This window comes from Sander vitreus, chromosome 19 (genome assembly GCF_031162955.1).
Source record: "Sander vitreus isolate 19-12246 chromosome 19, sanVit1, whole genome shotgun sequence".
In the NCBI taxonomy this organism is placed as follows: domain Eukaryota; kingdom Metazoa; phylum Chordata; class Actinopteri; order Perciformes; family Percidae; genus Sander; species Sander vitreus.
In genome coordinates this window covers 16728615-16843315 of record NC_135873.1, presented here as the reverse complement: position 1 = coordinate 16843315, position 114701 = coordinate 16728615, and the positions used below count along the sequence as shown (strand labels likewise).

General features: G+C 40.9%; 3 protein-coding genes and 2 long non-coding RNA genes across 6 annotated transcripts; all 5 read right to left on the bottom strand.

Moving 5' to 3' along the window:
* Positions 1–8851: 8851 nt before the first annotated feature.
* Positions 8852–11307, bottom strand: LOC144534469 (uncharacterized). Its single transcript, XR_013503552.1, has 4 exons — positions 11246–11307; positions 10683–10751; positions 10516–10575; positions 8852–9435 (listed from the first exon to the last, which is right to left on the bottom strand). It is a non-coding gene; the product is annotated as an uncharacterized LOC144534469 (long non-coding RNA).
* Positions 11308–23919: 12612 nt separating this feature from the next.
* On the bottom strand, positions 23920–32666 carry LOC144534468 (uncharacterized). The gene is made up of 3 exons (XR_013503551.1): positions 32546–32666; positions 25875–26054; positions 23920–24416 (listed from the first exon to the last, which is right to left on the bottom strand). It is a non-coding gene; the product is annotated as an uncharacterized LOC144534468 (long non-coding RNA).
* Positions 32667–40589: 7923 nt separating this feature from the next.
* LOC144534554 (P2Y purinoceptor 3) lies at positions 40590–42038 on the bottom strand. Its single transcript, XM_078276542.1, has one exon. The coding sequence runs from the start codon at positions 42036–42038 to the stop codon at positions 40590–40592; it is 1449 nt and encodes a 482-aa protein (XP_078132668.1).
* An 8834-nt stretch (positions 42039–50872) lies between these two features.
* LOC144534085 (schwannomin-interacting protein 1) lies at positions 50873–61989 on the bottom strand. The gene is made up of 7 exons (XM_078275776.1): positions 61717–61989; positions 60327–60578; positions 58906–59030; positions 53970–54078; positions 53380–53505; positions 52518–52635; positions 50873–52318 (listed from the first exon to the last, which is right to left on the bottom strand). The coding sequence occupies exons 2-7, from the start codon at positions 60573–60575 to the stop codon at positions 52218–52220; spliced, it is 828 nt and encodes a 275-aa protein (XP_078131902.1). The 5' UTR covers positions 60576–60578; positions 61717–61989; the 3' UTR covers positions 50873–52217.
* Positions 61990–74479: 12490 nt separating this feature from the next.
* Positions 74480–110471, bottom strand: ache (acetylcholinesterase (Yt blood group)). 2 transcript variants are annotated; one of them, XM_078276158.1, is made up of 10 exons: positions 110235–110471; positions 108000–108070; positions 89051–89573; positions 87873–88096; positions 86979–87239; positions 85031–85253; positions 83495–83728; positions 82116–82308; positions 81630–81808; positions 74480–80262 (listed from the first exon to the last, which is right to left on the bottom strand). In XM_078276158.1, the coding sequence occupies exons 3-10, from the start codon at positions 89481–89483 to the stop codon at positions 80141–80143; spliced, it is 1869 nt and encodes a 622-aa protein (XP_078132284.1). In that variant the 5' UTR covers positions 89484–89573; positions 108000–108070; positions 110235–110471; the 3' UTR covers positions 74480–80140. The 2 variants fall into 2 exon arrangements, with proteins under 2 accessions (XP_078132284.1, XP_078132283.1); XM_078276157.1 differs by lacking the exon at positions 108000–108070.
* Between the last annotated feature and the right edge of the window lie 4230 nt (positions 110472–114701).

The window sequence follows — 114701 nt, the reverse complement described above, 5'->3', positions numbered from 1 at the left end:
TATAGTATGATGAAAAAATTGATTAATAAGCCATAGTATAGTATGTCAAAAAAGTGATAAACAAGCCATAATATAGTACGTTCAAAAAGGGCTCAAAAAGCCATAGTATAGTATGTCGAAAAAAAGTCATAGTATAGTGTGTCGAAAAAAAGTCATAGTATAGTGTGTCGAAAAAAAGTCATAGTATAGTGTGTCGAAAAGAATGACAAAAAAGTCATAGTATAGTATATCGAAAAAAAAGTCATAGTATAGTGTGTCGAAAAAAAGTCATAGTATAGTGTGTCGAAAAGAATGACAAAAAAGTCATAGTATAATGTGTCGAAAAAAAAAGCCATAGTATAGTATATCGAAAAAAAGTCATAGTATAGTATTTCGAAAAAAAATCATAGTATAGTATGTTGAAAAGAATGACAAAAAAGTCATAGTATAGTATGTCGGGAAAAAAAGACATAATATAGTGAGTTGAAAAAGGGCACAAAATGCCATAAAAAAGTGATAAAAAAGTCATAGTATAGTATGTAGAAAAATGTGATAAAAAATACATAGTATAGTATCTCTAAAAAAGTGATGAAAAAGCCATAGTATAGTATGTCGAAAAAACTGACAGAAAGTCATAGTATAATCAATGTAAATGCAACCCAGCATCACATACCCACATGTTCTGGTCTTGCTCAAAGCTGGACCACTACTGGACTTCTACCTTTAACACAATATCAGGCTTCTTGGGACAATCAATCTCACCATGCCCTGTACCTGGGTTATTTGGTATTACACCTGAGTCTAGCCATCCATAAGGCACAATCTGATAGCATTGCGTTTCATACTCTCGTCGCTAGACGGCTGATTTTGATGAAATGGAAAGACAGCAAACCCCCAACATTTACACACTGGATCAAAGAAGCCCTTTATTTTCTCAAACTTGAAAGAATGAAATACTCTTTGAAAGGATCAGCAAATACGTACAATAATATATGGGGACCTTTCTTAGATTATGTTAGGGAACAAATCACATTACCTGACTCACAGTAGAATGAGACATGCTTTATATTTGATTTATGTATTTTTCATTTGTGGATATGTATGGAAGTTCCGTAATGTATGAGGCAGTAGTGTTACCCATACTGTAGCGATGGTTTTGTAGACAGTGGTCACTCCCTTTCCTTCGTGTGTGATTATCCTTTTTCTCTCCTTGGTTTTTTAATTTTTTTTTATTGTATTAGTGTTTGTTAGTGGTGTCAATACATTCAATGTAAGAATGTCTCTTGAAATGAACAACCTGTCATGTCCATGTTGAATTGCAATAATGATAATAAATAAAATAAACCAAAAAAAAATAGTATATGTCGAAGAAAAGTCATAGTATAGTATGTCAAAAAAAGTGATAAAAAGCCATAATATAGTACGTTGAAAAAGGGCACAAAAAGTCATAGTGTAGTATGTCGAAAAAAACTGACTGAAAGTCATAGTATAGTAAGTCGAAAAAAGTGATAAAAAGCCATAGTATAGCTTGACGAAAAAAAAGCCATGATACATTACGTTGAAAAAAGGCATAAAAAGCCATAATATAGTATGTCGAAAAAAAAGTGATAAAAAAGCCATAGTATGGGATGTTGAAAATGCCATTGCAAAGTTTGTCCAAACATTTTTTAAAAGCCATAGTATATAATGTCGTGAAAAGCGATGAAAAAGACATAGAATAAAATGTGTAAAATAATGAAAAAGCCATAGTATATAATGTCGTGAAAAGCGATGAAAAAGACATAGAATAGTATGTGTAAAATAATGAAAAAGCCATGGTATATAATGTCGTGAAAAGCGATAAAAAAGACATAGAATAAAATGTGTAAAATAATGAAAAAGCCATAGTATATAATGTCGTGAAAAGCGATGAAAAAGTCATAGAATAGTATGTGTAAAATAATGAAAAAGCCATAGTATATAATGTCGTGAAAAGCGATGAAAAAACATAGAATAGTATGTGTAAAAATAATGAAAAAAAGCCATAGTATATAATGTCGTGAAAAAATGTCGTGAAAACGATAAAAAAGACATAGAATAAAATGTGTAAAATAATGAAAAAGCCATAGTATATAATGTCGTGAAAAAGCGATGAAAAAACATAGAATAGTATGTGTAAAAATAATGAAAAAAGCCATAGTATATAATGTCGTGAAAAGCGATGAAAAAGACATAGAATAAAATGTGTAAAATAATGAAAAAGCCATAGTATATAATGTCGTGAAAAGCGATAAAAAAGACATAGAATAAAATGTGTAAAATAATGAAAAAGCCATAGTATATAATGTCGTGAAAAGCGATGAAAAAGTCATAGAATAGAATAGAACAGTGCAGAATACAACTTAAGCAGCAGCAGTGAATTGTAATTGTCCGTGTGCAGGGAGACCTGTCACTTAGAGCCGTTCATTTGTCGGACAGCATCTTGGTAGAAGCTGTTCCTCAGTCTAGTGGATGTTGCCCGGATGCTACGCAGTCTTCTGCCTGAGGGGACAAGGTGGAGTCTCTCAAGATGCAGGCATCCTTGTCCTTCCTATCTGCTGTTGTAGATCTCTGAGATAGGTGTTAAGCTGCAGCTCTGGTAGAGCCAGTCTTGCAGAAATCTAGAATCATCTCTTTAGTTTTGCTGATGTTAATGACGAGATTGTTCTCCTTAAACCACATAATAAAAAAAAGCCTTAGTATAGTATGTCGAAAAAAGGGATAAAAAGCCATAGTATAGTATGTTGGGAAAAAGTGTAAAAAAAAATAGTATAGTAATGTCGAAAAAAGTGATAAAAAGTCACAGTATAGTTTGTTGTAAAAAGTCATAGTATAGTTTGTCAAAAAAGTGTTAAAAAAAGTCATAGTATAACGCAAATGTCTTTTGACATACTATACTATGACTTTTTTTTCACTTTGTGACACACTATACTATGATTTCTTTAGACATACTATACTATGACTTTTTTTTTACCGCTTTTTGACATACTATACTGTGACTTTTTTCAACACACTATACCCTGACTTATCAATTTGTCAACATACTACGCTATGACTTTTTGTTTTTCGACGTGACTTTTTAGAAATACCATGCTATGTCTTTTTTATGTCTTTTTTCAGCATGTTATTGTTGTGTTATGTTATTTCAACACACTTCATTTGGTGGCATGGGGGGGCAGTGGTTAGGACTCCAGTAAGTAGGCACTGCAGTCTTTAACCCTTGGTTCACCCTCGGCTGTGGAGTTTGCATTTTCTTCCAGGCTTTCTTTGAAAAATGTCATAGTATAGTAAAACCATGACGTTTTTCGACATACATTTTTTCGTATACTATACTATGACTTTTTTCAACATGTTATACTATGACTTTTTTATCACTCTTCTATCACAAAAAGTCATAGTATATGTTGAAAAAAGAGATAAAAAGTCATTATATAGTATGTCAGAAAAAGTCATAGTATAGTATTTTAAAAACTGATAAAGATTTCATATTGTAGTTTGTCGAAAAAAGAGCATGTCAAAAGAATGATAAAAAGTCATAGTATAGCATATCGTAAAAAGTGATACAAAAAAGTCATTATATAGTATGTCAAAAGGATGACATTCATAAAGATATTCATAAAAGACATTCATAAAATAGTATTTCGAAAAAAGTGAAATAAATCATAGCATAGTAAAAAGAAAAAAGTGATAAAAAGTCAAAGTATAAGTTATAGTATGTTGAAAAAGTATTACTATACCATGACTTTTTGTGTTAAGTCTGGAAGAACATGCAAAGTCCACAGCCAAGACTGGGGATTGAACAAAGGTCCTTTGTGCTGCAGTACTAACCACTGCCCCACCGTGCCAAATGAAGTGTGTTGAAAACAGTCATGAAATAGTATGTCGAAAAAGACATAACAAATTGATGGGACAATATGATGAAAACAATCATAAAATAGTATGTCGAAAAAGGTCATGCAAAACACGGGTTCCTGGTTAGCTCACCTGGTAGAGCAGGCACCCATCTATAATGGTTTGCTCCTCAACCCAGCAGCCACAGGTTCAACCCTGACTTGCAGGCCTTTGCTGCATGTCATCCCCCCCTCTCCCCCTTCAAGTCTAAACTGTCCTATAGAAATAAATGCCTGAAAAATATAATATATTTCAGTAAATATGTTTAAGTCAAAAATAGGTTGGATGCATTTTGCCTGTCAAAAGGTGTAATGTATAATTATAAAGCTTATCAGCTTGTGTAACTCATTTATGAATTGTTAGAACATTTCAATCATGAATGTGTTTATGAAAACATGTTAAAATGTGAATATATATATATATATATATATATATATATATATATATATATATTTGTTTTGTGTTACTTGGTCTGGAATAGAGAATTTTATATCCTGTACCAGACTTTTTTTTAATAAATTAAAAATGTTTTAAAGTATGTTGAAAAAAAAGTATAGTACGACAAATAGTCATAAAAAAGTCATAGTATAGTATAACCAAGAAATTCATAGTATAGTATGTCAAAAAACAGATAAAAAGTCATAGTGTAGCATATCGAGAAAAGTTATAGTATAGTATGACAAAAAAAGTCATAGTATAGTAAGGCCAAAGAAGTCATAAGTATAGTATGTCAAGTAAAAGTCAAGTATAGTACGTATGTAGAAAATGGAGCTCACCTGGTGGAGCGTGCGCCCGATTAACAGAGGCTCAACCCTTGCCCGCAGTGGCCGCTGGTTCAATTCCGACCTGCTGTATGTCATTGCCCCTCTCTCCTCCTTTCATGTCTAAGCCTTTCAAAGAAAGGCCTAAAATCCCCCCAAAAATCTTAAAAAGTAATTGTATATTATGTTGAAAAAAGTCATAGTATAGTATGTAGGGAAAAGTGCAAAAAAAGTCATAGTATACTATGTCAAAAAAATTTGTACTGTAGTATATTAAAAAAAAGTGATGTCAATAATAGTCATAGTCGAAAAAGTCATAATGAAGTATTTTTAAAAAAGTGATAAAAAAAAGTCATAGGGTTAAGTTATGTTGAAAAAAATTCATAGTATATGTTGAAAAAAGTGACAAAATAGTCACAGTATGTCAACTCAAAATGTCTAAGTCCTGCAATACACACCCATAATAAACTAGAAAAAACACCAAAAAGCAGAATCATTTCTTACAGCTGAAGGTATTTGTGAATAGTTTAAAGTCTGAATGACGTCTGGAGGTGAAGTGGAAGAAGTCTGAATAGGATTTGTTGATCGCTCTATTGACTTTCAATGTTGAAAGACAAAAGCTTCATATTTTAAAGTTATTCATATTTGTCACCAGGCCCTCTGTATCTGTATTTATACACAGGAACATAACTTTGACCTGCTTAGTGATAAACTAAAACTTGTTCATAAATGCAGGTTGGAAAATTACATAATCTAAAATATGTACACCTCGAGAAAACGTCAGCAGAAGTGAAGAGTATAGATAGTTTTAATTCATACAAAAATATGCAGCGCAGAGTTTGATAGAGGCTCTTTAGTCATAGATCTATCTACATGTGATTTCATAAAACAGATTTGTAGACTGATGATTTTCAGTCATGTTCATGTTTGCCTCCACTTTCTAATCAGACTACTTTCTATCACTGGATATGAAAACCACAACACAATCATATTATTTTGAAAGACATCTCCTTGGTACAGTCACTTCTTTGTGTGTGTGCTGATTTTCAGTCCCATTTCATCTGAATTGTCTGTTTTCTTTGCGTGTAAGCAAACCGTTTTAGATGCTTCCTTTTTACAAAGTTAGGGAAAATAATCCTTAAGTGAAATCCTAAGGGAAAGTGGATTTGGCAGCTGTTCGCTGCTGGCTCTGTCATTCATCTTAATTAGTTGAGTATAAAGAAGTGTATAAAACATGAAAGAAGCAGACATTTTGTTTCTTAAAAATTGGGCTTTTATTAAAAGTCAATATCCAAACATATCTCTGTATATTTCTTTACAGACCAATATTTGATTAAACACACACACACTCGTTCTCATTGGTTACAAGAAACGTATAAAAAGGTACAAAAACTGTTCCTAATTTAAGATGGTGATGAAGAGGAGTGTGTGTCTGACGGGAGCAGCACACGTCATACTGGCAACACAGAGAAGAACTACCAGTAATGATGTGCTGCTACAGCCTAACACACTGATACAATATTCATTCTTATGACAAATTCATTTAAACTCAATTTTTTTTTTTTTTTTTACAATATCATGTTGTTGATGTGTGTGACCATAAATGATTTATATATTTGTAACTGACACAAACATCTAAAATCTTATGACCAAATATACAAAGTACACCATCACTTTTTGTTTGGGCTGCACAGTTTTTCAGCATTTCATCTGGATTATTCATCATCCAGTGTTTATTTAGCGGGCTGTTTCTGTGGAAATGTGTGAAGAGATGAAGTTGAAGTGTAACTCTGGGCGATGATGACTGAAGGGAACATTTACAGAAACGCCGCTCACGGTGACAGTGTGGGCGTCTTTGACATATCCACCTGCTGTAAGAAACCACAAATAAAGAACAGAAATACACCACGGGTTGTCAAACACTTGTTCAGTGAGTGTAGACACTTGGGGCCGGTGTGGTTTAGTTATATTCAAACTCCACGGATAAATAAACCAGCGTCAGAAAATCTGTGTAAGCATATTTGGTAATGCATCACTTCTATGAGAGGATGAGGTTCAGGCCAGGAGAGGTATTTTTGAGATCACCCTTTTTTTTTTTTTTTTGTACAACATACAGAATATTATAGTATTTTCATTATGTTTCTGCAGCAGTTTAGCTTCCATTTAGCAGGCATGACAATTTAATACTGCATTCCATTACTTTTTTTTCTTCAAAGAATGCAATTCACCACTTTTATTCTGAATGCCAGATACATGTTGCAAATTTCCCCTGAACCATGCTTGCAGTTTATTAATAATCCATGCACACCAACTTCTTTTCTACCATACGAGTCCTGGCCGGCTCCGTTGTAATTCACCAGAAGATGCACTTCAAATGTGTTATTGTAATAAACTTGACCTTGGTTCATTTTATTACCAATTTCCCCCAATATTGAAATTGGTTTATGGAGAGGAGGAACACAGTTATTTAATACGAAGGTCTCCCTGCTGTTAGCCCTTATGTAACGTACAGTAGGAGCTTTAACATTTTATTCCAGTCACTAATTACACCACTCAAACCCCTGACACAGACCCTTGGCTTTTACACCCAACGGCTTATTAGTGAGGTGAAAAAGATGTCTTATTTTGTTTGTCATTTTACTTAATGATTATTGACAAAAATGCATTCAGTCAATTATCTCATTCAATCTACCTCATTTTCCTAAAAATAAGTTATAAAATTGGCCAATCAGTTGCAATTTGGTGTTGTTTCCAACACAAATTCACCTTTCAAGAATTTTCACAACTCATGTTTAATTTCCTTGATGTTTAATTTGCCTTATTTGGTTTTGTTTTAGGATACTGTCATTTATGGACAGTCCCTATGTAAGTGGGAACAGGTGAGCAGACTGAACGCCTTGTTAGGACAGTGGTTGTCACAGTGTGGTGGATAAAGGATCGCAGGTCGGCTAACACACACCAACATGGAAACACACTCTAGATTTGTGATGGTTATTGTTACAAAATCAATTACTTTCTTTTTTACATGTTTTTTCTACATTTTTTCTACCTTATGGTCATACAGAATTTGGATAAAACTCTGCTGCTGTACCATACCCAGGCCTGCACTGAACTCATGTGCCAGTGGACAGTGCTACAGATGAAGCTGCTCTCACACACACACACACACACACACACACACACACACACACACATACGTGTTTTGCTATATTTGTGAGGACCATGACCCTATAGCATGTTGTGAGGACCCCCCTTTCTGCTCACACTAGGAGGATGAAAAAAATAGTTTGACCATTAGATGGGAGTAGAGAACCAGAAAATGACTTCAAATGTTTAAACACACGATGGTCACACAACTGGTGAAGTTGGTGGGTGTTGTGAGGACCGGACGGTTGCTAGGCAGATTTCAGATCACATGATCTGCTTTCTAAGGCTTTTTTGGGAGCAATTTTGATTAGTTATCATATGTGCTGAACCTATTAGACCAAAGAACAGTTTTGCTATATTTAACTCACTGAAGCTTATTAAACCCTTATTATGTGGTTATATTATTCCTTGTATATTTATGAACTTTATATTTTTTCATTAACTTATAATGTCTTAAGCTGCTGTAACACTACAGCAGTGTTGGAAGAAGCTATCCACCTCGTCATTTCAAAACAAATTAAATTTTAGTATGCAATGATCATCAGTGTATGACAAATTATTTTTAATGACTATTTTATGATTTGATAAACTCATAGCTAGACATATTCAAAACTCCCATATATTTTGGCCCACAATAAGTACAGCTGACCCAGAAACTACTGTCCATGTATCTTTCAGGTCTCACTTTGATTACTGTAATGCTATGCAGTTGGGTCTGATCTTGATCTGGCGTTGTTAGTATTGCACACATACTAGACCCGGTCAACTGGATGGGTTAGTTCAACTCAAACAAATTAACCTTATCATTATGATTTTTTTTCAAATCAGAGGAAAGGGACTAAGAATATTGTGATTTAAAAATGATTTACATTGATGACGGGTGCCACAGACAAGGTCAATTTAAGACTTTTTTTTAATTATAGCAGTTGAGTGAACTTCCCATTTTCAAATGAAGTATTACAAGCCTTATTGGGTCGTGTAGTAAATCATTCATCAGGACTTTCACCTCAGCTAAGATGAAAGCTCTGACCTCCATCACAACACAAACTCCAAAATAATAAATCAGCAGAAAATTTATTCTGCAAAAGCAAATTTTGGGCTTTACAAAAGTACACTGTAACGAGCCGGGTAAGAAATTGTAACAGAGCACCGACACTTACTTGAACATCAAACACTGCTGAATTTCAGCTTCAACAAAACAAGTCAGGAGACATACCTGAGCCGATATTGTTCCTACGACAAGGAGAAATAACAAATTTTAATAATAAATGTTTACTTCTGAAATTAGCTGAGTAATGAACATTTTCACACTAGACACTGAATATTTAACTACTCACATCTGTATACAGCACTTGAACTTGCGGCTGTGTGCCAAACGTAATGCAGATGAAGAACAAACATGCTAAGTTAACTGCGTGATACCTTCTTTTTTCTAGTTTCAATGGTATTATGTACATGATTCTTTATATCTTTCCAGTGTCTGCTCTGAAGTGCTGGTTCTGCATCTATGCACTCTATGCACTTGTCTTTACCAGGAACTTTCAATAAAGTTATGCAATTTCCAAGTTGCCGCCAAACTGCTTTTTTTTTCCCAAATCACTCCAGGGCCTTCTTTGAGTTTTCTTCTGCACAGTAGAACCTAAAAAAACAGTAAACAGAAAGACACATTATTCCACCAAAATCAAGAAATCATAGAATGAACTATGACTGCAAGCAATCATTAGCAGGCCTGCCTGTATGTAAATAAGTATAGTTAGAAAGTAACTGACTAGTTCAAGTGAGTAAGTCGGTCAGTAGGCAGGTAGAGGTAAGTAGATGTGATTTTTTTTGTTAATGTCAATTAAATCACTATGTATGCATGTTGCCTTCACTGTTCTTCTGCATTACATTATTTTATATGTGCAATGAACTACACTTAAATTGAAGAAAAAAGTAAAACTGTAGTAGTAATAAAGTAGTAGCATATGCAGTAGTATCAGTGGAGGCAGTAGTAGTAATTCTATCATCCACAGCATTAATAGTTGTAGCTTTTGCAGATGTAGCAGGTGTAGTAGCATGAAAAAATAGTTGGACTATTTTAAGTGGCAGTATTCTTTCTAGTAGTTGCAGCTGTAGTGAGAGTAACAGTAGTTGAAGTACTATTTGCTATAATAGTTCTTGTAGTGGAATTTCAAGTAGTTAACCCTTTAACAAGCATCCTCAATCCCTTTGAAAACAAACATAAGCTTAGGCTTTCCTGAAAGCTTAGACTTTGTTGTTTCTTCGGGAAAGAGGAGTCAGAATAATTGAGCATTACAGTATCAGAGTAACTGAAGCTTAATCACGTTGGTAGAAGACAGATACCAAGATTACTCAGATTGGAGCTCTGTGGCTTTCTGTTGAGGTTTCACAGTGAAAATACCCAAACTTGGAAACCACATATGGATCTCCCCAGAATATTGTACTTTAGGAACCATTTACAATGTTACAAAATGACCAACATCAATCTATATCGTCGTTTAACTTTCAAACTAGGGGGTGTTGAAATAAGTTTTACGATACATCGCGATGTGGGACGCGGCTGATTCTGCATCGATGCAGTGACAGACCATTATCAATTATTAATAGCTTAGTGATGTTGCTTGTTGATTTTCTGTTTTCTGCTTTTTTTTGCCTTGGCAGCTCATCTGACTCACGTCATTCGTCAAGGTGGTTCTATTTTGGCAACAAACAAGCTTACCATTTCTCTCAGCCTCGGATGACCTCTTGACTTTAGCCTTTGTGTGTGCGCGAGGTCCTTCTAGGTGAAGAGAAGAGAAACCCCATGATATATACACAGACTGAGTCATAACCTACTGTACACTTCATGCCAAGAAGTCAAAAGCTATAGATGATCACACTACATACCATCTGAGTCTTGGTCTGCATCAGAAGGCTCATCTGGATCAGGTCTCCGCTTCTGGCTTCTGGATAGCTCTGTAACAGAAGAAAATGAACATCAGACATTATGAGCTACAGCTACAGGTGCAGCTCAGAAAATTGGTAGAAAACAGATACCAAGATTACTCAGATTGGAGCACTGTGGCTTTCTCTTGAGGTTTCACAGTGACAAATACCCAAACTTGGAAACCACATATTGATCTTGCCCAAAATATTGTACTTTGGGCACCATTTACAATGTTACAAAATGACCAACATCAATCTATATCGTTGTTTCACTTTCAAACTAGACATGAGTTGACCTGATAGGCTGAAATATCACGTTTTTTTTTAACAATCGTTGTAATGTTTAAAGAGGCTTGTATTGACTGCAAGTGCGATGTAGTTACAGGCAGTATCAATAAAGTACATGAACACAGCTGATGGTGCTGGGGTGTAGTTTGGTGGTTACTAGGGTATGTCCATAGTAGCTCATCTGACTCACGGCGTTTCGTACAAGGTGGTTCTATATTGGCAACAAACAAGCTTACCATTTCTCTCAGCCTTGGATGACCTCTTGACTTTAGCCTTTGTGTGTGCGTGAGGTCCTTCTAGGTGAAGAGAAGAGAAACCCCATGATATATACACAGACTGAGTCATAACCTACTGTACACTTCATGCCAAGAAGTCAAAAGCTATAGATGATCACACTACATACCATCTGAGTCTTGGTCTGCATCAGAAGGCTCATCTGGATCAGGTCTCCGCTTCTGGCTTCTGGATAGCTCTGTAACAGAAGGAAAATGAACATCAGACATTATGAGCTACAGCTACAGGTGCAGCTCAGAAAATTGGTAGAAAACAGATACCAAGATTACTCAGATTGGAGCACTGTGGCTTTCTCTTGAGGTTTCACAGTGACAATACAGAAACTTGGAAACCACATATTGATCTTGCCAAAATAGTGTACTTTGGGCACCATTTACAATGTTACAAAATGACCAACATCAATCTATATCGTTGTTTCACTTTCAAACTAGACATGAGTTGACCTGATAGGCTGAAATATCACTTTTTTTTAACAATGTTGTAATGTTTAAAAGGCTTGTATTGACCCAAGGGCGGTGTAGTTAAGGCAGTTCAAAAAGTACATGAACACGGCTGGGGTGCTGGGGGTGTAGTTGGTGGTTACTAGGGTATGTCCAAGTAGTTGCAAGGGTGTACAAGGTGGTTCTATATTGGCAACAAACAAGCTTACCATTTCTCTCAGCCTTGGATGACCTCTTGACTTTAGCCTTTGTGTGTGCGGGGTCCTTCTAGGTGAAGAGAAGAGAAACCCCATGATATATACACAGACTGAGTCATAACCTACTGTACACTTCATGCCAAGAAGTCAAAAGCTATAGATGATCACACTACATACCATCTGAGTCTTGGTCTGCATCAGAAGGCTCATCTGGATCAGGTCTCCGCTTCTGGCTTCTGGATAGCTCTGTAACAGAAGGAAATGAACATCAGACATTATGAGCTACATCCATATTGGTCAGTTTGATTATCACAGCAAAATGTACTTCTTGAAAAAACTTAGCAGTCACCTAATGCATCCTGGTCACTTCAAAATACCACTGTAGCAACCACCTGTTAAACCCAGGCAAACACATGCTCTTACACTTCTTGCTGTTACCCATTAACTGCTCTGCTTTTACACCACTCGCTCTGATGCCGACATACACTTGATCTGCTCCAGTTCCACACGCACCTCTCAATAAATTATCTCTCTTCTTATATACTTTAATATTCTTTTTATATTTTTTTAGGATTTATTTTAATTTTGTGTATACTTTTAACTGTTACACACCACAACACTAAAATTCCCTTTCTCTGACTACCTATTTGCCAATAAATCTGATTCTGATTTCCATATCTACTACAATATGATCTAGAATTCATACCAGGTCAAACATAAGCCTTGTGACAATAAGTCACCCCACTGTGCATCAGAACTCAAACATGCAACGTCTAGGGAAACCTACAATATTACGAATGAAATAGGTAAATAATAGATTACAATAATACTGGTAATTACAAATTCTGGACATCGGGCCAGGAAAAACCATCTTCGGGCCAATAGGTTTCAGGCCTATTGTGGCAAAACATTTTGACTTGAACCCTGACCTCTATTATAATTACTTGCATACCATCTTGTTCTTGCCTAGGAGATGCCTCCACCATGATGCGCTCTGAAGTGCGCCCTTGGTTGGGTTTGTTAGACAAAGCCACTGTAATGACAACACAAAAGAGAAACGTTTTATATAGCATAAATCAAATGTTCTCAGTTATCACGATTCCCTAACAGTGTATATTGATACAACTTTCCAAAATGTAAAAACGTGTGTGTGTGTGAGTGCACAATACTCACCCTCTAATTCAAAGTCAATCTCATCAAGAGATTTTCCTTTATAGACAGCAGTTCCACATTCTATCGCCATAAGCAGTTTGCTCATTTTTGCCAATTGGAGTGTGTTCTCAGTTAGGCGATAATACTCTCTATGAACACGAATATCATGTCCCATGAATTTTGCCACCTGATCCAACTCATGATCCTTTAGGTTCATTATTTGACAGAGAGTTGCTATGTGCTTCCTTAGTTGAGTGGAGGTCAGGGTCTCAGGATATTTTGCACCACACAGATTTGCAAATTTTTCGCAGACAGTCGGAACCTCTTATATGGGAGTCTGAATTTGTTCTTGCAAAGACATATTTGTTGGTGACAAGAATGTCATTTTTCCTGCATCCTGTGCTCAATGAGAAAATCCAGTGATTTTGTCATCTCTCTGGTAAGCAGCACTGGTACTTTTCGACCTCTTTTTCCTCTTATCACAACTCTTGTGAAGTCATTACTCAAGTCCCGTTCCAATTTTGACAAGCACTGCATAACGTCCCTCATTTAGTGCCTCCGTGTTTTTGGTCTTATATGTTTCAAGTAGCATTTTAGCTGCCTCGCCTTGTCGCCTCCGGTTAAACAGTATAATTTGTGAGAGGATGGTTTCACTTAGCACGCTGTAAGCTTTGGGATCAGAACCTTCTATCAGTTTCTCTCTGGCATTTTTTTTCCATGGACTTCAGATATTTTTGAAGTTGAATTACGTCTTCAGTGAGAGGGATCATTTCCTTTTTGTTCCACTTGTTTTCTTCCAGATTTGTCCTTGCACGATGTGAAACATAGTGGTTCCATTCTGAGCTCACTAACCCAAGGAAGCTCCTCACCCTGTTTGCAGCTATCTCGTCTTCTGCTTTTACATAATTACCTATCATGATATCACCAACTGTCTTTAGAGAGTGTCCTAGTTTTTACAGCAAGAGATGGTCGATCATAGCGATATTTTTGATTTAGTGTAGCCAGATGCCTTTTTTAGCTGCATCAACAGCCAACTTGAACATTGGTGGAACTAAGATATCCCCAAGTTTTTTTCACCTTTGTGGTTAGTGCCTTTGCAGCGATCACAAATCTCCCCAACTCCCTCATTTTCTGACTTACATAGCCATCTTTGGATGGATCACTCCCATGCTTCTCCAACAATCTGTCACCATACTCACAAATAAGTTCATCCAATTTTTACCTCAAGAGACACCTCATCATGCAGCATCCTACTAATGATTTTAGAACATCTCTCTGTTGTATTTCCTTTTATTGGAATGAGACAGGAAGCTGCAGCTTGGACTCTGTTTCTTTTCATGGATTTTTCCAGAGGGAGACCATTTTGTTTTTTGCAGGAAACCTCATGCTTCCAGAGCTCACGTTTTCTAAAAAAATCCATAACAATAATTGCAGGGCAAGTACTCATTTGGTTGTATTTCTTCTGAAGGTTGTCTAAAGGTCACTAACTCCCCTTGTCCTTTCTGCAAGACGGTTACATTGTGGTTATAGTCACCTTTAGTGCGAAGCTGATCCAACAACAGACGCCGTTTCTTTGAATTTTTGGGTAAGCATGTTGCAATAGCAACCTCTTTTTCTTGCTTGTGCTTTCTCTCTAAATGACGTGCAATTTTACTCTGTGGCTTTTTGCAATAAACGCAGTAATGTTTTTTTGTCCCATTTCCTTTTCTCTCCCTTCTGGCACCTCTTCACTGTTATGTTTGACATACCCTCTTCCTTCTCATCATCTCCCTCATCTGTTTCATGTTCCAGGTCAGCAGTGTCACCTTCCAGTTCATCAACTTTCTGAGTGAAGTTAGTGTTGATCCTGTTCAGATGTATTTCAGTATCCTTTGGGAAATCAGATAGCCGCATTGGATCTTCATATAAGCTGCAGTTTTCACTGTCAGAGGAGCTGGGTGAAGGCACATATTCACTTCCATCATCACTGTCTGACTCAGATTCATCAGTAGTACCAAGATTCTGTCAAAACAAACACAGTGTTTGCAATTGTTTCAGTTTTGAACATCCAATCATCACTTGGAATCCTCATGCCAGTTCCAGTCTTTCAACAAAACTGAAGAATTTTAAGAACTACATCTCTTTTGCACATCCACCCACCATGACCTCAATAATAAAAAATAAAGTATAATTGAATTCCCATGTCCCCTTTCTGACAATGTCAACAACTGGAAAAAGTATATGCTTCATTAAAGTAGAATTTATGGTAGAGCTGTTGCATTGGATTGCACAGGTGTACCTAATGAAGTGGCCGTGAACGTATATTACATCTTGACACCATCTACATAGATGCTATGTTTAATTGTGCTTATTTGACAATTATTTTAATGAAAGGATACCATCTTGAGGTTAACAATCTAGTTTTCAAGGTGGTCCTTGAACACACATACAGAAAGTGTATCTATATATGTTGGTTATTACAAGGACCATGTTCTCTGCAATCATGTTGTGAGCAACTGGAAACAACTGGTACTATAGATATAAAGCTAGTCAAGCTGATATTACTCTCTTAGAACAATGTTTTGAGATGTTTTGATAAATAAAAAGACATTTGTCACTGACAACCATAATGTGGCTCTAAAAGATACTATTATAGCTCACAGTTTAAATGCTTACCTGGTCACCACTTTCTCCTCTCTCTGACTGGCCTGCGCTATGTCGCTCTCTCTGTCTGCCCCGAGCTTTCTCTGATGACTGAATGAACAACCACTATGTAATAGACTGTCACTGACAACCATAATGTGGTTCTAAAAGATACTATTATTGCTCATATTTTAAATGCTTACCTGGTTCCCTCTTTCTCCTCTTTCTGCCTGGCCTGGGCTATGTCGCTCTTGCCCTCTCTGTCTGTCTCGGGCTCTCTGTCTGTCTCGAGGCTCTCTTCTGCCTCGAGCTCTCTCTGATGACTGAATGAACAACCACTATGTAACAGACTGTTAATGACAAACATAGTGTGGCTCTGTAAGATACCATTACTGCTCATATTTAAAATGCTTACCGTGTCACCTCTTTCTCTTCCCTCTTCCTGGCCTGGGCTATGTCGCTCTTGCCCTCTCTGTCTGTCTCGAGCTCTCTGTCTGCCTCGAGCTCTCTCTGATGACTGAATGAACAACCACTATGTAACAGACTGTTAATGACAAACATAGTGTGGCTCTGTAAGATACCATTACTGCTCATATTTGAAATGCTTACCGTGTCACCTCTTTCTCCTCTTTCTGCCTGGCCTGGGCTATGTCGCTCTTGCCCTCTCTCTGTCTGTCTCGAGCTCTCTGTCTGCCTCGAGCCTCTCTGTCTGCCTCGAGCTCTCTCTGATGACTCTGAATGATACAACCACTATGTAACAGACTGTCATGACAAACATAGTGCTGGCTCTGTAAGATACCATTACTGCTCTATATTTAAAAATGCTTACCGTGTCAGCTCTCTTCTGCCTGAGCTCTCTCTTGACTGGAACAACCACTATGTAACAGACTGTTAATGACAAACATAGTGTGGCTCTGTAAGATACCATTACTGCTCATATTTAAAATGCTTACCGTGTCACCTCTTTCTCTTCCCTCTGCCTGGCCTGGGCTATGTCGCTCTTGCCCTCTCTGTCTGCTTCGAGATCTCTGCCTGTCTTGAGTGCTCTCTGATGACTGAATGAACAACCGCTATGTAATAACACTGTCACTGACAACCATATTTTTCCAGTTTTTGTCTTGCACATGGGGGTAACGTTTTACACAAATGCAATTAATAACACATTAGTGGTGGGGACAATTTTAGTGGTAGGGACATATCCCCACTTTCCATACTGTACAACCAAAGTAGAATTTATAGCCGAGCTGCTGAATTTCATTGCAAAGAGGTACGTAATGAAGTGTAAATTAGGGCTGAACCGGACCCGAATATTTGAATATTCGATTGTTGGGTACGCATTCAGGTTTTTTAGCGCGGCTAAAAGTAGTGAACATAATGCTCCAGTTTAAATCAAAGGAAAAACAAAATGAAGCCCTCAGCTGTGTGGGAGCACTTTAAACTGAGTGGTGACAATGGCAGTGTGGCAGTTATGGCGTTTATTACCTTTACAATTGCTTAATTTCATTAGCCTACAGATCAAAACAGTTAACCAGTAAACAGTCTGGACTCCTGCTCTGCACAGCAGCCAACAACCCGGTTCTGCATCTAGTCTTCCAGTCTGCCTCGCTCTTCTCTGGCTCAATAGCCAATCCCTTCAACCCTGCAATAAATATTCCTCTTTTTTCTAACTCCAGTCTCCTCCCTCACTTAGGGCGTACTCACACTAGGTGATCCGTTCGGTGACTAAGCACGTTTAAACCCCAAAGTCTGGTTCGTTTGACCAGTGTGATCGCTCCGTGCCATGCCCAGACACGATACATTAAAGGTTAATTACATTACATTATTAGATTGGACTCCGGCACAGAACTCGGACATGATCTCCACTGTGCCGTTCGAGAGAGCGCTTTTTTGACATGCTTTATTTATTCGCTATTTATTACTATCGCAGCTTTAAAGCTAAAAAAATGACATTTAGGCCAGCCCTAGTGTAAATGTGGTTCCATCAAGTTATCAGATATAAAGGTTTAATTGCACACCCACAAAAGTGTGGTACAAATTATAAGTATACAATCATATGATACATACCAGCTCATTTTCTTGCTCTCTCTTTCTTTCCATTATCTGTGAAACAAACAATTGTATTTAAGCAAGATCACCACTATGAATGTCATCAATTAATTTAAATTGGTATACTTTTATCTATGTAAATGGCAGTGTTAGGGTTATAACTAATAACCTAACATGAGAGCCACAGAATTGCATTGCAACTATTGCTAGTATCACTTACATAATCATAATACACAGTTCTAATATGATTAACGTTAGTATTCAATTATTGATTAAGTTATTAATTGTTTAGTCTGTATTGTGACAGAAATCAGCTAACAATGTCCAAAGTGACGTGTTTAAATGTCCTGTGTTGTGTGAACAACTCTGTTTTTGATATCAAAACAGAAAAAAAACATATAAAATCCACAAACTGCTAACTTTAGACATGTATGCTTCAAAAATAACTAAAGTTAGAACAATACATTGATAATCAAAATAAAATCATTCCCCCCACCCTCAAAAAAACTATTTTCATTCTGTGCTCAGCCTAGTTTAAATATAAATAAAAAATGTCTTACCTGGGTTAATAATCTGTTGCTTTCCTGCTGTTGTTTTCGCCTCTTTAAATTTCCTAGCACATGTGCAGCTGCTCCCTGAGTCTCTGCAGCCTGCATAAAACACCTCCGTCATGTTTCTGACGATGCATTTAGGTCCACTGGGAGAGTGCACAACTGTAATCCATGTTGTAAAGAAATTTTACAAAATGTTTCAACTCAAAATAGAGTCAACAATGAAAACAAAAATAGAGTTTTTTACTACGACATAACGTAGCCTCAGCAGTTCTCCATTTTAGTTTGAAATTCTGTATCTTCAGTCAGGGACAGTGAAGCAGAATTCCCATGTCCCTTGAATGCAGCATTAGCAGCAAAAAAAAGTTTGCAGTGCAGGTGTTTAATTGATCTCCCCTCCCCCTCCCTGTGTGGCCTCATGTCAGCCTCTCCTCACACACAGGCAGCAGAGCCTGGATTCAGTTTGAGCCATATCTCAACACACCTTTACACTTTATTTTACACTATTTTTTTTTTACTAGGAATATTACTGTTTTACATTAAATTTGAAATCAGTATTTCACATTATTTGTGCAAAATCATTTTAAATATAAATGCATGTAACATAAATTTAAATAATATTGGAGAGATTTTGATACAGTGGTTTTAATATTTTGATATCACTTCATTACTGGACTATCTAAAATCAGAAAACAAGACCTGAGATTCAAGTTAATTTGAAGAGAGTTTGGTGCTGTGGTTAAGTGCTTGATTGTTCTCCCCTCCCCCACCTGACATGTGCTCCTTGGCTGCCCTCGCTGTGACCTTTCAGACACACAGGCTGCAGAGCTTGGATTCAGTTTGAGCAATATCTCAACACACCTTTACACTTTATTTTACGCTGTTTTTTGCCTTGCCTTTATTTTTAATTGAGGTTATAACATTTTTATATTCTATTTTATATCAGTATGTCACAATAGTTGTACAAAATCATGTTTAACATAAATGCATGTAAGGTAAATGTAGATAATATTTAAGAGGCTCTCATACTGTGGCTTTACTGTTTTGATATCACTTCATTGCTGGACTATTTAACATCAGAAAACAAGACCTAAGGTTCAAGTTTATTTGAATAAAGTTTGGTGCTGTAGTTAGGTGCTTAACTGTTCTCCCCTCCCCCCACCTGCAGTGTGTCACCTCCTCAGCTGCCCTGGCTGTGACCTTTCAAACAGAGACACAGGCAGCATGAGAAATATCCCAACAATACTTTCTTTGCACTTTATTTTATACTATTTATTTTTGAATTGAGCACATTGCAAGTTTCACACATATACTTTGTGTATGTATATGTGTATGTATGTGTGTGTGTGTGTATATATATATATATATATATATATATATATATATATATATATATATATATACACACACACAGTAAATGTATATATTATATACAGGCTTAATATGGCTTAATATGTGTCCTTCATTCAAACAGTATTCCCCCTATGGCAACAGGCTCTTAACAGCAGATTATTTTACTAAAAATTGTATGGTAACAGGGTTGAAATTCGAGTGACAGGGTAGAATGGCTAGATTACTCTTGATTGTAGAACATGACATCAATGTGACAAATAAATACTCAGGACCACAGGAGTGTTGTATAATATATATTTTCATTTATCTTTTTTGATAAAGGATTAACAGGATGAGGAGGAATGATTAAAAAATAAACATGTGAACAAGACCACTTACTGGAGGTGCCTGAGATTTGCTTAAGCAACTTACTGACATCTTACTGGATCTTGGCAATGGATGGTCATGTTTCAATCATTAGAGCCACTCTGTATTTTTTCTGCTCACGGTTTGACTTCAACTGATCCTGTAGTTTCTGCACCTCCCTGTTTAATTTAGCTTTGGCAGCCCTCCTTTTTTCTTCTCCCAAGATCACATTGTCTAAAACAAACATATGTATGTGTAAATATTTTGTCACTTAACCATTTCAACAGTCAGCAAAAATAGACATTGCCAGCCATGAACTACAACAACATAAATTCTTCATTATTGATTTCTCAGTAGCAACTTATTTGAGGGTAGTTACCCATTAATTAATAGATACACATGTAGTAAGTAGCAACACATGGTGCATGGAGTGATACTTGATAGTCATAGAAAACAGCATATCATCATATTGATAGCTACAATACTGTTTCATTGGTGAAAATGCATATATTGTAGATATCGGTGAGTACACTAAAGGAGGTGTAACAAATAGCTCTAACATCTATCTTAAATGGTGTTCACATGACAGTAAATATTGGGTCAATGGCCCTCATTTATGAAACGTGCGTACGACCAAAAACAGGTGTAGGATGGGCGTACGCCGATTCCTACGCAAAGCAAGGGATTTATGAATTTGAATATGAGCGTAGGCTGCGATAAAAACTCACATCTGGTCTGAACTCGTGTACGCAAGTTTTCGAGTCAGTGTGGACATGCGGTGCAGCATATAAAAAGTATAACAGGAGAAGGAGAAGTCATCAGTTGATCACTTATCAGCAATAGCAGATCTGGCTCTTTTAAAAGACCTCTATTCGTCGGTACAACAGTGCACACGTACGCGCACGGGCCACGGTGGAGCGCCCCATCGGATTGCTTAAGGGCAGATAGCTCATGGTCTTGCATCAGCGGGGGGACACTACTATACACGGCAGAAAGAGTCTGCAACATAGTTTTAGCCTGTGGGATTCTGGAGCCAGATGACCCGATGCCCAGAGAGCAGTGTCCACCACAGCCCCAACTGGGGCTATACGAATGAGACAGGATATTATTCCTCGCTTTTAAAAGGTATAGTGTTATGTTTGGCAATGATACTCAATACAGGAAACATGATGATGCACAACATTTTATTTATTCTTCAGGTTTTCGTTTCTCTTTTAAAGTGTTGTTAATGGCCACAAGTGAACGATTTATTTCTGCCATTGACCGAGTTATTTTGGCTTGTTTTTCCAGCCCCTCTGCTGTCAGGAGACAGGGTCGGGGTGGTGGTCCAGCACGGGGGGCGGAGGACACACGCTCTCCCTCACAGCTGTTGCCTGGTTCTGACTCATGAAAAAAACACGAGTAAAATGAAAGACACTGCATAAACTCTGCTACTGTGTGTTTATTTAAATATAGGTAAACCATGTAGGCCTAAGAGATTGCAGTATAAGCCTGTATATTACTATGGGGACTATAGCATACATATGTCAAGGATGTATAAATTAAATAAACGTCAGCTGGAGTCCGATTTACCACAGCAACACTGTTGACTGCATCAGTGATCTCTTTCCATTCTCCATTCTTTCTACAGCCTTAATCCCAGTTCTCAGGCTGCCAAATAGTACACACGTTAGTGCAAATGAACCTGAGACATCAGGGTTTCAATCTCCACCTCTGAAAAGTGCCGCTTCTCAGCCAGATTACGTCTCACCATGTTGTAAATTGTAGGGGCGAGGCCTCAAAACCCAGAATATATTGGGGCGTGACATATAAATTACGATCGTTTCCAGCCGTTGCATTTATCAATGTACGTCCATTCTTACGCTCTGATTGCTGTGATACGAACGTTTCATGAGTCACACGTGAAGCCTGTCGTAAGAGGATTTCTGCGCTCATATCTGCGCTGGTTTCTACGTTGCGTTGATAAATGAGGGTCAATGTCTCTGTAATGCATACTTCAAAGTTCTTTCAGGATCAGTTGGCATCTTTAGCCTTATTTGTACAGTATTTGATTTACAGATGACATGTGAATCTGAAATTTCACAAGGCTCCTCTGTAATGAAATGTAGTCTGTGGATTTGGACTATAATTATTTACTATATAAGTACTCCTAAAAATAAAAATCACTATGCGATGCTATACTTTCCCCATGTAGTTTTGGCCCAAACAAACAAAGCAATTACCAGAAATTACTACATCTTATACCCATCAAGTAAAAGTGATGCCTATTTCACTGTTCATTGTACAGATAGTTCCTTTACCTTTCTTTACTTAAACATATCTTCATGATCTGTGCTTACACTAACTTGCATTCCTCAATAACCTAAATGTCTGTCCTGACCTTGAAGTCCCAGGTTGAGAGCTGACTGGAGGATCAGGCCTTACTGGAGGCGTGTTTAATCCTTCAAGTACCTTTTTCCTAGCATTACTCCTCTTATGAGCTTCTTTTTACTTTTCTTGCTGGGCACACTGCATGCTCATCCTGCAGTCTTTTAGCCTTTTCTTCTTTCCTGTTTCTACATCTTTCCTCCACATCTTTCTTGTTTTCTACTGTACTGCTGTCTCCTCTGTTCATCAGCATCACACCTGCCAATATAGCAACTCTGCCTTTCAGCAGCGCTCAATGATGTGAATTAACTCAGTATATCAATTTACATGTTTAAAAAGCTCAACGTATTGAAAATGATCTGAACATGATCATCCAGGTAACCTTATCATGTTTCTTCTTCTCCTAATTGTGCCGTTGGAGAAGCTGCTGTTCTTGTACCTCACGTCTAAATTATGAATCTTCCTGCTAAATGCTTTCTCACCTATTTGTCCTAGTGAATTTTAGGAGCAACATATGAGAAACAGGTCATACAACACTGAATAAAAAAAAATAGCAACAGGGTTGCATTGGTTCGAGTGGTGCACTCAGTCAAGGCTGAAAAGATTGGACCAATATGAACAATAGAATAGAGGACTTACCTTTGGTCTATTCTTGGTGTTAGAAAATGGCTTGATGATGTAATTTCTTCATGTGACTGAGTGTTTTTTCTCTTCCTCTGCCAGGTAAATAGATTTCGGTAACAGGATTGTGCGCATGTTGTGTTACATGAAAGTGATGTAACCATACTTTAAACAGAAAATGATTAAAACATACAGGATTACATCCGAAACATAACAATACAATACACAATGTTTGCAAAGAGAGAAAGCCGACAGTAGGCTGTTTAACCAGGTGACATTTGCAGCTGTCCTTACCTTTATTACTTAGATTATATACATTTAAAACCTTAAACTGAAGTTTCCTAAACTCTCAACAACTGAACAAATTAATCCTAATCAAAAGATAATTTAGTGGATTAAATAGTCACTTCATATTCAAAACAAACCCAAATGTGCACAAATCAAAACTCCTAAGACTCAGACTAAATAAAATAACTGTCAAAATTAACAGTTAATGTAGAAATGCCCAAATTATAAATTAAAATCTATTTTCATACTTTAAATTTAGGTTTTCTTCCACTGCTTATCTATGCTCACTGCAGAAGTGAAAGACTCATTATCCACTTAAATCTTAAGAAATTAAATAATGATCAATTATTTAATGATAATGTGAATTCTAAATGTATTTAATGTAATTAATTGTGTTTTGTCATTAATATGTTTGTGCTTGAGTTAACAGGTTTTAATGGTTGAGATTTAGCTGATCACAGGCCTCTGTGAGTCACCCTGCAACTCTATCTGTCTCTCCCTCCTTTTCCCTCCACAGTGTAGCCATGTGACTGAAGTGACCAATCACAAAAAATCTCTATCTGCCCCTCCCTCCTTTTCCCTCCACAGTGTAGCCATGTGACTGAAGTGACCAATCACAAAAAATCCCCCCAGCTAGGCAACGAGCCATCCAATCAGAAATATCCCACTTCTTCAGACTCCTCCTCCCAGGAGTACACGAGTGTGTACTATAGGGGGAGCTCACGATCACATGAGAAAACACCAATTTCCGTAATTACTATTCCTGTGAGGACTTTTGCTGAAAATTACAGAGCATGAAGTTTATACCCTCAGGAGGCTATTTCAGCATTTTTTTTGTGAGGACCACCCAAAATGTCCTCACAACAAAAAAATGTCCTCACAAAAAAGGTTGTTTCTCAATAATTGGTCCTCACAAGTATAGCAAAACCAACACACACACACACACACACACACACACACGTATCACCTCTGATCTTTTAGAATGGTAACAGGAGTCAGTGCAGTCAGACGTGGGAGCTGTTCGCTGTCCGCCGTGTTGTTGGGAATCCCGGGGCTCGCGGTGGCAGCACATCATGACTTGGAGTGATTCAGCTCATATCTGCAAAACATGATGTGCTGCTAGAGCGCACCCTGGACACGGAGACCAGGAGTCAATCACACTGACTGGCTCGCACTGCACACACTCAGGGGTGGGGTGGGGGGGAAGGAGACACCAGTTTGGATAGACCTTATTGATACCAAATTGGGAAGGTTCAGTGCTACAGCAGCAAATATAAGACACACAGCACCAGACAGAATATACAAGAAAAAATAAATAGGATGGAATACAAGAACAACTACTCAAAAAATATACACAGGAATGAATGTACAAGTGGTGAATAAAAATGTACAACCTACTTAAGTAGTATTTATAAAGATGTAAGTAACACCCAACAACACGGAAATTCAAGTCATGTTTTTTTTCTTCTTTTACAAATGTTCTCATGTTCATTCAGGTACCTATTAATTCATCAGTTTAATTTTCATAAAACATGCCTTAATATCTTAATTTAAATGTATAAGACATGCATAATAGCTGCACACTGATTAAAAAGGGATCTCTTTCAGCAGCTAACTTCAGCCAAATGTGTAACAATCCAAACGAAAATGACTATTAATACTAATTATTCTGAAGATCAACACACACAGTGGGGTGTGAATGTTCTGTATCATTTGGAAGGGAAATCTAACACAAACAAAATGGTTGAAGAGGACAAAATGGAGGAAGAAAAAAAAGGACCAGAAGTGAAGAGTACATGAGACACACTGCTTATCTGCTTTAAGAATCACTGTAGGAAAATGGATTCAAATCTGCATTTATGTTCAGAACTATAAGAAAACATATTGTCACTTTCTTTGCCCTTTTTCTTCTATTCTCTTCTCACTGTGTTTGTGTTTAGTGTACAAAACCCTTTTTGGTGGAGATGAACCTGCTCATGTATTTTTTTCAGACCCATTTCACATATTAAAATTTAAAAAAAATCCTTATCCTTATGCTACTTTAGTTAAGATACTCTTATTTAGACAGGAGACAGACGGCAAAGAAAACTAATTAAGTACCACAGAAAGTTATACAAATGAAATGGAATTGTGCCTGTGATAAACCATAGCCCAGTGAAACAGGACAGGAACACCAGAATGAAATAGTAGAAACAGAAAAAGTGTCTCCATCTTTGCTTCGGACACTGATACCTATCTCCACACTGCAACAACACATCTTAACATCTCATCTACAATCGTTTTAAACACCTTCTTAAATAAATCTACAATCGATTAGATTGTTTGACGGATCAGTTTATAAGAAGGTTCTAGTCATATTTCTCTTCATACTTGTGCCTCTATCTGAGTTTAAAATACTGACAATTTCTCAAAATGTTATGTAAATTAGAAGAGCGCAGGTTTCCAATGTCTGCTGTTAAAACTATATGCACAACAGTATTGCTACTCGTTAAATAACCCCAAATAAAAAAAAAAAGAATAAAAAGTGGACCAGATGGAGTTTGGGAGAAAGGATCCAGAGGGAAGATGATCAGCTGAGCAGCATCTTACCTGCAGAGGCTCACTGAAACACTGTTAGTGGGAGGGGGCGGGGCCGCGTTCAGTTGTATTACAAAGGCTTGTTTATTGGTCCAGTTTAGAGGCGCAGCATCCCTACACGCGGCCTGTTTTCACTTCACGTGTTTTCCATCCTGAAGCTGCAGCTCAGTCTATCATGTGTCACAAGTGTTGCTGGTGAAAAAGAAAACAAGTCAGGTTGAAGGAATGATCCTAACCTGCTAGTGTTTGATTTAAGAACATGCAAAAATTTATAATTAATAATAATAATAAAAGAAGATCGTAATTTATTTCCACACTGCCAATACAGAATGCCACAGCTGCAGCTAACTGTTATTTTATACAGCCATCAACTGATTACTGATTAATCATCTGCTCTATAAAATGTCAAGAATTCAAGTGTCCACCAAAGTGACATCTTTAAATTGCTTAATTTATTTTAAATATTCAATTAACATGATATGAAACAGAGAAAAAGCAGCACAACCTCACACTGGGTTTGGATCCAAATAAAATGATCTAAATTAACAAAAGCACAGGGAAACCCTATCATATAATGGGAATGTACGAAGTGCTGTTGTGAAGCAAAGTGATTCCATCACCTGAGCAGCCATCTTAATGCCACATAACCAACCAGCCCTGAGCCATGAGAGCAGACTCAACAACTTAAACAAGGTTCTAGATGAACACATTAACATCGTCATCAAAGCCAAACGTGTTCAACAGGTGTAAACAAACATGTCTTTAAAATGTAATTTTATATGGCAATATTGATACATAGTGTGTTATAGTATTTCTTTCTGGAAAATCAATTGAGGAATTGTTAATGGCTCAAATACCCAGAGGACTCAGTCTGTTTTTGGCCAATCTAGTGAATTAAATACTAGAGAAATCAAGTCACTTCATTACAATAATTAAAAACGTATTATAAAAATCCAGTACTATCGTAGATCTGGCCTCACAAATCAGATTGTTTAAGGGATAGACACCATTGCATTAACACATTGGTTTTATTGATTTATATATTTTTATGGATGGCAAATGTATGTCTCAGACATCACTATTACAAACTACAGACAAGGCTACGACAAAACTACAGTAGAGCTACAAACACTTATTGATAAAAAGTCAGGTGTTAGAAAATAGTTTAAAATGCTCTTCATGATTTTCAGAGTCCGAGTATATGTCTTCAAATGTATGTTTTGGCCAACAGTACAAAGCCAAAGATATCTTTGACATTCTTGCTTGATAAATGATTTCAATGAATAATTGATCAAAATTGTTAACGATATATATTATCTATTGTTTGACAATCCGTTCATGAATTCATCATTTCAACATTGAACTACAATGTGAATGGCATATAAGTGCAAACTTTGAGTTGTGCTGCATTGGGCTACAACTAACACATTTGTTTTTTAATTGTCAATTAATCTACAGATTTCTTTTTGTCTCTAAAATGTCAGAAAATAATCAAGAATGCACACACAAGTTCTCAAAGCCCAGAGTGAGTGATGTTTTTTTTTTTATTTGTTTCAGATTAATTTTCTGTCAATCGACTAATCATTTAATTGACCATTGTTTCTACACTAAAATTTATGAAATACATTAGATACTGAAACGGCAAGCCAAAGGTTGTGCTGTCATTTTGTAACTGTAAAGCTGAAAGAAAGTTTGAGTGCAGGATACAGGAGCATATCAAGGCCTGTAAGCACCACACCCGACTGTGTGTACTTAAGATTTTGACTTTCAGAAAAGTTAGATTTAAGTGGTAAAAATGCTCATATACATCAAATGATCTGCCACTAATTAAATATTAGAAATTCAAATACACTTTTAAAAAAAAATCAGATGCGTAATTTAGAAGATGGGGCAACATTTAAGACAAATATGGACATGATGAAGTGGAAAAGGCAGAAGTGTAACTGGTGCTGAGCCTCCAGGACTGCTCACGTCAAGCCCTTTCAAGCCATACGAGCACACAGTCCATCAGAAAGAGCTTGGCTGATGGAAGCTGATTGGATTTGAAACAAGAGATCATGTCAGCAGGGAGAGCAGCGACAGACAGGCATTAGATTCAGACCCAAACTTCCAGGCTCATTCAAAGAAAAAAAAAACAACATGAAACGGCGAGAGAGAGAGGTAGACAGAGAAGGGGGGTGAGGGACTGAGAGAAGGGGAAAAAAAGAGCACAACTAAAATTGTAGTGAAGGGAAAGGAAGGAGAAAGAAGCAACGCAGAGCTGAGAAAAGCTCCCCTCTGTGGCCTGCTGCTCTCTCCTTTCACAGCCACAGAGGCCATTTTAAATGCTTCAGAGAAAAAAGGATTAACTTACCGTCTGCTGCTGAGATCACAAACCAAATGATGGAAGGACTAACTAGCCCTAACTACTGCCTCACTAACAACACTGGTAGTTGCATGAACACAAGTCCCTGTCTCTCCTCTGGATGCTCTTACCAAAAAGGCCAGGGACACGAACCAGGCACAAACTAGTCCTCAAAAAAATAATAAAAAATAATAATAAAAAAATACACTCACACACACACACACGCTCAAACACAGACACACACGTGCTACATTAAGGCTACAGGATGACAAAGATATTGAAATAAAAATGAAACCAGGAAAAACGGCAGGCCTAAAAAAAAACGTCACTACAACACACACACACACACACATACACACACACACACACACACACACACAGACAGACACACACACACACACACACACAGACAGACACACACACATGCTCCATACAAACACATATCAATGGGAATATACCCAGTCTACTATAGTGACAGGGAGAGAGCAGAAAAAAGGCCTGTTGGGGGTTTCTGGTTGCTCCTGCTTCTGTTCCTAGTAAGAGGGGGGGTGTCAGGGGGGGTTGGGTGGGTGGGGGGGGTTCTGGTCCCAGTCCCAAAAATTGGCCCCCCAAAACCTGAGTGTCCCCCCCTCATCCTTCCTTCCTGGCCCTCCTAGCTATGTGAGTGTGTGTGTCCCAGTCCTCCTCAGTGCTGCCTGCTGCCTCGCTGGAGCCCCAGCTACGCACACTGACACACTGAGGAGGCTCAGTAGGCATAAAAACCTACAGGGCTGCAGCCTTTTTCCCTGGCCATCACTTTCTACAATACAAATCGACATTTTAGGGGACGCCGAAAAATCTGAAAAAAAATCAGGTTGCCCATGCGGGTGTGTAGGAGACAGGTGTGAAAGGAGGGGTCTGACAGAGCTACCGTTTGCGAGTAAAAAATTAATTTGTGGGAGGTGAGGGGGCTGCTGCGCTGCAGAGCCGAGCGCCGAGCCAAGCGTCGAGCCAAGCTGCGCAGCTGTCAGACAGAAAGAAAAAGACTGAGGAGACAGGGTGGGAGGAGAGGGAGGGAAATAAAATGAAGAAAGTGTGGCTCTGAGAGGAAGCTCTCTACGCTTGGTTTAAGCAGTCTGCTTTCATGGGTAAAGTTGCAAAATAAAAACCACAACGCAACGACACGAGGGAAGTGAGTGCAACAGGCCGACTTTCGCACACCGAGACACAGAATAGAAAGGGCCAAACGGAGACACAGGTGGACTGGCAATAATGCAGCAATATGCTGTTAATTGCACTGATGGCCCTCAGACTGCTGAAAGTGCTGCTCTCAAACTACACTGCTTTACCAGGAGGACAGAGAGGCCCTGCCCACCCCCTTTCTGTTACGCGTGCACGCACGTGCACGCACGTGCACGCACACACGCACACACACAGACAAAACATAGTGCACATAAAAAAGGCTGTGGTCTAAGTGGGTGAGCTCTAACGTTAAAAAAAAAAAAAAACCTCAGCCAGACACAAAATTGACTGAATTCTCCAGCATTACTCAGTTTAACACTAGTTACCACAGTGGAGGCCCCTAAATACAGAGCATTCTGATTTTACGCTGAATTCATGACCACCCGGCTCCGGGCTATCACCATCCCATCATTCCAGGGTGATAATAATGCAAGGCATGGCATTAAAACTGTCGAGTTCTACACATGGTTTCTTTAAATGTCTGTTTGGAACCACCCAAACTTTGACCACAGATTTGTAATAGACTAATCTTAAAATGCCACCTAAAAGTTCTAAATGAATGGTCAGATTCTCACGCTAATTCATCTTTTAATCAAATCATTCCTGATTTGAGTCTGTAGTTTTATTAAGGTAAAGTCCGTGTGTGTCTGTATGTGTTTAGATCACATTAACTGACTAAGTGAAATTGAAGGCCCATTTTGTCAAGTAAAAAAAAAAAAAAAAAAAGGTTTCAGTAGAAAAACAGGTGTTTACTCAACATATCTGGATATCTGTATCAAATAGCTGACAGTGATACCGTATCAAGGAATTTCAATCTCAATACCAAGCTTTGGTTTTGTGCAGCATTGACGTTTAAACTGCCCATTTTTAAATCTGTTAATTGTTTAAGTAATTACATTTATTTGCTGCTTTTCTCTGTTTTGTTTCACTGTAAACTGAATAGCTTTGGCTTTTTGACAGTCAGACAAAACAAGCAACCTGAACACATCACCTTGGGCTATGGGAAACTGATATGGGATTTTTTCACAATTTATAGACTACATGACTCATTTTTTCTATTTTGTTTTATTTATTTAATTGATAAGGAAAAATATCAGTAGTTTCTGCGCTAAAATGCTCAATAGATGTCTTCCTTTTAAATAAAAAAAGAGAGGTACATTTATACTACAATGTAATTTTATGTTTAGTTAACATCCTAACGTGGCTAAACCGATGGCACATTTAAGTTGATCAATATATCTTAATGTAATGTAAAAAGGCAAATTCATATTATGGATTGTTTCAGTGAAACTAGAGTCCTAGACTATCTGGATGCTAAATTTCACTCTCAACTCTCTATAGTCTCATATTTAGGGCAGGCAGATCTTCTGAATCTAGTAAAAGATATTACAAGAATCCTCTCAATCAGTCCTTTTGTTGTTAATTCATTTAAAGTTATACTCTGCATCACCTCTTCCAATATGATGCATGCAGCACTGAAATAAATAGACGGATGGCAATTTTGAAAATGTCCAGATTGTAGTTTGGGGATTTTGGGATTGTGATGGGGATTGTCAGATAAATTAAGCTATTTGAAGAGTTCCCTTTTAGGCTACTGTAACTTGTGATGGGCAATACTTTCTGCCTTTTTGTTGATGAAATCTATTGAATAGTAGTAATACAGATAATCAATATATTCAGCCCTTAAAAGGACATTTCACTTCACTTTTCACATTTCACTTCACTAAACTCATATTTTAAATGATTGCAAAACAGACAGGATACATTATATGATTATCTACACCCATCTCAAATGTGTGGCTGAGACGGTTGTATTTGTACAGTTTATCCAATATTACGTCTGCATATTAGATGCTAACAACCAGTCTTGGCTTAATTATTGCTGCGCAGTGGGAGGGAGCTGGAGAAATATGTGGACTGCTTAATGCATTCGAACATCAGAGTCCCAGGCACATATTACTCCGCAGAACACTATTTCTCCTATTTAATGCGTATGAAATGATGTTGGCAGTCTTCTGCATTGTATACATGATTAGGCTTGTCATTATTGTACATTATGGCATGGGTTAGGTCGTGATAGTGAAGTTAAACTATGCTATTACTCTTTTATATTTTGCTGGAAAATTCCACGCCATCTCTTTATAAGGCTCACAACATGTTTGTAACGTTATTGAATTCTTTTTTTTTTAACTAATTTATGAAAGAGCATGTTTAGTTAGTTAGTAGAACACAAACCGTAGTGCCAAATTTACATTTAACGTTATTATATGATAATGAATAATAATAAAGACGCTTAGATACATTGTCAGCAGGATAAAATCATGAACTTATATTTGGTTCACTGCACCTGTAACATTGTTACGTTTGCTAACGAGCTGCGGAACTACGACAGTGTGCTAACACTGTAACGTTAATGGCAGGTTGACAGACACGGAGAGCCTTCGGTAAACTGCTGAGTCAGGGTTCCCACTAACGTTTAACCGACGAGTCCGTCCGAGGTTTTTTTTCTAAATCTAAACTGGAATAAAATAGTTTTGCATTAGAGTTAAGTGTGAAGCAGAGGTAGCTGTTTCGTTTAAATGCGGTTAAAGTGTAATTTAGCGTATTTAAAAGCGCATTTAGTCGGAGTGAACGGCCGAAGTGGGCTGGGGTCTTTGGGGAGGGGGCTGTGACTGGGGGAGTGTCCGCTTCCTCAACTTACTCAGTTATCTCCTAAAAGTCTTTTGTACAGAAATATAAAACAATTCCTCCCATGTCAATGTTAGCCCATATATTCAAACTCGGCTTCGAATTATTTTTTTTTTAAACCGACCAGCCTTCAATGTAGAAACGGATAAAGACTCAGCTGTCCGACAAAAGAGCAACGTAAAGCTTTGTTTGTAATGCGCCACAGCCTTTGTTTTAAACAGCAGTTCATTATAGCCTGCTAAGCAGGAGGTTACACAACGGCTTCGCTGTACAGCACCAAATTAACTCAGAAGCAGTTCGTTAGAACTAGGCTATAAGAAGCCCAAAATGTTTATTACCTAACCATACATACTAACAAAGGATACGAAACTGAATATCTAACATAAAATGAAAAAGAATATAGAAAATATTTAATTACTGAATTGCTTACCTTCCGAATAAAAAACTGTCCAAACTGTCCAAAAGCGAAATGGTGTTAAGATATTCCTCGCCTTACAGTAATTATGAAAAAGAGAAAATAAGTGATGTGTAAATGTATTTGAAGCCGGACTCTCATTCTGTGTCAGTGGAGGATTTGAAAGTGGCGCCAACCGCTCTGCTCCTCAGCTCCCCACACAGCCGTCACACACACACAAAAAATAAATAGAAATTCAAACGCGCGCGCAGCAATATTTCACGCGTAGCAAAATGTGCCTATTGATCAGCACAATCGATCCCTGTCGTTACTTTTTAATAATATCGCTCCTGTGATTTTTATTTATTTTTTATGTTAAATTAAAATAACCGTCACAGGCTTTTCTAGGCCGCGGTGCAGCACGGGAGATTGTGCAAGGCGGTTGTGTTTTGAATTTCTAACCGGTCTGGGAAGAGGAGGGCAGTGTCTCCCCCTACAGGGGCCTCTGTGTGTGTGTGTGTGTGTGTGTGTGTGTGTGTGTGTGTGTGTGTGTGTGTGTGTGTGTGTGTGTGTGTGTGTGTGTGTGTGTGTGTGTGTGTGTGTGTGTGTTACTTTAAACATAATACCAGCGTGTGCATGTGCTTAGTTACATTTGAAGACATTACATTTTAAGGATATAGATATAGTCAGAAGATATGTAACCTCTCCTTGGTAAGTGGTAACCAAAGATCGCAGGGCCCAATTGCAGCCAATATTTCAGAAACACGGATACCATGTGACTTTTGTAGATAAGACTTTTTAACTATGCAGCAGTTGTTTTATTTGATCCTCATAAAGTGACTAAATGTCTTATTTTTCACACAGCCTAGGCTACATGTAACAAACTAAAAAACGAGAAAGATGTGAAGAAAGAAGGCATCTAGGTTGACATTTACAATGTAACAATGTAAATGTAAACATGATGATACCAGGCCCACATGTAGTGCTGTTATTTGTTGCAAAATTTTTCCAAACCTGATTTCTGTTAAAAATGTAAATTGATTGAAATTGAAATATACTGCATGCCTCATTTATTAGAATAGTTGCCCTGAACCTTCATTACTCACTATAATATAACAGTCATAAGTGGTGGATGGCGCATGACACATAGGACGAGGTAAAAACAGCTAAGTATTGCACAAGTGGCTGAAATGGTTAGCTAATAGTATTGACTAAACAGTCTAAATAATACTATACCAGAGAATTCTTGTGTATTTTACATGTAGCTGACTAATAATAATTGTGTACTTTAAGTGCATGAAGCCGAGAATATATGTGCAAACACTCCAAATAGTTAGCTAAATGTAATGAATAAATGATAGAAATAAATAGTTTTTCCTTAAGCAGCTGAAATAGTTAGCTAAAACTACTGACTAAACAGTTAATATAGTTAGCTAAAAGTATTGCATTAGCAGCTGAAATAGTTAGCTAAAACTACTGACTAAACAGTTAATATAGTTAGCTAAAAGTATTGCATTAGCAGCTGAAATAGTTAGCTAAAACTACTGACTTGACTAAACAGTTAATATAGTTAGCTAAAAGTATTGCATTAGCAGCTGAAATAGTTAGCTAAAACTACTGACTTGACTAAACAGTTAATATAGTTAGCTAAAAGTATTGCATTAGCAGCTGAAATAGTTAGCTAAAACTACTGACTAAACAGTTAATATAGTTAGCTAAAAGTATTGCATTAGCAGCTGAAATAGTTAGCTAAAACTACTGACTAAACAGTTAATATAGTTAGCTAAAAGTATTGCATTAGCAGCTGAAATAGTTAGCTAAAACTACTGACTAAACAGTTAATATAGTTAGCTAAAAGTATTGCATTTGCAGCTAAACCTGTTCGAGTCGTGATTCACTCGGATCTTTAACCCAAGTCTTTAAATTGACTCACGAATCGCGAGTCTCTAGTATCACATTGAGTCCTACTACAATTCAATCTAAAATGATAACAGGGCCACACACAAACCTCTTGCAACGTTAGATTCTACTATTCCTAGCCATCTTAGCTGCAAAAAACTTTATAACGTATAATTTCGTAGGCAAAAGCAACTCCACAAGTCAACTCAAGCGCCTGAGTGAGCAGAGAGACAGACCCGACTCAGAGCCGGAAGCTCGCAGACCATGGGATTTACTCGAGAACTCACGAGTCAATGAGGGCTCGTGAGTTGTCGTGATTCATGAGTTGTCAGTGATTCATGAGTTCTCGCGCGAATCAGCCGGCTATATGAGTGGATCTGATTCAGACGAGCAAGTGAAGTCTCTCCTTGAGCAAAGACTAAAGCAAATCCACAACAAAAGCCATTCTTTCACTTCTGAAATAACATAAAATGTTCTGCACGCAGCCTAGCTAGGCCTACTGTAGGTTTTGGTGTATAAATGTAGTATGTTAAATGCAATTTGGTCGAGCAGACAGTCCGAAACATTACAAGCTTGCCTCGGCTCAGCTCGCAGACAACTCATGAGTTGCCGACAACTCACGAGTCCTCGATGACTCGTGAGTTGTTGACTCGTGAGTTGTTGATGACTCGTGAGTTCTTGAGGGAGTCCGTCAATCCCGCGAATCAGCCAGCTACGTATGTTGTTATTATGAGTGGATCTGATTCAGACGAGCGAGTGAGGTCGCTCCTCGAGCTCAGAGTAAAGCATATCAACAACAAAAGCCATTCTTTCACTTCTGAAATAACATACAATGTTCTGCACGTAGCCTAGCTAGGCCTACTGTAGGTTTTGGTGTATAAATGTAGTATATTAAAATGCAATTAGGGCGAGCAGACAGTCCGTAAGCTCAGCTCGCCGACAACTCATGTTTTATTTTTGTCTTCAAAAAACTTTATTATTCAAGTACAGATACACGTACACATTGAAAACATTAAATGCATACATACATACATGAAAAAGGGGCGCATGGAATTTACATTAAAGAGGTTGTAAGTCATTGTGAATGTTCAGAGTCCGGATGGCTTTCTTATTTGTCAGTCCTATTAAAAGTTTCAAAATATAATTTCATGTCATTTTTAAAGTAAACTCGCACAACCCGGATCAGTTTAGTGAGTGACTCAGAATAACCTGAATCCTTAAAAAGAATCAAGTTTGCCAGGCCTAGTTGCAGCTAAAATAGTTAGCTTAAACTATTGAGTAAACAGTTAACAAGTTAAGTTAGCAAGTAATGGATACACAGTTGAATCATTAAGCTTTACTCCAAAGTAGTAGTATTGCTGACAAAATCAACCCAAATACTGACAGTTAAGGTGTATGAAAAAATGAATAGTCTTATACATTTGGAACACATTGGGAATTGATGAAGGGGAGGCCTATGTGAGTTCATCTGACAGAGCTGTGGTGGTACCTCAGACCAAAAAGGTTGGGAACCACTGTTCTATACTACAATATAGAACTACCATCTATTACCAATTTCTTGTTCATCATTCAGCTAACTGTAAATACGCCTTCACTTTCATAGGTTTGGGCTTAAGGACATGTTGTTCAGTCAACCGTTTCTAATACATTTTAAAGCAGGATTTGTAAACCCGTAAAATCAAAATCCTGAGGGGTTCTCTGGTTGTCTGTGGACAAGTATGTTACTAACATAATACAGCCCATTAGAAAGTATCTAGTTTAGTAGTAGTTTGCTTCTTTGGTATGCCTGCCTTATGCACATTATGCAGTCTTCCCCAGTGACATTTTTGATATGAACCACCAGAAAACATTCAGAATTCATCAATGATCTAAATAGTTCCAGCAAGAGAATAATGCGCACTTGAGCAGTTTTAATGCAGCATGTACATGCATAGTACGCATTCCTGTAGCTGGTTTTGTGCGCAGAGAACAAGCTAGATAACTCTGGGTCCCGAAACTCTCCTAAAAGCATTATTAATTCAATGTTTGGTTTGAGGTAACAGGTCAAACGTGGTTCAGTGGCTACATTTGTATTCTCTTCTTTTCAGTTGTTGTGATTGAAAATGGATAGAACAAGATAGTTAGAACGAGAGTATAAATAAATGATAAGCTTGCTTTCGAAGGGCAGCACAATGGATCTGTGGTTAGCACCGTCATCTCACAGCAATACCAGGGTCTGGATTCAGACCTCTGCCTTGTACTTCCCATGTTCATGTAGGTTTCCTCTGGGTACTCAGGTGTTCCTCAGACATCCAGATGAAGTAGTTTGGAGACTTGGTGTTTGCTGCAATCCTTTCATCTAGAGCTACCAACAGGTAACATTTCCATTTGTCCAACACTTCAGTTTAAGTCAAAGCAAGATTTATTGAAGTGCATTATCACACTAAAATGTATCATATTTCCTAAACAACAATATTAGAATAAGTACTTACACTGTAAGATGCATTAATAGTTCATTAAAAGAAAATAAGAGCATGTAGAATAAGAGAGTGATACAGTAATAACAACAAAAATGTTACATGCTAGAACAACAGTTAAAGCTACAGTGCGTAGTTTCTGTCTCCCCCATGAGGAATTCTAAGTAATGACAACAAAACTGTTGGCGCATCCACATGATACATCCCCTTCCTTGATCGCGGACCACCCCTCCCCCTCCTCCACGCAGTTGCTAGTAGCCAAGGAGGACACGGAGGATTAAACAAACATGATGGACTCTTCAGAAGAGGTCATTATCTTCACTCGATTTTCTGCGCGCGAAAGTCGCAGGACGACACAATTTTACTGAGAAATACAGAGAGAGTTTCGTGGAGCTGATAGTCTTAATTAACTTTGTATCAACTCATCTGGCAACGACTTGAATGTAACGGACGTTCATTAAATATAAAGAAGTTACGCACTTAAAGCTTTAAGCAGGATGAGGGTTACAGACATGTCATGAACCAGACAAATAGAATGCTGTGGGCTATACATTTTTTGGGGTTTTGAGCATAGACAGTATAAAACATGGACGTCTCCTTGACGTCACACATTCTGAAGAGCCAACATGAAGCTCAAAGGTGATGGCTCCTGGTGGCTCCGGCCGTGAACTTTGCAGTGCCTGGCGTCGGCTAATCAAAAAATGGGCAAAGAGGTGGAGTGCGGATGGAGCTGAGGCGACCGAATGAAGATACTCAGACTATACTTGCCTCCTGGCACACCCTTAATTATGCAGAACTTTAATCCTTAAACTTTTACAGTTGTCATGAAGAGGGAACTTAGCTAAAGAGACCAAAACTGTTTGTGGATTGACTCCCTTTTGGAGCTAGCCTCAAGTGGCCACTCAATGAACTGCAGTTTTTGGCACTTCCATATTGGCTTTATTGTCCAGCACCGGAGGTTGCGGCTTGGTTTTGAGTCTGGCCTTAAAGGGATACTTCATCGTCATCCGCTGCGTCACCCAACAGATTTCGGCAGACCTCCGCTGCACCGCGGGGAGCTCCTGGTGCCACAGAGGGAAGCCAAACATCGTTTATCTGCCCACACTAAGGTGACACATGGCTGGTTTAAAATAGTATCCCTTTAAAGTTCTGATATTATGCTTTTTGGCTTTTTCCCTTTCCTTTATTGTGTTATATATCTTTTTTTGGCATGTTATTGGTTTACAAAGTAAAACAGCCCAAAGTCCACCCCAAAGGGACTTACCATCTCCAACAGAAAACACTGTTCACAAACTGCTCCAAACAGCTCTACTGTAGTCCAGCCTTTACTTCAGAGACAAACGTGGTCACTTTGGAACACACGTTATAATGCTCACCTAACTGCTAGCGTGGCACACCCTCATACTCTGCTTCTGACTGGCTAGTAGTCCTTACCTAGCTACTGTCAGGGCACGCCCTCATACTCTGCTTCTGACTGGCTAGTAGTCCTTACCTAGCTACTGTCAGGGCACGCCCTCATACTCTGCTTCTGACTGGCTAGTAGTCCTTACCTAGGTACTGTCAGGGGCACGCCCTCATACTCTGCTCCTGACTGGCTAGTAGTCCTTACCTAGTTACTGTCAGGGCACGCCCTCATACTCTGCTCCTGACTGGCTAGTAGTCCTTACCTAGTTACTGTCAGGGCACGCCCTCATACTCTGCTTCTGACTGGCTAGTAGTCCTTACCTAGGTACTGTCAGGGCACGCCCTCATACTCTGCTCCTGACTGGCTAGTAGTCCTTACCTAGGTACTGTCAGGGCACGCCCTCATACTCTGCTTCTGACTGGCTAGTAGTCCTTACCTAGGTACTGTCAGGGCACGCCCTCATACTCTGCTTCTGACTGGCTAGTAGTCCTTACCTAGTTACTGTCAGGGCACGCCCTCATACTCTGCTTCTGACTGGCTAGTAGTCCTTACCTAGGTACTGAGCATGTGCGACTCCCAACAAAGATGGAACAGAAGTGTGATGCCTCACTCTGTAGCTAAAACAGAGAGCTCAACACACAGGGTGAAAAGAGGAGCTGCAGCAATGTGTATAACAAACAAAAGTATAGTGTTTTAAAAAAAAAATGTAATGATGTAAACCTATTCTGATATAACCTCTAAATACAATTCTGAACCTGAAAATGAGAATTATATGAGCACTTTAAAGATTTCTAAGGAAGGAGCTAATCTAATGTATGTGGAAAGACTTTTATAAGGTTAGGACTGTGGAATAGGCTCTCAAATTTTCATGCATTCTGAAAAGTCATCCAGACAACAAAGAGTATGGAGTGGTTTATATGGTGTAATGAGATCTGAGAGGCATCAAGGAGCTTGCCAGGGTGAGTATTTTGGCGTTTGCTCTGACACTGGCAGTGGAGCTAGATCATGGTTGGCGTGATGGGATCAAATGTTCTGGTTAAGGTTTGGATTCCAGCAGCAGTGTTGTGGCTTTTGACAGATGACTGGGAAAGGCTGGACAAGAGAAAATTACAAAAAAAAAATACAGCTTGGAAGAAATGAATGCATAAATTATAATTAAATTATCTGATCACTACAGAAAAAAAGATGGATTCTGGCAATGTTGCAGAGGTGGTCAAAAACATGACTAGTAGCTAAGGGTTCATACAAAATGTGGTCTAAACATGTCTAAAGGCAAAAGTTCAGTTCAGGCAGTGTCCCTTTGAAGGAATTCATGGTGTTGCACTCGTTTGTAGACACAAAAAGTAAACACACACCTGGCCAGTCACTGTGTAAGTAGGTGTGAATGTAGGATTGTCGCTTAAAAGTTGCAAGAATTGCGAGACGCTTTTACATACGGTATCAGTAAAATATAACCCCATTTTATAGCATTTTATTTTGCCATCTCAGAGGTTCTCCAAATAAAGGGGAGGGTATTTATTTTCAAGGCGACAGTAACTGCACCAGCACACTGTCAACAGAATATTCACGAAACGCTTACATGTGGAATGTCACACCACGAATACAATGTATCTTGCTTTCAACACAGCTTGTCAGATTGTCTAAAAACCATCTGAAACCCCCTCACCAAACACCATTCTGACAGCGACAATATTTGCAACTTTAACAGCAATTGGCAAGTCTGCAAAGATGGGAAAGTCTGCACAGTTTGAACACCTGTCAAGCTCTATTATTTTCATCCTTCACAGAACTACTTCAGGCATTTGCTGTGTACGTATACAACAGAATGCAACACCATGAATGCCTTCGTGGAGAGAAGTCTGACAGTGTGCGCCGATATTCCCATTTGACTGATCATTGTTCCTTGTTCTTCTCTATGACTTTTCTAGTGCAGCCATCCGGAACAGGTAGAAACACTTTTACCTTTAGACGTGTTTGAATGGCCCGTTGTACGAACAACTTCTTCTTTCAAGCATTGCCGGGCTTTGAAAAGAAATCAGTGATCCCTTAGTAGCACGTTTACTCTGAAACACATTTTAAATACACACCCTGTAAAATTACAGATAATCACCATAATGAGATGTCACATTTGCATTCATGTTTACCCCCAGGATAACTTGTATGTACATGTATGGCACATACAATTAGAAATTAAAAGCATGTAAGGTTTCTTTCCTGGTTCTTCTTTAATCATTGCTTTTGCTACAGTGCTCATACTATATATTATTATTTCAACCTACAGTTCATCTAAAATTCTTTCTTTCATTCCTCATCAAAACATTCATTCAACTATATATCTGATTTTTGCTCTGTTCATGTATGATGGACTGTTGTGAAATGTTTTAGTCTCCTTATTGTCATTTCTGTCTCCCAGCCCTCCCTCCTCTGCATCCTCTCCTTTTCCCATCATCCTCAGTGGCAGTAGAATCCCACCATGTTGTTGGGTGGTGGTGCTTACCGCCTGGCAGCAGTGAGCTCCCCCCTTGTCTTTAGTCAAGAAGTAAAGGAGGGCGTTGAGCCATGCGTTGAACGACGCCAAAGGCCTCGTGATCTTATAGCACATGGAGACCATGGTCATAGTGTGACAGGGGACTCCCTTGGTCACTTTCAGCAGGAGGAAGATGGTTCTAGTAACATGAAAAGGGAAGAAACACAGCACAAAGAGAAGGGTGATGGTGATGATGGTCTTGATAGATTTACGTCTGCGATTGGCATAAGGCGAATGGGCACCAAGGAAAATGGATATCCCTTCATCTCTTTCCAGTGTCCTCGACAGTCCATTGCTTCCTCTTCTTCCTCTTGCAACTATTGCGGGGCTATTTCTCTCTCTTCTCTCTAGTCCTCCGTGTCGTCCCTCTCCCCGACCTCTGCAGGATGAGGGCTGAGAATGCAGAGTCCTAAATATGGTCAGAACAACATGAGAGTAACACCAAGCAATTATGGAAAAAGGCACAAAAAAGCCCAGCAAATGGAGTATGATGCCATAGGGTATGTAATCAGGAAACTCCTTATCTATGGCATCGTCCCAACAGTTCTGGTACTCCGTAATGACCCCTCCCATGTTACCATAGCTGGCATTACCATTTATCGATGATATCTCATGGATTGGGTTGTCAATGCTGCTTGTATTGCCGCCAAGCCCTCCCAATCTTGTTACATGACCAGTCTGAGCAAACCGGAAGATAGGGCAGGTCAAAGCAAACACTACAATCCAAACCAGGACACAAGTGCACTTGACAGCCTTCTTGGTCTCTAGTGTGATGACTTTCATTGGGTGGCAGATACCGAGGTACCTGTGGACAGAGATGCAGGTGAGAAAGAAGATGGAGCAGTAGAGGTTAAAGTAGAAGAGAAAACGGACCAGGCGGCACATGAAGTCCCCAAAGACCCAGCGGTCATGCATAATGTAACTAGCCACAAGGAATGGCAGTGACAGGCCATACATAAAGTCTGTAGAGGCCAGGTTCACCATGTAGATCAGTGAAGCATTCCAGCGTTTGGTCTGGCGGAAGGAACGGTAGAGGATGATAGCGTTCAGGGAGATGCTGAAGAGGAACGTGAAAGAGTAACAGATGGGGAGGAAGATGTACTTGTAGGACTCGTCTATGCTGCAAGATGGAGGTGGAGTGGTGGTGGAGGGAGAGCTAAGTAAGTCATGGAGTACTGAGCCACTGATGTTGGGAGGAACTCCACCTGTGGATGACATTGTGATGGATAAAGGGATTTTCATGTGATGGAGAAGTTCAACAAGGCTGTGGCTTGTACGTTTGGGGTTCTGTCAAGCTTCTTTTTCATCCTTATACTCTATTGTTTAATGTTAGTTTTGCATGATCCTGTACAGTAGATTGTTCAGATGATTTCACATGGTCAGATCCATGAGTGGGTGTTCACCTAGAGATAAAGAGAGAAAATAGTCATTTATCTGTACTTATTTAGGATCTCACTTCAACTGATAGACTATGTCTCAGCTCAACAGTACAATCAGTAGTATTTTACTGTTTCTTTGCATAAAATAACCATATCAGTGGTTGCTTTTCATTGGTTTTGATGATTCAGCTTACAGCTGGTTCAAATTGTCGAGTTATGTTTTTACCGCTGTGAAACCATCTTTAGATAAAGTCTATAAATTATTGATTTATGCTGATGATACCATCTTGTATGCCATCGGGTCTAACACAAACCAACCAGGCCTTCTCCAGGTTACAGTCTGCTTTTGACGACCCCCAGACCTCTTTTATTAATTTAAACCTTGCTCTAACCTACATAGGTTTTAGAGTGGATTTTAATGATCACCTATTAGCTTTAAAGGTTCCTCATACCAACTCTGAACCGGGAAAGGCTGGTTTCTGATGTTACGCAAATGTTGTGTGATGTTTCAAATGAACGGCAAAACAAATGGACTTAAAGACACTCATTCCTTTGTATTTTGTCTCTCTTGTAAAAGAGATCTCGATCTCAATGAGACTTCCTGAGTAAATAAAGCCTAACTAACAATTTTGAAGTATTACTGCTCAATGTCAGATAGTCCTCTACTGTTAAAAAGAGATTCCTTAAAAGATGTACTTTGGTTCATGACCATCAGCTTTGGCTGTACTTTGCGTGCGGTGCTATGTAGCTAAACATTGTTACGAATGCTAACATGCTAAACTATATAGCGGACATGCTACATATTACCTCATAAACATCAGCATGTCAACACTGTAAGTATACTAGAATGCTGATGTTAGCATTTAGCTCAGAGTATAACCTCTGTCCTCTGGCTCACATTAAAGGGCAGGAATGGAAATAAGTAATACCTCCCACTTCCCCCCTCACCTTTGAGTGTTTACTAGAGCTTTTGCACAATCTGTTTGACCTCCTGTTGTATGCTGCTGATTCTTAGTGCTTGTTTGCCTTCCTGTGTACAAGGGTATGCTGCTGATTCAGTCTCTTCTCACCCCATTAACTCAGCAATAAGTAACCACACTTCCCCTAGGTGTCTCCATGCACCCTTCTGTACATTGGTCTTGCTCCCACTCCATTGGTACTATGACTCATCGGTGCTGTCTTCACAATCCTAATTTTTTTTTATGTCCCATATGGATAGGTTACAGCATTATCAAAGTCAACACAAGTAGACAGGATTCAGTCAGGCGATGCTTTAGCTCTCAGTTGAAAGCCTCACTATCAGCTGTAATCCTGCATATTAGGCCAGTGCAACTGTGTGTTTGTGTAATGTTAAGTGAGCCATCCGCAGGTTACACCACCACCTCACTTCAGAGTTCAACTAAATAAGGGTAATAGGTCAACCAGTAACATGACATATTAACAGTACGACACAAATAGGATGTAAAAGGTCTACGGTCTATAACCTAAATGTGATCTTACAACCTTTTGTTTGTTTTAAGTTGAATGATTCTGACTTAAAAAACAAGAAAACAGCATGACGTTTTAGACCTGCTTTTTGGCGTGTAACTGTTAATCCTAAATGAAATAACCTCCTTTTAATTTAGTAAACCCTTCAGACAACCATTTGCATCAGGAAGTGTTCCCTTTTAAATACAAATGCGGGCTATTTTTGAAGGAATGATACAAACTTTTAGTTTTTTTGGACGTCTAGCAGACTCTTTAAAAAGTTGCTCAAGTTGCGTAACTCGTTGCAGTGAACATCAAGTCTGCTTCAGTTTCTATCAGTGTAACATTATCATATGCAGTTACTTATGTAAAAATACTAATACCACATTGTAAAAAATACTCTATTAAGTAAAATAAGTTAAAGTCCTGCATTGAAAATGTTACTTAAGTAAAAGTATGTAAGTATCATCAGACAGTTCTGTCAATCAACTAAGTGTTTAATGGTCTAATCATATCAGCTGTACTTGTAGGCCTATATATTGTTGGGTAGTTTAATAAAGATTATTATTTAATAATTAAAGATAAAACATCGTATTTTATAAACTACATGTGTTTTGTGTGCAAAAACGTAATCTGTAAAGTAACTAAAGCTGTCAGATGAATGTAGTGGAGTAAAAAGAAGAATATTTCTCTCTGAAATGTAGCGGAGTAGAAGCTGAAAGTGGCACTAAAAGTAAAGACTCAAGTGAACTACAAGTACTTTAAATGTGTACTTAAGTACAGTACACGAATACATGTACTTACTTACATTACACCACTGATCGTATGATAATGAAGTCAAAATGGAGATTGAAAAGTTGCACTGCATTACCTCTTAATGACAATGTTACTTTGACAAACTTGAACGTGCACTTGATGTTTACTGTGAGGGATTACGTACCTCAAGCAACGTTTTTAGAATCTGCTAATAGATTTTTATACTGTAGAAAAATGAATGGAAGCCAATAGATGTTATGCATGTTTTAGCCCATTAACTAATAACAAATTAACAAACTATTAACAAATAATGCATCCATTACATTACAGCTAACCATTTAGCCAACAATGGTGCACTGTTTTAGACATGTAAATAAATTTTTTTCTTCCATTCCAGGCCTCCATTGGCTACCATTCATTTGTATAGATTGGGAAAATGTGTTTGGAGAGTGCAGTGATAAGACTAGGCTCTGTTGTGAGAGCACAGTTTTTCCTTACAGCATGAATATGTGTGAATTTTACAAATAGCGAACTTATATAGACTGATAGCAGCCAGGTACAACGGATATCCATTGCTGGGATAAAGCCTGACATCTGGCACTGGCTATCGGAGTTTAGTGATAGGACGGTTGTGATTGGTTAAAAAAAAATATACAAAGAAGCCAAAGTGTTTCCCTCCCTATCCCAGAATAGATAAGTAGGCAGACCATACTGCAGCACTGACACAGTGCTGTGGAGATAGGACAGGCTATCAGAGACTAGGCTGAAAGAGACTACTTTATGTTTCTGTCTGACTTGAATAAAAGTCTTTTGAATAAAAATATGCATCACTATGCGTAACAATTTTTCCTTTCGCCTTGCTGCTCTGCTGTCACAGTGACATTTTCCCAGTGCGAGGCCTTTGTGATGCACATACATTAGATTAGAAACCTGGTAAGCTTGCAGGAGATATCTATGGAACTGGGTTTTCAATACATGAGATGTTGTAGATATGATAGAAACCTTATTGTTAAAATGAAGTCTTAAATTCAGGTTTGAGACATTTCTGTGATTTCTAGGGTTGGATATTTGTAAAAATGAACTGAAACCTTTTTAAGGACATACAGACACCTTTTTTTTAGTTTTAATTAACAAAATGACAAAATCAATGTCACAATTACTGTTTAGCTAAAGTTCCTAGCACATTACTCTTCTCTGGACTGCATGGAGGCCAAAGCAAAAGAGCTTGTTTTTTTCCAGGAGCAGCTAATAGTTTCTGAGAAAACCCACTCCAGACTAATGTATCATCTGCCTCTGAATTCATATTCAATCTCATTAAGAAATGTTCCAGGGCAGGTTTTTAAATGTAATTACAGTTAGTTACTAATCTTGAACTGATGTTTAAAAAAAACAGTTTTGCTGCTTTACTCTGGAGCAAAAATATCCTCTGTAAAGTCTTGAGAGATGCATTAGGAGTTTTAGTGTTTGTGTATCAAACTCATAAATACCTGCATTACTGCAATCTGCTGTTAGACAAAGAGCTTACCTGTGCCAGCGATGACTTTTACTCCATATGGCTCCTGTTCTGTCGCCCATCGGAATAATCACAAGAAACTACAAAAACATCCGAAAGGCTTTCACTTGCAGACGGTATGCCGGCAGCTTCAAAATACACCTTATTTCCTGAATACTTAAGAAGCTCAGGAAACATCAGCAGGAATCAGCATCACAGCAGTTTGGGTGATCAGTGAACTTGACAGTTGGACCACCTCAGCTTTTACCTTTTTCTGCTGCTTCTCTGAACAGTCCGAGCAGTTTCTATGGCAATGCAGTCCCTCCCTCTGTCCCTGACTGTGTGTCATCCAATTCTTCTTCCCCACTTCACCTTTGTGTGTGTGTGTGTGTGTGTGTGTGTGTGTGTGTGTGCATGTGTGTCCTCGCTTCTCACCTGTTGAGCTGAGCTGGATGTTTTGCGGCTGATCTCCCTGAGAACACACAGACAGATGAATGGATCCCATCAATACATATGCATTTATGTACTTCTGAGGTACTTCATTCAGCCCCTGTACACTTAACAGTGATCCTATATATAGCCTGGTTTGGTTTTGGTGCCCAATAGCGAACCCAAATCCCCAACTTTCTTCCCAATTAAACGTAATCTACACCGTAGCCACTAATGTTTTTAATGCGCGATAAACACGCGTGTTCTGTGATTTGGCCCTCGGTCCACTCCGTAGTTTGGGAAATCAGGAAGCGATGCACTGTTGCCAACTTTGTGACTTTCTGGCTAGATTTGACAACTTTTCAGACCCTCTTAGCAACTTTATTTATAAAATAGACTGAAAGGGGGCCTGGGTAGCTCAGTCCTCGACGCATCGACCAAGATTTCCTTGGATTGTGGCGACACCTGGATTGTGGCTGCGGCTGCTGCCATGGTCCTGCTCGACGGCCACTGCTACTACTACTACTAATACTACTATTATTATTATTGTAGAGGCTAAGCCCAAGCTTTAAGCCCCCGAGGTGCTGTTCCACGGGTTGTCTCTATAGCCCCTGACACACTAACACGACGGCTGACAGTTGGCAAAAAAAGGCTGGACTGATCAGTCGGCTCCCCGAGGTCCAAAAAGTGCCTCGGAACACACCGAAGCGACGCCGTCTTGAGCGTACGTTGTGCGAAACATAATGGAAAAAATGAAAACCGGAAATGACAACGCGTCACGTGGGTCATGACACAATAATAAAATGATTAATTCATTCATATCTACTGCTATAATTATTATGAGTCATATTTCTCTGCCCACCAAGAGCCAGCTTCTGTCCGAGGTTTCTGCCTGTTAAAAGTTTTTTCTCGCTGTTGTGAGGAGTTGCTCTTGGGGGGAATTGTTGGGTCTGTAAATTAGTGTGGTCTAGACCTACTCTAATAATAAAATGTCTGGAGATAACTTCTGTTAAGATTTGACACTATGAATAAAATCTAATTGAATACAAAGAGTTACAGGCAGGTAACCCTGCTCAGTGTAAAGACACTGCTCACACGTTCTTCTCTGAAACTGACTGGACTAATACTTTATTCATTTAAAGGCACATCAATGTTATCAAATGGAAACAAAATGGTCGAACCACCACCAAAATTCAAAACACAGTACTGGAGCGTGCAATCAATCAAGTTAATTGATAGTTTTTTTCAATACACAGATTAATACAAGCCGACAGCCAATACAATAGTCTGTAAATAAAACAAGGAGTTTAACAGGATCTCGTTTTATATAGAGAATATCTTATCTTATTCAAATGAACATGATGTTCAACATCTTGTTGAAGGTCTAAAGAAAAATGTTACTTAAAATACCAGCCACTCTGGCACAATGATGGTATGATAGTACCTTGTATAAAAGCTGATGCTCAAATAATTGCTGGTTTCTAATAAATGCCGGGTAAAAACTCTTAGTGGGGTAAAATTAACCAGCCCTGTCTCCTAAAAAGTACCTTCCTATACAACTAAACTGCATTCTCGTTTATGTTTTGAGGGAAATGTATTTCCTCCCAGAGAGAAGTGTTTGACGTATCACAAATATGTTTCAAATCAAAGTCCATTTAGAGAGGTTGGCGTGGATGGATAGATGGGTCAAACAAACCCAGGAGACTGCTGGCCGCGTCCCGTGTGAAACCAAACGTCAATGTTGCTGGCACAAGGACGCATTGAAACCAAGCGGAAAACCTCCGGTGCAGAAAAATTACACCAATGTGGAAGTGCCAAAAAACTGCAGTTCACAGAGTGGCCACTTGATGCTGGCTCCAAAAAGGGAGTCATAGTGCGTTCCTTTTACCTCGGAAGTCGGATCTGGCAATGACATCACACCCGGGTTGACCGCGTTCCATTAAACAAGTCAACCTCAACGTCATCGTTCTCAGCCACTCCATCTGTTCGCTGATTGGACCGGTAAAGATTTGGCCGGAGAAAACGTACGTAGTAGAAGTAGAAGTACGTAGGAGGGCGGAGCCTGGCTAAGATTGGATCCCCTAGACATGGCAATGTACTTAGGTTTAGGCATGAGGAGGGGGAGATTGGTTAAGATAACAATACCAGGGTAAGCCAATCACAGGCAGACGGACCACAAGGCATGTCTTTTGACGTTGACGCGTCTAGAGGATCCGATTTAGCATCTAATAGGAATCTCTTCAGAGACCTACGGGGGATGTAACAGAGACACATTTTATACAGTTTACGGTTGAAACAATCGCAATGCGGGGGAAGATAACAGGTACACTTTCTTTTTGTAGAGAAGGAAATATATCAAAAACGTGTGCCAAGACTTACACAAAATTAACTGATTTGAATATAAAGATTAAAATATCTTCCCTTAGATATAAAAGTTTGGTGGAAAAAAAGAAAAAATGTGTTTAATTTGATGCACGTAAGATCCCATTTAGTTCTTTACAACTCCACCTAAAAAGCCTACACAAAGATACACATGAATAAAAAAAATTAAAAAAAGACATTTTCTGAAATCATCAGAGAACATAACGACACAAAGTAGAAAACAGATTTTAGCAGCAGTGGTGGAACCACACTGGAACCACACTGTAAAAATACTCTGTTACAAGTCAAAGTCCTGCGTTGAAATTGCTGAAAAGTATGTATCACCAGGAAAATTTACTTATTGATTAAAATGTAGTATTAAAAGTACTCAATGCAGAAAAATCCTCCCATTTTAGAAACTGGAAACCATCCAAACAGTTGTGTGTTTAATGGTCTTGCCTTAAAACCCTCAAATGAGATAAGTATCAGTGTTTGTCTCTCAGTCCACTGATTTGATTGGTCTGGTCACTTTTTATCCGGCTTTAGCATTAACTGGAAGCAGGGGGAAAACTGCTCGTCTATTTCTGTCTGAAGTACAAACACGCATCGCTGAGTGGAGATATTTACACACCAAGTCTGAATTAACATGTGACAGGTTTGTGTGAAAGCAAGCAGGTGGTTAAATCCTTTCAGTTTCTTTTCTTTCTCGCAAACGTTAGTATTTCTTCAAACCAATCACAATTGTCTTGGGTGGCCCTGGATGCAGCGACGGAGCCCTTGCAAAAATAGTTAGCAGAGATAGCAGAAAGGAGAGGAGAATTCCCTCTCAAATAGGCGGCCAATGGTAGGCTTTTACCAACAGTCTGCATCCGGTGGGTCAGACTGTCTGGTCGTGAATGATCTAATGGTACTTTTCCATATACGCGTTTGTTTACACGGCAGGGATTGCCCCGCTTCACAGCATTGCACGCTAGTGAGCTCGCCTCTAGCAGTTACAGGTTTCTCTTCACTTGACCACTAAACGGGCATAGAAAACAGGCTCCACCCCCCTACAACTGGCATGGCTGCACCTGATTGGACGAATGCTTCAACGGTGGGCTGTCTGCTCCCGGATTTCAAAACAGACCATAATGGCGGCTCGTTTGGAATACCATCTCTTTTTTTTTCCCCTGAAAACACCCAAAATGTGTTACTGAAATGTTTTCATGCTAGAAATAGGCCATGCAGTTGCTGAATCGGTCTTCATTTCAGAACGACAGGGGCCAGTTTAAAAGATTTTTTCCGGGAGTTTTTGAGAGACGGCGAGCCGAACTGCCCGCTCCTCATTTGCATAAAGTTGGCTGGATTTAACTTTATGCAAATGAGGAGCCTGCGACTCGATGCCCCGCTTCTCCAAAGTCCCCGTGACGCTACCAGACTGGATCGGCTGCTCCAACTGAAATGAATGGGAAGCGGGGAAATTACGCTGACAATGGACACGTACTGTAAGTCTTCAGCACAAGCTGAGGTCACTGCAACAACAAATAACCAGATGGTTAAAGAGCCCCTTTTATACTTGTTTTCAGCGTCATATTTATACTCCTGGGGTCTACTAGAATAGGTTTACTTTGATGTTAAACATACATATGGTTTATCATACTGCCCATTGCTGCAGCTCCTCTGTCTGAGCTCCTGGCCCGCCTTCCTGAAAAGCCCAGTCTGCTCTGATTGGTCAGCTGGCCCACTCTGTTCTGACTGGTTAACCAAATTCAAAACAAGCCACAAGGCGCGCTGTGCTTGCTCAGGCAGCACCAATGGGCAGCACATATGAAAAACTGGACTGGCTTTCTCAATCTGTGACATCACTAATTGAGGAATTTTAAACAGGAATGTGGGCGAGGCGTTTCAGGCAGTTGAGAAAAAGGGCTGTCTGTGGGAGAGAAAGCTCCATTTGGAGTGAAATGGGTTTATACATCAATTATATACTGTACACAAAAAACTCTAACACACTAAAAGACGTGAAAATTCCAAAACAAAATGCATAATAGGGGCTCTTTAAATGTGAGTGACGGTAACAGGAAAAAGCTCTGTAAACAAACAAAAACATGATGATCCAAATTCAAACTCACCATCCTCTCATCCAGTTTGGCTGAGAGATTCCATTACTGACCAGATACACAAAAACAAAATGAAATGTACAAGTGTACAATTCAGACATTTTTCATGTGCAAAATTTATTCAAAACATTTTTTTTTTTAACCCTTTTTTTTTTGCATTGGAGTTTTGGACCCAGTGTGTAACGGCTTTTAGGATGGTGTGTTAAGGAGGGAACTAAACACTGTAAGGACAAGTCTTCCAGTCTTGCTGCTAAGCTGAGTTTAACATGACCCAGACCTTTAACTGCTGTGGACACGCTGGAGATCAAACTGGTACTCATCCAAGAGAAACAAGCACATTTCCCCCAAAAAAATGGCAGCGTGCAAGGTTTCCACCAGAAAAGTTGTTAAGCCCGATGGCAAGTGTCTTTGGCCGGGGGCCAGTCACAGACTGATGTAAGCATTAATGTAGAGCCCAATAGTTTCTGTGATAACAGAATCATGGACAGAATCGCGGAATTGAGAATTACAAAAAGCTATAAGACAGATAGCACAGGGCCCTGCATTAGGTCAGTGCTGAAAGCTATAGTGCGTAGTTTTTGTCTCCCCCACGAACAATTCTAAGTAATGACAAAACTGTCGGTGCGTCCACATGACGCAAGCCTTCCGTGTAGCGCACGTGCACACGCACCCCCCCCCCCTCCACACAGTTGCTAGTAGCCAAGGAGGACACGGAGGATTAAAAAAACATGATGCGACTCTTCAGAAGAGGTCATTATTCAGTTTCTGCGCGTGAAAGTGGCCGGACGACACAATCTTGTGAACATAGCCATAATGAGAAATCCAGAGTTGTTTGGAGCTGAAAGTCTTAATTAGCTTTGTAGCAACTCATTTGGCAACGGCTTGAATGTAACGGACGTTCATTAATATCAAGCTTACTGGAGATTTTCCAACCGAGCTGCCCCACTGTAACTAGTTTAAAAAATGTCTTTAAAATACATTACAAAGTAATTCCCAGTGGTTTAGGCCTGGGAGGGGCACTTTGGCCAGGTGGGCCACCAGACCTGCAATACAATGGGGGAAACCCTGGCGTGTTCCTATAAGGCCAACATCTACTGCCTGGATGTTGTGTCCAACTCAGTTTCAGTTGTTGCCTGTACTGTACGGAGTTTTACACCACTGCTGGTGGACACTATCCTTTAGTGAGACAACATTTCCCTTATAAATACACAACACAGACAATAACATTGAAAAAATACTGCAAATGAATGTCATGGTCCTTTTCAGGGAGGGACAGTCTTCACAGTGATTGGCTGGTCAGCCCCGACAGCAGGAGGGACTGACTGAGATGTTTGCGGAGGCCACTGTGACACCGTCTGACTCACGACAACGTTCACAGACTTGACACTCGTTCAAGTGTTTTGTGGGACAGAGCCACAGACTCGACGGCTGAACTTCAGGCTCACAGCGATGTCAGGTCCTGAACCTCCAGCAGCATGGCGTCCTGCTCTGTCCTCAGCTGGTCTCGCACCTGCAGGCGGCCCACCAGGTCTGAGCTCAGGTCTGACGGGGACAGATGGAGAAAAAAAAGAAACCATCAAGGAGGTTCAAAATGCGTTTTTTAAATTAATAGCGGCACTTTAGAGGGGTGGTGCATCCGAGAACTAAGAAAGTCAAAGTCACTTTCTTTTTGCAGTTAAGAATGTTGCAGCTGGATGGAGTGTACACGTGTGTGTGTGTGTGTGTGTGTGTGTGTACATACCTTGGATGGTCTGGCTGAGAGACGTGCAGAGAGCATTCAGGTCCTTAATGCTGAAGTTTTGTAAATCACTGCGCTCCACGTGTCGTCTCTGGACTACAGGATCACTACGAGCTGCAGCCTGAGAGAAGAGAGGACAAAAGGAGAAGAGAGAGCATGCAAGGAGAGGAGAGAGAAGGAAGAGGAGAGAGGATGAAAGGACGGGAGAGAGGAGGAGGAGGATAGGATGCACGGAGAGGAGCAGAGAGGAGAAAAGGAGAGGAGAAAGGATGGAAAGAGGTGACAGAGTGAGAGCATAAAAGGAGAGGAGGAGGATAGAAGACAAAAAGAGGAGATGATAAAGGAGAGGAGGAGGGTGGAGGACGAGAAAAGATGAGAGAGGAGACGAGGATGAAAGGAGAGGACGAAAGAATGCAAAGAGGAGAGAGGAGGAAGATAAAGGACAAAAAAAAGAGGAGAGAGAAGGTAAGAGAAGAGAGCAGGAAAGGATGAAAGGAGAGGAGAGATGAGGAGGAAAGGAGAGGATAGAGAAGGAGGAAAGGATGAAAGGAGAGAAGAGAGATGAGGAAAGGATGAAAGGAGAGGAGAGAGAAGGAGGAAAGGATGAAAGGAGAGAAGAGAGAGAAGGAAAGGATGAAAGGAGAGAAGAGAGAGGAGGAAAGGATGAAAGGAGAGAAGAGAGAGGAGGAAAGGATGAAAGGAGAGAAGAGAGAGGAGGAAAGGATGAAAGGAGAGAAGAGAGAGGAGGAAAGGATGAAAGGAGAGAAGAGAGAGGAGGAAAGGATGAAAGGAGAGGATAGAGGAGCTGTGATGAACTGTTTTTGGGAGTGAAAGAGATGAGCAGGATGAGGAGCGTATCTCTCACCAGTGTTTTATGGTCTGTTCTCAGCCGGTCTCGGAGGTTCCTCAGAGTGTTCCGGAAGCCTCTGGATTTGGGTTTCTCCGGCTTGGCAGCAGGCGGAGGGTTCTTATGGACCTGAACGCTCCCTCTCTTTATCAGCAGGGATGGACAACGGGGCGGGAGGAACAGAGACAGGATATAGGTACATGAGATAAAGAGAGTGGCGGTGATTAGCTTCAGAGCAGGTAGCGACTCTAGAGGCATAGTAGAAGAGAAACAAAGAGTCTCCCCTGTTCTTTCTGACCACGGTGGGAAATCTGGAGCAGGAACAGTTAACCCTCTCCTAGATTTCATGTTTATGGTGAAGGAGAACCAGGAAATGAGTCGGGGGGAAATGCAACCCTGGTCCGGCCCGCTAGTGGTCACACAGTGAAGTGTTTGGACACCCTCATAAATAGTTGTGCGACGTGTAAATCAATGTTTTTATTTATTCGGCGTCATTTTTTTGTTTTCGAGAGACGCACGTCAGGCTACGGCGTAGGGTCCGCATTTCCACGTACCTACATAGGCACCCACGGCGAGGATTTAACGCAGAAGCATAAACTGGCCTTTACCCGTGTGCTGCTGCTTTCCTTCTGGCTGATCTCTCCCTGCTTCTCCTCCTCCTCTTCACTTTCACTGTCGTTGATGAAGCAGAGCTGAAGATTCATCTGGGTCTGCAGGCTGGAGGACACACAACAAACAGACAGACAGACCGTCTTTATTCACCGGTCATCTTCCGATCATTAAAACATAATTTCAGAAGGTACAATGATCATATGTAGGCCGCGTGAAAAGGGGAACCCCAAATAAGCTACTAAAAGCTTTTCGGAGGCGGCCCAATCACAATAGACTTAAAGGGGACATATGCTGAAAGCCGGCCTTCTATGATTGGTCATCTGCTCCAGGTAGGCAGGACTGGAGTGTTTGTTTTATAAGCCACTGCGGTGTTAACATTGTCCCATGTAGCTACATGCTAACAGCAGTAAAAGATGTCATCTTGGCTGCCAGTGTCGTTAAATTCTCCCCAATTCCGGGTCACAGTACTCCTGAAACATTTTCTGTTTTAGTAGTATTTGGTTTGAAAGCCTTTATTTATATTCTATTAAGCGTCCACTGGTAACTATAGTAACTACATGCTAACATCAGTAAACAATGTCATCTGGGCTGCCAATGTCATTAAATTCCGATTGAGTAGTGTTTGGTTCAATAGCCTTCAAGCTGCGACTTTTGACAGTAGAAAGTGCTGCCCCGTTCCACTACAATCTAACGTTAGCATACTGCTAACTTTTAAGTAGCTACATGCTAACGCGACATAGCTGTAGTCTCGGCCAATGCTGGTCATTTCTCCCTAAATTCCGATTACTTTACTGTTGGGACATGTTCGGTTGTGTAATATTTGGTTTAGAAGCCTTTATTGGTGATCTTTCACGGTACAAAGTCCGGTATACGTGCAGTTTAGTGTCCCAAATTCCCCATACAATGTCCTCAATTAATTATGAACCTGCTAAACCACCTGTGCTACCCTAACTCTAACCTGTCTCAAATAAGACCCGCATCATTTGGGACACTCAGATTTTGGAAAATAATTTGGGACACTAAACTGCACGTAAGACACAAAGTCCTGCTATATACTCCGTTGCAGTAGCTCCAGCCGATACTAGTGAAACACGGAGCGGCGGCAGAAAGCACGCTGGCCAATCAGAGCAGACTGGGCTTTGTCGGGAGGGGGGCTTAAAGAGAGGTGCTCCTACAGAGCGTCTCATACAGGTGCAGCAGCCATGGGCAGTATGAGAACATAAAAAAAAAAAAAAAACGTAAACATGTTCTTGTACAAACACAAAATGCAAATATAATGCTGAAAATGCTATATAATAGTTGCCCTTTAACACAAGACAAAGACCACGAAATACAGATCTCCTTCAGACTTTTCTTGAAGATGGAAACAGATTGTGACAATTTCAAGTTTTCATCAAGCTCGTTCCAGATCTGCGCTCCCCTACAAACTACACTCAGGCTCGTGCACTTCAGCCTACGGTTTTTCTGCCAGTGACAGTTTGTCCCGTGTATCATAAGTGTGCTGGGGTCGACAGATTGACAGAAAAAGACTTCATCCGTGGTGGATTTATACCATTACATTTAGGGACATGTGTGAGTGAATGGTGCGTGTGTGTGTGTGTGTGTGTGTGTGTGTGTGTGTGTGTGTGTGTGTGTGAAGCTTTAAAGCTTCAAAAAGGTAGCAACTACAGTGACATCTGGTGGCTTGGAAAACGTATAGCAGCCTTTCAGGACTGGAGCTGAAGCAACAACACCTCTGTTTAAGTCTCATCATTTGTCAAATATCCAAATGTCAGTTTTAGGCTAACTAATTTATATATCTATATGTTAAGCTAACACACATAACGTCGTCGGACGTAACGTTGGCTTAGTGTCAGGATCCCACAGTCTTCCCATTCTCTCTGCTGATTCCTCACATTTGTATCCACTTTTGTCTTCATAAAAAGCTCTGTTTTTGGGGGTCGGCAGCATTTTAAAAACTTAAGTCACGGGTTACTTACCCTATTGGTAGTGAATATCACCACACAGCAGCTTTTAAACATTTTTCTGTTGTTTGCCAGCAGACTAAATCAACGAGGAGGCACCTTCACGCAATACAAGTCAACGGAGAGCAGAGAGCACTTTTCCCCTCCGGTGGGGGCGGGACTTAAATGTGCTCTGTCTCTATGGAGGGAGTCTAGGCTGATAAGGGAATGTGTTCCTGTCGTCTCCTTTTGAAGGCCGGCAGAAACAGGGTAAAGGGGCCTCACACGCATCTTGGCCTATTTCCCAGAGAGAGAGAGAGAGAGACGGAGACTGAACTAGTAGACCAACGAGATTTGGTGGAGCATCTGTGTTTGTGGTGCCTATGTTACGGCACCATCAATATCTCTGCATAACCGAACTTGACAGCCTCAGCGGGAGATACATGCCTCTTGGAAAGAGAGAGAGAAAGACTAGAATTTGGGGTGGCACTGCACAATAACACACTGTGGTTTAACTGTACTGTGTCATCCTAATTCTCCTCGCTGCAGATTTCATGAAATGCTTCTGTGCAAGTCATCAAAGTCTCCCATCCCGAAACCTTCATGTATCCACAGTCAAGCTGCTCCTGAGTTTTCCATAAAAGAGGGGGTTGAGGGTTTAGTAGTCTGGCATTAAGGGTCTGGCTAGTCCACACAACATTCTGGGATGGGAGACAAACGTGCTCTGGTTTATTGGCATTTCTTCAAACCAATCACAATCGCTAACTTCCGGACGGAGCCACGGTGCCGCTGCAAAATAGCCTCTGGAAGGAACTTGTTTTGGTGGAACATGTGCTCGTATAAAAGGCTGTTTTAGTCGTGCGACAGAACACTCAGATTGGACAGATAGTCTAGCTAGCTGTCTGGATTTACCCTGCAGAGATCTGAGGAGCAGTTAACCATAGTCCTCACAAATCCACCGGAGGTTAGAACGCCAACACAGAGAAAGAGGAAGGTGACGGACATCTGGCCGAAGAAGAGGGACATCAGGCAGAATTTCCGGCGGCGCCTGAACAATCCCGAAAATGAAACATTGTTGATATAGACTAGGGGTTTAACTGTGTAAGCTATCTTCAGTAGGACTAATTTGCTATGTATTTGGGAAAATTAAGACACACTCAAATAAACCAGTGTTTACCCTGCCCAGGTAGTTTAAGACCAATAAATAGATAATATCCAAATTACATTCCCGCCCCCCCCAATCAACAATGTATTTTTTTTTTTTTTTTTTTTTTTTTTTTTTTAACAGTGCACCCAGAGCAGCGGCATCTAGCATCTCCCCCTCGTGAAGTCGTGTGTGCATGACACATTGTCAACATTCACTTCAGGCTTGCAGCGTGCTGCTTGTGGTGTTGTGGCTTTCCGGATTATCTGTACTGATAAACCGTAGAAACGCTGCAGCCACACCGCTGTGAAAGCGCCCCGAACGTCATTTATCAGAGTCTGGCTGTCCACCTTCTCCGCTCGACTTTATCTTTATAATGAAGTTAATTGGAGCTAACAGCTAAACAGAGCTAATTGTTACTAACCGAGCCTTCAGTTTGCCTCCGTGCCCGTATCTATGGACTCTATTTATGGACTTGAGCCTGAATAAAACCAGACATTTTACTGGTTGGCTGTAAAAGTTTTAAACTACAATTCAGAGTTGTTTGGATGACAAATCTATTCAGATGAGGTCTTAATGAATGTAACGCAGACATGTAACGTACAAAAAATGGCATGTTTAGGATCCCCAAAACACAGATTAAAACCCTTTAAAGAACGAACAATGACCTATAACAAACAAAATGAACAAGAATTAACTTTAGACCTTATTTTATTTATATTATTTTAGACCCATTAGACTTTAACTTTAGTCTTTTATGATTCAAAAGGAGTTAGGAGGAGACGGTGTTAACATATGGATCATAGTATAGTTTTAAGGTTAACTTTTTAATATAGGCCTATATTATATTTGAGCTCTAGGTAATCAGGTATTTTATCTGCTGAACCGTAACATTTATTTAACAAAAACCAACCAGATTTGATTGACAAAGCACATAAAAGGCTACACTTCATCTGTATCGTCTTCTAGTGTTGGAAATAGTTCAAATTAGTTTGTTTTTTTTTTAAACAAAAAGTTCATAAACGTTCGTTTGACCAGTAAACTGCAGCTTGTAGGGGCTGAAAGCAACCTAAAACAGCGATCCTATCAACAACAATGTTAGTCCTGTGGTTGTGGACTTTGATTTCTCGGGAGTCTTCCTCTATTACACAAACAAAACCTCTACAGTCAGATTTGGGCTTGTTGGGCCAAGAGATGATGCACACCAAATCCAGAGGACATCCCACACATGACACCATGCTCCTGAGTAATAGGTCATGAATGTTATGAGGTAGGTGTGTGTGTGTGTGTGTGAGTGTCTGTGGCGTGTTTGTGGTGTGTGTCTCTGTCTGTGTGTGTCTGTCTGTATGTATGTGTCTGTCGGTCTCTCTTTCTGTGTGTGTTTGTGTGTGAGTGTCTGTGGCGTGTGTGTGTTTGTGGTGTGTGTCTCTGTCTGTGTGTGTCTGTCTCTCTTTCATTGTGTGTGTGTGTGTGTGTGTGTGCGTGCGTCTGTATGTATGTGTGTGTCTGTCTGTCTGTCTCTCTCTTTGTGTGTGTGTCTATGGCGTGTGTCTCTGTCTGTGTCTCTACCTGTGTCTGTGTGTGTGTGTGTGTGTGTGTATGTGTGTGTGTGTGTGTGTATGTGTGTGTGTGTGTGTCTCTGTCTGTCTGTCTCTCTTTCGCTGTGTGTATGTGTGCGTGTGTTTGTGTGTCTGTATGTGTGTGTCTGTCGGTCTCTCTTTCTGTGTATGTGTGTGTGTGTGTGTGTGTGGTGTGTGCGTGTGTCTGTATGTGTGTGTGTCTGTCTGTCTGTCTCTCTCTTTGTGTGTCTGTCTGTGGCGTGTGTGCGCGTCGGTGTGTGTGTACCGGGAGGTGAGTGCCAGAACGTGGCTGTTGCAGGCGTCGTCTCCGTCCTCGCAGCTCTCGGCTCTCCTCCCTCTGTCCTCCGCCCAGCTCACTGGAGCTCTGCCTCGCTCCAGAGAAACTCCGCTCTGAAAACCCAGCGGGCGTTAGAGGGGCAGCAGAGTGGGATACAGTAATTAGGGCTGCAAACATTCATAGATTAGTCGTCAACTATTAAATCAATCTCAAACTATTTTGATAACCGATTAATCGGTTTCAGAGTTGTTTTGTTAATGAAAAAAGTCAAAATGCTCCAATTCCAGCTTGTTAAGTGTGAATATGTTCTAGTTTCTTCTCTCCTCTGTGACAGTAAACTGGATAGCTTTGAGTTGTGGACAAAACAAAGACATTTGAGGACGTGACCTTGGGCTTTGGGAAACACTGATCCACGTTTGTCACCATTTTCTGACATTTAGAAAATAAATCGACCGGATAATCTACAAAGAAAATAATCATTAGTTGAAGCCCCTTTTTTCTTTCATTTCCTTTTTTCATTGGTGCGATTGCCATTTGCTTCGGGGATTCCTTTCGAATGCCTGGACTATAGCCTGTTGACTGTGGTTAGCTAAGGTCAGTGTAGCTTTGTGAGACAGTGGGTCATGTTGATACTGATGACAAACTGGGTCAGGGTAAGGGTTTGACCTTTGTAAACAACGTCAGTTCCTTTAAAAGCTGTGAGACCAGTGTCAAAGACACACCTGCTGCTGGATGTCCCGTTATCGACTCTGATCAATTTAGGGCAGCATTAATGATTATTTTCATTGGCTATTAATCTGTCGATTATATTCTCGATTAGTTGTTCGCTCTAGAAAATATTCACATTTAAGAAGCTGGAATTTTAACTTTTTTCATTAGAAAGAAAATGACTCAAACCAAAAAAAGTAGTAGTAGTATAGTAATAGTTGACAACTAATCGATTCATCTTCGCAGCTCTAGATCAATTATTTCTGCAATTTTGTATAATAACCATGGATTGTCTCCAACTTATTTTTTTTTTCCCCAGGTGTCGAGTCCACTTGACCCTCGGAGTTTCCCCAACACCCACGTACTCCACCAAAGGACAGTGAAAATACTTTGGTTGCGTCCGAAATCGCTTACTCTGCACTATGTGCTCAACATGTGTACTATCGTTCCAACATGCTTTCGTGTAAATAAGCAGTAGTACTATTAGTTTCATACTAAGATTTCGGACATACTAAAAAAATCTCACATACCGTTTCAGCTACTAAATAGCTAGTAGTTAGTGTGGAATTTCGGACGCAACCTATGACTTTTCCCTGCCAGTGTTCCATTACTGACAATAAAAATGCTGAGTCACAAAAGTACTTGCAAAACGTAGCAATGTCAATGTAGCCCGAGTGTTCCCCGGACTAAACACCACTGACCTTCGCCCTCTTCTCCTTATTCTCCTCTTCCTGCTTCTCCAGCTCGGCGATGCGCAGGCTCAGCGCCTCCCAGTGCATGATGGGAAGGCCCAGACTGTCCTCGCCGTAGCCCTCCTGCCAGATCAGCGCCGCGCCCTCCGAGTCTTCATCCTCCTCCTCGTCATTGTCAGCCTCTTCATCACTCCTCCTGTCGTCTTCTGCCTCGTTACTCTCCTTCTCTTCCCGCTGTCGCTCCTTCTCTCCCTCCATCTTCTACAGGGCCACAACAAGCATTCAGATCCTTTACTTAAGTACTGATACCACACTGTAAAACATACTCTGTTACAAGTCAAAGTCCTGCATTGAAAATGTTACCTAAGTAAAAGTATGTAAGTATCATCCAGAAAATGTACTTAAAGTATTAGAAGTAAAAGTACTCAATGCAGATAAATCCTCCCATTGTAGAAAGTGTAAAGGATCCAAACAGTTGTGTGTTTAATGGTCTAATCACCTCAGCTGGACTTGTAGGCTGTTATATTGTTGGCTAGTTTAATTTATAATAAAACATCAGATTTTATAAACTACATGTGTTTTGTGTGCAAACATCTTAATGTGTAAAGTAACTAAAGCTGTCAGATGAATGTAGTGGAGTAAAAAGTACAATATTTCTCTCTGAAATGTAGCGTAGAAGTAGAAAGTGGCATGAAAAGAAAAGACTCAAGTGAAGTACAATAATATAATAATCAAAACTGGCCAGGGTAATATAGTCAAGGAGTTTAAATACTGTGGCAAGCAAATATTTGTTAAGATGTGCATGATTCCTAAAAATTAAAATAAAAATAAAAAATCACGAAACACGTGTAATGTTTTAAACAATACAGCAGTTACAACAATTATATAATAATAATATTTACATGAATAAATACATTTGCATGCAGAAAAGACCCAAATTTCACCAGAATGCAGGAAATGTAGCGTTTGAAATGCTCAACATTTCCTGGGGGACGACCACCAGACACCCCGGTTATAATGTCCCCCCTAATGTTAAAACAAACGTTTTTTCTAGATAGGTTAGGTGGAGTTCTCAACCTCCCCCACACCCCACACCCCCAACTGCTGAACCCAAAGTTACGCCCTTGCCTAAACACAACAGTTAAATGAATAGCCTACACACAAAATGTCAAATTGTTAGAAAAGAGAAACTTCCTCGCAGTGGTGGAGTTTACTCGTGCCCTCATGTAACGTTAGCTTTTTTTTTTTACACCCTGACACAACGGCCCTGCCTAAATTCAAAGGTTGAGACTAGCAGCGTGTGTTTGATAGACGTAGACCTGAGAATAGCGTGTATGTTGCCTACCACACAAAACGGTTATTTTATATTTTTAAATACAAGAAGAAAGAAGTAACTTACCACTTTCTCTCAAATAAAAACACAACTCTGCTGCTCTCGTTGTCGGAGAAGTAGTTGAGAGTTTTGCCACATAACAGCTAGTTAGCTCCGCTCCTTCCTCAACTCCTCCTAGTTATCTTCCCCCGTACCTTCCCTTCCTTTACATCAGGAGTTTCACTCCCTCTGCCTTGGCTTCAACCAGCCAAAAAGAAGCGAAAAATGATGTCCACCACCAGAGACGTTCGGGTCTCATTCGTCTCAGTCTGCACTGTACACGGTGTCTTGGCGGCTCTTGTTTTTGGGGAGGGCTATTATTATGCCAAATATCCACTCTTTCTTGGTCCTATCAAACAAACAATGGGCACACAAACTTCAGGAATTTCACGCACAGGAAAAAGTTGGCAATGGGAAATTCAACTCCGGTACTTCCTGTCACTGCCTACAAAATAAATGCCTTCATGATAGTTAGCTAACTTAACCTAAACGCAGCTAGCTGACCCCCAGCTGTCCCTTTTGATAATATATTTGGGTCCGTGCGAGCTAATTGCTAGCTGTACTGTTAGACTACCTAGGCTACTTCTTGTCATTTTTTTTTTTCTCACACAACAAGCTGAGCTGTGGGTCAGAGTGACAGAAAGACTTCTTTTCATTTTTAACTGGGGGAATAACGATTGATAAAGAGTCTTCATCCAACTTCCTACCCCAGTTACACTGTATTGTAGCAAATGCAATATAGCATGTAGCATTAGCTACTGTAACAGTGCAACAAAGTTAAATTGAATGTAGCATGTCGGATGACTGGCCCTAACTGCCAGGCTCCCGTCACATATTCGCTGTTTTTGACTTTATATTGGTGGAAAATGCTATTTGTTTCCTATTTTATACATTATCTGGTTCATGTGATATATGAGGCTAATAAAACTACTCCAATTAAGACAAATAGGCATGTGTTAGCCTATTATTGATAGAGCCTACCCAATTCCCACACACGTGTAGCCTATTCAGTTTATATTATATCCAGTCAAATGTGATTGCTTATGGTGGAATTTATAAACCATGGAAAGTATTAGACTTCTAATCAAATGGTAAACTATTTGGACAAATTAAAAAATAAAAATAAAAACTCGCAGTGTGTTTCCGTTTGGACCGGATCTGAGCCGTGTTAGCTTGACGCAGTCAGGAGAGGAGGTGGAGGTGTCTTGTTTCACTCGTTTCTGCTGTTCTGTCCAGATTCAAATGTGTGGAATAAACGGTCGGTGGGCTGATCTACAGGGAGGAATGACACTAGGGTTGCACGATATTGACAAAATGTATTGCGATATCGATATTAATTTCGATATTTTTAAACATAATGTAAAATTACAGAACTTATGGGAAAACGCATCCAAATAGATTCATAACAAGTAAAACAAGTTTTATTACAACACAAGGTTTATTTCAACTGACGGTCATATTGGACTGGTACAACATGACTAAATAAATAAGGACCATGTCTACAGAACAGGACATATTAGAAACACTAAAAAAAATATTGCATACTTATCGCGACACTTGCGATATAATATTGCGCAATGTGATATCACGATAACGATATTGAGTCGATATATCATGCACCCCTAAATGACACACAGACGGCTCAGGGTCTCTCCATGTAAAAAACTATATCACAGTTTTAATACTGTGACATTCAGACATTTTATAACATATTTTATATGTCTGGGACAAATACAAGAGATGTAAATTGAGTGAATTATGAAAAAAATGAATGGTGTTTATTTATTTTATATTATAAGTCTTGAACGCAGGTGAAAGGTGGCCCACACCGCATGCGCACATGTATACGCCCTCCATACGTCATCATACCTACCGCCTGCCACCTCTTTTTTTTAGTGGAATTTAAGTCACTTCTTAAACCCCTTACTTTAATAAATAATAATAAAAAAAGCAACAAATGTATAGGCTGTTATAAAAATGTATTTGATGAGCTTCCTTAACACCATATCGGTTATTTATCCTGTATTTTTGTCGTGAACTGAATTTACACATTTCATACGTGTGATTAGTTGTGTATCCTGTTATAATTTGTAATGCTTACAATATGATTTGTTTTCATCCCTCATTTGCTTACTTTTCTACATTTATTTATTTAATATATTATATATATATATATATATATATATATATATATATATATATATTTTACTATCTGATTAGGAATCAGAATTTTTTTGTTTTTTTTGTTTATATAGATCCTTTATGTGTATGTACGTTGTGTGATATGTTTGTTTGTTTGTTTGTTTGTTTGTTTTTGCTCTTGGAAATTGTATTGTGTATTTCTGGCTTTTATTGAAATTAAAAAAAAGAAGAAAAAAAAGAATAATAATAATAATAATAATAATAATATATATATATATATATATATATATTGGTATTCTACACACTTGATCTCACTTGATACACACTTGATCTCAGACTGCTTGGATAAACATTAGACTACACAGGTGAGATGAATGCACGCGCAGGGTTCCATGGTTGCTATGTTTGGTCTCCGGGTGCATCATTTATGTGAGGCCGTCATTTAAATGAAAACTAAATCTAAAAACACAGACAAGAGTCAAGACAAAGTGTCTCTCTCAAGTTCCACTGGACAATTCCTTCCACATTTCCCCTCCTACTGAGGACTTCTTCCATCCTGACAAGAGCTAAAGCCTCACAGAGACTGACCAAAGCCACACACCAGACCTCCAGCATGGAACATGTGAGATTTGAACCCTTTGAAAGGCTGCAGTGTTTTCTATGTATTTTCACTGACACTGCTAACAGGCTCTGAACAGAGCCATACACCTGTAGATATGAGCCATATGGGAATATAAAACATCATTTATCACGTACAGGCCTAATATATATATACCGTATATATAATCCAAATATTCTGTCATTACACAAGGTAGCCCGTAGCTAGGCTACTTTTAAGCACATATAGGGAAAATAGATGCAACAAATTCAAGACAAATGCGTCGGTCTGTTCTCCTCTATATGTCTTTAGAAGTTAAAAGAAAATATTTTTGACGTGACAAATGAATATGATAATTAAACGAAGGCTAAAGTTGACTGGAGAACTCATAAGAACGGAGATAAGAGAAGTTTTTCACTCAGGCTGTGATATATAAACTGACACATTTTGTTGATTTTATATGTGTGTCATTTTTTTCTTTTTTTTTTTCTTTTTTTTGTCCACGTGGACAGAACGGTTTTATTTTGGTAAAACTTTCAATAAGATAATGAAATGAGCTTTATTGGCGAGAGCGTAGCCTATTATTTCATAGACGGACACCTGGCTGATCGTATTCAAAACTAAAACTATATGTTTAAACTTCAATTCAGGCTGAATTGATTTGAAATTGATTTGGACTGACTATGGTGTGTTTAATAAGGCTAATGTCTGTGAGCCAAAATGCACGCGCAGGGTTCCATGGTTGCTATGTTTGGTCTCCGGGTGCATCATTTATGTGAGGCCGTCATTTAAACGAAAACAAAATCGAAAAAACACAGACAGGAGTCAAGACAAAGTGTCTCTCTCAAGTTCCACTGGACAATTCCTTCCACATTTCCCCTCCTACTGAGGACTTCTTCCATCCTGACAAGAGCTAAAGCCTCACAGAGACTGACCAAAGCCACACACCAGACCTCCAGCATGGAACATGTGAGATTTGAACCCTTTGAAAGGCTGCAGTGTTTTCTATGTATTTTACCGTCGAGACAAAGTCCATTGACACTGCTAACAGGCTCTGAACAGAGCCATACACCTGTAGAGCTGAGCCATATGGGAATATAAGACATATTTTAACACGTATAGGCCTAATATATAGAGCAGCAGTTTTCCTCGGATTAGGGTGGCCCCTAAATCATGGTTGCAGCTGTCGCTCTGCTGATGCCCTGCTACACCCTGCTACGCTCTGCAGTGCCCTGCTACGCCCTGCAGTGCCCTGCTACACCCTGCTACGCTCTGCAGTGCCCTGCTACGCCCTGCAGTGCCCTGCTACGCCCTGCTATGTCCTGTAACGCCCTGCTACGCCATGAGCTACTACAGCTACTATTTCTAGTCACTGATCCATTATCTTTATTGTGACTATTATTGCCACTGTTCATCACACCCCCAACCGGCACCGTCAGACCCCGCCTACAAAGAGCCTGGGTCGGTCCCAGGTTTCTCCCTAAAAGGGAGTTCTTCCTTGCCACTGTCGCACCAAATGCTTGCTCTTGGGGGAATTACTGGAATTGTTGGGTCTTTGTAAACTATAGAGTGTGGTCTAGACCTACTCTATCTGTAAAGTGTCTCGAGATAACTCTTGTTATGATTTGATACTATAAATAAAATTGAACTGAATTGAATATATAAGCTGAAATATATAAATATTCTGTCATTACACAACATAGCCGACTGCAGTAGTCTCGCTTAATACCGGACCAATTTCCAAATTGTTTGTTCCCATCAGTCACCTTGATACAAAAACGTAGAAAAATAGGGTCCAGGTTGAAAAAAAAAAAACCTCCAGGAGTTGAAATTGGGCCGTTGTTGGCTGCTTGTGAAAAGTCAGTTTTAAGGGAAAGTTTGAGTTTCTTTGTTTTTTACTTTATTCAATGCCAGATGTTGCAAGACCCTGACTCCAGAAAAAGGAGAATCTCTGCACGCCAGGCAGAGGGTGTGAGGAAGCCTGCAGCCCAGTGTCCATGCTGCAGGGACGGCCAGGTGAGACATTTGATTCTCTGATTTTGGACAAAAAAAACCCAGGTTTAGTCCCAACTTGTTCACAATGTAATCCTCAAGAACTACATATTTACATGACATAGCAGAGTATATCGACAGGGGACACAGTGCAGGCCTTCTGTACAGGAATGTTGCACTGCTTATTGGCATTACGTTTCAGTAACTGCTTTGGGAGCGTGCCTATGTTCCCACAGTCCTATGTTCCTACATTTCTAAGAATTTATTTTTCACAGAAAATTAAGCCCTATGTTCCCACATTAACACTAACACTAACCCTAACCCTAACATAGGGCCTAATTATAAGAAAAATCTTAGAAATGTTGGAACATAGGGCTGTGGGAACATAAGGCGGTTGGAAAATAGGGCATAATCTTCAGTGAAAATGTTTTTCTTAGTAATGTGGGAACATAGGGCTGTGGGACCATTGGGCTGTGGGAACAAAGGGCTGACCCCACTTTTTTAGGCTACATCTACAATGCTACATTTTGATTTGTAAACCAATAGCTTACGCCTCACGTCCACACTACTCTGGCGTTTCAGAGACCTTAAAATGGAGACATTTCTGGCTTTTTTTTTAAATTCTTTTTTTATAATTTCGCGATTCCGTCCATTATTATGTATCTATCGCTGAAGCTATCTACATTAATGCTGCCATCAGTCTTGGACTGGCCTCAGCCGGGCCCTCGTCGAACAAAAACACTCGCCACCGGCCCTAACAACTTTTCTAGGGGAAACCCTGTATATAGTATTCCATTTGCACAAGTACATTTACAAAATTTGCACGTTTATAATATAATGTAATTTGCAATATGTCTGATTCTGTAAATAATGTGGGTAATGTTTTTTTTGGATTATCTACCGTGTGACTTGGCTCTCCCCAGGTGCCGCATTTAAAGCGAAAGCGCTCGCACTCTGCTGCCCGTGGCGACCGTCCCCAGAAGAGGAAGCGGACCTCCGTGGCCCGCCCTCCCAAACCCTCTGCTGGGAATCCAGCGTCTGAGGTGTCGAACTGGGGTCCTTCGCCCCAGCCTTCCACCTCAGCTGTTGACATCGCAGGGTTATTGGATTTGGTCCCAACGCTTGAGGCCACCATCTCGCCAGCTGACCTGCCGGTGGCGTCAACCGTGGGCCCCAGCCTCCAGCCCTCCGCTGCTCCGCTGCACCGCGACGAGCCTCTGAAGATACACAACCGCTCTGTGGAAGAGTACCAGCAGATCTACCATGAGGTTGTAGATGATATGCTGAGGTACGTTTGGGTCAAAGAGCAGGACTCTTTCAAATCTACCACTCAATGTTTCCATAGCAGGGTTTTCCCTCGCCATTATAAGGTTTTTAGGTGCAGCACCCGAGCCGTTTTGGGCAGCACCTAATGAATGACTATAACTTAAAGACGTTTCTCACATCTAATGGCTGTAGTTCCAGGGTTTCCCCCAAAAAAGGGGCATAGGCCCCGTGGGCCACCAGGCCTGCAATACACTCGGGGAAACCCTGAGTTGGACGTCATATGGCAAGTTTGAACTTTAAGCTTTTTGAGTGCTATTTATGTATCTGCTCTATCTTTTCCAACGTTTTAGACACAGATATGGTAATAATAAGGGTCCAAAATTAGATTAAAAAAAGAAACGCAAAACTACCACAAAGGTACACAAACTGACTACAAAGAGACGCCAAATGACCACAGAGACCTAAAAGAACCCCAAAGAAAAACAACGACCAAAAACAGACACAACATGGTTACAAAGACATGCAAAAACCTTTTTTTTAAGTTCAAAAATGTAACATTTTCTCAACGAAGTACGCCTAAACCCCCTGCCAAATACATGCACCTTTGTCTTCCACAAACCGAGGGAAAACCCTGCATAATATATAACTTTTCAATCACACGTTGTTTTCATAATGTTTTCATTGCTGTTTCTTCCGCTCCTCGTAGGTACAAGAGCGGCCAGCTGCGTCCGTACAGTCTAGATCTGGGGCGTCGCATCAAGCAGAGGCTGTGGGAGAGACTGGACTGTCCCACGTTCAGCGAGACGGTCGCTGGAGACGGCCGGGTGCATGTGGACGTCTCCTACGGGGTCGGAGTCTACCCTCCTCTTTATGATGTGGACATTTCGGGAGAACCCGAGCCCGAGACGCCCCCAAAGAAAAGAGCTGAGAACTCATTGTTGTAGTTCAATGAGATCAAATCTGTACATAATGTTGGAGATTCAGTTTAAATATCGTAGTTTTAAGGTTAAGTAATGTAGTTTTAAGTTAAGTATAGTAGTTGTAAGTTAAGTATCATAGTTTTAAGTTAAGTATCATAGTTGTAAGTTAAGTATCATAGTTTTAAGTTAAGTATCATAGTTGTAAGTTAAGTATCATAGTTGTAAGTTAAGTATTGTAGTTGTAAGTTAAGTATTGTAGTTTTAAGTTAAGTATTGTAGTTTTAAGTTAAGTATAGTAGTTGTAAGTTAAGTATAGTAGTTGTAAGTTAAGTATAGTAGTTGTACGTTAAGTATAGTAGTTTTAAGTTAAGTATCATAGTTGTAAGTTAAGTATTGTAGTTTTAAGTTAAGTATAGTAGTTTTAAGTTAAGTATAGTAGTTGTAAGTTAAGTATAGTAGTTGTAAGTTAAGTATAGTAGTTGTACGTTAAGTATAGTAGTTTTAAGTTAAGTATAGTAGTTGTACGTTAAGTATAGTAGTTTTAAGTTAAGTATCATAGTTGTAAGTTAAGTATTGTAGTTTTAAGTTAAGTATAGTAGTTTTAAGTTAAGTATAGTAGTTGTAAGTTAAGTATTGTAGTTTTAAGTTAAGTATTGTAGTTTTAAGTTAAGTATAGTAGTTTTAAGTTAAGTATAGTAGTTGTAAGTTAAGTATAGTAGTTGTAAGTTAAGTATAGTAGTTGTAAGGTTAAGTATTGAAGTTTAAGTGTAAGTATTGCAGTCTTAAGTAATCTTAAGAAGTCAAACAACTGAAGAATGATCTTGTTTTGAATCAGTAAATCATCAGCAGCCTCTGTTAACAAACTCTTTAATCCAGTTTCAGCCGTAACAGCGACCTGAATCACCTGCCAGGACACAAACAGCCTCTGGAAAGCCTCCTCCTATGTTCATTTTCAGGTTCATAATTGTATTTAGATGTTATATCAGAATAGGTTTACATGGTTTAATTTTCAAAAAACACTATATTATTGCTGCAGCTCCTCTTTTCACCCTGTGTGTTGAGCTTTCTGTTTTAGCTACAGAGTGAGACATCTCACTTCTGTTCCGTCTTTGTTGGGAGTCGCACATGCTCAGTAGCTAGTTAAGGACTACTAGCCAGTCAGAAGCAGAGTATGAGGGCGTGCCCTGACAGTACCTAGGTAAGGACTACTAGCCAGTCAGAAGCAGAGTATGAGGGCGTGCCCTGACAGTACCTAGGTAAGGACTACTAGCCAGTCAGAAGTATGAGGGCGTGCCCTGACAGTAGCTAGGTAAGGACTACTAGCCAGTCAGAAGCAGAGTATGAGGGCGTGCCCTGACAGTAGCTAGGTAAGGACTACTAGCCAGTCAGAAGTATGAGGGCGTGCCCTGACAGTACCTAGGTAAGGACTACTAGCCAGTCAGAAGCAGAGTATGAGGGCGTGCCCTGACAGTAGCTAGTTAAGGACTACTAGCCAGTCAGAAGCAGAGTATGAGGGCGTGCCACGCTAGCAGCTAGGTGAGCATTATAACGTGTGTTCCAAAGTGACCACGTTTGTCTCTGAAGTAAAGGCTGGACTACAATAGAGCTGTTTGGAGCAGTTTGTGAACAGTGTTTTCTGTTGGAGATGGTAAGTCCCTTTGGGGGGGACTTTGGGCTTTTTCACTTTGTAAACCTATAACGTGCACAAAAAAGATATATAACACAATAAAGGAAAGGGAAAAAGCCAAAAAAGCATAACATGAACACTTTAAATAAATGCAAACCACCCAGAGAGTTGTTTTTCTCCTATCCCAGAATGCATCTGTGGTGTAGCCAGACCTATCTCCACAGCACTGTGGAGATAGGTCTGGCAATGCGACTCTAAACCTCTGCCTATAGCCTTTTTTTTTTCAGAAACCTACACTGCTGCCTCCACCTAGCTATCAGGCCAGATAACTCCAACCCGAGCCTCCACCTACAGCCTCTTCCAGCAACCTGCACCCCCGCCTCCTATCTTAGTTCCGTACACACACCGAAGTGGAAGAGCAGGGGCCAAAGACACATTGGTAAATATACCTCTTATATCAGTGTTTCTCAAAGTTTACCAGACCAAGGACCACTTACCTTTTATCAAAACCTTACGGAGCACCTAACTGCCAAAAAAACAATAGGCATCCTACTTCAACACTATAATACAAATCACAGCCAGATTGAATGACAGTTTTACAACAGTCACTTACAGTGGTGGACTGTAACTAAGTACAGTTACTCAAGTACTGTACTTACCTACAAATACTGAGGTACTTGTACTTTACTTGAGTCTTTTCTTTTTGATGCCACTTTCTACTTGTACTCCGCTACATTTCAGAGTGAAATATTGTACGTCTCCGCCCATCACTCACCTTTCCTGCTGCCGGACCTGTGATTCACGCCTTCCTCACTTCCGGAATTGACTACTGCAACAGCATCCTCTATGGTTCACCTGCAAAAGCCTTAAAATAAACTCCAATACATCCACAGCTCTGCTGCCCGTCTCCTCACCCACACCCGGTCCCGTCCTTCAGAACCTCCACTGGCTCCCTGTTTCCCAACGCATCCAGTTTAAAGTCCTCCTCCTCACCCACAAAGCCCTCCATAACCAGGCTCCTTCCTACCTCACAGACCTGCTCCACCGCCACAATCCACATAAAACATTAAAGAGCAGTTAAAAACAATTAAAAAGATTAAAAACTGTAACGAGAATAAAAGTTACAGTGCAGTATAAGAAAAGAACAATTATTTAATAAAAGGCAGCGTCAAACAGAAAGGTCTTCAGCCTTGATTTAAAAGAACTGAGAGTTGCAGCGGACCTGTAGTTTTCTGGGAGTTTGTTCCAGATATGTGGAGGATAGAAACTGAACGCTGCTTCTCCGTCTTTAGTTGTGACTCTGGAGACAGAAAGCAGAGCTGACCCAAACCACCAGAGAGGTCTGGGTGGTTCATAATGTAGCAGCAGATCAGAAATGTATTTTGGCCCTAAACCGTTTAGGTTTTTTTTTTTTTTTTAATACTTTAAGTACATTTTCCAGATGATACTTAACATACTTTTACTTAAGTAACATTTTCAATGCAGGACTGTAACTTGTAACAGAGTATTTTTTTTACAGTGTGGTATTAGTACTTGTACTTAAGTAAAGGATCTGAATTCTCTATATTTTTTTGATCTTTTCAGCTTGCCAGCAGATATTTTTTTTTACTTCGGGATAAGTAAACCCTTCATGAAGGGTCTGTAGGAATTATTTAACGGCCTAAAGATTCTTGGGTGACTCTCACTTTCTAATCAGTCATCAAGTCTGCTCGTATACATGTTAGCAAGCCATTAGTCTGTATCGACGACGTTCCACTTCCGGGATTGCTCCGGTGCTGTAGGAAATTCCACCAGATGTCCGTCCCCTTCCTCTTTCTTTGTGTTGGCGTTCTAACCTCCGGTGGATTTGTGAGGACTATGGTTAACTGCTCCTCAGATCTCTGCAGGGTAAATCCAGACAGCTAGCTAGACTATCTGCCCAATCTGAGTTTTCTGTTGCACGACTAAAACAACTTTTGAATATGTGATTTGATATTTTGCAGCGGCACCGTGCGGAGCTTAGGGAAGCCCAAGACAATTGGGATTGGTTTAAAGAAATCCCAATAAACCGGAGCACGTTTTTCTCCCATCCCAGAATGCCGTGTGGACTAGCCAGACCCTCCTCCGCAGCGCCGTGGAGGAAGGTCTGGCAATGCGAGACTAGCAAGCCATTAATAAAGGAACTTGAGTTTCCTGAGTTGTATAATAATACAATATAATGACATCTATGGTCTCACGAAAGCCACCAGACTCCTTTGACAGAAATAGTCATTTGACCTCGCAGAACACGGGAGTTGCTGGTCTACCGCTGCCTCCATCGGTGTGTCCGTTGGTGTTATTGTGTGACTTTGGTGAGTCTGAAGTAACTCTGCAAAACACCAAAGTCACAGAATAACACAAACAGACTAACCGATAGAGGCAGCGGTAGAGCAACAACTCCCGTGTTCCGCGAGGTAAAATGACCGTTTTTGTTAAAGGAGTCTGGCGGAGAGCATAGACAACGGCTTCAGTTCCCCCATCGTAAAGGGCAGTCTGACAGTAAGGTAAAGTGCTGAAAATATTCTAAAGACTAGGGGTTTAGATTTAACATTAAAACTCGTTATGATTAAAGAATATAATAACTAAAGAAATGGATATTTGTTATTATGACAGCGAGTATACTAGATGACAGAGAACGAAATGATTTGTGCAGTGTTCAATACAAGACAAAAAACATGAATCTTCAGTTGCTCTAGTCTAGATACACAGATTGGACACTAGATGGCAGCATGGAACTACTATCAGTAAAGCAAAAGACAAACCTTGTGATATTACCTCTGGAAACACTAGTTTTTTGAGCTTCCACAGAACATCAACTCATGTAATGGAGTTCAGTACTCAGCAGTACTGAGTACTGGCACTTCTGATTTTTGTCCACGTGAGTACCCTTACTTCTAATTGTTATTAACAGTATTATTAATAGGTTGACATTTATACCAAAATAGGCTTTATATATATATATATATATCTCACAATTTATTGGGAAAAACCAAGCAATTCTATGTAAAATATGGCTGGGTTCTTCCGATTCAAATCAATCTTCATTTGAATGATCTGATATCGATTCATGAAGTCCCGAGATTTTTTTAAGAGGCTCAGTTTTCAAAGCTAGAGTGAAGATATTGGGGTCATATGAAACTAGACGATCTAAGGAACTCATGCTGTGCTAAGAAAACGCTCCAAAGATAGCCGTAATTTTGGCAAAGGGGAAAAACTGCCATGGGCATTTTCACAGATGTCTGGCTTTAGGTTTTCGTCTCAGCATCACACCCTCTGCACTAAAGAAAGCACTTTCTTCTGTATGTAACTGATTTGGGGTCAATTCTTAACGACATTATCGATTCGGGAAATCAGTGGCGGACCCAGTCCTAGTGTAAAATGGGACATTCAGCACCCCCATATAGCCGGAATGGAACGATCCACATTTCCAGACACTGCGACGATTCGACCGTGAGATTGGTCGAATCCAACCCGTTTTCACTCCCAACTCTTCACATACTGACGCTTGGTCAGCGTCACTCGGCGTCCGACACCGACCGATCACCCTTTACCGTGCGTACGGGACGCTCCGGGCATAGCAGCAGCTCGGCCACGGCGCTGTAAGATGACGTAGTATGAAGAGCGACAACGCTAGTGAGTAGTATGAAAGGGGTGGATGGGTCAAACAACACAGGATTTTCACCCAGGAGACCAGGGTTTCGTGTCCCGTTCTTGTCCCGCGTGTCACTTAAACGTACATTTTATAACTCACCCACCATCTTTTCCTAACCCAAACTGTCCCGTTCTTGTGGCGCGTGTCAGTTAAACGTACGTTCCAACCCTAAGCGTCAAAAACTGAAGCCAAGAGTCCCGACCAAGCGAGTCTAAATATGACGCCAAAGGAGACTTTTTGCGTCAATAACAAAACGCCAAAGGCACCTGACCAAGCGTCGCTTTTTGACGCGCTTGGAGGGAGAACGTGAGAATGGTCGAATCAGGCCCTTCAGATCGAATCTTCAAACCCCTACAAGATATACATTTGAATACAAATATATCCAAGACACATTCAATGATCATGTCATGCAACTGCTGAATACTGGCAACGTTTTTTTTTACTTTCTTTATTAGGCGCTGATAATGATCCCTTTGTGTGGGAGTGACGGAAGAAGGAAACGCTGTAATGTAGTCCGACACTTGTGGATCAAACAGCCGGTGATGCATGCTGGGACTCAATAAAAGCTCAACGTGGACAGAAGCAGCAGGGTGTCTTTATTTCTGTTGCTATAGCTTAACCAAGTCAGCATTCATGATACACAGAGACATACTGGGAAGCTACAGAAGCCTTCAACATTTACAGTACTAGTGACTGGAACAAACAACGATGAGGCAGAGGACTGAAGTCAAACAAACAGAAAGAAATACAGGAAAAATAAAAAAATTTATGGCACTCATTTTTTGTTTTTTATGTTTATACTCCGAATAATATTGCTTTTAAAACACAACCTCAATCCATCATCACTGTTGTTTCATCACGTAATATTTTCACTGCATTTAAATATCAAATATATTCCTTTACTGATGTGTTGACGTTATTGCTAACATTAAACGTACCTAACATTAGAGATATATTAGTCACTTTGATAATAGTTTTGTTCAAAAGTACAAATTTTTACAGAAAATAACAGTCCAAGTTTGGAAGGATAGAGTGGGGACGGGTTCGGGACATGCACAGGGATCTGATAGGAGGGCAAGGGAAGGAGGGCGTAAGCGGGGCCTCCCATTGGATGAGAGGAGCTGTCACTCACACAGCCAGTCACACATGCATTCTTCACTGGTATTTTAGACATCAGGTACAATCCTTGAATTCATATTTATTTCCTCTTAAAGCTAGACTACTCTACTCCGATCCATAAATAGGAGCTTTACATGCCAACAGAGACACTTTGCTGGGACAGCCGTCAGCCAATCAGAGCGCTGGTTCACTTCCCACCCAGTGTTAATAAATAAAAATGGCAAAGAGGTTGACTGAAAGGTACAGTGAGTACATTACACACACACACACACACACACACACACACACACACACACACACACACACACACACACACACACACACACACACACACACACACAGTGTGAGAAGGCAGCCAAAGTCCCATTTTGCAAACGATAACGTAACTTTTTTTTCTTAAAGGGCCCCCAAATAAATAAATTAGGGCTGTCAATTGACTAAAATATTAAATCGTAATGAATCGCATGATTGTCCATAGTTAACTGGCATTTAATGGCACATTTTTAATCTGTTCTAAATGTACTTTTTTTTCCAAGTGTTTAATGCTGGAGTGGTATCTGAGACTGGACGTACTCCGCTGAGAACTCAGCTCACATTGACAGCATACACGCAAATAACTTTAGTCTTGTGGAGAGAACCATCTGGAAGGGCTTTGAAACTCAACCTGCCGTTCTAAAGATCCTCTTCTTTATCCATTTCTGCTCAAGGAGCTTAGTCTCTGCTAGCCATCCACAACGTTACTGCTGCATCGCTGCCCGATTTCCCAAACTACAGAGCGGCCCGGGGCCCAAAACACAGAATGTGCGCGCGTTGATTGCGAGTCAAAAAATGAGTGCTGTCAAAAGGAACGTGATAATTTATCAAGTTACTGCCAATTCCTTTGTATATTCCCTAATGTATATTTTCGAGTGTGTGGATTATCGTGTTCCCAGTAAACAATAACTTCCACACAACATATGGAATCTTTGCGCGGTTATTTTGTGGGATCACGATCGGTTGGCCTACTTCACAAATCATTATTGTGGCCACAAGATCCATATGTATTGTACCAGCGTATAACTTATGAAGTACACTAAATTATGTGTACAACACATGCATCTTGTGCAAACAGGATAATAACATGTACACACAGTATATGGAACTTATCTGCACTATGTAATTATTTAGTACACATAAAATAATATATAATATTTGCAGATTTGAATGCTGTTAAATAAAAGCTTTCACTGTAAACTGTCACAATAAAACAAATAAATAAGTGATTCTATATAAATTAAAAGTCCAGTATTCATGTGTAAATATGTAACATTTAGCCTATTGTTGTTTTGGATAAAAAAAAATATATAATTGTATGTTGGTTTGTTCATGCCACTAGTGTTATCTTCTACTAACAATCAAATGACAAATCCTAGATAAGGGCCCTGCAAAGCCTGGCTCAGCCCCGGAAACCAAAATCTGAGCAGGATATTAGACTTTATTAATAATAAACCAGTTGATAAGGACTTGTGTCATTTTGAGTATGAGGTTTTCAACTTTTAATTCCATTTTTAATCATTCATTCTCATTGCACACACAGTTCTAAGGACAAGAGTTATGTAATGACGCATTTCTCTGACTGTCTTTTCATCTTTTCATCACATCTCCACCTCTCCTTCTGCCTCGTCCATCTCCCCTCGCTCTCCCCCTCCCTCGTCCCTTTCTCCTTGCCTCATCTTTGTACCTTTCCACCTCTATTTGCCATCCATCCATCCACCCATCCATCCACCCAACCATGCATCCATCCATTGTGTCCTGTTGGCTGACAGGCCAGGGGCTGAGCCAGCGCTCACATTACCCCGCTGCTGAGTGAATTACTCGGCCTCCATTAGACTAACGAGAAAGCAGGAGGACGGAGAGAGAGCGAGATGGGGGGAAGGGACGGAGAGCGAGCACGAGGCCGAGTGGGGAGGCAGGGGAAGAGCGACGTGACCGAGAGATGGGTGGGGAAGGAAAGGGAGATGATGAAGAAGAGGGGAAAATGTAGATGATGTGGAAGGTGAAAGATACGACAGGGGGTATGAAGAGAAGATAGGGGAGCGGAGGTCTGACACAAGAATGAGAGGAGGAAGTGAAGGATTAAAGGAAGAGGGCAGGAAAGACGGGGGGGGTGGAAGTTGATTCGAGATGTAGATGAAACAGGAGGAAGAGTGAGAGGCGGAAAGCAGGGCAACAGGGCGGTGATGGAGGGAGAGGAACAGATGCGGGAGGACAGAGGAGGAATGGAGGATGGGGAAGGAGAGGAAAGTGTTGGGCAGTTGGTAGGGGTGGGGGAAAATAGACACAGCACAGTATCACAATATTTCCTGTGGCAATACTGTATCGATACACGGATGCCGAGTATCGAGCTTTTATTAGATAAATTGCACATTTAACTTTTTGGTACTAGAATAATAAAATCTATTTCTTTTTCAGTCCACTAGATGGTGCAGTTGAGCTTGTTTTCTTCTTGGTGAGGTTAGCAGGGGTGACCGTGAGCGAGAAAGACACAAAGTTTTCCTTTGGGGACATAATTTGAAGTTGGCAAAAAAGGTAATAAATTGCAATATATCGCAGAAAGAGTTTAAAATCGCAATAAGATCTTATCGTGACATAAACAATATCGTATCGTGACTTAAACAATAGCATTGTATCGTGACATAAGTATCGTGACTTAAACGATAATACTGTACTGTCACAGAAGTATCGTGATATCGTATCGTGGCATACGCGATAATATCACATCGTGACATAAACGATATTGTATCGCGATGATAATATTGTATCGTGACATAAGCGATAATATTTTATCGTGACATAAACGATAACATCGTGCAGTGACACACGTATCGTGATAATGTCGTATCGTGGGGCCTCCGGTGATTCCCACCCCTAGCAGTTGGTGCAACAAAAAAAAAAAAATCCAATGAAGGGAAAGAAACAGGGAGAGGGGAGATGCGAGGAGGAATATAAAGGGAGTGAGAGGAAACGAACGGGACAAAGAGCTAAAGCAGCGAGGACTGAAATGAACAGAGAGGCGAGAAATGTTAATGAGATGCACCACAGCTGTACACGACACTGAGTGGACGGCACACACACACACACACACACACACACACACACACACACACACACACACACGCACACACACACAGTTGTTCAGTATAGTAATGGTTCCTAAACAGGGCTGTAGCCGAGATTTTAGGACAGAGTCCAAAATCGATTTTCCAATTCAAATCGATGTGTGAGTGATCCGATATCAATTCATAAAATCCTGAGATTGATTTTGAGGCTCAGTTTTTAAAGCTAGAGTGAAGATATTGGGGTCATATGAAACTAGACGATATTAGGAACCCATGTCATGCTAAACAACGCTCCGAAGTTAGGCGACATGTTGGCGAGGGAAAAACTGCCATGGCCATTTTCTGGTGAGGTCTGGCTTTAGGTCTCCGTCTCAGCATCACACCCTCTGCACTAAAGAAAGCACTTTCTTCTGTCTCTATGTAACTGCTTTGGGGTCAATTCTTAATGACAACATTAATATTTGTAGTAATGCACCAGGTTTAAGGGGTTCCTTGTACAATTTACAGCCTAAGTTTCTGTGAATCTCTTTCACATCCGAGCAAAATTGGTTATTGTAACTGAAATATCCCCTATGGAATCGATATGGAATCGATTCAGGAGCTCAGTGGCGAGTCCCAGCCCTAGTGACCTCACAGCTACGGCTCTGCTCCCACTTCTTACATCTAACCAAAAAGGTTTGGATTGAAAGACGCACACGCCAACACACAAACATGTACACACATACACGTTACGCTGTATATTTAAAGGGTTAACTTTAGGCTTTTTGAAGGACGAATAAGAGAGTCTAGAGAGAAGGTTGCTTTATCCCTCGTCCCCACCTCTACGAACCGATTCACTCTCACTGTAATGGAAAACTTTGTCAAAATGTAGCACAAATATAAACTTAAACCTGGAATCTTTTACTTACAAAGGAATTAGCATCACAGGTGGATATTTTGACATTATAATGGGCGTATTTATTTATTTGAGGAGATGCATTTGTAGTGATATTGTATCACATTTTGACTTCTATTTTTTTACATTATCAGTAGACATTTTCAGTTCCTCTGCCCAACCCCCCCTCCGCCCTATTTCTGTCCGTCTATCTACGCTGATATGCAAATTAGACAGTGACAGGTATGGCACTAAACTGCTGACCAGGGCAAACCTGAGGAGTGCCATTACAATTAACAAGCCTTGTTTCTGTTCACCCGTCGAGCTGATTTAAAGTGAACTTTTGAAATTCTTGAATTCTGAAACTCTTTTTGTAAATTAGGCGCACATCAGTCGGACTGAATGTCAGACACTTACAAACCAACAAATCAAACTAGCATGGAGTGGTTGTCCATGGAGCCTTTGCACACAGAAACACATGGATGTAACCCAGCACATGAGAAATACACAAGACAAAGTGAAGCAGAACACGAGCAGTAATGGGAATAGTGGTCATAATAATGAACAAGAAGAAGACTAAAAGGCCTCGACAGAAAAAAAAAACAGAAGGAAAAAAAACAGTGTTGTTGAGTCCAAAAAACAAACAAAAACCCTGATATGTCGGAAAGAAAGGAATCGTCCGAAAACAAAAGATGAGTTGACGAGATCAACACAAAGACAAGTGAGTCAACAGTAAACCAGCAGTGGTGCAGTGTCATGGACCTGTCGAGGTTTCAGATAAACTGGGACACACACACAGCCACACACACAGCCACACACACAGCCACACACACACACACACACACACACACACACACACACACATCTTTGACATTTCTAATATTCCTACATGTTGATGACAACTTCCCTCCATAGCCCATTTCCACAGAGACACACACAAATTCCTGAAAAAAAAAATACAACACATAAATAAATAGTATAAATAATACAAATAACGATCAACAGTGCCTGTGTTTGTGTGTGGATTGAAACAGGGAAGAAAAAAAAGAAGAAGTTTTGAATGAAGTTAGACTTCACTGAGGGGCTATGGAGGAAAACAGCCACGTCTTGTTCTCTCTGCCCTCCACCCGGCGTTCTCTCGTCTCTTAGAGCTCAGTGCAGCGCTCCTGCTTGCTGTAGTGGTCAAACTGGCTCTTCCAGTGCATCATGTAGGAGGACCAGCGGTGGAACTCCACCTTCCACTGGCGCTCCGCCTCGTCTATGTTGTCTGAGAGGAGAGACACAGCGGAGAGAGTGGTTAGCCGCTGAGATTTTTTTTCCGCCGTATCGGAGTTGCTGCCACGCAACTGACACGCCACAGAAACGCCACGCTCACGCCACGCAGGCAGTGTGCAGGAGGCCTTAAGGTGCTGACACACCAAGCAGACGTGAAATAACTAGTGGCGACGGAGCCCGACTCTGGTGTCGCCTTACATCTCTTTTCGTCGAATGTGTCTGGGCCAAAAACGCTGATTTAACATCTTGTAACAGTCTATTTGACTTGTTGAAGCTGCCAAAAAAAAGCAGATGAGGGCCGACGAGTAACTACGGTACGTAACACAGCGCAAAAACTAGGGCGACGGACGCTCACCGACGATCTCCTTGGTGTGTCGGGGCCTTTCAGCTACTGTCAATGACACTCAGCACTTTCTTTAAATGAAAAGGTAACAGGTCCCTCAGGTCAAAGGGCATAAACTCCACACGTTGTGCACTGGAGAGGAGTTGTGCGACAGTGGTGTCTGTTCTCTAAGTTAGAAAAAAGGCTTTTGATGTGAAAGATCTGTAGGAGATGTTAGGGTTCTTTGATATTAGCTTGACACCAAATTAAAGCTCCCATTTCATGCTGATTTTCAGATTAATACTTGTATTTAGGGTTTTTACTGGAACATGTTTCCATGCTTTTATGTAAAAAAAAAAAAAAACCTCTGTCTGAAACGCTCTGTTTTAGCGCCTGTCTCTTCCAGTAAAAGCCCAGTCTGCTCTGATTGGTCAGTGTTTCTGCATCTTCCGCATCTGCGCTCTCAGAGTCTCTGCACCATCATTGCAGCCGGGAATGACTGTAACGACACTGTAGTGCCACTTTCTACCTATACAGTATATAGTATAGTTGTGACATCACAAGTCCTGACAGTTAGTTAAAGGCACAGTTTCTGATCACAGGCTGTGTGCATTTACCTGTGAACTGAGCATTTTGATACTTTCACAGTAATTATATAGCACCTCGACCGGCTTTATAATCAAAAAAGACATGGAACACTTTTTACAGTATGGGACCTTTAAATAAAGTCAACCATCTATGGAAATGTACATTCTGCTGTATTTACCATAACACATGTCCTGCTCAGTACACTGTTCTGTAATGATTTTTCTTTATCCGTTTGTGTGACTTTATTTGAGACTTGGCTTATATTTGATTAGCGGCTTTTATTTGAGAATTTATGATGAGAGCCTTTTAGGGACACCTTCAGACCTATAATGTTGTGTTACCTTCTGGTGTGACTGTGCCATAAGTTTAACTGGGAGGACAATGCCTAGTGAATACCTGTATTCAGTACAGATGTCATGTGTTGAGCAGTGTTTAGAAGTAGTGTTTACCAGTGATGTTGAGGAGGCGTGGCAGGAAGCGGTTCCAGAAAGCACACATCTGGTTCCTCAGACCTTTGTAGACCTTCACTGATTCAGCGTTAAGTCCGATATGTTTCTGCTCGCTGACGGTGAACACAGGCCAGCGCCTCTTGCTCTCCACCATCCCGTCATGGTTCACGTTGGGATTTCTGACAGGGGAGGTACAGACGATGAAAATAAAATGGAGAAAAAAATGGATTTTCAACATTATCTCTACACTCAGTTGCCAGATTCTAAGGTCCACTCAGCTAAAACAAAGCCAGTCTAATTCAACAGCCGAGCAACGTCAGTACTTAAATCTTAAGGTACAATGGTTCTGTAGAAAGCTGCAAAGAGGCAATACAGGAGGCCAATTATGTTGCCCGTTTCCAACAGGCAACGCTTTGAACGGGCACTGCACTAGTTACAGTCAAGTACATAGCAGATTCATTCTTTTCACTCTGTGAGATGCCTCACCCAGTTCGTGCAAAGTTGGCCCAGTATTTCATCATGCGTTGGCTCAGTTTCTCCTCCTCTATGGTGTAGTTGAGTCTCTTCACCAGTGGCAGGCCGAAGACAAACTCAATCTCGTAGCCGTGGATCACACCCATCCACTCCGGCCATGCCAGGTTGGACGCTCGGTGGTCAAACAGGTAGAGGTAGACCCCTCCTTGAGGAGCAGGAGGAGAAAGGGATGAGTGGTTATTTTGTGTCTACACCAATGGTCTGACATTAACACCCTCTGCAGATGCTGGTCATATGTTTTGTTTGGATACCCTGCTGGGTCCCCGCCAGGTCTTTGGCTGGAATGGATCCCCCCTTAATGATGTACTGAACGCATCGCTGCCTCATAACACCCGTTAGCACACAAGTGAACAAGGGGAAACCAGCTGCAATGCTTTATCTATCTACCAGGAGGAGCAGTCATATGTATGCAATTCTTTGATTGAAGGAGCCTGATTCGACTGCCAATCTTACAGTCGAATCTTCACAGTGGCGCAAAGCTCCAGTTCAGACCAAAGATTCGTGACAAGACGAGTTGAAACTTACAACTACTTGCAACGCGCCGCTCTGCAACGTTTTGAAAGATGCCAGTTCACACCAATGCGACAAGACGAGTAGGTGTACCATCTTTATAGGAACGACTCTTTGGACTTCCGTTCTAACTTACGACTTTCAGGTTGTTTTGTAGCTGGATTTATATAATTTGTTGCGTCTAAATATGACTGTGGATAACGTTAGTGATAGTGAGATGCTTGCTACAGCTGCATTTCTAGTGATGAAACAACGTTTTATTTCTGATTCTCTGCTTTGTTCTCTCTTTAGTCACTCTCTGGCTCGCTCCACCACATTCTGGCGCTCGATGAAGCTTCAGCCAGCCTCAGTCCAAAACTCAGTTGACAGTTTGTAACATAAAATGGACTATGGATGATTTTATTTCTATAGTTGGGAAACAAGGATCATGCCTTTTTGGCTATATCAGGGTGCTCAATGCTTGATTTGACATACTCTAACAGTATAACTACCTGCTGTCTCCCAATAAGTTAATATACAGCCTATTGTGATCAGATTGACAGATTTAAGTTTCACTTTCTATCAATGTGACCAACGGTACACCACACACACACACACACACACACACACACACACACACACACACACACACACACACACACACACACACACACACACACACACACACACTTATTGCTAGTGTGCCGTTGGTTGAGCTACCATGGTGCCTAAGGTTGCTGACTCCTGGTGTAGACAGTGTGTTCACAAACGTCTGCTGCTTATCCTGGCAGTTAAGAACGCCCAAACACATTAGCACAAACACACACACTCACATATCTTACCTTGGGAGTTTCCTCCACTGTTCATCCCTCCTCCCATGTTAGTCTTGAGGGCAGTGTGCTGGGCGTAGGTGCGAGCAAAGTGCGCCAGTGGGCAGATGACGTTATGGTCGCCCACTATGTCGTCCATGGCCTCGCGGTTCTTCAGCCCGTTATTCTCATCCATCCAGTCAGTATACTGCAGCACCACCGCTTCCAGGCCAATATCGTTAGCATGCGGTACGCTCAGCTTGACACCTGGCACAGTGAAGTTTAAAAGTTTTTAGGTGCATTTCTTATTATTTTAGAGGTAAAACTGAGGCTATGATGTGGTAAAGCAGAATCATGCCTGTAATGGTTTTGTTTTGAAGTGGATAGTTGGGATTTCTATGATTCTCTCTAAAAAATCCCATTAAAGATCCTTGCACACTGAGTCCGAAATTTGTTTTCGTTTTTTCGTTTCCGTCATCCTAAACATTCGGCACGCACAGACACCTTGCACACTGAGTCCGATGCGTATTAATTAAGCTGTTGCGAAAACTTTCGCAAAATGCGACACTGCCGTCTCCTCATTTCATCCCTCGCTTCTCTCCGTTGACGGTACCTCGCTAGGCTGTCCTCTCTGCCTGTGGTTTCTTGCGTTTGGCACCTGAAGGAGTTGCGCACCCGTCGCTCTGTGTCTTTATCACTACACTATTGCTCTCATTTTCTGTCTGCGTTCACTCATCTTCCACTCTTCCATTTTCCTCCTCATCATCATCCTCTTGGATACTGCCATCCGACCTGTTGATAGTAGACTATCTGAGTTATGAAAGACTACATTGCACTCTGCAAGCATCTTCCTGTGGTGCATTTCCGGATACCTTCCCCTTCTCCTAACACATCAAAATGTTTGCTAGGGATGCGGGGAAAAAATGCAGAAAATTAATCCTGTTCCGAAACGTGACATTTTGGACTCACAAGCTGGCTACACTACACGTGCGACACATGTGGAGTGGATGTTCCAACACTACGCTTCCAGTATAGTCAATGAAACTGGCTACACCTGGCACAAGAGCAGCGGGTAGTGGTGCGTTTTCTCCGCGGAGATCCACTCTACAAAACGTAGACATAGGACAGACTTCTATTTATATTTTTAACGGTAGGTGTGTGCGCCCCTTTTACACAGACATGGATCATAAAGTCTCTGTATTCTGTTTAAATGAAACTACCGATAGACAGGAAATGCCTTAACAACTGTCACTGAGTGTATAGGCAGTTTGGTTTTGAGAGTTTCTGTTTTCATGTCTTGTTTCCCCTCACCTGCGTCATTTGATAACAGCTGACAGTAGGCTGACGTTTCGCAGCGCTGTGCAAAAGCTTTCCATCTCGCCTGTGACTCACACAATCCTACGCCGTGTGCCGCGCTGCAGTTGTAGCCAGTTAAACGATACATCTGCTCCGGTCTGCATACGTTACGCGTTCAAAGTAGCCAAAGCGTCATTGTGCAGTGACCTTAACAGAATTGTCAAATTCTGCAATCATATAAACAAATTCTTTCCAGCTGTGAGTGAGCTTCACCTTCCAGGAAGTCCTCTCTGGAGATCAGGCTGTCGTTGTCCTTGCTGAAGCCCGGAGCTCCGTACAGCAGGAAGTAGGAGCCCTCGTCCTGGTTGACCCCGAGCAGGATCTGAGTGTCTTTAAAGTTGCCAGAGCTGAGCATGGCGTCAGGAGTGTCTGGCAGAACCTCACCATCCACAACAGGGACGAATGAAAACCGGAAGAGGGCTGACCACGGCAGGACCTGCTCAGAACAGGATGACAAACAGACCACTGAGTTGATCTGAGTGACTGTGAAATGACATGCAACAGACTCCTGCATCCAGGCCAGCACTACAGTTCACTTATGTCTCACCCTGTAGTCTGGTAGACGTGCTGCAACACAGCACATCTGGTGCATTGTTGCCAACTCCAATTCCAATGAAAGTAGCTAGCACTAGCTCCAAAAGTCGCTAAAAGTAGCTAGATGACGTCATACGCTCATTTGCATATTGTTGCGGTCATTACGCTATCATTTGAAGTAAAAAAAAGAAACTCTACAAAAGGGAGGAGAAAGTTGATAAAGAATTCTCAAAGAAGGGTGGCTGGGTTCTGTCACGAAGGACTGGATGCCCAGGGCCAGCGCAGTGCTGCTGCACATAAGGAGAGAGGGGGGGGTTGCCAGTCACAGAACAGAAGAAAGAGGTGACTGTGTTGGCGGCCACAAGATAGAAAGACCTTGCATGCTCGCCGGACGATACTAGCGTCTTTTCTACAGAAAGTCGCCAGATTTGTCGCTAGTCGCTTTCGTGAAAAAAAGTTGCTAAGGGAGTCTGAAAAGTCGCGACAAAGTTAAGCTAAGTTGGCAACACTGATCTGGTGTGCCATGGGTCCTAAACAAATGGCAACCTCCGGGCCTGAAAAGTAAAGCAAAGGTGGGGCCTAATACCTGCATTCTATCTAATTTTCTCACTTTATTTATTACCTCAGTAATCAACGAGTTTATTGCCTCACTTGCTACTTTCAAGTCTTCTTTAACACAGCATGATGTTCATTTAGTAAATCACGGTCCCATTTAGAGTAAAATAGACGATGAAGCAGGGGATGGCTACCTCGTGATTGACAAGACGCTACCATGGCAACCTGGCAATCAAGACAGTGGCTTAGCAATGCTTATTCATGGCACTGATGGTGTGGATTAAATTAGCCGTGAACTTTTTTTGGGGGTTTTGTCTGTGTATTTGTCTCAAACGTTGACCCTCTCACTGTGTGTTTTCACACAAAGTTTTCAAAGTTCAAAGTTTCAAAGTTAGTTGTAACATTTTGGTCGCTTGTACTAACAGACGCTCTAAGCAGTTGGCTGTTCGTTTGTTTTCGGGTAAGTACATTTAGTTTTTTCGCTAGCCGACATTAGCAACCAAGTTAACATGTTAACGTGAAATATGGATGCACCTTGTTAACCAAGCCAGCTAGCACTAGCTGGCAATTTTGTGTTTCGCTTAGCACTCTTCCCAAGCTTCACGCTCTCATCCAAATATGGTCACTTCTGGCTCCAGAAAACCAAGATGGCGACGGCCAAAATGCCAAACTCGAAGGCTTTTTCTTATTGTCAACAATTTTCATGAAAAGACCCAAACCAATAATGGGTTAGTCCATCTCTCAATACTGTCTGACTTCCCTACTCTGTCTGTGGCTCTGAGCTCCAAGATCACTGTTTCCTACTGAAGATGTAAAAACAAACAGATCACAAATATATAGTTTTATTTTTAAGAGAGCCTCAGTCTTTCCTTAAACAGCTGGGCCTTGCAGGTTTTAACAAACATTATTAAAACAGGAGGAAATTATGCGTTTGTTAGGGACTATTCCGGCGGACTAATCCACATTCAGTGCTCTAGTTTATTTTGACTCAGTGTGTGGTGATGACTGTGCATCAAGGCCTAAAAGGATGAAGTGAACTTCACTGACTGTTTCCTGACTGAGTCTGCATTACCTGCCACTCCTGGTCGATGAGCTCCTGTGGAGTTTTACCGCGCAGACAGTCCACCAGCTCGGTGTCGTTGCCTCCGTTGCAGCCAACCAGTTTGCCCAGCAAGGTGGCCCGTCTGCGGGCCTCTGCGGGGCTGACCGAGGCCCAGGGACAGTTGGGGACCCCGCTCTGGAGGATGGCCCTGGTGAAGGTTGGCCGGCTGTCCGGAGACAAGAGGTGGAATCCAACTGAAGCAGCACCGGCACTCTCACCAAAGATAGTCACCTGTTTAGTAAAAGACAGCAAGGGTCAAAATTAGCTCTTTGTGTAGAAGGAATACCAGTGTTTCTCAAACTTTTCACACCACGTACCACTTCAGAAAATATTAGGCTCTCTAAATACCACCATTATGGCCCACATTAAAATAGAGTAGCATAGGCCTACCCTATTCAGCTATGGACAGTTCACGCAGGAGGAAGGTTTATTCCTAAAAACAATATTTATTGTTGACAGCCACAGCCACGCTGTACTTCCCCTCCGTTCCCATCTAAATTTGAGGTAACTCGCTAGCAGGCGCTGTGGAGACTTCACCGCCGCTGCTTAAGTAGCGACTAGCACTTGTGCTCGTCCACTATAGTTTCAACAGGGCTGCTCCAAATATTTTCCTCCTCATCTGCACTTCCTAATAGTTCCCGTTTGGAGCCACGATTTCAGTGTTTTGAACCGTTCATTTTACCTATCTTACCATCACAGCTCGTAACTTTGTTCATGAACGTTAGCAAGCTTATACCAAGGCAAAGAAACGCTTAATTAATTACATCCCCGTACCACTAGAGGGAGCTCGCGTACCACCAGTGGTACTTGTACCACAGTTTGAGAACCAGTGGGATTGACAAATCAAAGCAGAGAGAAACTAACCTGTTTGGGGTTTCCACCAAAGAAATGGATGTTATCTTGTACCCACTGCAGTGCCATCCTCTGGTCCAGCAGACCCACATTGCCGGGAGCCTCAGAGCTGCCGTGCAGAGCGAGGAAGCCGAAGGCGCCGATCCGGTAGTTCATGGAAACCACAATGACTGTCTCACTGTGAGCTAGGTAACGGCCATCGTACACGTCCAGAGAAGAGGACCCACTGTAGAACCCTGGGAATGTTAAATATCACAGTGTGGTGTCAACCCATTGTAGCACAATCTCCCACACACAGACAGAAGCTTTGCCTGTGGTTATAAATCCAAGACACAGTGTTTCAAGGATATGGTCGGAAATGTTTAATGTCTAGAGGTGTCCAAAGGAAACGAAAGACACTGTCATAGTCTGGATTGGATTGTCTGATTTTTCTGTATTTTTACTTTATAACCTGAAAATTGGTCAAATCTCTCCAGTAGTTAGCCATGATGTGGGGATGTTATCTAAACTCTACAGAGAATTGTTGTCTGTGGGGAGTGCCAAGCCCCTGTGATTGGTGGAGAGGCGGGTGTAAAGCATGTATATTAACCAGAACCTATTAACCTTAATTCAGATCTTTGAATCAAGATCTTGCCACATCGGGCAAGTAAATACTGTACAACATCTCACTTGCCCGTTCGGGCAAAAGGTTTCAATCATTATTGTATCATAAATTACATTATCGTTCTCTTGTCCCCCTCCCCTTGCCCACATCGGAGAATGCTTGTTTGATGACTTGATTTAAACAAGCCGCTGGCCAATCAAGAATGGAGTTGGCGCTAGTAACGCATGACTGGCGGCTGTGAAGAAGAAGAAGAAGAGGATGGCTGCATACGAGCGAAAGAGTTTTTTTTATAGGCGTCCTGGAACAAGGAGGCTCGCCATTATCTTAGTTTTTTTCTGTATAGGGGGTAGTAAAAATTGACTTCGGGCAAGTAGAATTCCAGCCCCATCCCAGTCTCTCCTAATTTTCATTGATCCATCATCAGCACCAGAAAAGCAAGTACAAGGTTCTCATATACAGTAATCTTTTATGCTCCCTGCTGGAGTGCAAGGTACAACCTGGTGCACTGCTGATCTTCACTGGAAGAATGAGTCATGTCTAACTGATTTATATTTTGTCTCATTGTGAATAAGTTGTGACCAAGTACCTCCGCCGTAGATCCAAACCATGACGGTGAGATTGTGCGGCCTGGGTGAGGAGGGCACCCAGACATTGAGGTACAGGCAGTCCTCGCTCATATCTCTGTTGGGGTTCCACATCTCGCTGCCCTGGAAGCCTGGGTACGACGTGTCCACGAACTGGAAGCAGGCGTCGGGGTAGGCATTGGCGTCGTACACCCCCGTCCACGGACGCTTGGGCTCAGCGCGACGGAAACGCTGCTTCCCTACCGGTGGCTCGGCGAAGGGGATGCCCAGGAAAGAGGTGACGTAGCTTCGGTCCATCACAGGCGTGCGGAAGCCGCGGACTCGACCGGTGCGCGTCTGAACGGTAAGGTCTGCCTCACTCTGGGAGGAGCAGGCGGGGATGAGGAAGGACAGGACGAGGATTGGGGAAAGGAGGAGAAGGAGCGAGGTCTGCATGACGGAGGCAAAGGCGGTCTGTGCGGCAGGAGCTGTGGTCGTGATTCCCTCTCCGATCAGGGAGGGCAGGGTCTCTGCTTCCCCTCAGCTCTACAGACAGATAGACAGATAGACAGAGAGACAGAGAGAGACTAATGTGATTATACTAAAGGAGAGTGATGGAGAACAGAGGGAGGGAGAAATCAGATGATAGGACAGAGGAAGTAGGAAGTGTCATCAAGGTAGATTCAGAGATTTGTTCAGACAGATACTGGTCACACATCTCTTAAATGCCACATGGAATCACATATTCTCTATTCAGATTCAAACCAGATCTTGAAACAATGTCTTGGTATCATTCAAAAAGGTTCACCATCTAAAATGTGATGGCAGAGGTGGCGAGCTCTTGCCTGACCCGATTGTGCCCGAATGGGCTGTTTGCATATCTTAACTTGTTGGTAGAGGTTTTTTGTTTTTATTAACATTTGATTTTAGGTGAGGCGGGGCACCTCCACTATAAACTACTGGAGGAAACCCTGGTAGGTGTTCACATATCTGGATACAAAAGGGTTGTCCTAGAAGTTAAGACGTAGAAATCTAGACGCACCCTAGCGGCAGCAAATCTAATTTGCAGCCAGGGTCGTCTAGCAACTCTCCGCTGGCTTGCGAGCTAGAAAAACCAAACTCTGGTCAGGCCGATCACATCGTGTATAGAGTCGGTGGGCGGGCTTAACATAATGACGGCAGAGTTGCGACGGTTCTGCGTGAATTCCCTGCTATTACTTGAAAACAAAGAAGATGGCTGCTGCTGCTGGCGAACAGCGGTCTTTGGAATCGGCTTTGGCCGTGACTCTGGAAGACTTGGAGTTAAGCACTGAAGTCATTCTTAAAAAAGGAAGATTCGGAGTTCGGAGTTTTGCCGACCGTATACGGCAAAAGTTTAATCTATCAACTAGCGTTGCTCTGGTTGGCTATGAGTGCAGAGGGAAGTTGAAAGACAACCGTTTATCCCGCCCCTCGGATTGAGCCCTGTCAATGGTGAGTTCCCAGACCCAACATCTTGATGTGGCTCTGGCTCGTCAGGCTAATTCTTAGGTCAAGTGATGAATACTCCACTAATCACCAAGGCAGACGGACTCTGCAGATGCAGAATTCAACAGAATTTTCTGCAGATTTTCAGCAGATTTTGAACAACATTAACAAATAAAATAAAATACTCATAATGTTAACACACGTCGACCCTTAGCAGAAAAACTGTCCGCTAAATTCCGCATGATTTTCATTATGGATCACAGCTGAGAACTGTACAAATTGGTACATTCCGTTTTGATCTATTCTCGGCCAATCGCTAATCAAGAAAAATATATTTTTCCAGTGGCGGCAAATCTCTGTGGGTGTGCCACGCGAATAATTTCTATGTAAAAGATATAGATGGAAATGAAGCTCAGACTTATTTTACAGAGATGGATCAAATGTGAAAATAAAAAAAAATAATAATAAATAAAAAAAAAAGGTTTCTCTAAGGTCTGACTAATCAATATACAATATGGAAAATAGATGCAAATCATGTATAAAATAATGAAACAGAAATTATGTTTATCTAATGGATTATAACTGTGATGCGTTACATCAGACAATTCTCAACACATACATTGATGTAACGATTTGCTTGGAATCATTCATTAGGACAACAGAACATGTGTGGTAAAATGATATCACAACATGGTCATATCATTTTTAAAATGAATATCTAATGGATGGCAGCTAGGTAAACACGTGTGAGGCGGGCTTCTTCAGGACGTCTACACACCCTGATGCAGGTTATCAGTTAATGTAGCTGCGTAGGTGGGCAGCGACTTCCCAGAAAAGACTTATTAAATATTCAACACAACACCAAGACAACAGCAGTCTGACGGTGTCTGGCTGCTCCACAGCCCAGATAACATGACAGTGTAACAGTAGAATCAAGCTGCTTCTGCTTCTGTTCAGAAGTAACAGCTGTTGGGTGCACTCTGCAGGATTCAGTCTTCCATCACATCCCATAATATGACATGGATCCAGCTAAACATACAGATCGGTGTTGTAGTGCTCGAGATCGGCCTTGGTCTCGAGACCACTTTTTGAAGGTCTCGGTCTCGTCTCGACCGTATTTTTTACTCGGTCTTGTCTCGGTCTCGGATAAAGAGGACTCGGGATTTTATTTCAAGACCGGTCAAGACCACGACTGCAGGGATTTCACTAAATTGCCCGTCTATCGTCTGATGTATGTGTTAACATCATTACTGTGATTGGATGTAAAACGTCCTGCTTCAAATTCAAAACACAAACAGACATTCTGCCCCAGAACAGAAATTTCAAAAGGAGAAAATACTGGCTTTAGCATTGTTGTCAGAAAACACAGCATTTCACCTTAGCATGTTTCCTTAATATTTGATGACACATTGTGGTCATTTTTTTAAATAATACAGTAAATATATTACATATTGCACCTTTAAGGAACACCATAGAAAAAAATAATGCTGTGGTTTGGTATCAAAACCTTTTTAACGGAGATTTTTGCAAGATTGGATAGCAAGCACTTCTGGAAACCACTTCCCATTTCATCAATATACCTAGGAAAGCCATAATTCTCTGAATGGACAGTGGGGTCAAGTTTTTAAAAAATGGTTGGGACTAACATCATCACACAGGAATACAATTGGCCTCACTGAATCCAAAAGTCTTAACTTTCCAGTCACACCCAATTTGTGCAATTCCAAGACTGTTTAGGGACCCCGGCATGCAGAAATAGTCAAATACACCCTTTGTACAATAGGCGGAAACAACACATTTATACAGCATGACAAAAACTGCATGGGTTTAGCATTAAGTGGGCATGTCAGTAAAGGGGAGACTTGTGGGTACTTATAGACTGCATTTTCATTTAGATATGTTGAGGTAAGAAGTCAGGGGACCCCTTTTAAAATGGCCATGCCAGTTTGGAGCGTTATTTAGCCCCCTTCCCAACAAGCAAGCATGACATGTCCAATGGATGCCTTAGGTTCTCTAGTTTATCTTCACACTAGCTTTAAAACGGAGCCCCCTACAGCCTCGCAAAAACAGTAAAGTCGGCTGAAATTGCCGGCGGTCCCGTGGGTCTCTCAATGTTGTACCTGAATGCCGTTTGCTCAGTGGAATGGAGTACCTTGGAGTAATCGAGAACACCAATGTTGAGACTCAGATACATTCTCTATGCTGCTCTGCTCACACTGCACTGCTCACATACCCCAACTGATTGGATTATTTGATATCGTGATGCAATTTTCACCTACATTACACAGTGTGTATTTCAAAACATTTGCAACATATCTGATATCTGATTCACATCTTCCGCTGTTCTGATTCCATCCAGAGATTCCAAAAAAAAAAAAAAAGATAATATAATATATATAATTATAATATAATAATGAAACCCTACTGCAATTGCTGAAATCTCGGTTACCAAGTTTCCACTGTGAAGGAGGGAATGTATTTTCTTTCAGCATGCGTGTTAAAAGCCCCTCAGTACTCAACAACAAAGGCTGAGACAGGTGCATGGTCATGAGGGAACTATAAAAAGGCATCAGAGTAAAACCCTGGTAAATGCCACACCGTTTGATGGATTAACTTACCAGATATGTATATCCACATACTATGGAACTTTATAACTCTAAGAGACTGTATAAGAGACATGTATTTATAGTTTGATGGTGCTGGGGGAAGGGACATTTCTTTTGTCACCAACATTCTGAATTCTATTTGTATCATATTTAGTCAGAGTCAACAAGTGTGTCTTAACCTTTATCCACCCAAATTTTAACAACTGACTTTTTCCATTGGCGGGCGAAACTGTCAATCTACCGGTCACGTTGGCGGGTAGCCAGTGAGATATGAGTGATTTATTAGTTGTTGTTTTTTTGCTACTGTTGTTCTTTCACATTTCAACCAAGTCTGCCATTGGCTTGGCACTGAGCTCAAAAAATGTGGCGGCATGAAGGCCGGCTGAAACAAGCAAGCCATAAACAGATGAGGATGATTCAAAGAACTGTAAAAGAAGACCAAGTGGACAGTTGGTGACAATGGCAAGGTTCGTGAGAGGCTGATTTACGACAGCAGTAAATCATTAATAACTTGTCAGCACTTAAATATGTATTCTTAAGTCCAACAATGATTCTTGCGCACATGCAAATTGTCTGGTAAAAAGCCTGTGTGGCAGGTGGATTTGAAAATCCACCTGCCACAGTGGCTGGTGGCCAAAAAAGTTAACTTCAGGCCCTGCTAATAAGGGAATAAGGATATTCAGTTTACAATGACAGTTGATACATATTAGCAGGGTTTCTACAAGTCAAATTTAAGACATTTTTAAGACCATTATGAATGAAATTTAAGACCTATATCACGTCATCAAAAAAAAAAAGTCAGATGTCAGAGTCCGGAAACACTGTCTGAAACAATTCCCCGATTTCCTCATTGACTATATAATCTAGAGTGGCTGCAATATAGGTTGCATGTTGGTCTCATTTGTAGTCATAATACAGTTATTTATATTTAGACTAGCGACAGAATAAATAAAAAAAACATTCTAAAGCGGAGGGAACATTTCAATGAGCATTAGATTAGAGGTAGCATTACATTGGCGTAGGAAAATTAAGACCTGTAATACAATACTTCTGCGAATTTAAGACTTTCTAAGGCCTACAATTATGAATTTTGAAATGTTAGACTTTTTAAGACCCTGTGGAAACCCTGGATAGATGGAAAGGCAAATCAATGTAGATGTCAGTGGGTTGCTGAGCCCAGGAGTAAACTGCAGCGCTCTGCTGTCCTTGCACCTAATAAAAAGTAATTAAAGAAACATCCGTGTGGGCTCCAGTTTCCTCCTGGACCCAGCGATGGACTGACATGCTGTTGGATATTATGCTTTCAACTACTAATCCTAACTGTGGCTTCCATACACCCTCATTAGTTACTCAAGAGGATACAATCTATCTGCAGTGACATTTCTACAAATAGCCACATTGTTACCAAGTCTGAACCATATGGAAAACTTCCTATTGGAATCAGATTAGACTTCAAAGACATGACTTGGACTTGGCATTAAAGTGCTCATATTATGCTCATTTTCAGGTTCATAATTGTATTAAGAGGTTATATCAGAATAGGTTTACATGGTTTAATTTTCAAAATATTTCACATATTTTTACTGTACTACACATTGCTGCAGCTCCTCTTTTCACCCTGTGTGTTGAGCTCTCTGTTTTAGCTACAGAGTGAGACATCTCACTTCTGTTCGTCTTGGTTGGGAGTCGCACATGCTCAGTAGCTAGGTAAGGACTACTAGCCAGTCAGAAGCAGAGTATGAGGGCGTGTCCTGACAGTACCTAGGTAAGGACTACTAGCCAGTCAGAAGCAGAGTATGAGGGCGTGTCCTGACAGTACCTAGGTAAGGACTACTAGCCAGTCAGAAGCAGAGTATGAGAGCGTGCCCTGACAGTACCTAGGTAAGGACTACTAGCCAGTCAGGAGCAGAGTATGAGGGCGTGCCCTGACAGTAGCTAGGTAAGGACTACTAGCCAGTCAGAAGCAGAGTATGAGGGCGTGCCCTGACAGTACCTAGGTAAGGACTACTAGCCAGTCAGGAGCAGAGTATGAGGGCGTGCCCTGACAGTACCTAGGTAAGGACTACTAGCCAGTCAGAAGCAGAGTATGAGGGCGTGCCCTGACAGTACCTAGGTAAGGACTACTAGCCAGTCAGAAGCAGAGTATGAGGGCGTGCCCTGACAGTACCTAGGTAAGGACTACTAGCCAGTCAGAAGTATGAGGGCGTGCCACGCTAGCAGCTAGGCGAGCATTATAACGTGTGTTACAAAGTGAAGTAAAGGCTGGACTACAATAGAGCTGTTTGGAGCAGTTTGTGAACAGTGTTCTGTTGGAGATGGTAAGTCCCTTTGGGGGGGACTTTGGGCTTTTTCACTTTGTAAACCAATTACATATAGTACACAAAAAAATATATAACACAATAAAGGAAAGGGAAACAGCCAAAAAGCATAATATGAGCACTTTAAATTGGGACTAATGCATAGGAAAACAGTTGGGGCATACTGCAGCAGGGTATTGTTGGTTGGTTTGGAATGTCTGCAATGCATAGGCTCTTCACTCCATACATTTCATCTCAATGTCAATAATCTCTATGGAAATAACCGTCGGCAGTCTGTTTGCTGTATCCTCCCTAATGGAAAAATTTAATCTTAGCACAAGCAGCACAAACAATATCAGTACTAGTCTTCAGTAAACTCTAAGACTAGTACTTAGACTAGTAAGCTTAGTAAAGACTTGTTACTGGACTGAATATATTAAGAGCTGCGACGATGAATCGATGCGTTATAGGGCTGGGTTAAAATAATCAATTCTCGTTAAATTAATTAATTGAAATTAATTTAATTAATGAATTCAATGTAATCACACTATCCATGTTGGAAGTCCATTGATAATATTATCTCCCTGTCTGTTTAAATGTGCGTGTGTGCGCGCGTGTGTGTGTGCGTGCGTGGGGGACAGCGAAAGGTGACATCACCAAAATAGATTCTCCATACTAATATTGCCGAGAGGGAGTGTGTTCAGAAATAGTATCAATACATCACACACACAAACACACACACGCACACACAGCTGCCCCCTATCCCTTACAGCACCTCCAAGCTAATCCTGTCACTATGACAACCATACATTGCAAAACAAGAGCCTCCCAACCTGACAGGTGGGAGACAACTGTCTCCAGCCATTGTTGCGCATTTATAGGCAAAAAACTATTCTGCAGAGCCATGTTAGATGAAGTTAACTGTTGACACGATACAGTAACGTGAGCTATTTAAATTAGCTGGATACATTAAACCTCATTTGCTCTTACCAGTGTATCACTGTGTGTACTTTGTCCACAGCGATCCCACCAATCGGTCCCAAAACGTCCCAGTTAGAGATGCCCTAAACATATTCTTTGCATATCTTTACAATCATTCCCCGAAAGAACCAAGCAGGCCTGCCTTGCTGCAGTAGCGTGTAGCTCGCTAGCTCTATACTTTGTTGCCGTTTCCCGAAGCGAATGGAGTTTGAGCACGGCAGCACACACACAGCAGAACATCCGGCGTCGCCGAATGTGAGGCAATTATCCTGGACATGTATTGTCGTTGATCCAGAGTAGTCAGACAGTGACCTTCATCAAGACCTGTTAGCTTAACTGCCAGTTATGTTTCATAATGTATTTCAGTGGCGTAAGAGGCTGAAAATAGTGCCCCCCTTTTCTATTTATTCAATTGAGAATCAGTTTTGAATCGGAATCGATTCTGAATCGAATCCTCACCAAGAACCGTGATGAAATGTCGTTTCTTTTACTTTGAGGCTGTGGATTTATACACAACTGTAAAAGTCTTGTGTGTATCTTTTTTTCCAGATCATGCTTCTGGTGTGTAGAGGACGTCTGGTTTCACTGAAGTCTATGTGGGCTGGCGACTTGCTAGTACTGTAGTACTATGTGCATGAGACAGTAAACAACTACTATACCTGAAAACAATACCACATTTTTCTCACACACAGTTTGGCCCCTACAGCTGCAAATCCACACTGTGATAGAAATAGCGGTAGAGGAGACATGTCTGCTGTAGCACTGGACAATCTTAAAGGTCTGAGAATGTGGACTCACACAGTCTGGATGGTGGACTTAGCTGTGGGCAACATGAAGGGCTGTCATCATATGCATTTCACTACGGGGTGTGTGTGTGTGTGTGTGTGTGTGTGTGTGTGTGTGTGGGGGTGGGGTGTGTGGGGGGGGGGGGGGGGGAGCAGCAGGGTTACAGGCCTGCATGGGAGTACAACTGTAACATTTGCGATTTGGAGTTTTCCCATGTTCCTGTTAGGGGTGCACGATGTATCCACTCAATTTTTTTTTGCAATATCACGTTGTGCGATATCAATGTCGAAAATGTCCCGATATTCCGTTTGTTTTGTGGCGATGCACCGGTGGCTGTGTGTTGTGATCCGCATATTTCATTGGCCAGTTGCCCTGTCCAACGTTCACACTTCGACAGCGTGATTGAAGAGGGAGATAGAGACAGCGAAAGAAGCGAGCGTGTGAAGCGAGAAAAGGACAGAAAGAGACAGAAAAGTAAGAAGATAAGTGTGGCTCGGGGAGACGACGGAATTATGGAGATGGAAGAGGAAACGTTAGTAGCCAAAACGAATGCCTCCTGGCCAGCGTGGAAGAACTTTGGCTTTAAGCCAAGCTAATGCAGCGCGTAAGAGACTGTCTGACAACATTATGGAAAGGACAGAGGTCAGCCTTTTATTTTAAAGAGCAAGACCCTTTTTGTTTAACATGAAACATCCCCCGAAACCGCTATTGCCAAACCCACCAGACTCCATTTAAATAAATGTTAATTTTATCACAATAAAACACACTTCATTCAAAGTTAACAGAAACAAAATAAAACTCTAAAAAGCCGTCTTGGTTCATCTTTCCACTGTTCCAACAATCACCACTATGGTTTGATTGAAATAAACCCTTAATTCACCCATTTACATGTGCAAATATGCTGGCTCTACACACGCTGAAAGTACTGATTATTTAAATGGAGGATTTTACTCTTTAACAAAAAGATCTCTCTCTATAGTCCTTCCCATGTTGTCAGACACTTAGAATAATAATCTGAGCCTGTCAGTGACAAAAAAACAGCACTTTTAGTGGACGGAAATTCACAATGCGTATTTTCCCTATATGATTACATTGCAGACAGGTTTGGTTAGCGTTCTCGCTTAATACTGGACCAATTTCAAAGATTTTTGTTCACATTAGTCATTTAGACACCAACGCATGAGAAAATTAGCCTGGCTCCGCCCTCCTACGTACTTCCGCTTCATTTTCATTTTCCCTCAGTACGTTGCCTGGGTTTGCTGTATATTCTTGGGTTTTCTCCGGCCAATCTTTACCTGTCCAATCGCGAGCAAGAACAGTCTGTGCTGAGTTTTGTTGGTGGCCATGATGTTGCGGCCCTCCTCCCCACGGGGTTCGGGAAAAGTTAGATTTTCCAGCTCGCTCCGTTAGTGGTGAAGGAGTTGGCTAAAGGCTGTTTTACGCTTCTGCGTCAACTCCACGCCGTAGCTACGCCATCGCTCCTACGGCGTTGTGACCCTTTTGGAGTTCTGCGTCGGGGTTGCTTTGCATCGCGGTGCATTTCACCGCCAGAACGCTAGGGGGTGTCGCCTGTGTCTGTGTCGCTCACCACCGAAATGGTACTCCGAATTGCAAACCCCATAGACTGTCGTGCTAAAATATGAATCTTATTTGTTTGGCCTTTTCTTGCTTAGATTTTGTAAAAAAGTATCGAGAAATAGACACAGTAAAATCCATTGACCTAGTTACTGTAACCAGAAAACAAGTCTGAGGTTATTTGCGAGGTGTCTGCCAGCCAGTTTATGTTATGTTAGCAAGCTAACTTTAGCACAACTGCCCACAAAGTACTGCTTGCTGGCGAAGTGCTAATTTCAAAACGTTACTGACATATAGACACTTTACAAACGGATAACCCCGTCATTGTAACCAAAATAGGTCTGAGTTTATTTGCAAAGCTTATGTCAGTGAACTAGCATGTTGCTACTCCTGACAGTAGGCTGCTTGAAACACCGACTATCAACACACAGGACCAGTTGACCACTCACAGTCTTTGTAGTCCACGTCGCCTCGACGCGAAGTTACACATTTTTGGAGGTGCACGTCGAGCTACGGCGGAGACTTCTGAGGGGGGCTCGCAGCGACGCAGAGGGGTCTGCGGGGGTACGCCGTTGATTCGACGCAGAAGCATAAATCAGCCTTAAGGCGAACGCTAGCGATGCTAAGCCGATGTCACGACCAAACGTTAGCGATTGGTTCTGGCAGATCCAGAGTGGCTCTGGGCAGATCCAATAGTTTTAAACTTCAACAGAGTACCCGCCTTCAAGGAAGTTAAGAGTGGCCAGACTCTCTGTACAAATGAAATGTACCAGAGTCTGGTAGGCTATGGGAAAATATGGTCCAGGTTGAAAATTACCCTTCAGGAAGAGATTGGAATGATGTTACTGACTCAGCCAACCTGATTTCCGCTGCCCGCTCTAGTGTAATTCGCCTTGCCTTGAAAAATTGCTGTGGATGTTTACATGCCATCCAGCACTCTGCCATGGGCGCAGACCCAGCCATGTTCCACCCTACTGTTTTATATTCTAACAATTCCTACAATTGACAACATGAACGTAAGTCCTACCACAAATTCCAGAAATTCTCTTTAAAAGCGGGTCACATCACAGACACTAGGTCCATGTTGTTGAAAATCAAGGGAGGACCTCATGTAAGAGAGAGGGAAAGGGGGAGGAAAAGAGGGAGGGGGGTGTTTGCATCGCAATTATTTATAGCAGTGACAGCTGCGTGGCGGGAACAACAGTGAAAGGGGGAAAAGAGAGGAGGGAGAGTGAGGCTGCTGGGAAGCAGAGTAGAGAGAATAACGATGCTGGGGGAAAAAGAAGAGAGGGAAGGATGGAACCTCCTCTCCTCTGCTTCTCTTCATAGTCGTCCGATTCATCCACCAACTCTCTGTAGGGCTGGCTCAGGTTGGCCTTGGACCAGCCCTTAGTTATGCTGCTATAGCTCTAGACTGCCGGGGGGCTTCCTTTGACACACGGAGCTCCTCTCTCCTCTTTCTTTCCATCTGCGTGCATTCGTGTCCCAGTAATGCTCGTCACTAACTTATCTCCAGGGAGTCCTTAAGTTTTCTCGCCTCGCAGATTTCCTTGGATTGGGTTGGCACATAAATCATGGTTGCAGCTGTTGCCGTGGTCCTGCTTGACGCCCCGCAACGCCCTGCTACACCCCGCCACGCCCATTATGCCCTACTATACCCTGCAACACCCTACTACGCCCGACAACGTCCTGCTATGCCCCACAACGCCCTACTACACCCTGCTACGCCTGACAACGTCCTGCTATGCCCCACAACGCCCGACAACGTCCTGCTATGCCCCGCAACGCCCTACTACGCCCCGCAACACCTTACTACGCCCGACAACGCCCTGCTATGCCCCGCAACGCCCTGCTACGCCCAACAATGCCCTGCTACACCCTGCTATGCCTTGATCTGCTACTACTGTTATTTCTAGTCATAGTTCCACTAGCTTTATTGTTACTATAAATGTTAATCATTCCAACGGCTATGATTATTACGAATCTTGAAGGCTTGCTCGTACTATGCATGTACAGTACAGTATGCTATACCTCAGTTTGACAGATGCTCAGTCCTTTACCATCCGTTTCCATGAAAGCTGCAGTGAGGTTTGTTTGGAGTGAGAAGATAGTTTATGCCAAACAGAGAGAGGTTTTAAAGGTGGGAGGATACAGATGTTGACATCGAACAGTGAACAGGTCCTCAAGCTTGGAATAAACTTGATACAAATATGGACAATAGTCTACTGGCACTGCATCACAATTCCTGCAAATGGCACAAACCACAGGATATCACACTGTCTGACATATTTCAACCCCGTCTCCTAAAAAAAGACTTTCCCAGACAACTAAACTGTATTCTAAATTGTGTTGGAAACGTATTTTCAAGCGGACAGAGCACGTTGTGAAACGGTCGCTGTTTTTTTTAAGATAATTTTTTGGGCATTTTAGGCCGCTGAAGATGTAAAAGGGGAGCAAAAGGCGGAATGACATGCAGCAAAGGGCTGCAGGGCGGAATTGAACACGCGGCCGCTGCGTCAAGGACTGACCCTTAATATATGGGGCGCATGATCAACCAGGTGAGCTATCCAGGTGCCCAGATGGTTGCCGTTTTAAACAATTAACATTGTAAATTGAAAAAAAAAAATAATTGGTTAGGTTTAGAAAAAGGTTTGGGTTGAAATACAAAAAAGTCAACATAATAGACACTGCCATGGACACCACTTTCTATTGTGCAATTTTCTGGGCATGAAAAGTGGATACATTTACACACTCATTCGGACACTCAAATAAAATGGCAGACATTAAACGTAGTGCACTATAAACTGTAGAAAACAAAGTGGCGTGATCTCGGACACACCAATGTATCAGCAGCCGTACTTTGACAACAACTTGTGACAACTTCTGGAGGTGATCCCCAAGAAAAGAAGGGGTTCCAGTGGGTGAGGAAATAAAGAGAGGAGGGCAGAGGGAGACACGGAGTGGAGGGGACTGGGTGGGAGGAAATGTGTCACTTCTCAAATTAGACTGGAGGAATTTGTGTATGGAGTTCACAGGAGGATTTGGTTTCACTGGGGGCGGGTGCAAGTAATGTGTCTCTCAGGATAAAACACTGGACAGAAAAGTCAGCGGAGGGCTGCACAACTACGGTCAAAATGATAATCACAACACTGAGATCCTGAATATTATATACACATATTTGAATAAACAGAGCACTGCTTTCCCTGTTCTGCTATATTCTTGGTAGTCTCGCATTGCCAGACCTGCTGTATCTCCACAGCGCTGTGGAGTAAGGTCTGGCTACACCACACGTGCATTCTGGGATAGGAGGGAAAAAAAACGCTCTGGGTTGTTTGCATTTCTTTTAAACCAATCACAATGGTCTTGGACGGCGCTAAGCTTGGGACGCAGCGACGGTGGCTCTGCTAAATTGTCTCGGTGAAGGAAGTTGTTTTGGTGGAACATTTGCACCCCGCAAAAGAAAACTTAACTGTTGACACAGTACAGTAACGTGAGCTATTTAAATGAGCTGGATACATGGTTAAACGTCATTAGCTCTTACCAGTGTATCGCCGCATCCAGCCTACTTCATCCACAGCAATCCCACCAATCAGTCCCAAAACTCCCGTAAACATATTCTTTGTATATCTTTACAATCATTCCCTGAAAGAACCAAGCAGGCCTGCCTTTTTGCACGATCCAAATTTTCTTCAAAACTTTTTCAGCGTGTAGCTCGCTAGCTCGAAGTTTGTTGTTGTCGTTTCCCGTAGCGAAGGCAGTGGCGGATGCAGAACGTGACCTGGATTAAGTCGAGGTGGGCCTGAATCTAGGCAGTTGGCCCAAATCATCCACATAGTTCCCCGAATCCAGGAAATTATGCTAGAGCAGCAGTCATGAGTTGCCTGATGAAACATTTCTAACAGGGCTTAAAGGAGAAAAAGGGAATTCATTATAGATGGATTATCATTTTCGTTGTTCAAGATACTGCTCGTTCAACTTCCAATTACGATTAACTATCTCATATTTTTGACTAGGCTAAATAAGCCAAACTAACAACAAACCATCTACTATTTTCAACATACTAGGTCATAGTTTTGACCTTAAGAAAAACATTATTTTATCTCATGTATTGTTTTCTTGTCCCTGTAGAAATGTGTTTCTTTATGTTGAACATTGGACACGTTTGAGCAGAAGAGGACGGTGAAGTGCTCCGATATTGGCGAATTTGCGTTTCTAGGATGGCGAAGGAATGTCCCGCCTTTAGCCACCTCTGATTGGCTGGTACCCACTGCCTTCGTTTGTTGGATTGGTTAGGTTTAGGCATGAGGAAGGAGATTGGTTAAGGTTAGGGTGAGAATACCAGAGTAAGCCAATCAGAGGCAGGGTAGGGCGGGACATGGCTTCGCCCTCTTAGGAAACATAAATTTCCCTCCGTTTGTGCGTCTTCTTCTGGACTGGTTTAAACCGACAGAAAGCTGCCGGAGCTTCTGCTTCTGACCTGCGGGGAGAAACACAGCCTTCACACACACCCTGCTGCAGACATTCACTCCCAGTACTATGTCCTCTTTCTGTGTGCTGAGCCTCAGCAAAAATGATTGCAACTTGTTTAGCCATACTAAAGCAAAATCAAGATACCATGACACTTCCAGCGAATGTTACCGTTGTTCGTGCCAGATGCTACATTGAGGTTACATTGACCAATGAAAACACCAACACACTTTTTTTTGTGAATTTCTGATTGGGCGGGCCGGCTGTCAATGTGGGCGGGCCCAGGCCACAGCTCCGCGCCTGAGCGAAGGGATTCTGAGAACACACAGACAGCTGGCGGAGGGACATCCTGCTAGTGTACAAATCTTTGCATTAAAAAAGTAGGGCCAAACCCAAATAGTTTCTGCATGTTGTTTTGTCGGGACTGAGCCGTTACCAGAAGTCTGCTAGGATTTAATGACTAAGTGGGTGACGGCAAATAATAGAACAGCTAGAACAGTCTGGTAAGTTCAGAAAATGGCATCACTCTACCGTAATGTAGTCTTTAAAAAGGTGTCAAACTCAAAGCCCGCGGGCCAAATGCGGCCCCTCGCAAATTCTGATCCGGCCCGCGTATCAATTTAGTTTCACGATAAATGTTGGCCGACTTTGTACCGAATGTACCGACTTTGAGACTCAGAAATTCCACCAGAAGCAGAGTTTTCATATTCAGGCGATGAAACAGGTCGATAAAAAATAAAAACAAAAAAATGTAATCATTGTTTTGCTTGATATGCAAAACTCTATGATGGCTAAGGAACTCTTTCTGAGTTCTTAGGGCATAGAGCAATCCCGGAAGGGAAATGTTGTGGATATAGACTACGGTGCGGTTAACTTTACCCTTCCTCTGATACAGGCAGGCACACCAGTGTTCTCTATGCCCTGGTGACTGACTGACAGGCTGAGGTTGTAAGGCACAGGCCATTTTATTTCTATAGCACATTTCAGCAACAAGGCAATTCAGAACAATTTACCTAAAACATTAAAAGAGCAGTTTAAAAAGAGATAGAAAATAAAAAACGGGCTACAATAGAATAAGAACAAAACATACAGTGCAGTGTAAGAAATTAATAATTATTTGATGTAATAGGTTGTAGGGAGGGGAGAGGGTGTGGTTTTATTTTGTGTGGAGTGTAAAATAACAGAAATAAATAACTAAATGTTCTAAGTAAATAGCCAATATTTTTTAAATTAATTTTCAAAATGCAATAAATAAAACAGATATTAAAGAGTACTCAGTTCTGCTGCTTTAAGTATTCTGCTAAATACAACCAATGGCTTGTTGAATTTAAAACAAATGAAAGGAAATCATTTACAGCATTCTTTTACTGAACAAATGGAACATTGATTTGAATATAAAAAAGGTACCACTAGAAAAGTGCAGTTTTCTAGTGACATTTTCTTTCAACTTACACCAAAAAAATCTCAGAGTGTCTTTCGTGATATGTATATTGCGATAAGACGATAGGAAAACAATATATTTTGCAGCCTTGATTTAAAGGCCGTTGGGCTCCAGGTGATGGCAGAATGGTAATATGGAGAATCAGCCCATACAGCTGCAGTATAAACTGAGTTTTTTTTCGCCCTGCCCACTCCAACATGAAACTGTTCACTGCTTTTTGTCCTGACACTTAACCCACCCACAGGCTCTGCAGGTTACAAGTCCCGCTGCACATCAAACACGGCCCCTAAAGTGCCAACACAAAGTTTTCACACGGTATCAGCTTAGGTCTACAGCAAGACTGTTGTTATGATAGCTCCATCTGTCTGCTCAATAATGTAGAGTGTGTATTACGATCAGGGATCAACCAATTATCGGCCCTGGCCGGTTACCGCGACCAATATTTGGTGATTTGCAGATTATCTGTATCGGTGTTATGTGGCTCGGCTCCAGCTCTGTAAGCAGTCTGCAACACTTGCAATCAAACTGTTAAACCTTCAGGAAGCTATTTTGGTTTTTAGTTATTATTTTTTCGACTGTCTATTACGTTTTAAATTTTAAGTTTTATTAAATAATTGCTTAAAGCTTTTAAATATACTTGTGAGTTGGAGTTTGTAACATTCCAAAATGTTAATTTTTTGAAATTTAAATTTTAACAGTAAATGCATATCAGTTCCAAATATCGGTTATATTAACTACTAATTATCGGTATTGGTGTCGGCCCTGAAAAACCAATATCGGTTGGTCCCTAATCATGATTATATGGAAATCATCCACAAACTGAACAGTGAGCTACATATTGATTAGACGACAACTTCACTTTGAGATATTGGTCATGTAGGGCCCTCTCACGCTGTGCAAAATACATTTTACACATGTGGCCCTAATCCTCTTCTGTACAGATCAGATAAATGATGATATACAATAAATGAGAAAATGCGTTGGGGATGTTAACGTTATTTTTTTAAAGAAAACTACAGCAGTAGGGTTACTGGATGGGGTTGTACATCTGTTTGTGCCTCCACAGGCCCAATATTTTAGACCCATTCCAGAAGAGACCTGTAGGAAACCTACCAATGCGCATGAATACATTTTCAAAAAAGAAGAGACATGATCTGATGCAAAACGCGGTAGACCTGAACAGACCCAAAAACAGAGAGCACTGGCAGGAGCTTGATGATGAGCCACCACGGTGGATAGGCCTGTAACAATTATTACATAATTAATTGTCTAATTGTCAATTATTTTTAATTTCTTTTAATTTTCTTTTTTTTTTTTTACATAATTTCCGTTTCTTTGTTTAACTACAATTAATTGATTACATTAGCTAAGGTCTTAAGACATGTGACTGGTAATTGTTGATTTTGTGTAGATAAAGCCAAATATAATTATCTAAGTGATTATTGGTCGGACTGTATATTTTTATTATTATTTCAATTGTTAGTTGTAGGCACTTGACCCAATACACGTTCATAGCAACAAATATGATAAGGGGGGAAACAGTTAGCAAAAATGTAAAAAATGAGGAGGCGTTGTTTACTTTGTAGGCTGTGTGTTTGTTTTATTACATTATCTGGGTCACATGACAGTGATATAACCAAAAGATGGATCCTGGGATTCATTCAATTCACTTTATTTGTTTGAAAAAGCCATACATAAATACTTCTTTTTTTTTATTTGACTGAAAGACAATTATATTGTTAATTGCAATTCTTTCTGAGACTATTAATTGTACAGCAAAACTTGGAATTGTTACAGCTCTAGTGGTGGAAAAGAGCAGCCATACAAGCCATTTTTTCTTTACTTCAACAGGGTTTTTCCTGCCATTTATTTAAATATGAATATTATTATACTTTTAACCAGTTTTGTGAATTGGGGTTTAATTCAGTCAAGCATAATATACATTTTTGTTTTTTTTAAATTCAGATTTCTGGAAATAAGGTAACACAGACCTTGTTGCCTTTACTGTACGCGGACCGATCATGCTTTCTGCCGTGGGTAATCCCCCAAAAAAGGCCCATCCTGAGCCAGGAAAAAAAACCTGTTCACAGTTCATACCATACCTGTGATGATGATGATGATGCAACATCCGTCGGCTGTACGTCCACTCTAATATCCAACATTAGATATTGGACATATTGACACATGGACCACATTGACTCTCCTGCTGCCAGAAATACTCACGCGGGAACCAAACATGGATTAATCCGCTGCTTAAAATAGTCCACAACAAATGCACTATTTCCTCCTGTTTGAGTGATGTTCGCTTAAAACTACAGTGTCCCGCTGTTTTAGGAAATTGTTTTCGCCTTTGTTTTTTTTTTTAAAAAGAAACTATAGATTTATGATCCATTTTCAAAGATTTACATCAATAGGAACCAATGGACTTAGGATTCAGTGCCGCAGACAGGGATTCAGAGCCGCTGCTTAAAAATAGTCCTCGACAAAGCACATCTTCAGTAGGAACTAATGCTGGGTCTCACAGACAGGGAAGTCAGAAAGATAGACAGGAGAGGTGGGAGAGAGATGGGGGATGACACGCAGCAAAGGGCCACAGGTCGGATTCAAACCCGGGCCGCTGCAAAGGCCTCAGCCCACATGGGCCGCACGCTCTTACTCGGTGAGCTAGAGGTCGCCCCTAACACATTGTTGGTTTTAATCTTATTATGGGTTTTATTGACAATAATACAAATATAGAATCACACCAGCCCTAACTTTAATCATGCAATTAGAGCTGGGCGATATAGAAAAAAAATCAAATATCACGATATTCTTGACCTCAATGTCCATATTGCGGCGATATTGTAGGGTTGACTATTGGTGCTTTCACAAAATATTAAACACAATGAGAGTTTTGATAAATAATCATCAATAATGTGGATACATTGACTACCATACATGCACACCAATAGTCCACTATTATTTGGAATGTCACAATATTCTGAATTTGATACAGCTCATGTAAACAGCACATTCCGGTTGGATATTCCGAATGAGGCCTTTTTTCTGAATATAGCATTTTCTGATTAAAACGTGGGATATTCTGGTATTATTCAGGTTTTAGAAGCATTCTTTGGACATGTGTACAGCGCATTCAGAATAAGCGTCTCAATGGGGGGTTTTTGCCGCAGTTTACGGCCTCTTGCCTGTTTAAGGCTTATGGTCAGCTCTGTGTGTTGCTGTGGTTGATGTACACAAACCAACCAGCCGACAGTTTGCGAGGCTGCGGACCCGATAAGAAGGAGAAGCACAGCTACTTTTAAACATTATATTTTAACAGGTTTTGGATATGCGCACACATCGCTACACCGACCTTTTCAAGAAGATGGTTGAAGGAATGAAAGAGAGACGCTGTGTTCACACGGTCCAACAAGTCCGCCGCAGCTGGAAAACTTTGAAAAAAATCGTATTTTGCACGGCTGCATGTAAACGGGAATATTCACTCTCATTAGCCATGTAAACGGCTTAGTCGGAATATCGTCTTTTTTGGAATAAGGGCAAAAAACGGAATATAATGTGCATGTAAACGTAGTAAATGACTAAGTGGGCACAGGCAAATGCAATGCTAGAAGCATAGGCTTAATTTACAGGGAGGGATGGAGAGGGTTACAACCCCCCAATAATCAAAACTGGCCAGTGCAACCCACCCCAAAAAACCTTATATAATTTCCTTTGCATAAATGAAAACATTTGCACCATAAATGGTTGCTGAAAAATTCACCAGAATGCAGAAAATGCTGTGTTTGATGCTCAAAATTTCAATTTTGCTCAAAAGGGGAGATCTCAACCCACAACCCCCCCCCTCCCATCCCAATGTTAAACCCAAAGTTATGCCCTTGGCTAGAAGTAAGGCGAGTTCAGAAAATGACATCACTTTAATGTAATACACCCTTTAAAACCAGGGAAGCAACACTTCACGTCAAATCAGGATATTACTATATCCAACATTTAAGACAATATCTAGCCCTACATCTCAGCTTGTCAAACCAGAACCACAGAATGGAACTGCTCCCCAGAGGGCAAAAATGCAGAGTCAGAATTCACTTAGAGATATTATCCCTTGTGCAGAAACTGCATGCAAATACAACTTTTAATAAATGAGTAAAAACCTGCAGCATTGATTACACTTTGGCAGTCGCCCCAGTGAGAATGCAGATAAGGAATGTGCACTGCCAGCTGCCAAGCCTGCATTAACTGTTATGACTTACAGAAGCAATGAATCAAGGCTACAGTGGACTGCAGCAGCGGGAGCAGAGAGGGAGGAGAGGAGGGACCGTTTCTTTTAACCCCACAAAACGGAAACACTAACATATCATCAACTAGCCTCTCTGTATAGCTCATCTGTCCACTAACAACATGCAGCATCCCTGAAAGCCCGGGCTGTTATGCAATATGCAACACAGGTCTGATCTGCCTCTGCAGACAGAGCTGTTTGGGCGTCTGAGAGATTAATATGCAAATTGAGAGGACACGGCTTCTGTACTGAGATAACTGTCACAATATAGGCTACAGTATCCTACTACAGGCTGGCCGTATGCACAATGCCTCTGTCAGTAATATAATAAGAACGTTCTCAAGCAACACTGTTGCTATTGGTTTAAATAGCATTTAATTTAAGTAATGTGCATTTATTAAAACCAAATCCTGGGTGATGATGTTAATTTTGAGACAGAACCATTCAGAAATATAAAATATTGTTATAAATGTATGAGATTAAAGGCCTCAGTATTATAAACAGCTGTGGTTAAAGCATTTAACCACCAACAACATGCAGACTTATTTTTTTCTCTCCAGGTAATGAAATGGAGACAGACAAAGTGAACGTGTGTAACGAAAGAAGACACCAACAACACACACAGCAGCCACATGCCTCTCGCAATTGAGTCGGCGTCACACATCGATTTCCCCGCACACTCTCCTGCAGCTACAACCCATATCCTGCATATCCCATATAGCCTACAGTAGCCTATGTCGCACAGGGAAATTAATTATTTTAACAACTTAATGTCTCTTTGTCGTTAAACATATATCGGCCCGTATATGTGGCACAAAATGCAATTTTACAAGACGTTCGCCTGCTATTCCCACAAGCTTAGTTACAAGACAGTTTCACTCGAACTAATTCTTTTTCAGAGGCTATCTGTGAGCCGATAAGACCCACTACTCCTATCGATTTAGGGTTGATATCCAGCCATATTCCATGAGCTTTGTAGATTCGGTTATAGGCGAGGGAACCTTAAATTGCCAGTATTTTCATTGGACTTTGGCGTGGCGCTCTGTCAATGATGGAGCACCGCACGTACACAGTCTGAGCTGGTACTGCATGGTTCTGTGGTGCCGGAGAAATGGCTAGTAACCATGGCTACCGTTGATGGAGCAAAGATTAAAGGGCATCACGTCAGTCGTGCACGAGGCACATATTGTTAAAACTGCACGAGCTACACGGGGTTTGCATGGGTTCGCGGTGTACAGACTGGATGGAAGCAAATACAGACCGAAGTACTGTTGAAATTCAATAAAAGGTCGGCCACCAGTGTTTCTGTCTTACCTGGCTAGCCCTGCGGAGCGAACCCGAGCCTACGACTTATTTCTTCCTTTTCTCGCTCTGCTGGGACAGCAAACAGCGACGCCGGACTGTGGTTTGTGGGCGTATGAAAATGTTTCCTGAGGGAGACGTGTCTCCGGTCGGCTGTCAAACACGAAATGTCGGTAATGCCTCCTCCCAGCAGCAGCAGCAGCAGCAGCAGCAACAGCAGCGCGTTTACTGAACATTCGCTCGCCGGACCGAAGCAGTGACGGTAGGGGGAGACTGCTGCTAATAAATACTGCTAGTAAACATAGTACGGACAGTTTCTCTCGCGAGAACACAGGCTACGTTTGATTCTCCTGTCAGACAGTAGCCTACGGAAATGCCTATGGTGCCAAATTTCCCTTACCTCTACTGTAATCCACTGATTGTGAAAAAGAAGAAAATAAGTGCATTGTGTCCCCAGTTTAATTGTCATAAGGCATTATTTACAAATACTACAAACACTCAATGGGAAAAGGCATTGCAGGCTATGGCTCTATAGCCAACAGTGAATCCAACTGATAGCCTAAAGAAAGAGTGTTATATATATATATATATATATATATATATATATATATATAGTATATATATATATATATATATATATATATATATATTTATAACACTCTTTCTTTTTATATATATATATATATATATATAAATAAAGTCGGCCAAGGCACCTTGAAAAACCAATACAAGATGCAGCACAAAAACGCTTACAATGTCAATCAATAAAATAAATAAATAAATAAATGCTCTAGTGTCATGTACAATTCTAAATAGCAAAGATACAAAAACCCATAACATTTCACACAAAATAGCTTGTTGATTAATTCACATATATCACAACTATTATGTTATTATGTGATTGTCAAACAATAACTCAGTCAGTAATGTTAATATGCAAGCACAGAGTATACAGGCTCTGATGTTGCCACTATTGAAGTGTCTATGCCTTGATTGGTTCACTATATATGTATGTTGGGAAACTGTGGCATTAGAAAATGTCATTTTACAGACCACTGACATGTCTGGTACATTGGCCAGGTCGATGTCAATTATTTTTCCTGGTATCACAGCTCTACCCATTCCTAGCAGCACCATTTTTGGTTTTGTTGGCCAGGTGGTATCATGAAAAAGTAACATTAATACATACCCTCCGCTGCGGTTCTGCCTGGGGTGTTGCAATGAGGGAATTAGATGCGTGTAATCCTTTACTCCCCACCTCCCTTAGCTGTGCCTTTGCCTAAAAATAGCATCCTTGTATACCAAACGTTGGATCAAGATATATCTTAAATATGGAAATGAAAAACATGAACATGGCTACTGATTTGTGGGCACATCTTGTATGCATCAACATACATTCCAACAAAAGCCTGTTTGTTATTAGTTCCTGCCTTTATATGATCATAGTGTGGCTTCATTAAAGGGTGAATCCAGCAATGTAGTATTGCACTTCTATACAGTTGGGAGACCTCACAAAAGACATATTACGGAAAGAATGGTCAATGTTAAAGCAGCAGAGACAGAGATAGACCTTTAGTCCCTAACATGGGCTCCAAAAACACTGGATCCTACATTTCCTTAGTGCAACTCATAGCCTTCTGTTAGACCCTCCCTGCCTGGTAAATACACATGTTGTTTTTTTAAACTCCAGACCGCCTGTTGGATTCTGTTAGTGCCTGAATTGGACCCCAAAAAAAGGTGCCAGTACCCTAATTCAGCAGTTGCATGACACGATCATTGCATGTGTCTTTTTACATTTACGTTTATCTTGTAGGGGTGACGCCTAATAGTTTATTATTGGATGATTCAATCTAAGGAACCCGATTCGACTGTGAGATTGGTCGCAGTGTCTGAAAACGTGGTCATGAAACAAAGGATCATTCCACTAGGCATATATGGGGTTGCTGAATGTCTTATTTTACATAGAATTGCTTGGTTTTTGCCAAATAAATCATGATATACAGCCTATTTTGGTATAATTCTCAGCATATTAATACTACTGATAATAACAATTAGAAGTAAGGGTACTCATGTGGTGGAAAAAAACAGAAGTGCCAGTAATCTGTACTGGGGACTGTTGGCCCATTTCAGGCACTGCTTTCTGTAACAAATGTGTAGCCTGTAGTTTGTGGGACAAACAGGCCGGTCCTCACCCCACCATTCCCTATGCTTCAGTAGTGTTGGCATACCCAAACTCCAACCATGGCCCTGACCCCTGAAATAATAATAAAACAAAGATAAAACATTGGATTTGGGGAGTTTACTGGATGCCCTGGGAGTGTGCACTGCATAAACGTTGATCTCTGAGAGTTTAATGAATGGACGCAAAGAGAAAGACTATCAGGGCTAAGCACGTTATATTTGAGGCGTTGTTCACAGTAAGGAATAGGAGCACGCACACACACGCACACACACGCACACACACACACACACACACACACACACAACCCCTGCCTACTCTAGGCTTGTAAAGGGACAACTGTTGGCTTTTATTGGCATTGGAGACACCAACTGTTCTGCAAACCACCACAGGCTAATACGATGGAAGTCAACCTTAGAATTATGGGAATGTTTTGACATTGTCAAATAACAAATACTGTAGTAATATCACGAGAATATTCACGTCAAATAATAAATACGAGCCAATCTTCTTGTAATTATTATACTCAAATAATGAGAAGTTACGGGGGGGACAAAAACAGGTGACAGGGATAAAAAGCCAATCGTCTAATTACGTACCAAATAAAGAAGGGAACCGTCATTTCATTTTGCTTTTCATTATCTGCATCAACACTATTAGATGACGGCACCTCCAAAACCTTTGTAATACATTCAGCAGTTTAAAACCAGTGAATGAAAGTTTACACAGCAAAGCAACCTCTTAGTTTCCAGTTTCCTTTCATTTCCCCTTTAAGTAGCTTCAAGATTGAAAACAATTATCGCATGTGTTCTTTATTATCTTGTCCCAGCTGTTCATTGAAGCTATATGATGTTGTTTTGATGTTTTTCATGCTGTATAATTCCATAAAAGGGAAATATTCTCAATGTCTTGTGCACCATTTGAGCCATACTTCCCCAAAATGGGTGTCTTTGGAAAGTTCAGTGGGTTTGATCCCAGGCCGAAGAATTAGTTCATAATGACAGAGTGAAAAGCCCGTGCTGAAGCGATCATGAAATGTAAATTGCAAATGTTAAAGTAGGCGACAAATGAATTGTACGATTGAACACAACAGGCAGGTTAATTAGTAAACGGAATGACATTGACATTGAAATGACATTTAAAAAAAAATGCAATAACTAATTCATCAAAGACAGAAAAGGGGAAAATAATATGAATTAGCAGATGTTCTTCAATGTGATCTTTTTATTATTTTCTTTGACTGTGGGTTTGCATCATTTCAATTTAAATGTAATTCATGAAATTATAATAGCATTTTTGATTTGGCAATTTAATCATTGATTCTAAGCCAACAGGGACACAGTATCTACCTCAGAATGGTAGATTTTTGGCCAACTTTCAACTTTCTATGAGGGTAAGTAGTGGGCAGGTGAGGGCTGATGTGACAGGAAATGGTTACAACACACGGCGCACGACAAAGCGGAAACAGGAAGCATGGACGAGTTCGAGGCAAGCTTTCCGAGCAAGTGCGCCAATAGCAACTGCATTTTGACTGGTACTGGATGCCAGGACTCTCAGAGTGACTGGAAGTCTCTCTTGTAAAGTTCTTTTATGGCGAATGAAAGGCTTGATCTGACGAAGTAGGTCATCGAATCGTTGTGCAGACATCCTGAAGTATTCAAAGTGCTTCTCTTCGTCTATCATCCTCATTTGTTTCACGAGGACATTGAACTCACCATATTTATGTCTGGCGTTATTCAAAGGACGAACATTCCACCTTCTTTTTCTTCGATTCTTTGCAAGCAGGCTCAAAAGCAGCTGTTCTTCCTCATCCACTGATTCCAATATCACCTTAGCCGCTGTTGACATTGACGTAAATGCTGCTGCCAGTTCTGCCATTGTTTACCTTTTTCTTCTTCTTCTAGTACGTAGAAATAGCAAAGTCGGTAGCCTTTCCTCAGTTGCGACAACTCTGTTCAGGAGAAGACTGCAACTGGTGTAATAAATAGTTACGGCGCTCCCATGACATCACACTGTCGCGCGACAGGTCGGGAATGTAGAAGTAGATTGTAGATGTAGAAGTATAATAAACGCTTATAAGACCCAATAAAGATGCAGCTATTCCAATGCCCCCCCCCATGGAGAGCCATTGACAGGGCCTGACACTGGAGGTGCTGGGTGGTGGTGGAGGGGCAGCACATGACATGCTGCTATGACAGTAAAGAGACGAAGCAGGCGAACAACTATAAAGGTGTTTAATACCAGGCTCTAGTCGGTCTGAAAAAAGAGACCGTATCCAAGCTTGTTTGGCGCTTTCTTCT

Bases quoted from the DNA above. Each gene is read 5' to 3' on its own strand.
- LOC144534085 (XM_078275776.1), bottom strand. From the start codon at position 60,575: ATGGAGGGAGAGAAGGAGCGACAGCGGGAAGAGAAGGAGAGTAACGAG. The intron at 54,079-58,905 runs GTACACACACAC...TGTGTCCTCCAG, and splicing joins GTTCTGGCACTCACCTCCCG to CCTGCAGACCCAGATGAATC. The intron at 52,636-53,379 runs GTGAGAGATACG...CTCTTCTCTCAG, and splicing joins GAACAGACCATAAAACACTG to GCTGCAGCTCGTAGTGATCC.
- ache (XM_078276158.1), bottom strand. From the start codon at position 89,483: ATGCAGACCTCGCTCCTTCTCCTCCTTTCCCCAATCCTCGTCCTGTCC. The intron at 88,097-89,050 runs GTACTTGGTCAC...TAACATTCCCAG, and splicing joins GGTTTGGATCTACGGCGGAG to GGTTCTACAGTGGGTCCTCT. The intron at 81,809-82,115 runs GTGAGGCATCTC...CTCCCCTGTCAG, and splicing joins GCCAACTTTGCACGAACTGG to AAATCCCAACGTGAACCATG.
- LOC144534554 (XM_078276542.1), bottom strand. From the start codon at position 42,038: ATGAAAATCCCTTTATCCATCACAATGTCATCCACAGGTGGAGTTCCT.